The 107,689-nt window shown below is 48.7% G+C and overlaps 4 protein-coding genes across 7 annotated transcripts in view; 3 read left to right on the top strand and 1 right to left on the bottom strand.

The window, feature by feature from the left end:
- Positions 1–3,839: 3,839 nt before the first annotated feature.
- Positions 3,840–11,189, top strand: MMP9 (matrix metallopeptidase 9). Its single transcript, XM_027621995.2, is given in 14 exon segments — positions 3,840–4,127; positions 4,638–4,870; positions 5,233–5,381; positions 5,680–5,808; positions 5,897–6,070; positions 6,276–6,449; positions 6,850–7,005; positions 7,008–7,025; positions 7,128–7,283; positions 8,109–8,379; positions 8,506–8,645; positions 8,960–9,110; positions 9,202–9,305; positions 10,874–11,189. Coding segments are annotated over 14 exon segments (2,112 nt in total). The 5' UTR covers positions 3,840–3,989; the 3' UTR covers positions 10,993–11,189.
- Positions 11,190–23,233: 12,044 nt separating this feature from the next.
- Positions 23,234–52,690, top strand: SLC12A5 (solute carrier family 12 member 5). The gene is given in 27 exon segments (XM_035728880.1): positions 23,234–23,451; positions 29,015–29,109; positions 29,425–29,556; positions 29,844–29,990; positions 31,399–31,453; positions 31,947–32,077; positions 33,630–33,871; positions 34,610–34,821; positions 36,421–36,591; positions 36,893–36,991; positions 37,135–37,192; positions 38,873–39,047; positions 39,671–39,789; positions 40,108–40,206; positions 41,160–41,279; positions 41,527–41,631; positions 42,862–43,034; positions 44,874–45,071; positions 45,955–46,124; positions 46,505–46,636; positions 47,524–47,631; positions 48,778–48,900; positions 48,989–49,037; positions 49,040–49,187; positions 49,524–49,538; positions 49,773–49,906; positions 50,137–52,690. Coding segments are annotated over 27 exon segments (3,354 nt in total). The 5' UTR covers positions 23,234–23,399; the 3' UTR covers positions 50,229–52,690.
- A 752-nt stretch (positions 52,691–53,442) lies between these two features.
- Positions 53,443–84,400, bottom strand: NCOA5 (nuclear receptor coactivator 5). The gene is given in 9 exon segments (XM_027622809.2): positions 53,443–54,907; positions 54,910–55,419; positions 55,905–56,225; positions 57,558–57,757; positions 59,804–59,930; positions 61,127–61,263; positions 62,667–62,993; positions 71,822–71,888; positions 84,028–84,400. Coding segments are annotated over 8 exon segments (1,737 nt in total). The 5' UTR covers positions 71,860–71,888; positions 84,028–84,400; the 3' UTR covers positions 53,443–54,830.
- Positions 84,401–104,750: 20,350 nt separating this feature from the next.
- CD40 (CD40 molecule) overlaps positions 104,751–107,689 on the top strand; it is a 10,984-nt gene continuing 8,045 nt past the window's right edge. Inside the window, exon 1 of one of the 4 annotated variants that reach the window (XM_027623211.2) lies at positions 104,751–104,913. In XM_027623211.2, the coding sequence (XP_027479012.1) occupies positions 104,863–104,913 (51 nt within the window). In that variant the 5' untranslated portion in view covers positions 104,751–104,862. The remainder of the gene's footprint in view (positions 104,914–107,689) is intronic. The other 3 variants (XM_027623209.2, XM_027623212.2, XM_027623210.2) reach the window with 3 other exon arrangements.

Below are 107,689 nucleotides of genomic sequence, written 5' to 3' on the forward strand. Positions count from 1 at the left end.
AGGAGGAACAGGCTTGGAATTCCCCATTCTACATAGTGGGGAGAGGTTCCTCACCTCGTGAGGCTGACCCCGGTTGGTCCGGGGGGCCTGGTGTTACTAACAGCAGCCTACAGGCTGTGTCATCTGGCTGGTGACTCAGGGCTCCAGGACCAGCCTCCTCCCCATCTTATGGGACCTCCACCTGGGGGAGGGATTTAGAGTCCCAGCTGTGCCTCTGGGTCAGGGTCAAGGGGTACCCACCTGGAGGAATATCCTGTTCTCCGCCCCCTCTCCCAATGCCTTGGCTAAACTTGCGGTGTTGGAAGGAGGGGTTGAGGGAAGTGGGGAAGGGGATGTGGTAACCAGAACCACTTCCTGCCATTGCTGTGTTGAAAGGGTGCTCTCCCAAGTTCCTCTTGATGCGGGGGTTGGGGAGCCAGGGGTAAAGGAGGAAGTTGGGAGGGGATGAGGAAAGGAGGGTTCTTGTTTGGATTGACTCCAGGAATGAAGCCAGGGGTTCCTGGCTGGGTGTCCTCTTTCTGCCCCCGAGTTGGTAAAAACAGCCAGCTGGCCTGACCCTGATGGCCATCGTAATTAAAATATCAGCAAGCACCTACTACCGTATGCCAGGCACTTTATATCCGTTAATTTGACCCTTACAACCCCATGAGGCAAGTAAGCACTATCATTACCCCTGTTTTTTACAGATGGGGAAACTGAGGCATGGGCAGGTTATGTCAGTTGCCCAGATCACACAGCAAGGTGGTGCCGGCACTGAGATCGGAACTTCAGTCGCTTGGTCCCACAGAGTGGGCTTAGAGCTACGGCTCCTTACTGTCCAACCCATGCTGTCCCTGGCTTGCTCTGTGACCAGAGAGAGGTAAATTCTCTACTCTGTGCCTCAGTTTCCTCATCTACATGGTGGGGGCAACTGGAGTAGGTTAGTACACTGCCCCCTTGTGATGTCTGTCTCTCTGGTAATTACTTTTTCATTCAGTTTCTCCCCTACTGGGCTCAGTTCCATTAGCACAATGACAAATGACAATCTTGGTGACTACTGCATTCTCGAATTCTTAGCACAATGTCTGGCCCATAAAAACTCCACACATGCTTGAGTATTTGAGGATCATCATCAACGGTTTGAGTATATGATAAATGTTTTGGACCCTTTATATACAAAAAAATCAACAAACATCAGTGGTTCTCAACTGGCGGTGATTCTGCCCCTCCCACCCAACCAGAGGACGTTTGGCAATGTTTGCCATTTCTGGTTGTCACAACTGGCAAGGGGGGGGGGTGCTCCTGGCACCTAATGGGGAGAGGCTGGGGATGCTACTAAACATCCTATGATGCACAGGACAGACCCTCAAAACAAAGAATTCATCTGGCGCCAAATGTCAATAGTGTTAAATTCGAGAAACATGACATACATACATAGGCACGACATATTTTGTACCTTTTTTTTAAAAGATTTTATTTATTTGACAGAGAGAGACACAGAGAGAGGGAACACAAGCAGGCGGTGTGGGTGAGGGAGAAGCAGGCTTCCTGTGGAGCAGGGAGCCCGATGAGGGGCTTGATCCCAGGACCCTGGGATCACGACCTGAGCCAAAGGCAGATGCTTAACGACTGAGCCACCCAGGCGCCCCTATTTTGTACCTTTGATGGCAAGTTGGGGGTGGTTTGTGGAGTCTCCTAAAGCTTGAGTCGGCCACCAGAGGGAGACCCCCTGGATGGGAGGGTCTCTTTATTTCCATCTCTAAAATGATATTGCTCGGGGCGCCTGGTGGTTCAGTTGGTTAAGTGTCTGCCTTCAGCTCAGGTCTTGATCCCAGGATCCTGGGATCTAGGCACCACCCCCTTGGGCTCCCTGCTCAGTGAGGAGCCTGCTTCTCTCTCTCTCTCCTTCTGCCCCTTCACCCCCCCATCCCTGCTCGTGCTCTCTCTCTCTCAAATAAATAAATAAATAAAATCTTTAAAAAAAATGATAATTGCTCAATGACCTCACATTCTCAAATCTGGAATATAGTTCCCCTGGTCCCCTGTTCTAGCCTCTGATTCCCCCAAAGGCCTGAGCCTGCTCTCTGTTCTTGGGCGGGCACAGGGTATCAGGGGAGAAGGTGCTGAGTTTTAAGTCTCTCCTCCCTGAGCTCCTTTCCCCCACCCCTCTGGTCATCTGACTTCCCTGTAAATGGTGATAAAGATGAAAGACTTCAGAGCCAGGCAGCCCTGGGCTTGAATCCTGCTTCTCTGAATTAACCTGCTGTGTGGTCATAGGCAAGTTCCTTAACTGCTCTGAGCCTCAAGATCCTCCTCTAAAAATAGGAGGGGTACTCATTAAATCTACCTCACAGGTGCTGGTGGGGATGAAATGAGATGCTTATAGGGAAGTTCTCACAGTACGCCACATGTAGTGAATCTCTAGAAATGCATGATTATTATGGCTCCGAGGTGAAGTGACTTGCCCAAGGCGACACAGCTGGGCAGGACTGAACACCAGAGCTGCATGACTCCAAAGCTGATGCTCATTGATTAGCGAACTCTAGAGCTTCAACTTTCCTATAAGGGAAGCGAAATGTCTTCATCTCAGAGATTCATTTATTAGATAAGCATAGAAAGTGCCCCGCAGGGGCACCCGGGTGGCTCTGTCTGTTAAGCATCTGCCTTTGGCTCAAGTCCTGGGATTGAGCAGAGCCTGTGTCAAGCTCTTCGCTCATCGAGGAGTCTGCTTGTCCCTCTCCCCCTTCCCCTGCTCATGCTTTTTCTCAGATAAATAAAGAAAATCTTAAAAAGAAAGAAAAAGAAAGTGCCTGGCACATAGTGAGCCCTTTAAATCCAACTTGTTGGGTTGTTATGTTGCCCTCCCCACGTGATGCCTCAGGGAAGGCAAACACAGACCCTTCCCCACGGGGCTGGTGGGGAAGAGGAGAGGGAGAAAGGCATACTGGTGAAAACTGGGGCTAGAGCTTGTGCTTGGTGGGGAAGGGGCTGGAGGACTGAACGGTCCCCCAAGATCACCCCCTCCCCCACTTTGCAGTTGAAGAGTCCCAAATTCAGAGAGATCGGAAGGCCTTTATTGTAGGTCATGCGGCAGATTAGAGCCCAAGACCCCAATCTCCTGATTCCAAATTGGAATCACAGTCTTGGGCCAGGTAATTAAAAGCGACCATGGCCATTATTGAGGACTTGCAACATACGCTGTAGTAAGCATTCTCTGTGTTTGATCTCATTTTATCCTCGCATCAGTTTAGGGACAAAGGGCCCTTTTTCACAGCTGAGGAAGCAGATTCAGAGTAGTAGGACATTAGCCTGAGGCCCTGAAGGAAGAGAGTGAAGCCTGTCGGGCTGGCTTCCAGATGCCATAAACTTCCCCCTTTACTATCCTGAAAGATTCAGACTGTGGAAGACAGGGGTTGCGATGGTGGAATTCCCCAATTCCCTGCCTAGCAGAGCCCACTCCTTCCGCCCCAAGGTGGGGCAGGGAGAGGAAGCTGCCAAGAAAGGCTTCCAGGGAGGAGAAAAGAGGACAGAGTCTAGCAGTGTGGGAAGGGGCCCATGGATGGGGTCTGACCAGGAAGGGGGATCACTGGTTTCAGGAAGACGCCTTGGGGAATCTTCCATCTCCCTCCCTTGGGCTGACCACTCTGGGCCCTTCGGTGGTGTTGAGCTCAGGGAGTCCAGCCTCCGCTCCCTCCCTTGCTTTCATTCAGTTCCCACAAGCTCTGCAGTTTGCAAAACCCAACCCTTCCCCTATGGGCCTGTGGTTTCCTGTGGGTCTGGGGTCCTGCCTCACTTGGCATTGGGAACTGTGGGTAGCGGGGAGAGGTGGAGGTGTGGTGTAAGCCCTTTCTTTGCCTTCTCATGCTGGGGCTGCCCCCTCCACCCCAACGCACCCCACCCCCTGAGTCAGCCCCCGCCTGCCAGGGATGGGCGGGGCTACTGATTCAGTTAATAGCGCCTTTTTAAAGCCCCCACAAGGACGGCTGTAGCTAGACACCACCACCCTCACCATGAGCCCCAGGCAGCCCCTGGTCCTGGTGCTCCTCATGCTGGGCTACTGCTCTGCAGCTCCCAGACCACACAAGCCCACCCTCGTGGTCTTCCCTGGAGACTTGAGAGCTAATCTCACTGATAAGCAGCTGGCTGAGGTAGGCTAATACCCCAGGCTGGAGTTGGGGAAGGCTGGCCAGGAGTCACAGGAAGGGCATGGGGCCTCAGAGGAGATACCTTGGGGCAAGTTGGGGGCGATGGGCATGTCTGGAGAATAGAGGTGTCCAGGATCAGGCCCTGGAGGTCCTGTGGAGGCTCGGGACAGTGACGGCCAGGAATGGCTAATAAGGGTTTCCGAGGTGGGCAATGGGACATGATGGGGGTGGTGATGCATCGGAGGGTTCTGGAGTGGGCAGGGGCTCGGGGTGGACAGGGGTAAATGCTAGGGGGCCCTGAGGGAGGCTCGGGCTAGGGGCATCCTGGGGTGGGAAAGAGCCAAGGATGTCTACAGGGAAGGGAGTTAATGGGTGGGCATTAGCCCTGGTATCCAGTGTACCAAGTCCTGGGTAGTTGCTAGTCCCTGAGTGCCTGGGCAGAGGGAACCCGGGCAGGGTAGGGCAGGGAAAGAGTCAGGGCTCTGGAATATATCTCTGCCGCTCCATCCACAGGAGTATCTGTTTCGCTATGGCTACAGTCATGTGGCCGAGATGAACGACGACAAGCAGTCCCTAGGTCGGGCGCTGCGGCTTCTCCAGAGGCGCCTGTCTCTGCCCGAGACTGGAGAGCTGGACAAAACCACCCTGGAGGCCATGCGGGCCCCGCGCTGCGGGGTCCCGGACCTGGGCAAGTTCCAGACCTTTGAGGGCGACCTCAAGTGGCACCACCACGACATCACTTACTGGTACGCTGGCCGGGCCCTGCGGAGGCGGAGGGGTGGAGCGGGAGGGCCAGACCCCGCCCGGGCGGCGATCTCGTCCTTAGACCAATCCCTGGATTCCAAATGTGCAGCCTGGGGCAAGTGGCTCCACCTCTGAGCCCCTGTTTCTCCTTCAGGAAAATGGGTCTCGCCCTCAATCTTGAGTCTTCCCTCTCGGACCATTGTGAGAGTCCCAAGAGAAAAAATGCGTCTGCAAGTGCTTTGTAGATGAAAGCGTGGAACGCAGGGAGGCTTGTGCTTGCTGAGGTCGCTGAGACACCGGGTGTCGCTACTGCCCCTGCTCCGGCCTCACTTCTGACCTCTCTCCTCCCGCTTTTGCCCTCCAGGATCCAAAACTACTCGGAAGACTTGCCGCGCGACGTGATCGACGACGCCTTTGCCCGCGCCTTCGCGCTCTGGAGCGCAGTGACGCCGCTCACCTTCACTCGCGTGTACGGCCCCGAAGCCGACATCGTCATTCAGTTTGGTGTTAGGGGTGAGAACGCCAAAAGGGGAAAGCCAGGAGGGTCTTGGACGGGGACAGCGGTGGGAGGACCATGGAGAGAAGAGAGCGGGCACTGGACCCGGCTTTGTCTCTCTTGTCCCCGTAGCTCTGGCCGCCGGTGGCCCTTATGCGCCCCCTCCTGCCCGACGCGGCACAGCGCGGGGACGCAAGGCTTGGACAGCTGCTTGTAGGCGGCATCTCAGCCCACACTCAGTGCAGCGCCCTTGGCAGCGCGCCATCTGCACAACTGTACTCGGCTAACTCCCTTCTTCTCCACCTGCTTCTTCAGAGCACGGAGATGGGTATCCCTTCGATGGGAAGGACGGGCTCCTGGCACACGCCTTTCCTCCGGGCCAGGGCATTCAGGGAGACGCCCACTTCGACGACGAAGAGTTGTGGTCTCTGGGCAAGGGCGTCGGTGAGATCCTGAGCCTCCCCGGACCCCATTCCCTTCTCTTGTCACACTCATCGCCAGCCACCCTGACCCTGTCCCCCTCCTCCTGCAGTGGTTCCGACCTACTTCGGAAACTCAGATGGCGCCCCCTGCCATTTCCCCTTCACTTTCGAGGGCCGCTCCTACTCCGCCTGCACCACGGACGGCCGCTCCGACGACATGGCCTGGTGCAGCACCACGGCCGACTATGACACCGACCGCCGGTTCGGCTTCTGCCCCAGCGAGAGTGAGTGCGGGGTCGCGGCGCGGGCCAGAGCCCTAGATTTTAATCCCGGCTCTGCCACTAGTGCTGTGCGGCCTGCAAGTCTCTCTCGTGCTCTCTGGGCCCAGTTTCTCATCTGTGAAATGGGGAGAGGAGGGAGGGAGTGCACAGATGGTGTGGGGGTCAATAAACTCACGGCGCCTTCGGGCCGTCGTGTGGGCCTCCCCAGGACTCCACACCCAGGACGGCAATGGGGACGGCAAGCCCTGCGTGTTTCCATTCACCTTTGAGGGTAAATCTTACTCCACCTGCACCACCGACGGTCGCTCGGACGGCTACCGCTGGTGCGCCACCACGGCCAACTTCGACCGGGACAAACTCTTTGGCTTCTGCCCGACCCGAGGTACCTCTGCCCCGCCTACCAGATTCAGCCCCGCCCCCTACTTCCGCATTGGTCCCCGAAACGTGGCTCCTCCACCCATCGGTTTGTCCTCTCCACGCTTCGTTGGGCCTCAGGATCGCCCGCGTCCCCATCCATGATCACAGCCCCTTCCCCTGAGGTCCACGTGCCGCCCCCCGCATCCCTGGGGTCTTGGCCTTTCAGCCCAGCCTGCTGCCTCTCCCTTAGTCTCCGGTCCCCAGGCCCCGTCCACCACCCTAGCCGGGTCTCAGCTGTGGCCCCAGCCTCCCCTAGGCTTTTAAAATAGGACACCAGGATTATCTAGCTCCCTGTGTGGCCCGCGCCGGGTCCCTTATTGATGACCCACCCACCTGGCTCACCCAAGGCTTCTCTATCTCTTCAGTCGACTCCACGGTGACCGGGGGCAACTCCGCAGGGGAGCCATGTGTCTTCCCCTTCATCTTCCTGGGCAAGGAGTACTCGACCTGCACCAGAGAGGGCCGCGGAGATGGGCACCTCTGGTGCGCCACCACCTCGAACTTTGACAGAGACAAGAAGTGGGCTTCTGCCCGGACCAAGGTGAGCAGGGATCCAAGGTTGGGGGCAGCGGTGTTGGGGGAGGGATGGCCAGGGCTGGGAGGTCGGCCCAGGACTCACATCTCAGGGTCTTCTTTCCTCCAGGTTACAGCCTGTTCCTTGTGGCCGCCCATGAGTTCGGCCACGCACTGGGTTTAGATCACTCATTGGTGCCGGAAGCACTCATGTACCCCATGTACAGCTTCACCGAGGGGCCCCCCCTGCATGAGGATGATGTGAAGGGCATCCAGTATCTGTACGGTGAGGTTTGGGGCAGGGATGGAGGGAAGAGATGGAGGGAAGGGCTGGGCTTTGTCGCTGTATGGAGAATGGGGAAATATGGGGGGTGGGGAGTGGGGACCTCAACATTTACCTGTGGGAAAGCCTGGGGCCAGTGGGTCCAATTGCTGCCTGGTCAGTGCTCGGAGATGGGGACAAAGAGCCCAGACTCTAGACTGAGACAGACATGGGTTCAAAAGCCAGTCCAGCCACTCCCTGGCTAGGTGACCATGTATGTTACTTCACACCTCAACCTTCTCACCTGTGAAATGGGGCTAATAATGGTACCTGCCTCATAGAGTTGTTAGGAGGTTTAAAAGAATTAGAATAATGCCTGACATATAGTAGGCACCATATAAGTATTTAATATTTTATTGTTATTACTTATGATCATTAGTATTATTCTCTCATTTAAAAAATGGAGATATTAAAGAATCCACTTTTTTTTTAAGTCAAATGAGCTAATGTGATTTTATAAAGCTCTTAGCATTAACTGCGTGCCCAAAACACACTTCTTTCCCACTAGCCTGGGGGGGGGGTGGCAGAGGGAGAGCCCCAGCATGTCTTGTGTTCATAGGGCCCAGTCAGGGCCTGACACAGCCCAGGACTGGACAGACATAACTGGAATGAAAGGTGAATGTATGGGGAAAAATCAGCCTGTCAGTGACTGGGGGAAGGCAGGTCCGACACCTAAAGTGAGAAGAGGGAGCACCAGGGGCCTCATTCATGGGGTTTTGGGGGGCATATAGTCCACCAGCGCAGATGTGTGCAGGAATAGAGGATATCTCATCCGCTGTGTCTTTTTAGGTCCTCGCCCTGACCCCGAACCACAGCCTCCAACTGCCCAGCCCACCGCTCCACCAACCGGCTGCCCTACGGGACCTCCCACTACCCGCTCCTCAGAGCGCCCCACTGCTGGCCCCACAGGCCCCCCTGCAGCTGGCCCCACGGGTCCCCCCACTGCTGGCCCTTCTGAGGCCACTACAGTGTCTTTCAACCCAGCAGAGGATATATGCAAAGTGAACTTCTTCGACGCCATCGCGGGGATCGGGAACCGGCTGCATTTCTTCAAAGATGGGTAAAGGGGCAGGGATGTGTATGTAGCTGGGGAGGGGACTTGGAGGAGGGACCTGCCTGCCCCTCTCCGCCCGCTGGCCTTCGGTTCAAAGTTCAGTGCCCCCTTGGTCCCTTTTCTCATTCCCAGGAAGTACTGGCGATTCTCTGAGGGCAAGGGGCGCCAGGTGCAGGGTCCCTTCCTTATCACTGACTCGTGGCCGGCGCTGCCCCACAAGCTGGACTCCGCCTTTGAGGACCCGCTCACCAAGAAGATTTTCTTCTTCTCTGGTTAGTTTCCTCCTTTTTCCTCCCCCCGCCCCCGCCATCCACATCCTCGCCAATCTAGGAACACCGAGAGACCCGGTGTAATCCGTGATACATTTTCCGCGGATTAGGAAAAGGCGCCCCCTTCTGGTGGGTGCAGTTTAGCTGATCTCCACCGTTCCCTTGCACCGTCCTATGGAGCGGTTCTACTCCGTGGCCACCGAGACTGCGGGCACGTCGGGCGCAGAAAGGCCTCGCTGGGTTCTTCCTCTTGACATTCAAAGACAATGTGTGTCCACTCCCTGCCCCCAGACCGATGCGGCTTTTCTCCCCTGCAGGGCGCCAAGTGTGGGTGTACACAGGCGCGTCGGTGCTAGGCCCCAGGCGTCTGGACAAGCTGGGCCTGGGACCAGAGGTGGCCCAAGTCACTGGGGCCCTCCCGCAAGGCAGGGGTAAGGTGCTCCTGTTCAGCGGGCAGCGTTTCTGGAGGTGAGAGTCACGGCGACTGCCGGCAGGGGGACCCCGGGCGCCATCCGCCTGCCCTCCAGCCCAGCACCTGTCTCTTCACCACTTCCTGCAGGTTCGACGTGAAGACGCAGACCGTTGATCCTAAAACCCCCAGCTCGGTGGAGCAGCTGTTCTCCGGGGTGCCCCTGAACTCGGACAACGTCTTCCAGTACCAAGGTAAGGGCTGCAGATCGGGGTGCCGCTGTTCCCACCTAATCGGCCTCAGATGATTGGTCAAATTCTGAGGGAGAAAAAACAAGTCTCCTCCAGATTGAGGCAAATGCCCCAGCACAGATGAAGTTTCCTGTAGAGGCAGCGACCTTTCCCAGATCATAAAAGGACACAAGACAACAACCAGAACTAGAATCCAGATTTCCTGCCTCCCCGGGAAGCTCTTTGCTCCCACAGTACGGGACACATGTTTTGCATGGAGGCTCATTCCTTTATTAGACAATATTTATCAAGTGCCTGTAACATGCCAGGCACTGTGCTAACATGGGAGATAGTGATAAAAAAAAAAAAAAAGACAATCCATAACTGTGTCTTTGGGCAAGTCACTGCTGCTCACGGAGCCTCAGTTTCCCCATCTGTTAAAATGGGGATGATAGCTGGAGTTATACTAAACTTTCTCTTCCTCCCCACTCACATGCAATCAACTGACAAGTTCTGGTGACTCTACTACCAAAATATTCACTTTTCACCATCTCCTTTGCAAATACCCTGGTCCAAGCCATACTGGTTGTTCAATACCATGAAGATAACTCTCTGCAGTAGGGAGTGGTTAGGAATGGAGGGCCATGGTCTTGCAGGGGACTCCAGACCCATTCCAAGGTCCAAGAAACTACTGGGACCCCTGGGTGGTACTGTCTGCCTTCGGCTCAGGTCATGATCCCAGGTCCTGGGATTGAGCCCTGCATCGGGCTCCTTGCTCAGCGGGGAGCCTGCCTCTCCCTCTGCCCACTGCTCCCCCTGCTTGTGTTCTCTCTTTTTGATAAATAAATAATCAAATAAAATCTTAAAAGAGAGAAACTTCCGGGGTCTGATCTGCTCCTCTTACCCTCCCAGCACTCCTGTCCATCCCTCTGCTCCAGATCACGCATCACCCGCATGGCCTCTGGCTGCTCTTTGAACACATCAAGGTCACTCCTAGCTTCGGGCCTCCACGCCAGTTGTTCTCTCTGCCTGGAAGCTTCGGCAGACTGTGTGGGGGCTGCCTCCCTTTTATCCTTCGGCTCTCAGTGCTTAGGCTGCTTTTTCAAAGAGACCTTCTCTGGCCCTCATGAGTTATTCACCTACTTGCTTTTATTTCCTTCATAGCTTCCTTCATTGTCACAGTCTCATTTATTTACATGTTTGCTTGTTAATCGTCTCTCTTACCCCACGGGAGTGTGAGCAGCCGCAGAACTGAGACCGTGCCTGCATTTTTGTCTTTGCTGTATCCCCCCGGTGCCTCTAACGGTGCTGAGCACTATAAATATTTGATGAAATGAATGACTGAAATGAATGAATGTCGAATGAATTGTTCTGAGCACCTACTGTGTGCCAGGCCCGGTGCCAGGGCTTCGGACATTGAGGTTTCCTGCCCTCCGACATCTCTGTGGGGGAGGAGATGGAGGTGTCCTTTAAAAAGCTTGGAAAGATCTAGAACGGCCAAGAGGGACCATGGCAAAGATCTTGCTCCTGTTTCTGTATGTGTCTGTGGGAGGGTTGGAATCACCTCTCTCGTACTTGCCTTCCCCCTGCAGGGAAAGCCCACTTCTGCCAGGACCGTTTCTACTGGCGTGTGAATTCTCGGAACGAGGTGAACCAGGTGGATGAAGTGGGCTACGTGACCTTTGACTTACTGCAGTGCCCCGAGGATTAGGGCTTCCCATCCTGCTTCGGCACTGCAGAGTGGATCCTAGGGGGACCATCCCAATGGGGAAGGAGCCAGTTTGCCGGATACAAACTGGTGGGTTTGTTCTGGAGGACAAGGAAGAGTTGAGGTGGGCTGGGCCCCTCTCTTTCCACCTTTCTTTTTTGCTGGAATGTTTTTAATAAACTTGAATTCTTTAACCTTGAGGAGATTTCTTTGTGTATGTATGTATGCATGCACGCATGTATGTAATTGATAGAGTGCTTACTATGTGCCAGGTAGTGTCCTAAGCACTTCATAAATATTAACGTTCATTCTTCCTATTAGGAAGATATAATGTGATGACTTCTATTTTACAGCTGGGGAAATGGCCAACATATTATTCATTCATCAAACATTTATTGAGCTCCTGCGTGGAGCCAGGCCTTGTGCTGGGTGCTGGGTGCCGGGGAAGGAGAGATGAATCGGATTATGTTTCTGTCCTCAAGGACCTCTCGGGGTCCTCCAACTTTAGGTACACGAGTGCCCTCAGAACTTTGCTTAAAATGCAGACTCCAGGCTCAGTCCCCAAAGAGTCCTGCTCAGTTACCAGGGTGATTCTTTGTCTGGTGGGGATGGGAATCACACTTGGAGAGTGTGCAGCGTGTGGCCCTTTATTCTAGAATAACGGTGTGTATATGTGATTCTGTATGTTGTGGTTGAAGTCAGGGAACATTTCTCAGCCAAGATGACATCTGAACTTGAACTGAATATGGAAAGATGAGCAAGAGTTTCCTTAGAGGGTAATTTACTAGAAACCGTTAAACCTAAAAATGTGTCTATGCCATCTCTCACATACATGCGCACAAAACAACGGATGGAGGGACACTGCAGTATGGCTTGTAGAGTGAGAAATGGCAACATCCTAAGTGTACAGAGGTCAGGCAGTGGATAAATAAAATATGGATTATATACATGATGATAACAGCGGCCCTTAGTCCAACACAGATTCTATGCCATGCGCTTTACGCGTGTTAACACCGCTAATCCTTAAAACAACCCCATGAGCAGGAACTGCTCTTACCTTATGGGTATTACTGCCATCCCCCCTCCCCCCGTTTTACAGATGAGGTACTGAGGCACAGAGAATTAAACAGCTCAGCAGAAGTCCCATAGCTGGTGACTGGTGGCAGTGGGATTTGACTGCGGGCTCTTGGGGCAAAGCCTGGGAGAAGGGAAAAAGCAGGGGGGCATTTGGGGGAATAAGAAATGGCTCCAAACTCTAGTGTGTGACTTTAGGAGGCAGATGGCAGCGGAGCAGAGAGGATTCTGGAATGGTTTGAGGGGAATGGTGGTCTGGACTAGATGAGACAAGGTCTGAATGCCAGGCTGAGGAGCATGGACGTGACCCCACAGGAGAGCAGAGGGACTTGACTGGAGGGTTGGGGCAGGTGAGCGGAGCTGATGGGCATGTTCAGATTTGATTGCCTTCTGGACTCAGGCCCAAGTGGGAGTTTGAGGGACTCAGAGAACTTCCTCCTGAGCTTCCTTTGGGTGGATTCAAACCCACCTCATCCATTTCTTACTGAGGAATGACCCACACCCAGGGGCATGCCCCCATTCCTTAACAGGGCTTATTTAAAGCCCCTCTGAACCTCTGTCTCTCTCTAGATACTGTTCCATCTCTCTACCTCTCACTCCACCCACAGTAAAACTTCTCCAAAGGATAGTCTCCAACTCACGGTCTCCACTTCTTCAATTTCCATTCTCTCTGCTACCACTTTCAGCCTGACTCCCACCCCACCACACCGCCGAAATCATTCTTTTCTGAGCCACCTATGAACTTCCTGTAGCCAGATGCATGGGCCCTCTGGGCTCATTCTACATGTCTCTCAGCTTGGTTGACACAGTCGGTAATGCCGTTCTTCACTCAGTTTCTGGGTCACCCCTTCCTGGTTCTCCCTACCTCACTGGCTGGATCTTTCTCTTTCTAACCTCTAGATGATAGCATGCCCTTGCGCTCAATCCTTGGACTTCTCTGTGTACACACATTCCATGGGATTTCGCCCAGCCTTACAGCTTTAGATCTCTCTACTAAAGACTCCTGAAGTCTATATCCTCAGCCTTAACATCTCCCCTGAGCTCCAGACTTGTATGTTCAAGGGCCGACTTGCATGATCCTTAGGGGCCTGATAGGCTTCTCAGCCTAACAGGTCCAGCTGAACTCTTGGGATCCACCTTCTGAACGTGCTTCAATCATTACTACCTTGACGACATCATCTGCTCTCAATCAGTCTTAGAACCTGATGAGTACTAAAACCTAGGTATCGGTTAAACTCCTTATTCTAGTACAGTTTCTCAACCTGGGCACTATTGACATTTCGGGCTAGATAATTTTTTTAGTGTGGGGGAACGTTGTAGGAATGTTTGCTGTCTTCCTCCAGGGGGTAGTGGGATCATGGACAGATGGCAGACCCACTCAGGGTCAGTGCTCCTCTCCCTACATTGGATCCCAATGTGGGGGTGGAGTGCAGGGAGGTGATGGGGAACCCGTGGCTCACATCAGGCCGACTTGGTGTTAGCCTGGACTGCACAAGCGGCATCTCCCCACTCGATGTCCGTAACGCTGCCCTCCAGTTGTGACAATCAAAAATGTCTCTGAACATTGCCAGGTGTTCCCTGTTGGGCAACACTAACCCCAGTTGAGAACTATTGCTCTAATAGAATAAACATACAGACAAGTCCACGTGCCATAAGTGTACATTTCAATAAATTTCCACATACTGAACGCAACTGTGTAACCCACATCCAGATCAGGAAACAAAACATTCTGGCCCCTCTCCTGCTCCCTTGCAATCACTACCCCTCCACCCCAAGAATTACCACCATTACTTCTAACAGCTTAGACAGATTTTGACTAGTTTTTACTTTAAATAGTATTTTACAGTACGTACTCTTGCATCTGGCTTCTTCTTCTGCTCAAGGTTTTATTTGTGATATTCATAGATATTGTTTGTGAATTATAGATTGTTCATTCACGCTATAGTTTTCCACTGTATGAATGTCCCACTATTTATTTATCCATTTATTTTTTTATTTACCCATTTTAATGGGCATTTGGGTAGTTCCCAATTTGAGGCTATTATGAAAAATGCTGCAATAAACATTCTTGTAAATGTCTTTTGGCGAACATGGGCAGCCATGTCTTTGGGGCATACACCTAGTGTACCTAGTACAGCAAATAACGATGCAATTAGAAATGTATTGAGAAATTGCAGAAGCAGAAGTAGGATAATATATATTCAAATGTATTAAATCTTACTTATTCATACAAGTGCTTTGGCAGGGTACATACCTCAGAGTGGAACTGCTGGGAAGACAGGTATAGGCATGCTTGGCTTGAGCAGATATGATCGAACAATTTTCCAAAGTGGTTCTGCCCATCTATACTCTCACCAGCAATGTGCGACAGTTTCCAGGAGTCCTTTTTGACTCCTCTTTCCATCCCACACAACATTCAATTCAGCAACAGGTTCTGTACGTTCTACTTCCAAAACATACCTTGAATTGGATGAATGCCACCGCTCTAGTCTGGCTTTTACCACCTCTCGCATGAGGCTCTGCAGGAGCCTCCTACCTAGACTCCCAGTTTCCACTCCTGCTCTCCTTTAGTGGAGTCCTTCTTGCAATAGCCAGAGTGATCCCGTTAACATATAAATCAGATCACATCATTCCTCTGCTCAAAAACTTCCAGTGGCTCCTCTCTGAAACCTTCAAGAGGCCACATGATCTGCCCTTTCCCCCTCCCTCATCTCTTATCACTCTCACCTTTGTTCACTCTGTTCCAGACACACTGGCCTTCTTGCTGCTCCCTGAGCAGTCCAGGCCCCTTTTCAACGCAGGGCCTTTCCACTTGCTATGTTCTCTGCCGGAGAGCTCTTCACCCACATCTTTGCATAGCTGGCTCCTTCTCACCAGGGAGGTTTCAGCTCACATATCACATCTTCTGAGGAATCTTCTTAGGTCACCCTCTAAGGTAGTCCTTCCCCCTAGTCATTATCCTTGGATCCTATTTTTTCTCCTTAATATATACCAGAATCTCAGATTATCTTGTCTATGCGTTGCTCACTTACAATCTTTCTCCCCTCACTCCTCATTAGAATTTAAGCCACACCAGGGCAGGAAGCCGGTCGATCTCAGGCAGTGCTGTATCCCCAGTGCCTAGTATCTTTGCCTGAAACACAGGAGCGCTATCAAGATGCGTTGAACGAATGAATGAGGTGAATAAAACACAGGTGTTTAGGAGACCCCAGCAGAGGAGGGCCCGGGCTCCAGGAGCCACACACTGGGGCCCCCGGTGTAGGGACGGTTCTCAGCTGCAGGTGGGATCCTCAGGCGTTTCCTAGAATTGAGAGCCCAGGGACTTGGAGCGAAATGGCCACGTTCTGAGGCTCAGCCCAGCGGGCACTAGGACCCTGCGCGGCGCCGCGCCCGGTGGGGGGCGGCGGACGGGGGGGGGAATCCGCTCTTTCTGTCTGCTAGAGCCGGGCTGCAGCCACTTGTGCGATCTGGGCCCGTACCGCCGCCGCCCGGCCCCTTTCCGCACTATGAGCCGCAGGTTCACTGTCACCTCATTGCCTCCCGCGGCGCCCGCCGGGACCTGTGACTTAGAGTCCCACCCGCATTCGGCAGCCTGTCTCCGCCACCTCTCAGGGGAAGACGCCAAAGGTAGAGGCCGCAGGGGGCGGGGCCTGCCGGAGTGGGGCGGGGCGAGAGAAGAGGCGGGGCATGGTGGGCGGGTCTTCTCTTGGAAGGGGCAGGGCCAGGGCTGGAGGTGGGGTGGTCTCAGCGGAGGGCTAGCGAAGGAAGAAGAGCTGGGACCTAGCCGGGAGGGAAGGAGGCTGGATGGGCAATGGTGAAGGGAGGGGCCAGATTCGAGGTGGGCGGGGCACATAAAGAGGGTGGGTGGGGCTATAGGCGAAGGGGCGGACCTTGTGATGGAGGGGCTAGAGTCAAAAGAGGGCTGAACTGGAGGGCACTGAAGGGGCGGGGTCATTTCGGGTAGGGGGCGGGACCAGAGGGAAGAAGGGTGAAACCAGGGAAAGGGGAGGGCAGTATGATTAAGCGGTGGGTCCAGAGACAATGGGAGGAGGCAAGACTATCTCTGCTTGGGGGGCAGAAAAGGGCGGGGCCAGAGAGGAAGGGGTTGTGCCGGGAGGATAGGGGTGGGGTCGAGGGCGGGAGGTAAAATGAGTCCGGGACGCTGGGGCTAGTGCTGGCTCAGCAGGTGACTGGGGCCTGGAGGATCTTCCAATTCTCGGCCTCCCTGGAGACGTCGCGGACAGCGCCTGGGGATCCCGGGGAGGAGATGGGAGAAAGATAAGTTACTTTTGGGCAGCTAGATCTTGGAGGATTCTGTGGGGTCTCCAGTCCCGACCCTTGGGGACCCACTTAAGTCCCTCTGCTCCAACTCCAGAAGAGGGTTGGGTGGAGCAAGCTCAGGCTAGATTGGGGGCGTCCTCCTCGAGGACCCATTGCTGTTGTCTAGTAATGGAAGTTACAGGCAGGGTACAGCAGAGGGGAGGTGAAGGATCCATCTAGCTTTCGGTGAAGAATTAGCATCCTGGATGCACTCACAGTCTTCTCCGCAGGGGCACTTGTCAGGGGTCCTCTTTCTGACCCTGCGCCCCTCAGGTCTGGAAGAAACGCTGCGAATCTGCTCAGTGGCCCCGGCACGGGGAGGAGGAAGAGCCTCCCCGGGCCGCCAGGGGTCGCTGCTGAGCCGCAGGTGAGCTCACTCTGCCGCAGAACTAAGCACCGACAGCCCTGGAGGGGGCCTTTTCGGGGTTTCTTTGGCGAACTCCCTCTTGTGTAGATGACCAAACCGAGGCCTAGATTTCCGCAGGCCTCCAGCCCCTAAACCAGCTGCCTCCTGGACGTGACCATTTGGAATTCTTGGGCTCCTTCCATTCTTCATACTTCCCCATAAACTGCCTCCTTTCTCATTTTTTCTCATTTTCATGAATGTCCTTTCCATCCTTAGAGTTTCAAAAGTCAGAACTCCAGGAGCTATTCTCAACGCTTCCTTTTCTTTTCCCACTGGATGTAGTTGGTCCTCACATGTTGGCCAACCCACCCCAAAAACTAATCCTGAATCTGTCTTCTCTCTCTTCTGGTCACCATCACTCTGTACAAACCTCCATCATTTCTCACCTGGCCACGGCCATAGCCACAGCCTCCTCACTGGTCTGCCTGCCTCTGATGCTGTCCTAACCGCCCTCCACACAAGCTCCCCATCGCTTTTAGGATAAAGGCCAACGCAACACCGTAGTCTGTCATTCAAACTCTTTCCTCATCTGCTCCGAGGCATAGCTGTCCGTGTTCCTCTTCCACCTCCGTTAGCCATAACTCTGTAGGTTATGGTTCATTTCACCTCTCCTGAAAGGCTTTCTCACTTTCCCTTGCTTCCAGGCAGAGGCCATCATCCCTCTTCTGCCCACCCTCTGCACCATTTGAGCATGTCCCAGTGGGTGGGAGTTATTTACTTGTGGGGCTCCTACAACTCAAAAGCAGGGACCATATCCTTTTGTCTTAGTGTTCCAAGTTCCAAGCCCGCAGCCTGGCACTTGGTAGGTGCTTAATGTTCGTCAGACAAGAGAGGGAGTGGCTGGAAGCTCCTGCTTCTTCTACCCTTGCCTTCTCTCTTCCCATTCCCCATCCCCTGGCCTGAGAATAAGATGGCCCTCTCTCTCATTCCTGGGGGATCGATAGGTCTTCCCATTCCCATTTCCAAGATCCTGCACATTGAAGTAAAATATGGCTCCCAGTTTGGGGGTGTGCAGGTGTGTGTGCAAACTGGGTGTGAATCTAGAATGCTGAGTGCTTGCGGCAGAGGCAGTATGCGTGTGTGTGTCTTTGTGTGTCTTGAGGGAGGAGCATCCCGCACGAGCTCTGATGACCTGTGGGGCAGTCAGTGAGTCAGTGCTTATATGTGTCACTGTATTCCAGTGTGTTGATGGGCATTTGTGTATTCCTGGGCCTGTCTCTGGGGTGGGGTACCTGTGTGTATGAGTTTATCAGAAGTTTCATCTTGAGAATGATTTGGGTGACTTGTAACCTCTTTAGTCCTGAGAGGTGCCTCCAGCCCCGTCGCCTTGGTAGGTCACTGCATGGGGAGGTAGACAGGGGCTCCCTAGGGGAACCGAAATCTGGTGATATCTTTCCCACAGCTCTTCTTGTGTCAGCCCTCGGGCCCCAAGGAGATGTGTTCCTCACCTCCTGTCCTCACCCAGGCCCATGGGGAGAAATGGCAGCATGTAGAAGGTGGGGAAGGGTTGGGAGAGGTTTGGCAGGTCACTTGTGTATGAGCATTGTCTTTAATTCTGGACTCAGGGGGTGGAGTTTGCCTCTGGAAGTGCCTCCTGCTGCCAGGGGATCAGCTGTAGTGGGGACATAACTGACGGGGCTGAAAGAAGCAAGTCAGAGGCTGATCCTTGAATCCACCACGAATCCTGGGCTGCAGCCACCACACCTTCGTTGCCTCATCTGTACTATGGGGAGGTTGACGATGACTTGGCTGGACAAAAGTGGACCTGGGGCCAGTTGTTACCACTCTGAGCGATTCCCGCATCCCTTTATACTACTTCGCACTGTGCCTCAGTTTCTGGTGGAGCAAGACAGGGCACTGGAAAGAACCTTGGGCCTGGGTTAAGACTAACAGGAGTTGAGATGCGTTCCCAGGAGTGAGAAGGAGCTGACTTACGCTAGGCGGATGGAGCAAGACCACAATATAGCCCAACCACGCTCTAGCTCAGGCTCTGTGGTGTCCCCTTGGGCACGTTGCTTCCCCTGTCTGAGCCTCAATTTCCTCATCTGTAGTATAAAGGAGTTGAACAGGAAGCTATCTGAGGGTCATGCTAGCCATAAAAATGCTAGGATTCTTTGATGATCTAGAAGGGTGAAGTTCTCTGCCTCCTCCATACCCAAACCTCATGTTTCAGTCTCTCTATCTGTAAATTGGAAAGAAAGACACTGAGTTATTGGTATAAATATCTGATTTGGAGATCTCCAGCCTGTTCAGGGTGTTCTCCGGTCACCCCCTCCTCAAGCTGGGACTCAGAACCTCACTGCCCAGTACTTCAGCCCAAGGTGAGCCCTGGGAATCTCCATGGTAACAAACTGGTTATGAACGGGGCTGCAGTTGCCATGGTGACGGGCTGCTCTCCCTCCCTCCCTCTCTCTCTCTCTCTCTCTCTCATCCCCCTCATCTCCCCCCCCACTTCTCAATGAACCAGAGCGATCTGCAGGCACCAGCTCTCCTGGTGGGGTGGGGGTGGGGGGGTGGCTGCCGTGCTAAGGGGGTCCAGATTGAGAAAGAGGAAAGATGGGCTGAATCTGTAGGGAATGGGGGGCTGTTGGGGGCCATTGCCATGGTGACAGGGCTGCAGCCTGTTAATTAAGCCCCTGGTTGCCACGGAGACAATGGTGGTTGACGTGCTCTGCGGCGAGCCCTGTGTGTGTGGGGTGTGCTGTGCGCTGGACTCATCAATTCACTGTGAGGGTTTTGGGTCTGGAGGACAGGCATATAGTTTGGGGAGAGGAGTGAAGGAGGGAGTTCAGGGCCTTGGCTCCAGGAAGACAGAGCTGGGGTGGGTGTGTTAGGTGAGGGGGGTAATGATATGCAGATAAGGATGGATAGGGACTGAGCCGTAAGGAGGAACACTGTGCCTGCCTCCTGTGGAAAGAAGACCCAGCCAGGTGGCTCCAGCTTCCTCCAAACGGCCTCATACCTGGGTCAGTGGATGGAGCCCTGGGCTGGAGGTCAGGAGCTGGATTCTAGTCCCCAGTCTGCCACAGTTCACCCCATGACGAAAATTGGTACCTTTTCATTTCTACACTTTAATTTACCCCTAAGTGAGGGGTGGCAAAAAATAATTTATAAAGTCTCTTCCAGTTCCCACATCCTGACACTTAGGCAGCTTCCCTGAAATTTTTTTCTCTCTGAGAAGCATAAGGTGAGGGGTGGTGGTGAACTTTAGACATTCAGAATTCAGGAACAGGCCCCTTCCCAGCTCTGCATCTTGTGTCGCTTGAATGAGAGAGTTTCCCTTGCCCTAGATCTTCCTAGGGCTCTGGGTGGAGTTGGGATGCTAAGCTGGCAGCCATGTTCCTGGGGCTCAGAGCTGAGGGTCACCTTACTGGTGACTTTACTAGCCAAGGCCAGGCTAGCAGTGCAGGAGGTGCCTGCAATGGTGTTTTCTCAAAGCCTCACTGCAGCTGGTTGGCCTGAAGCCAGAATAGGGACCAGGCTCCTTGAGAGGTAAGGGGTGTGAATCGAAGGGATAGGGTCTCCCTTAGGGGCCATCTCCATACTTGGTCTGGGCTTCATCTGAGATAAATGGAGAGAGCACTAAGAGCTTTCAGAGTGGGAAGACATCCCTTGGATTTATGTGACCTAATCCTTTCATTTTGCAGATGGAGATACTGAAACCCAGAAAGAGAACTTAATTTTTCCCAGGGATAGAGTTTGGGGGCAGAGGACAGGGTAACTTCACTGTGTCTTGAATTCCAGATGCCTTGTGAGATAGGAACTCCGGTGAGGGTAGGCAGATGGGGCACCCAGGGGAAGAGAAATCACCCCTGCCTTCACCTGTGCCCCCCTGGGATCTAGGTTCCTCCTGTGGGCGGGCTCAGTCCCTGAGTGGCCAGGGCTCTGGACCACAAATGAATGGAAATACCTCCGGGGGAACATCCCAAATCTGAGATTTCTGAAAAAAATCTCGGCATTTAATTTATTTCACAGCACTTCACATATGAACATGCCACACATTTTGCTATGTTACCTGTCTCTACAGAGTAGTGGAAAACCATAATGCTGCTGGGAGTGGTGGTGATGGTGGGGTGTGTAGGTAGTGGAGTGCTTAGAAATTCCTGAGCACGGGTCTATCCACCTGCTATCCTTTTAACCCCTGTCACCAATTCAAACTCCTTCACCTCTTTCTTTCTTCCTTCCTTCCTTCCTTCCTTCCTTCCTTCCTTCCTTCCTTCCTTCCTTCCTTCCTTTCTTCCTTTCTTTCTTTCTTTCCTTTCTTTCCTTTCTTTTTCTTTCTTTCTTTCTTTCTTTTTCTTTCTTTCTTTTCTTTCTTTCTTTCTTTCTTTCTTTCTTTCTTTCTTTCTCTTTCTTTTCTTTTTCTTTCTCTCTTTCTTTTCTTTTTTTCTTTCTTTCTTCTTTCTTTCTTTCTTTCTTTCTTTCTTCTTTCTTTCTTTCTTTCTTTCTTTCTTTCTTTCTTTCTTTTTCTTTCTTTCTCTTTTTTTTCTTCTTTCTTTCTTTTTTTAATTTTTCTCCCTGGGAAAGCTAAGAAGACCAATTCTTACACCTCGTCCGAATAGCTAGCTCTCCATCCTAACAAGTCCTTCTACCCCCACGAAACCCAGTGGCAGTGATACCTTATTTGGGTCCCTCCAGAGCCCCTTTCTGTCAGCTGCCAAAGACTATGATTGACCTCATCTGAAGCCACTGATAATTGTGTTCAAGGACTCTGAGCTGCGGGTCCAGTCAATGGCTCTGAAAAGTCATGTCCTAGAATGGGGCCTCTAGTGTGGGCGGCTTTTTAGAACCCTTGAAGATCTTCTGGGCCTACCTCCGGTTACAAGCTGAGGGGCCACTTCAGTCCTGCATCTCTGAAGCCTGACCACAAGAAAAGGGAAAGAGCTCATCTCAGACCCTTCCCTGTTCCCTTTTTAGTAGCCAAGAATCAGAGATAGCTGAGCAGTTTGGTTTGACTCTATCCTTTTCCCTTCTGTTGGAGGCAGGACAAATTTTTTAAAAGAATTTATGTTGAGAAAGAGTCTTAAACTAGAATAAAGCAAACTGGACTTTAGATCAAATCCTGCCATTCACTGGCATTGTGTGTCCATAGGCTGTCATTTCTCCTCTTTGGACCTTAGCTTTTTCATCTATAAGATGAAAGTTGTCCATTAGATAAGATGATTGATGTGATCCCCTCCAGCCCCAGAACTCTCCTGAAACTTAGAGGGCCAGTGCTGGGGGTCAGGGGGGGGTCTGAAAATGATTTCCCCTTCTCTCACCCTTGGATGTTTAGATCTTCCGGAGACACAGAGTGTCCAAACCTCTGATGCTGCTTCCTGAGATGTCTCCACCACAGGCTCAAGTCTGGATTCTAGGGGTTGTCCCAGAGAGGTCCTAGGACAATCAAGCTTCTGGAGGACTGGTGTCAGGGGAGGGAGAGGGACACAGAGAGCATGCTGGCTCTGGAATCCTCAGAAAGCAATCCTGGATTAGGGGATTAGACACTCCCACCCCAGGAGAAAATCTGGTCCCAAACCGGCTAGCGGCCTCATTCCTCCCTCCCCCACCGCTACGGGCCAGCCTCCTACCAGCCTGCCCTCCCTTCAGGCTGCACCAGCCCCAGTGAGGAGTCAGCCATCCCTGGAATCTCATTGCTACCTTCTCTCCTCCTCACCACATCTCCTTCCCAGGGTCATTCTACAGTCAGAGGGTCCCTGTCTGTGGACTACTGGGATTTGTCTTGGGGGTGAGATGCTAGCACTCAGTCTAAGCACAATGAGAGGGTTTACTGCAACTCCTCAGGTTCCACTCTTCCCATTTTAAGACAGGATGAGCCAGACAGTTCAGCACAGTGACCCTGAACCCCCTGGGGGCAGCACAGTGCTTCAGTTAAGGGCTCTGGCCTCAACACACCCCCGGTTCCAACCTCTTGAACAGCGATTTGGGAAAGGATCTGGTTCTCCGCTCCTCTTCAGGGCTGGCCTCCCCAGCTTTGCAGACAGGCTCCCCAGGGACCCATATTCCGTGGCGCCCCACCCCCGCCGCCTCAGTACTCCTCGCCTTCCCCCTAGGGGTCACCCCAGACCCCCAGCCAGCCAGCCACTGCGGGGCCGCCTCCCCGCGGCCGCGACCTAGTTCCCTGCCGTTATTTTTAGGGCGCGGGATGGCACCTGCCCACGTGCCGGCCCCGCCTGTGCCGGAGAGTGGGGGGCGGGCGGAGCTGCGTCTGCTCGTGGGAGGCGAGGCCCCCGTCCCCCGCAGCACCCCCCTCCATCCCACCCGTGCAAGCCCCCGGTTTTCGTGCGAGGGGGCCTTCAGCCGCGCTTTGCCAGCCCCTCGTCTCTTCTTCTTCCTCCCTCTCGCGCTCCCCCCCAAAACCCCGCCAGTGGCTCACGCCTCCTGCATACGGGATGAGGTGAGCAGCGCCGCCGCTGAGAGGGGGCGCGCGCGGGTGTGAGCGTGTGTCCGTGTGCGAGTGTGTGTGCGCCGGGCGGGCGGGCACTGCAGCTTCTTCCTCCGTGGAGCGGAGAGCGAGAGAGCTAGAGCGAGCGAGAGAGCGGCGAAGGCGGGCAGAGGGGCGCGGGCGAGGCGGAGCAGCCATCCCCGGGCCCGGCGCCGCGCCGCCACCATGCTAAACAACCTGACGGACTGCGAGGACGGCGATGGGGGAGCCAACCCCGGTAAGGAGCGGCCCGGGGGCGGCGAGGGAGGGGGCGGCGAGGAGAGGAGGCAGCTCTAGGGTTAGAGGCAGAGCGGGGGCCGCCTCCTTCAGAGAAGCGGCTGGGACCGCCCCGGGCGGTGGGCGCCCAGGGCGGCCTGGAGCCCTGCTCCATTGGAATGCGCCAGGCGCTGTCCGAGGTGCTGGAATGCGCCGCGCCCCGGGCAGGGCTGGGGGCTGAGGGCTTGCCATTGCCCACAGCCCGGGACAGACATGGGTTAGCTAAGCGGGGGAGGCGGTGGGAAGGGGATGGAAGAGCTAGAATGGGCTGACGTGGACCTCGACGGGCGGGAGGAGGGTTCCTTTCCCCAAGAAGGGACCCCGGCGTCCTGGCGCAGAGCGTTGACCGGCGGCGCGGGGAGGGGGTGGGGGGGTGCAGTCTGCTGCAGTCCCTCGCTCTGAGACTTCCAGCTGAAAGGTGGGGGGAAGGTGTCCATGGGGGGTTGGAGCCATATGACAGCCCCCGTCCGGGCTGCGGTGTCTCCTTAAGGGGACACTTGGTAGCAATCCGGGCCCCTTCCCCCAAAGCTGCCCGAGGTCCGACCTCAGACTGAAGCGTACCTCCTCCGGAGATTTTCAGCTCTACTTTGCGGAATCTCCCTCTCCCTCTCGCGTACCCATGGGTTCCTATTCAGGACGGGAAGCAAGATCACCCTCCTTTCTTCCTTCTTTCCCCTTCCTCTCGGTACCCTGGGATGACAGTGAGGTTGCCAGGGCGGGGCAAGGGGGAGCCTTTCTAGTCAGCTCTGCTAGCTTCCCCAATGAGGCCTCAGGAATGGGGTCCCAGCCGCTGAATCCCCGGCGCCGCGGCGCGGACACTGCGGACGCGCTGCGGTGGGTGCGGAGACTCGCTAGGAGCCCAGGGGCTTGAAGCAAGTCCTTTCGCTGCTCTTGCTTTCCGCCGCCCTCCTCCACGGCTTCCCTGCTCCGAGGTCTTCGGGGCCAGCCACCCCCTCGGGCTCCCAGGCCCCCCGCCGCCCCCCAGCGGTCTCAGCCATCCATCACGCTGTCAGCCGCCCCCACCCCCCACCCTCCAGCGGCGCTGCGTCCCTTGCGCACTAGCGCGCCTCCCGCTCCGGCTGTCGGCGCTCCGGTCCTTCAAACGCTCCCCTGGGCATTGCTTGACCCTCTGAGCTGAGACTCTTGCAGACCTCCCCGGGGGATGGCCAAAGAGCCCCAAGGACTGAAAGAGCGGGGCTTCCAGGGACTGGGAGCCTAGACTTGAAGTCTTCCGGATCCTGGATCCAAGTCAGAGTCAAGTGGCCAATTGGGAAGGCTGTGAACACCAGGGTCCCCAATTCTTTGTCTAAGACCCCCCTTTTCCTCCCTGAGGTTGAGTGGTATACAGGGGTCTGAACCACTGGCTGGCCAGCTAGCTCATCCATCTCCCCAGTGACCCTGGGGTTGCCTCATCCAGCAGCCGCCCCCTCCCCAGCAGGCTTAGGCTACGGGGGAAGAGGGTTTGGCAAAGTCGAGTCTGCGGCAGAACCAGGCATCCCGACGCGGTGCCAGGGAATGAGGTGTGTGTGTGTGTGTGTGCGGGGGTCATTGCCATCTAGGATCCCCTTCAGATGCCTCCATTCTGAGGACAGGGGCTCAGGCTGAGAGATAATCTCTGCTCCCCCCAGACACAGGGTATGGTCCGATCCCCTAGCCCCTGCTTTCTCTACCCTGAGGTTTGTGCCTTTCTGGGCCTTGGGGTTTCCAAGGGGTCTCAGGAGGCCTAGAAAAGAGGCATCTCTGTGTGGAACAGGAGTCGAACTAGGAACTCCCTTCGGTTCTACCCACTCCCCATTAGTTTCTAGACTCTGAGTGTAGAGGGCCCGTCTGGAGACCTTCTCTCTCTGTGTAGGGTCCGCAACCTGGAACTAGAGTGGCCAGGACCTGGGTCAGATGTTTGGGGTCCCAGAGGGAGACCGACTCCTAGTGATGCCCCAAGATGGTCATAGGGGGCCCTAAGGACCTGCTGGGCTTGAGGGAAGAGGGACTATCAGACCAAGAGCCTCTGCCATCTCTCATCTTATGTTCTTGGGGATGTAGGTGAGGACCTGGGTACTGACCTCAGGGAGGTGGTAATAGCTCGAAGAGTAAGAGGGCTCCTCTGGACTAAAGAAGAATCCTCTGGACTAAAGAAGACCCCTATCCCCTTGGGGTCTGACGCCCTCCCCCACTCCCCCAATCTGGCTTGGGGATTCCCCTAGGCCTGGCCCCAGGCCCCCCGGGGGAGGCTCCTTAGCCCGCGCCGCTCGCCTGTTTCCTCTGCGGGAGCTCTGGCCGCCGCAGCTTAATTGAAAGCCGATTCGGGCTGAGAGCTCCCAGGGGGCGGGGGCGGGGCGGGGGCCAGGCGGAGAGGGCTCAGCCTCAGTCTGGCCCTGCCTCTCGGCGCGCGCGCCACTCGCCGCTACCCATCAGCCTGCGTCCTGGCTCTGGGGATTCAGGGCGAGTTCCCCCTGCTTCTCTGAGAACTCCTGAAGCTCGCCCTTCTCCCCGCAACCAGTGCGCCCACCGTTCCAAGGAGGGGACGAAATCAGCCGCGGCAGACGAGGCCGGGAGCCTAGCGTCCCGTCCAGATGGCGGGTGGAAGGGCGGGACCCAGGACGAGCCTATTGAGCCGCCCTCTCCCCGGCCCTCAGCTTCTAGCTGGGATCCGGCCCCGAGCCTGGCTCCGCGCTGCGCGTCGCGTTACATAAGCGGCTGCGGGCGCGTGGCCGCCTCGGCTCCGCGCTGCGCTCTCTCCCCGCGCGGTCGCCATGGAGACCGGCGCGGGGCTGCCTAGTAGCGGGATCTCGAGCCAGGACGCCCCCCTTGCCACCCAGCACGCGCCCCGGGACCCCGGGAAGGAGGAGGGGCTTGGGAGGGGGCGTGAAAGGCAGAGGGGAGGGACTCTCGTGTCCGGTTGTTCCGGCCCCCCAGCGGACGCCGCCGGGAGAGAGACCCAGATCCACAGGGCACAGGACCCCTAAATCCTGGGGCTTGGGGAGGGGTATGGGATGGGGAGCCCGGGCTGGGTGGGGCACCATGTGCATGAATAATAATCGTACTTGTAATAGCAGCAATAGTTCCGCTTATGTGCCAGGCACACCCAACAGGCATTATTTCCCTTAATCCTCAGGACAGCCCTGTGAGCTAAGCACAATTATTATCCCTTTGCAAAGAAGGAAACTGAGGCTTAGAGAGTTTAAGCGACTTGCCCAACATGTCGACACAGCCAGTGAAGCTGGAACTGGAGCCTAAATCTTGACCCCAGCCCCTTTCCTTAACCATCAAGAAATTTGTTCTCATCCCCTCCAACCCTCTTGTTCCCACCATAGTGTGGTGAGAATATGAAGCATTTTGTCAGCATTGTAAAAGGAGGAGGGACCCACTTCTCTTTTATTTCTCCTGTTCTCTGGCCCCAGACAGCTCTTCTGAGACCCTGGGGGTCAGGAAGGGAGCCTGGGGGAATTTGCCTCCAAAGATTTTTTTTTTCCTGAGGTTCTATTATGTGCTAGATTCTCACTGGGGGACAGGTTTGTCATTTCCAGGAACTCATATGTGAGAAGGAGGAGGTGATGGTGCCCCCCCCCCGCCCCTTTGGGGATCAAGAGTTGCTGGCTTGATGGATGAGGTGGAGGTCGTGGGAGGAGAAGGTGGTGGGTGTCCCTTGAGCTGGTGAGGCATCCCTTCCCCCTTCAATGACTTTGAGTCAGGATGAGATTGGATTTGTTAACAGGTTGTGCTCTAGGGATGGACCCAGGCTGGGAGACTAAGGAAGGTTTCCAGGAGGTAGGGAGGAGAGGGATGGGGGAGGATTTGGGAAGATGGAGGTGGAGAGAGACATGACAGGAGATGAGGGAACAGGAAATTCGGAATACATAGGGCCTCAACTTCGTTTGGGATTTGTTAATTGGGGAGTCTCCCTAGGGTCCAGAGAGATGTCTACTACTGGGATTCAGCCCTGGAACTGAGAAAGGGTGCCGGCTGAAGCCAAGGTAAAGTGCCTGTGGGGGTCCCCTATATCTCTTTGAAAGGACTTCTCCTAGATGCCCAAGAGCCGTTCTCCTTGGGTGATCTTATCCAGATGCACGGTTTCACACACTTCCTCCACCTATTCTCATGGGTTACCCTCATCTTTTCTCTGCCCAGCCTCTTTCCTGGGCCCCAGACTCTGTATATCCAAGTGGCTTCTGGACATATTTGCTTGAGTGTCCTATTCTACCTTACCGTCGATCAAATTCGGCATCTTCCCCACCCCAATCGCTTCTCTTCCCCATTTATTAGATAGCACCATCACCCACCCATTAACCTATGCTAGGAACCCCAGGCATTACCCTAGATTCCCCCTTCCCACGTCCCCAAACATCTGGCATAGAAATATGTGCCAGTAATTCTTGAGTCTGCCCATTGCCCTGCATTGCTCTGGTCTGGGTCATCATCAGCCCTTGCCTGGATTGCTTAAATTCTCAGACTATCATCTGTATTCTTCATCTAAAGGCCAGAGTGATTGCTCTAAAACATGACTCCATTCACGGCACTTCTTTGCCTCAAACTCTTCGATGACTTCCAATTGTCCTCTGGATGAAGGCCAAAACCTTTAACATGGTCTGCTAATCATGTAAGGACCCAGCCCGCACCTTCTGAGGCTCATCTTTTCATAAGTCAGTCTCCACCTTTCAGCCCCTCTCTCCCTGCCCCTTCCTCAGACTCAAGCCAGATCAAACTTCTTTCAGCATTTCTGACCCACTCTGTTCACTCTCCCCTCTGGGACAGCGAACATGCTGTTCTCTCTGCTTGGAACATCCTCCCGCCTCCCTCCCAGTCTAGCTCTTACTCATCCTTCAGTTCTCAGCCTACTCGTCACTTCCTCTGGGAAGGCTTCCGTGACCTCCCAGGCTGGGCCGAATGCCTCTCCTATATTCCCACAGTCCCTTGTTCATCTTCTATCACAGAATTTACCACTCTGGGTTGGAAATTCCTGGATACTAGTTTATCTCTCTTGCCTGTGGGTTCCCTGAGGGCAGGGACAGTGTCTTGTCTGTGTTTACTCTCTGCTCCCTCCCCATGCCCATACTGGCACATGGGAGAGATCCAGTGAATATGTGTTGACGGAAGATGCATGAGGAGCATAGGAGATGCCAAATGGGTCACTTCTCCAAGAGGTGGAGTATCCTTTGGGCCTCCGGCTGTAGTATTCTCTATCTCTGCCTCTGGGAAAGAGCATGCTTCCATCACAGAACACCAGCATGGTCCCAGGTATGGTCAAGAGGGGGATCCCGACGAGTGTTGGGTGCCCTGGTGAGTGAAGAAGGACCCCAAGAGCAAGGAAACACTCACACGTTCATTAAAAATGTAGTATGTGCCAAGGAGCGCACTGGGCTCTTTATACATGCTGCCAACGAAAACACTGCAGCGGGCTACTGTTAGCTCCAGCTTTTTCTGATGTGGAAATGGAGGTTCAGAGAGTTCCAGTGGCCACACAGCTGGATGTGCAAGCAGAGGGATGACAACCAGCTGGTGCCAGACCCCTGACTCCTCTGCCTTCTCAGGTGATGGCAACCCCAAGGAGAGCAGCCCCTTCATCAACAGCACTGACACAGAGAAGGGAAGGGAGTACGATGGCAAGAACATGGCCCTGTTTGAGGTGGGTTGCTGGGGTGTGCCCCCCTCTCCAGTTCATTTCCCCCATTCACTGCCATCCCTCCCTCCCTCAGGAGGTGTCCTTCTCTCCACATCCTCCCCAGGTCCACCTTCTCCTTCCCGTCACCCCTGCTACTCCCCTCCTTACCCCGCCACCCTCTTTCCCTGTTTCCCATGCCTATTCCTTCTCCTTCCCCATGGCGTCCCAGCCCCAGTGGTTTGCCATCCTTGCCCCCATCTCTCTTGGCCTCCTACCAAGGAGCTCGCCTGTCCCTCCCCTAGGCCCTTGTGTCTTACTACTGCCACCCTCCCTCCACAGGAGGAGATGGACACCAGCCCCATGGTGTCCTCCCTGCTCAGTGGCCTGGCCAACTACACCAACCTGCCCCAGGGAAGTAGGGAGCATGAAGAGGCAGAAAACAATGAGGGTGGAAAAAAGAAGCCAGTGCAGGTGAGGACTTTGGGGAAAAAAGAAGGAGGGAGGAAGGAGAGGTGGATGGATGATGGAGGAAGAGGGCTTAGGAGTAAGGGGCTGAGGGTGAGGAAGGGTTGGGAGATGAGGGATAGAGATGGAAGGAAGAGGGGAGAGGGAAGCGGGGAGCACCAGAGGGAAGAGGGATGAAGGGACGGGGGTGGAGAAAGAAGGAGAGTGGGGGATGGAGAACGGGGAGAAGGAGTGGGTCTGGGGCGTTCGCAGTGATGAGGGGCTGCAGGAACTGACTCTGGCCTCCTCGGCAGGCCCCACGCATGGGCACCTTCATGGGCGTGTACCTCCCGTGCCTGCAGAACATCTTCGGTGTCATTCTCTTCCTGCGACTCACGTGGGTGGTGGGCATTGCAGGCATCATGGAGGCCTTCTGCATGGTCTTCATCTGCTGCTCCTGTGTGAGTGACACCATCCCCCTCCCCACCCCCCTGACCGCTGGGGCAGAGCAGAGACCTGGGGTGGGGGCAGGGAGGAGGGGAAGCATGAGACCTGAGCTTTTTATAGGAACCACTGCGTATGATCTTTGAGAGTAAATTAGGTCTGTCTGATCCTTCCTGCCTCTCGCAGGCTGGTCCCTGATGGCCACTAACCAGGTTTCACCTGGATCTGTGTTTGTGTGTGTGTGTGAGTGAGTGTGTGTATAATTACACAAGTAATGCAGGTTCATTGATGAAAAAGATAGGCGTACCGAAGGAAACCAAATGCACCTCGAAAATCGCAGTCGTTAACATTTTGGTTGGCCCAGGCTCACAAAAAATGGGAGTATGTGTCACAAACAGCTTTGTAACAGAATCTTTTCCATCCTCCCTAAAAAAATCAAATATTTACGAAACACCTACTTCTCGTCACGTTTCCATTTCCTCACACATGACCCTAGAGCCGCCTCTGCATGTGTGGTAGCCGGGACTGATGCTAGTACGCCTGTTTTATTTCTTTTTAACTTTTATTTTGACATAATTTCAGACATACGGAAAATTTGCAAGAATAGAACAAATGTTAACATATTATGGTATTTAGTCCATCTCTGGAAATACCTTTTCTCCCCCCTGAATTGGAGAGCAAGTTGCAGACATGATGCCCCTTTATCCTAAATCCTTCAGCATGTGTTTACTAAAAACGAGGACATTCCCTTACATAACTGCAGCACAATGATCAAAACCAGGAAACTAACACTGAGACTTTAATGATGTCTTAATAGTGACACCTTAATCATGTTTTAGCTGTAAGCCTTATTCAGATTTTGCCAATTGTCCCAGTCATGTCCTCGGTAACTGAAGAAAATTCAAGATCACGTTCATATTCATTTATGAGCTCATTTTAGCCTCCATTAATCTGGAACAGCTCCTCCTTCTTTGTCTTGCATGACACTGACACTTTGGAAGAGTATGGATCAGTTAGTTTGTATAATGTCCCTTGGTCTGGGTTTGTCACATACCTGCTCAGGATCAGATTCAGTGTATGCATTTAGGCAGGAACACAGCAAACCTATTTTATAGATAAAGACACTGAGGCTTAGAGAAGTGAAATGACTTGTCCCAGGTCAGACAGCTGGTCAGAGGCCAAGCTGGGATTTCCAGAGCTCTCTGATGAGCACAAGTAGCTTGTGATTCTTCCATGTGCATGGTGAATAAGAGATTTTCTTGACAAGAAGGACTTGGCAGGAGTAGAAGTTGGAATAGGACCAGGGAGAAGCTCAGTAAGGACTTGTGGGTTTGGCAGGTGTTTATGGGGTATAAGGTTTGGCCTTTACCCAGGGCAATGCAGCCCCCGCCCTAGCTGCCACTCTGATGATCTCTCTCCTCACAGACAATGCTCACGGCCATCTCCATGAGTGCAATTGCAACCAATGGTGTTGTACCTGGTATGTGATGGGGCTTCTTGGAGGGGAAAGGGGCCTGGATGGTCGGGAGGGGGGCCTGGATAGTTGGAAGGAGGGATAGAGCCGTAGGCTTTATGGGCCGTCAGGACCGAGAGAGAAAATACTGTGAACCTGGGGGCTGGGCTGTGATGTTGGTGGGGTAGGTGGGGACAGTGGTATTAAGGGGAAAGGAGGGAAGCAGTTTATGGGGTTGAACAGGGCAATGTGAGATCTCCCTTTGCCTGAGACCCTCCTCTCTGTCATCCTATTTTTCTGAGCCATGACCTCCTTAGAGGGGTAATTAGCAACATGGTAATTAGTGCAGCAAAATCCACTCAGAGTGGCTGGCTGAGTCTCCCACCAGTCCTAGGGCTGCAGCGTGTAAGGCATGAGGCCCAGAGCAACCCCTTTCTCATCTCTGTCCCTGAGCCTCCTTGCCCCCAATGGCAGGCCAGCTCCCCTTGAACTTCTCGCTGACACCAGGTTCTTTCTGCAGCGGGCGGCTCCTACTACATGATTTCCAGGTCTCTGGGCCCGGAGTTTGGGGGCGCCGTGGGCCTTTGCTTCTACCTGGGCACTACCTTTGCTGGGGCCATGTACATCCTGGGCACCATCGAAATCCTGCTGGTGAGAGGGGCTGAGGAGGAGGCGTGGGGTTCCAGGCTGTCAGTCAGTTAACCAATGCTCCCTGGACACCTCCTAGGGAGAGGTCCAAGCCCTCAGTGAGGCCAAAGGGAAATCAGATGTGGTTCTGTCTTTAAAGAATCCACAGTCTGGTTGGGGAGACAAGATACAGTAATTACGTAACGTGAGCAGCTGTCGTTCATTGGGCACCCACAGTGCTCTCAGCAGAGTTCCAGTTGCTTTACAGTCATTATCTTGAATCCTCATGAGGATTAAGTATTATTATGCCCATTTTACAAATGAGAAGCTCAGAAAGGTGACATGACTTGCTCAAGGTCACTCAGCTACCAAGTGGCAGAGGTGGGTCGATAAGAGTAAAATCATGGTAGAAATAATAAAACCAATGTCACACAATAGCTGCATCTTGTGATTGCCTACTGTGTGCCTGGGGCTGTTCTGATTTCTCTGTGGCTGTTCATTGTCCAGGGCTGATGACCAGTGGGTTGCAAAAGAGAAGAAGGATGTGAGGGGGCCGAATGAAGAGACCTGTTAGGAGTAGTGACTGATGAGAAGAAGTCAGGTTGCTGGGCAGTATTTGAAGGAGAGGCTGCGGATGTGGGTCTCGGCTCTTCCTGCCCCTCCAGGAGGAGGTGGGAGCTGAGGAGGGTTTCCTGGTATATAGAAAGTGGGGCTGACATTTCCCAAGCCCCTACCTTATCAAGGCTTCGTGGCCTGCAATTTATCATTTTAGTTTATCCTTACAACTGTTCTATGGGTTAGATAATGTCCCCCTTTTACAGATGAGGAAAGCAGAGTTCAGGGATTTTAAGGAACATGTGGAAGGGATATGAACCTGTGCCTTTCTGACCCCAAAGCCAGTGCTTGTCCACTCTACCACACTGTCTTGGAGAACTAGAAATAAAAGATGCAGCTTCTGGTTTGGGGGCAGAAAGGGAGGACTATGGGGACAGGGAGAATGGATGGCAAAGAAATGACCCAAGGAGCTAAATTCTGAGAAGATAATAGTAGACTTCCATGACTTAAAAAAATTAAATAACTTAAAAATTATTATAAAAGCAATTCTGCCCATTGCATAAAATTGAAAAAATATCAAAAATGTAAAAAGGGAAATAACAATTGCCCAAAGAAAATCACCATTAACATTTTGGTGTATTTCCTTCTATTTTTTTTTGTTTGTTTTACTATGGGATACTGTATTCTGCTTTGTAAAATAGAACTTTATAGGTTTCCGTAAATAACTAGAAACTCCCTTTGTAAATATCATTTACAAGTGAAAATAACTTTTCTATGAATATAAACATATTAATATTTGGTATGGAAATTTTAGAAAACACATATGTGCAAAAAGAATACAGATGATCCCATTTCCTCCTATCAGTGGATGTCATTTCCAGTCTTACGCTATTGTAAATATGCTGTGATGAGCATATTTTTTTCCAGAGTGCTTCCTGCACTTCGGGTTATATCCTTGGGGGTGATTCTTAGCTGGTTCTTGCTGTGTCACTCACCTGACCTCCTTGCCCCCTTTCCACAGGCTTACCTCTTCCCAGCTATGGCCATTTTTAAGGCAGAAGATGCCAGTGGGGAGGCAGCAGCTATGTTGAACAATATGCGTGTGTATGGCACCTGTGTGCTCACTTGCATGGCCACTGTGGTATTTGTGGGCGTCAAGTATGTCAACAAGTTTGCCCTTGTCTTCCTGGGTTGTGTCATCCTCTCCATCCTGGCCATCTATGCCGGGGTCATCAAATCTGCCTTCGACCCACCCAACTTCCCGTAAGTGCTGTTGCTCTGAGCCTAAGGCGTTGTGCTCCTCCTCCCTGGCTCAGTTTCAGGGTCTGCAGTGTCAGTCTCTGCCGACCTCCCTCTCCTCATCTCTCAGAATCTGAGTGATTGTGGATTCAGAGCAAACTTTCTTGGGAGGGAAAGTCTCTCCTGGTTTGGGGGGAATCTCTACAGGGTGGGGTAATATGTTCTGGAGGTGGGCAGAGTTTCCCCTGTGAGGGTAAACTGCTTGCAGATGGGGTGGACTTAGGAAGGAAGAAGGAAGTGGGACGATTTCTGAAGGGATGACTCTCTATGTTAGGGAAGCATTTCCTGGGTGGGGACAATTTCCTGGAATAGGACAACTTATTAGAGTTGGACACCTTCTCGATCATGGGAAAGGTCATAGAAGAGAGGATCTAGGGGCACAGATCTCTGTGGGTTCTGCCTCTTTCTTAAGGACAAACTCCCTTACATCTCACTGCCAGGATGACGCACAGAGACTGCTGTCCATGGTGCTGAAACATAGCGTTGCACTAAAACGGTGCTTCTTTGGGATGGCTGCATACTAAAATCACTTGGGGGAGCTTTGAAAAAACACCCATTCTGGGCTCCATCCCAATTACATCAGAATCTCTGGATACGGGGCCCTGGGATCTGTGTTTTTTAGAGCTCCCCCGGTGGTTCTATTGTGAAGCCAAGGCAAGGTTATGTCCCTCCCCCATCTTCCTCCCTTGTTTCTCTCCCTAGGATCTGCCTCCTGGGGAACCGCACACTGTCTCGCCATGGCTTTGATGTCTGTGCCAAGCTGGCTTGGGAAGGAAATGAGACGGTGACCACACGGCTCTGGGGCCTTTTCTGTTCCTCCCGTTTCCTCAACGCCACCTGTGATGAGTACTTCACCCGAAACAATGTCACGGAGATCCAGGGCATCCCTGGCGCTGCCAGTGGCCTCATCAAAGGTCTGGGGGAGGGAAGAGGGCTAGTGTCCAGGGAACACTACAGGGATTGTGGGTTAAACGGTCAGGATTAAGGAACTCTCCTTGGGATTCACTTAAAGGAAATTGGTTTTAATTGAGCACCTACACTGGCCATGTCCTGTCCTTGGCATCATGAAGGAACAGAGATGAAAAGGAGCCTTCAAATATCTTACCACCTAGTAGGAAAGAAAGTCATCAGTTTAACGGCTATTCACTAAGCATCTACTTAGTGTCCAGCACTGTGCTAAGTGCCAGGAATACGACATAAATAAGTCACAGTCCTTGGCTTCAAAGACTCTAATGGCAGACACAGATGTATTAGCAAATAAATTACGATATGAGTAGATGTGCATTCAATGAACAGAGACCTCACAGGGGAGGGAGTGGTCATGTGTATAAGGTGGCAAGACAAGGCTTCCTAGACTCATCTGAAGAGGACTTTGAAGGAAAAATAAGAGATTTTGAGTTATACTAGGGGAATAAAGGAATTAAGGCAGAAGAACAGCTTGCCTGAAAGCATGCAGACAGAGAAGAGCATATTGTGTCCTTCCAACCACAAATAATTTGGTGTGACTGGTGCATAAAGTACAGAGGAAGGAGGGGCAATAAATGATGTCGGAGAGGCTGGTATAAGCCATATTGTGGCAGGCCTTGGAAGCCATGTTGAAGTGTTTGAACCATGTCCTGAGAGCAATGAGGAGCCACCAAAGGGTTTCAAATAAGGGATGGACATGGTCAGCTCATCATTTCTAAAGGTTCATTCTGGCTGCTAATATTGATGAGGTAAAAGGGAGAGGGAACAGAGGCAGGAGTCCAGGAGGAGGCCAATGCTGAGTCCAGGTGAGAGATGATGGTTTTCTAACCTAGAGTGATGGAGTGATGTCAGTGGGAGTGGAGCAGTGGTTCTCCCCCACGGTTGTTTTGCCCCCCAGGAGACATGTAGCAATGTCTGGAGACATTTTTGGCTATCACAACTAGATGCTTTTTACTGGCATCTAATGTATGGAAACCAGGATTTTGCTAAACATTCTACAGTGCTGTAGGACAGCCCTCCATAACAAAGAATGATCTGGCCGAAAATGTCAATAGTGCAGAAGTGAGGGAACCCTGGACAGGAGAGAAGGGGCATATCTGAGAAATATTTAGAAGGGATAGTGGGCAGAAGTTGGAGATGGTTTTGAAATGGAGAGGGGGATGGCAGCAGTTGAAGGCAAAGTGAAGTTGTCTGAATTGATGGTGGTGCCATTTGGTGAGATAAGGGATACAAAAAAGGAGCTGATTTGAGGTGGCTGGGTGCTGAGATCAGTTTGGGACATATTGAATCAGTCTGAGATAGGTCTTTATATGTTTTTTACTCCACTAGACAGGACTATTTGAGGGCAAGGACTAGATCTGCACATGGCCTGGCCCAAAGCAGGAGCTTAGGAAATGTCAGTGGAAATAAAATAGAACCAAGGCCCCCAGGGGAGTGAGAAGCGGTTGACCTTCACCCTTCTTTTTTGCCCACCCCACCTCCTGGCCCTAGAGCTCTAGTACCCTGACTTCTGGTCTTTCTCTTGAGCATCCTGTCTCTCCCCACAGAGAACCTCTGGAGCTCCTACTTGACCAAAGGGGTGATTGTGGAGAGGCGTGGCATGCCCTCGGTGGGCCTGGCAGAGGGCACGCCTGTCGACATGGACCATCCTTATGTCTTCAGCGATATGACCTCCTACTTCACCCTGCTGGTTGGCATCTACTTCCCCTCAGTCACAGGTGAAGGGGAGCTCAGAGAGGGAGGACTCTGCCTGGGAGTGATGGGTAGAGAGTCAATGATGATGTGGGGAATTTCTTCGTCCTACAATCTCATCACAGAGGCAGGAGCCAACAATCTGGATTCCCATTGCACAGATGAGGGAATTAAGGCCAGGAGAAGCCAAGTAATATGGTCAGGTTCTCACACCAGTTGGTATGCCAGGACTAGATCCCAGGCTTCCTGACTCCAGGGCTGGTGTCCTTCCTTCTTGTTCTGTCTGGTCTCCTATGGACCCTGTCCTAGCTGCTTCTCTATTCGCAGGGATCATGGCTGGTTCTAACCGCTCTGGGGACCTACGGGATGCCCAGAAGTCAATTCCCACTGGCACCATTCTGGCCATTGCCACCACTTCTGCTGTCTGTATCCTGCACTGCTGGGCTGGGACCACCTTGGGCGGGGAGGCCTGGAGGGAGGGCAGCTTCTGCTGCTGCCTCACCCAGCTAGCTTGGGAGGAGAAAGGGGGGAATGTCACCCTGGGGATTCTCCTTCATCCTCTGCTACAGATATCAGCTCCGTTGTTCTGTTTGGGGCCTGCATTGAAGGAGTCGTCCTGCGGGACAAGTAAGTAAGGGAATCAGGGCTGATTCTGTCCTGGGTGGTAGGTATAGGGGGCCAAGTTCTGGGAAACAGACCCAGCAGAGAGTGCTGAGCCTGTGCAAGGGGACTTGTGGGAGGGAGGTCACAGGGGATTGCTTGCAAATTCACCTTTTTATATTATATTTTATCTTGCTCAAGAAGCTTGGATAGTGTCTCTCTTTTTTTTTTTTTGAGGATAATGCTACTTTCCTTTTTTTTTTTTTTCTTTAAAATCTATTAACCCATTTAACATTTCCTAAATGTCTATGTGTTGGTCGCTGTCCAGAGTTCTGGGGGGAATAAAGATAAATAACCCATGCTTTTTGTCCTGAAGGAGCTCTTGGGGGCTGGTAACCATACTCAACAACAGACTCGGAATGCAGAGCATCAGGAGTGGGCTAAAGTAAAGTACGGGGGCTCTGGTAGTGCACAGGAGACTGCAATCCAGTCCCCGGGGGGCTGGGGAGGAGGAGGTGATGCTGGAAGTGCCTCACACACATTTTCATATTTATCCTTCTCATTTATGTTGATTAGAGATTACTTAGGTGACTAGGAGTAGGAAAGGCATTTTAGGTGGTGGGAACAACATGAACAAGGGTAGAGGAGAGAAACAGCTGTGTGTGTGTGTGTGTGTGTGTGTGTGTGTGTGCACGAGTGCATGTGCACGTGGGTGCCTGTAGCTATAAGCAAGTCAGAGCTGCTGGAGCATACACTTTTGAAGGGTGTGGGCATGCACCACCAGCAGGGTGAGGTAGGAGGTCTCGTCACAGAAGACAGTTTCCATGGTGCTGTCCTGGCTTCTGTAAGGTGGGGAATGGGGACATGAGGCTGGAGCCAGTCCTGGAAGCCTGGTTTTTGGTAGCAGGACACATTAGAGCTTTATTTTATAGAAAATCAGGGGCACCCTGACAGGTTTTAAGCAGGGGAGTGACCTGGCCAAATGGACAATTTACATATATTACACTTACTCACTTTTGAGGGCAACTTAATCTCTGCTTATTTCATTTAATCATAGACCTCCTACAGGATTGCAAGGGATTCAGCAGGTCATCCAGTAAAACGCTTCATCTGATTCTTGTAGTCCTTCAGCAATGGCCCATTTGAGCATAACCTCTGGTTGCACACTCCAGTCACAGGGCTCGCTCTACCAACCAAGGCAGCATCTTTCAATTTAAGATAATGCCGTTGTTAGAAAATGCTTTTCTTTGATTCTCACACCACACGACCATGACCACGCCATGAGGTCAGGACCCCATTTTTCCGATGGAGACACAGGTTCTAACAAGCTAAGAGATTTTACCAGGTTAACATAATATTACACAATTGACCATTTACCATAATCACTCTTAGGATCTGGTTCCAGGCATGGTGCTGAGCATTTTACCTGTGTTATCTCCTTTTGTCTTGTCACCAATCACATGAGATGGGTTTATAATGATCCTGTTTTACAGGTGAGAAAGTTGAGGCAAGGAGAGGTTAAATGAGTTGCCCAAGGTCACACAGACAGAAAGTGCCCAGGGCATTAGGAGCTTTTTCTCCCCCCTTGCTCCCTTAGAGCCTAGTCCCGCAGTGGGCATACAGCTGGTCCTGAGGTCAGTGTGGGAGACGTGCCTTGGAAATTGCGGCAGCATTGCTCACCCAGCATCGCCTGTCCCTTCATTCCAGGTTTGGTGAAGCTGTGAATGGCAATCTGGTGGTGGGCACACTGGCCTGGCCGTCCCCCTGGGTCATTGTCATCGGATCCTTCTTCTCCACCTGTGGGGCTGGGCTGCAGAGCCTCACGGGGGCCCCACGCCTGCTGCAGGCCATCTCCCGGGATGGCATAGTGCCCTTCCTGCAGGTCAGTGGGGGATGGAGTGTGGGAAGAGCAGCCCAACCACTACACCAGCCAGCCAAGCCACTGCCCAGAGAGACCACCCAGTGAGCCAAGGACCCCTGGGGCCCTTCCGTTCTGCACTACCACTAAGAAGAATGGATGTGCCTTATTTGGGATTTGGCCCATGGCAGTGCCATCTCTTTGGGCAGAGCTGTCTGCTCTTAGGGGAGAAATAAATGGCCCTCCTTTGGCTGAGTGATCAGGTAGGGAGGCAGCCAAAGGGCAAGAAAAGTGTGGCTCTCTCCATGGTGCTTAAAAAAAAAAAAAAAAGATTTATGGAGCACACAGTCACGGCCATTTGCTGGCCCCTGTAGCTCTTCTCCATCTGTCCCGCAGGTGCTTCTTTTCCCCTTAAGGGATCATTTGAACTTCATTGCCCTGAGGTACCAATGACAGAGTGGGAGAGACACAGCCAAAGCCTGGCATCCCCTTGGGTACCCCTAAAGGGTGAGGAATACAGCATCCTCTCCCTACTTCCTCACTGGTTAGGGGAGTCCTGCCTTTATTGCACTAGTCCCCAAGACTGGAGAAGAGAGACGAGAAGTCTCTAAGATCTCAGACCTCTATGATGGTTGCTGTGTCCCTAGGTCTTTGGCCATGGCAAAGCAAATGGAGAGCCAACGTGGGCCTTGCTCCTGACTGCCTGCATCTGCGAGATCGGCATCCTCATTGCATCCCTCGACGAGGTCGCCCCCATCCTCTCTATGTGCGTGCTGGCCTCTTGCCCTCCCCATCAGCTCTGGGGAAGGGGGTGTCTCTCTACCTGGATCTTCCAGTTGTGACCCTGGGTAGCCCACCCAGTTGTTTAATGGTCCGTCTTTTGTTATATGGAGATTCATTCCCACATGTGCCAGGGTGTGTTGTAAGGGGATTTGGCCTTTGAATCCCTTCCTAAGCACCAGAAAGTGATCTGACCACCTCTCCAATTTCTTATCCTCTTTCCGCCTTTCTTTCTTTATGTTTCTCTTTCTCTTTCTGCCTCCCTTTGCATCTCTGTCTCTCCTGGGGCTTTTCTGTGTTCTAGGTTCTTCCTGATGTGCTACATGTTTGTGAACCTGGCCTGTGCAGTGCAGACGCTGCTGAGGACACCCAACTGGAGGCCACGCTTTCGCTATTACCACTGGTGGGTGCCCTGTCCCCTTCCCTTCCTGATGGAACCACCCTCTCGTCTCCACCTCAACCCCCACCTCACCCTAGCCCTTCCCTGAGGTCTAAGAATCCCAAACTTAAATAGAGAGCCCATTTCTTCAGTTTTTGTAGCCTGACTAGCATGAGAAAGGTTCTGGAGAGGGTCTCCTTCTAATCACAGATAGTAATATAACATGGCCATCTACAGTCTTGGCTGTGATCCCTCCCCTGTGCATCATGCTCAACATCTTACAGACTAGAAGAGGAAACATCAGGTTTCCTCAGCTACGAAATGGTGGTGACAACTGCCCTGACTTCATGGGGCTCTTGTGAGTGTTACAGGGCTTAGTGACCAGAAGGTGCTTATTACGTGGAGCCTGGGGCTCTGATCATTTCACTTTATGGCCCTTCAGCTTCACAGTTGGCCTGTGGGGCCGACAGGGCAGGAATGACCATACTTGTTCTACAGAAAGGAAACAGGCTCAAAGAGGGGAAGGGACTGGCCCCAAGTCACCCAGAAAGACTATGGCATACCTGGACTAGAATCCGGGCTGCCTGACTCCCATCTTAGTGCTCCTGCTCTGCCAGTCACCTTTTCCTGGGGGCACAATCTTACCAGGAGATCTTGCCTACAGCTCTCTCCAGAGACCTCTGCCTTGGAAGCCCTCAGGCAGGGTGGTCTAGCAGGGTCTAAGAAGGCACTGAGACAAAGAGTTGGGTGGGGCTTGGGGTGGTGCCCTGCCTGTGGCTGCTCATTCATCCAGAAGGTCCCATATCCCTATGGTGCTGCTCATGGAGATGATGGTGTGAGCTCCCCCAGACCTGATCAACCCTAGACCTCCCAGTGCTTGCCCAGGCCCTACCCCATCTAACTCTTGCTGTCTGAACCCCAGCACCAGTGACAGTCCTGCCAGGGCTCAGAGGCTGGGTCTTCCTCCCATTCTCCAGGACACTCTCCTTCCTGGGCATGAGCCTCTGCCTGGCCCTCATGTTTATCTGCTCCTGGTATTATGCGCTGGTGGCCATGCTCATTGCTGGCCTTATCTACAAGTATATCGAGTACCGTGGGTAAGCACAGGGGGCGGGAGGGCTGGGAGAGGCTAAGGGATGGGAGGGGGTGGCGATGAGGTAAGAGTGGGGGAGGGAAAGGGGTGATAGGTGTGGGATTGCAGGATAGAGGACAGGAGCTGAGGGAGGGGCTGAAGCTTCGAGAAAAGGAGGTGACAGAATGGCTGCACATTTTCTGCCCTGGGGCGGCCACTTCAGTGTGCATGGGTCTTTCTGACACCCCTGGTTGATTCCCTCGGGCCTCCAGGGCTGAGAAGGAGTGGGGCGACGGGATCCGAGGCCTGTCCCTCAGTGCAGCACGCTACGCCCTCTTACGCCTGGAGGAAGGGCCCCCACATACCAAGAACTGGAGGTAAGTGGCCAGGCACATGTGGAGGGGCCCAGGGGAAGGGAGCAGCGTCTGACCTTCCTCACCAGCTTTGCTGGGTGTATGCTGTCCCCCGCCACAATGGGCTGCCCTTCACCTCCCCTCCTTAGCCGAGCCTCATCTGACTTTTCCCACCTACAGCCCCCGGGCCGGGCTGAGCTACCCTCTCTTCATCCCTCTGTTCATTCCATCGTGTGTTTAGAAAATGTATGAATGCAGGGTATGTGCCATGTGCCAGGCCCCCTTCCAGCCTGTGGGGACCTAATGAGCTAACAGTTCCACAGAGAAGGCCCACACAGAGACAGACGAATGTAATATCGTGTAGCATTTACTCTGGGGGAGGTGGCTGCATTCACCTGGGGAGTTATGGGGGCTCCTAGAAATCTCGAGATTCAGAACAATCTCTACACTTTATTTGGGTGGAAGTCAGGGGCCAGAGAGGGTCTCAGAGGCCATGGAAGGCAGAACTGGAAGCAGAATTTTTACCTCCCGCCTTTCAACCCAGGGTGCTTTCTAGCTGACGGTTCTGTGGGCCCGGCCCTCACTCATTTCCCTCAAGTCACTTGGCCGAGAGGAGGGCCTGAACTCTGAACTATGCCTAGGACATTGTTGGCCTGCACTTGCTGATGTCTACTAAACTGGGGCTTCCAGAGACCAGGGCTTTGCCTTATTTGTCTGTGAATTCTTAAATGCTTGGCACAGTGTCTAGCCCCGAGTGCTTAGAGAATGCTCTTAAACTGTTGGGCAGTGGGATGGATGGGGTAGCCAAATGAAAAAGGAAATGAATGGATAAATAGTTGGGTCGATGGCCAAGTGTCTATATGTATCGGAGGGTGACTGCTGACAGATGAATGTGTGAACGGACGGTGGCAGGTGGATGTCAGGTAATTAGGTGACTAATGCATGTATAGGTAAATTAGTATGGATACGAGTGGGTGACTGACGGATAAAATGGATGGGTGGGTGAATGGATAAGTGAGGTGGATGAGAGATGAGTGGGTGGGTGGGTGGATGGGTGGCTGTGTGGGAGCTGGTTGGATGCGTTGATGTTTAAGGAAATGGATGGGTGGATGGATGTTTAGGTGGACGGGTAGGGAATGGGGGTATAGAGGACGGATGCCTAGTAAACTCACTGGCTTATGGTGCGTGGGTGTGTGGTGTACAGTGGGTGGAGGTTGGGTGGGTATTGTATGGCCCACCTTGCATCCTCTGCAGGCCACAGCTGCTGGTGCTGGTGCGCGTGGACCAAGACCAGAACGTGGTACACCCACAGCTTCTCTCACTGACCTCCCAGCTCAAGGCGGGGAAGGGCCTGACCATTGTGGGCTCTGTCCTGGAGGGCACCTTTCTGGACAACCATCCTCAGGCCCAGCGGGCAGAGGAGGTGAGTGAGCCGAGACCCTGGTGGGGAGAGGGGAGGGCAGGGCACTCAGGAAGACAGCCCTTGTCCCTTTACACTTGCCCTCCCTCCCACCCTTGGGATCAAAGGGGGCTCAGGCTTTTCTGTCATCTTCCTTAGAACAGGAATCTAAGGGCTCAGAGAGTGAGTTCCTTAGAATCCAGCTCTCAGAACCAAAGACCATCAGAGCCCAAAGTGCCCATTTGATGGATAAGGAAACTGAGGCCTAGAGAAGTCAGAGCATTTGTCTAAGGACAGAAAACAGAGACTCAAATGAGGACTGCTTGACTCCTACTCCAGACTTCTCCCTGCCCAAGTATACATCTTTCAGCGTGTTCTCACATCCGTGATTCTCTCGATCCCCGCGCCACGCAGAGTTGGCAGTGTGAGCACAGGAGGAAACAGGCCCAGAGAGGGAAGGCAGCTTGCTGACAGCCACAAAGCTGGCTGGAAGCACAGTCAGGATTTGAGCCTGGGTCCCTGGCTCTGGGTCCCCTGCTGCTGTCCGCATCCATGGTCCATACTCTCAGAGCAGAGTCCAGAGCCAGTGCGGGCAGGGGCGAGAGGCTTGTGCAGGATGGAGCACTAACAGGTTTCTGGAACCTGGTGGGTAGCAGAGGAAGTGGGTTCTGTCTTCGATCCAGGCCTCTCTCCCTTTGGGGCTGTGACTAGTTGTGGAGAAAGGAAAGGGGCCGGAGGGAGGTGAGGAGAGATGGGGAGGGGCACCCCTAATGGCTTGTGACAGTTGCTGTTTCTGCCTCACTGGGCCGTTCACACCAATCTGTCGAGGCCCAGAGCTGGAGGCTTCCACTGGTCAGCTTCCTTCAACATGCAGTGGCTGAGAATGTGCTGCGTACCAGGCATGGGGAGATGGGGGCATTTGTGAGACCAAATCCCAGCCCTCAAGGTGCTTCCAGGCTAATGGGAAGATGGAACATACCCAGAAGGCTCTCAAACCTGTCTGCAGTTGATAGGTGCTTCACTAGAGTTCATATCAGAGTAATAGAATGTGTTGAGTGTTTACAATCTGTCAGGCAGCATTCTACCTTACCCACATCATGTCTTGTAATTCTTCCTGTTGCTACATGAGGTAGCTGTCATGATCCCCATTTGACAGATTTGAAAACTGAGGCTCGTAGAGGTTAGGTGATTGCCCAAGGTCCCACAGCTAGGAGGCGGCAGAGGTAGGAGTTGAAGCCCTGCTCTGTTTGACATCAGGGTAGTGGTCCAGAGTGTGTGGGATAGAGTCAGAGCCCTGGAGTTGAGCCCCTACAATGATATCCATTAGCTGGGTGGCCTTAAGCAAGTCTTAATTCCTCTGAGCCTCAATTTCCTCATTTATAAAATGAGAGTAAGAAGAACACTACCCTCATAGTGTGGGTGGCATGTGCATTTAAAATGCTTATCATTCATGCTAATTTTTTAAAAGTCGTTCAAAGCAAATCATCTGGGCATGCAGGGAGCCCAGTTCCATTCAGGTCTGGGTAGGGGAGTGGTTTCGGGCAGGGTGGAATGGACAGTGGGGGAGGTGGCTGGGCGGTGCTGGAGGGCTTGCAGGGGGACTGTGAGCGATGGCAGGGTGGGGGCAAGTGCAGGGTAAGGTCATGGAAAGCTTTGACGGATCAGCAAGGAATGGGGGCCACAGGTGATGGGGAACCATGCACAGTTCTGCCGCCTGGGGCTGACATGATCGGAGCTGAGCTTCAGGAAGATGGGGATGATGGAGGGGAGAGACAGGAGGAAGGGAGGCCACGAGGGGCCATGCAGGGCCAGGGAGGCCTGAGGCTCATCCTCGTTTGACATGCTACCACTCCACCCCCTTCCCCAGTCCATCCGGCGGCGCTGATGGAGGCAGAGAAAGTGAAGGGCTTCTGCCAGGTGGTGATTTCCTCCAATCTGCGTGACGGTGTGTCGCACCTGATTCAGTCTGGGGGCCTCGGGGGCCTGCAGCACAACACCGTGCTGGTCGGCTGGCCCCGCAACTGGCGGCAGAAGGAAGATCATCAGACGTGGAGGAACTTCATTGGTAACACAGTGTGGGCAGTGATGGGTGGCAGGTTCTCCTTCTTGGGCCCGGGCACTCTTTCCCAGACGTGACAGGTGCGGATTCTGCATCCGCAGGTGTTGGTGTTTGGAGCTGGCCACGTGCCAGACGCTGTGCCAGGTGCCGGGGACTCATGTGTGAAGGAGATAGTCTTGGGCCCTGCAGAGCTGGCTCGGCCCTGGGAGGGAGTCAGTGGAGGGCAGTGGAAAGAGCTACCGCGGTGAAGTCAGAGAGGCCCGGGTCTAAATCTCGCCTCTGGCCCTGCCTCGCTGTGTGATGGTTCACAAGTGACTCACCCTTTCTGAGCACTGGGTTCCTTGGTAGTAATATAATAACTAACATTTATAGACCATGTTCTGTGTGCCAGACTCTAAGCCTCTCATTCTGTCAGCAGTCCCGTGAGGGCTATTACCTGTCTCCTCCACTTTATTGGTGTGAAACGGAGGCACAGAGAGATCGAGGTGTTTGCTCCAGGTCACACAGCTGGTAAACCTAGAGGCTGCCCTGGTGACTCCAGGCTATCCTGTGTCCTTTATAAGTGGGGCGTAGTTGGCAGTTGGGAGGATAAACGAGGCCATGCACAGGAGAGTTCCTAATAGTCAGGAAGGGCAGGTGGTGTTGTTGCCACTCAACAGGTGGGGAAACTGAGGCCCAGTGTGGTTGAGAGGCTTTCCCAAATCCAAACAACAATTAAATGATGAGACCCACAAGGATGCTGGTTTTCTGATGACTCCATCCAAGGCCGGGGTTGGGGGTGGGCGGGGCGGGGCACTGGGTGCCAGGAGCCTCCGTGGCAGGTGCATGGTGCGGGAAAGGGACCAGGGTCACTCTGTTCCCATCTGGCTTTCTTCTTGGCCTTGCCCAGAGCTGGTCCGGGAAACCACAGCTGGTCACCTGGCCCTGCTGGTCACCAAGAACGTTTCCATGTTCCCTGGGAACCCTGAGCGCTTCTCTGAGGGCAGCATCGACGTCTGGTGGATCGTTCATGATGGTGGCATGCTGATGCTGTTGCCCTTCCTGCTGCGGCACCACAAGGTGAGGGCGGGCATGGCTCACGGGCTCTGCCCAGGGCCTGCCTCCCCCAGAGTTCCTCCCTGAGAGCTCAGGGGAAAGGGGGCTGATCACCCCCCTTATCCTGAGATGCTGGGAACTGATTGTGTCTCCTCTTGCAACACCTTGCATTGTAAAGGAGAGCAATGCTTAACCCAAGCAAGGGATGCTTTAATGGGGGACCCTTACCTAAGCAGGGGAGGTTTTGTAGGGAGTGGCCGCTGAGATAGAGGATTTCGGGTCTGTGTGTAGGCGTGGGAAAGTGGGCGGGAAGGGCGAGGGACAGGGTTCTCTCTAGGTTCTGGATCTGGGTCTCTGCACTGCATCTGGGCTGGACCTTTCTGGGTCCCCTTTCACTCCTCCAGGTCTGGCGGAAGTGCAAGATGCGTATCTTCACGGTGGCCCAGATGGACGACAATAGCATCCAGATGAAGAAGGACCTGACTACCTTTCTGTACCACTTACGTATCACCGCGGAGGTCGAGGTGGTGGAGATGGTGAGTGCCCAGGAGCCCAGGAGACACCTCTGAGGTTTTGGGGTCCTACCTAGCCCTCTTTCCTCTTGGCCCCAGCATCAATAGGGCAACCCCCAAAATATCAGTTTATGATGGTGGATCCCCCTCCGCACCTTATCCACCTCTTAGCCTCTCACATAGTCACCCAAGAGTCAGTCTACCCACCATCCATCTGTCCATCCCTCCCTCTCTCCTTTATAAGAATAGCCATGTCATTATATGTGAGGCACTGTCTCATGCACTTTATATATATTAATTCTCACAGCAACCAATGAAATAGATACAACCATCAGCATTTTCATTTTACAGATTAGGAAGTCGAGGCACAGAAAGGTTAAGTAATTTGCCCAACAGTACAACTAAGTGGCAGAGCGAGGATTCAAACTCCGGCAAGCTGGCTTCAGAGTCCACGTGGCTTGAGATGATACTATAGAGCTTCTCATCCATCCTTTCCCTCGGTTTATTTATTCATCTACCCATCCCTCTGTGTATTCATTAATGTATTCATTCACTCAACCCCCCATTCATCCATGTACGTACTCATTCATCACTGTTCCTTTATAAAATTTCTTCCCCTTCTCTATTCACTCAGGTAATTAATTAATCTACTCATTCATTAATTCACCCATTCATACGCCTGGTCCTGCGTTGGGCTGAGGAGCGAATGAGCTGCATTGCCTTCAAGGAGCATTGCCCTCTGCTTTGTCCTTGCCTCCCACAGCTATTGGTTAAACTAGGTCATTAGATAGAGAAACCCAAGGCTGGCAGAAGGAAGGGGGTCTGCCTCCCTTCCCATGGCCTTGCCCCTGAACTCATGCTTTCCTCCCTTGCCCCCCCGTCATTCTGCCCCTGTCCCTGCCCACCCACAGCACGAGAGTGACATCTCGGCTTACACCTACGAGAAGACACTGGTGATGGAACAGCGTTCCCAGATCCTCAAACAGATGCATTTAACCAAGAATGAGCGCGAGCGGGAGGTGAGGTTGTCCTGGCTGGGCTCTGAGAGCCTCAAGCTGCTGCCTGCTCTGGGTCTGCACAGTAAGGAGGGCCCAGTGCTCACACTCCTGGCCACTGGCACGGCCTTCACCTTAGAGCGTTATTCACCACTCTTCTCCCCCTCAAGCCCACCTCCCAGCACTGGGCTTCCTAGCAGCAGGGGCACATTGCAGCTGCACCTACCAAGCCTGCCAGCCACGATGCCAAGGGCTTTGGCCTGGGTGACAGATTTCCCCCTCTGTATGTGACTTCTGGGGCCCAATGGAGAACAGTGGAAGCTAAATATGTGTGGATGATGATTCCTCAGGGGCGTGGGCTGCGAGAGTCGGGGGCACAAGGGATCTTGTGATAGACCCTGCCAGAGTGGGTAACAGACAGATATTTAGGGATGTAGCTAATGGTGGGAGTTGGGGGCACACCTCCTAAGATGTGGTTGGGAGTTCTTGGGGACAATGATGATGAGCTTCCCATGGGGTATGGGTATCAGATCGTCCAGGTGTGGGTAAGGTGGGACCACTAGTCCCCGGGAGTTGGGATGAAAGCCCCACCTCAGGGAGTAGAGTCCTCGGGGAAATGAATGATGGTACTCTGGGACTGGGGACTGAAGAGCTCTTGGGGGCAGGTGAGAGGGTGCCTGTGGAGTGGGTGGCAGATCCTGTAGGTGAGGGTGACAGACCATGGTTGAGGGGGTCTCCCGGGTATGGATATTGTATTTCTCAGATGGAGTTAATGGATCCTCAGGGGAATGGGTGATGGGTACCTTTTGGAGCTGAGAAGGATGAACACTCCAGGAATGTTGTCCAGGGGTGATAGTAAAAAAAGTAAGAAATGGCAAGTGCATTGGCCACTCAGAACTGGCCCTGGGCCATATGCTAAGATAGAGCCCTGCAGGGGCCAAGTGTTAACCCTTTGGTTGCTGGAGGGTGGGGAGATCAGGGGTTCTGGAGATGAGTTGGAGTGGCCAGGTGAGCGGGGTATTTGGTATAGAAACACTGCAATATTCTAACAGCTGGTACAGTTTCTAAAAGCGTGCGTCTGTGACAGAGCATCAGCTCTGGCCATAGCTCTTTGCAGGGCATGGGTGATGAGTGACAGCAGAGCTGGTCCTAACCTGTGTCACTCCCTAGATCCAGAGTATCACAGATGAGTCTCGTGGCTCAATCCGGAGAAAGAATCCAGCCAACACTCGGCTCCGCCTCAACGTCCCAGAAGAGACAGCTGGTGACAGTGAGGAGAAGCCAGAGGAGGAGGTGTGCAGCTGGGGTGGTTTGGCCCCAGCCGGTGGGGGCAGAACCTTTGGCCTCTAAAGGAGTCACGTGCTGCCCCTTCATCTCTCAGGTGCAGCTGATCCATGACCAGAGCGCTCCCAGCTGCCCCAGCAGCTCTCCATCCCCGGGGAGGAGCCTGAGGGGGAGGGCGAGGCAGATCCTGAGAAGGTGCATCTCACCTGGACCAAGGACAAGTCGGTGGCAGAGAAGAATAAGGGCCCCAGTCCCGTCTCCTCCGAGGGCATCAAGGACTTCTTCAGCATGAAGCCGTAGGGACCTGGGGGCTGGGGGTTGGGGGCTGGGGTGAGCCTACGGGGTCTTTGCTCCCCATGACAGAGCAAAGGAGCAGAGGAGGTCCTGGTCCAAGACCCAGCCCAAATCTTGTCTGGGTTTTCCCATCTGAGAACTGGGGTGTTGGGCTAATTGCTGAGGGTCAGCACTCCCAGGTGTAGGCAGTGAAAAAGTGAAAGGGGTGTGGCTGGGAGGAAGGGACCAGTATGCACTGCGAGGGGGGGGGCTGTAGGGGGTGATGGTGACCCAAGTCGTCAGTCTCTCCTTCTTCTGACCCCTCTCTTGTTCTTCTTTGCTTCTCTTGTTTCCTGAAGGGAGTGGGAGAATTTGTAAGTGTTTCAGGATTTTTTTTATTCTCTCTTCTGGGTTGGCCAGGGTCCCTGCTCTCCTCACTTTATCATGAACCCTCAGTTCGTGGTCCTGACCTTTGGGGTCTCTGAATGGCCCAGTCTCGGGAGGCCTGGGGTGGGCCCAGTGCGCCTGGGACTGGGAGGGTACTGGGTCCAGCTCTCCCGGTTCCTGCTTATACGCCCTCCTCCCCTCTGCCCCCCCCGCCCCCCCAGGAACCAGTCCAACGTGCGGCGTATGCACACGGCCGTGCGGCTGAACGAAGTCATCGTGAAGAAATCCCGGGATGCCAAGCTGGTTTTGCTCAACATGCCTGGACCTCCGCGCAACCGCAACGGTGACGAAAACTGTATCCTGGACCTAAAGTGGAGGGTGGGGGATCGAGGCGGACGTCAGGGGGCCCGGGTCCTAGCCCTGGGATGGAAGAGCTGAGCCCGTTCCTGCTTCAGTTACCTCGGACCCGGACGCGGGCCCAGGATTCCCTGGCGCCGATCGCAACCCCCATTCCGTGTGTGTGGGGGGGGGGGTTGGTGTGTGTGGAGGGGAAGGGGACGGTCCCTCTCCTTGACGCGCGTTCAGACATGGAGTTCCTCGAGGTCCTCACCGAGCACCTGGACCGGGTGATGCTGGTCCGCGGCGGCGGCCGCGAGGTCATCACCATCTACTCCTGAGAGCCAGGACCTGCCACCCGGGCCCGAGCGCGCCCGGCCGGCGGCCCCGGAGCCCTCGCCGCGCCCCCCGCCGCTGTCACCGTTTACATACAGACCCTGTGCCCGCGCCCTGGCCCCTTTCCCCGCTGCCTGAAGCCCGGAGGCCACGCCGCTCGGGGCTGACTCGGAGAGGACCGCCCCGCGCGGAGACCGGAGCCCGAGCGCCCCGTTGGCGCGTCGCTCCGCGGGCTCGGCCTCGCCGCGTGGGAGGAGACCCTGCAATAAGGCTGGGGAGGCGCGGAGAGCGGAGGCGCGGGGCCGTGAGGAGCCCCCGCGGGCCTCGCGGCCCGGTCCTCTCCCCCGCCCCGCCCGGTCCTCCTCAGCGCCCCGGCGCGGGCCCGGCTCCCGGCGGCTGGAGGGCGCGCGGTTGGGGAGGCCGCGCTCGGCCGGATCCACCGCCCCTCCGCGCGGGGCCGCGCCTATACATAGTGTACAGGAGACATCGCGTGTATTTTTAACGTCCCCATATTTCTGTGACTAGAAGCGCAACGGACTTCTCTGCTCGCCGCTGTCGAGCTCTCCCGCTGGGGGCGCCCGGGGCAGGCGGCGGCCTCGGGAGGCTGGGTTTTCCTGGACGTCCGCGAGTTTGGGAGCAAAAGTGCTTTCGGCCCAGGCGGGAGTCGTGGTCCTGGCCCCTCAGCGCCCCCGCCCCGCTCTCGCCTCCTCGCCCTTCCCGCGCGCCCCTGCGCTTCTGACCCTTCCCGCGAGTTCTTTTCGGAGATGGGGTGAGACCAGTGTCCGGCTTTTCCTGGATCCGCCTCCCGGCGGCTGCGGGGAAGCGCGCCGCCTCTTCTCGGCTCCCGGCGAGCAGGCGCTAGGGCAGGGGAGGGGCTCCTCGGGGGTGGGGAGAGGTCGAGGAAGCCCCGCCCCCGTGCCTTCGCAGGGGGAGCCTGCGTCTCTCCTCGTCGGCTTGTCGCCTGCTCCCCCTATCCCATGGCTCGTCGCCAAAGACTGAAACTGGGGAGCTGGAGGGCGTCCCCTCCCCGGAGTTGCGTCCCTGGGACAGGCGAGGGAGGAGGGGGGCGATTCGGGTTTAGGGGCCATACCCACCGGGGAGGCTCCAGCTCTGCCCCTGATGTTCTCTCTCCTGTCCCCATCCGGCAGCTGGCGGCTCCGGCCGCCGGGACCCAGCCGCCTTCTCCGCGTCCCGGGACCCGGCCTCGCTGCCTAGCAGCGGCCTCTAGCTGCGTCTCCCAGGCACCTGGGCTGGAGTCGCCACGTGCTTTTGTTCTTAGCGTCTCTCTGCCCTCCTCCAACTAGGACCCAAGATCTTTGGCTTCTCCAACTCCAATCCTTGGCGCTTTTGCTCCAAGCAGCCCGGTCAGAGGCGCCCTCTATCCCTAGAGAAGGCGCATTGGGCGGGTTCCCTTCCCCCAGGGCACGTTACTAAGGGGGACAGGCACCGCATGCTCGTTCCAGCGCCCTCTGAAACTGGGTTCAGTACCTCCAGCCCCAGGGCCCTGACATTTGCACCTAGTTAGACATCCTGTCCACCTCCCAGAGCTGGGGGTACTGGGTACTCCTGACCTCACCACCTCCTTCCCTTTGAGCCCAAAGGCAGGGAGCTGGAGCTGTTGCCATCTATAGACTGGGTCAGGTGTGGCTGGAGGCAGGTCTGGATATCTGCCTGTTAGGCCAAGCCCTCTGAGATTTGATGAGGGGGCCAGATAGATAGACTCTTCAGAAAGTTGGAGGTATTAGGACACCAGCCACCCCCCACCTGACCCTCCCACACCCCCCTACCTCTTCCTAAAGACCACCCTCTGAGAACCACAGCTGGGCCTAGCCTTCTGGTGGGCAGAACATGCTAGGCTGAAGTGGTAGGTTGGGCAGAAGGGGAAGGGGGCTGTATCAACACCAATTAGGGAACCAAAGTTGCACTATCTGGGCCCAGAATGTCTGGTTGGCAAGAGCGAAGTTTCCATTGATGAAGACAAACATCCCACAACAAAACCCAAGTTTTCTGTGCTCCATGTGCAATATTTGTTATGAATGTCATCCTAAGTCACTAAGTTATCTTCATAATCACTGTAGCTAGATGTCTCATGTCCATTCAAGTGACTTTAATTCCGAGTGCAATATTTCAATAGACTTGTAGTGCTAACTAGCGTCGCTTTTGTTTTAGACGATCTGTGTGCAGGGCAATGCAATGAAGTTGAACACCCTTGTAAATAGGAGAGGTTGCAAACCAAATCAAGATTATTTATTACTATTATTAGGCCTGACTTTAATTTTCAGTGTGTTTCAGTATTCCGCATTCTGCCTCAGTATTGATCTTGTGTTCTTTGTGCCAATATGGAAAGGAGCGCGTTGGTTCTTTCCTTTATTGTTGAATGCTCCCATTTAATGCTTTACAGCTTTTACTGTATTTTTTAGACTCCTGTCTGCACAAAATGCAATAAAAATAATTTTATTATACCCTTCACAGCCTGAGATGTGCTGTTTGGACACCCGAGGGGGAAGGGTAAGTATGTGGGAAGAGGGGTGAGTGGCTCTTCAGGAGCCTAGCCTCCTCACCAAACCCTGTCACTGGCAGTAGGGCGGCTGGCTGGTCCTCCAGGTCTGGTGGCCTGGTTCGTGTTCTGACAGCTGTGGGGCCCTGTCCCGGACAGCACTTAGCAGGTCAGGCTCAGCGCTACCCCCAGCCCACCGGAGGCCTTGGGCCAGTCACTTCAGCACACCTGCCCCAGGGTTTCCTGGTGGGGCTGGCTATTAAATGCTCTTCCAGGCTCCCACAGCTTCTGTGACTCTATGGTTCTGCCAACTCCTCACATAATGGGCAGAATAGAGGGTGGCAACTGAGACGAAATCAAACAGGAGAGTGCCCCACTCCACTGGCCAGCAATGGCCTCTTCAGGGTAGTTTTCCTTTCCTAGAGTTAAGAGGACCAGACTGCTGCCACACTGAAAGTCCACCACAAACAAGGATGTTTAACACAGCATCGTCATTAGCCAGGAGGCTTTAGCTCTGGACTGTTAACTAAAGCTGCTAAGTAGGTGGGGTGCATGAGGAGAGCCGAGGGTCAGGTCTTCAGGCCTGACCACAGGAGGACAACAAGAGGGGGCAGACCTCACGGCAGACCGAAAGCAGTCAGGGCTCCATCAGGGACCCTCACCTTCTGACCTTGGGAGGGAATGCCCCTGCAGACAGAATGCCCCAAAAAGACAACAACAGGTTTTACTTTTTCATTTTAATTAAAAAGTAATCATCTCATCTTATTAACACAGAATTCCAAAGAGAAAAAAACACTCTATAACACAAACAGGTCAGAACACAAAATGCTGCCACCTGGGGACCTTGAATTTTTGAAATCATCGCTTGCTCAGCCACTGGCAGGGACTCAGCTGACACCCCTGCTCTCCCTCATCCCTGCCAGGGGCCCCCTGTGACTGTGCTCCACAGGGCTCTAATGAGCGCATCCCTGGGGAGAGGGCAGCTTCCTCGGACTCCATTTAGAGTGGCAGCCAGAAGTCTGCCCTCTCATTTCACTCTGGCTCAAAAGTTATGAACAGCCACCGGTATCAAGGACATGTCCAGCTACCCAAAGTCTGACATCAAAATGGTCCCTACCTCCTGCTGCTCAGAAAACAGAACAAGAATCCAGATGAAAAATAAGAACCTGATTTCTGAGCCAAAAGCTCAAAACAATCACTGAAAAAATGGGTGTTCCCTGCCGGAGTCTAGAGCTGCCTTCTCAGAGCCCCCGCAAAACTAGCACTGGAGAGGGACAGGCTGATAGAAATGTTAACGGGGGGGGGGTGGTGGAGAGTGGTCAGGGTCCAATTTCACAGTTCTTGTTGAACTGCTGGTGACTGGAACTGGTCAGCCCACTGGAGATTCTCCAATGAAATGAAGAAAAACAAAAAAGGAAAAAAGAAAACCCTAAACCAACAACCCTGGATGATGCAGAAGAATGCCTGCTTCTGTGGCTGCCATGGACACTTCCCAACTCCAGAGCAGCTGATCTACAAATCCTCAAGCAGACCCCATGCACATGCGATGGGGGGGGGGGGGGGGGGCGACGATGGCACCGTGCTGGCCAAGCCCAGGCTGGTCCTCTGCAACCCTATAGGCAGGAGCTGCAGACAGGAACTTGAGCTCTGGTCGGCCTGGGTGAAGCTGGAAAACCTTGGTAGATTCAAAATGAACAAAGGCGGTGGCGACTGACATGAAAGTGCCGTTCCAAACTCAGCCAATCGGGCTTGGCTTCCTCCTGCCCACCCTCCACCCCAAATCCAGCGGACAGAGACCAGAGAAACCCATGACATATAAACTGAGCCCAGACACCTATACTGCCCAAGTGACCCCAGATATATTTATTTTCTACAAAACAAAAAACAAAAACAACAAAAAAAGATACACCCCCAAATGCAGTATAAACTCTGACTCTGGAAGGAGTAAGCAACACAGCCTCGGGCAGAAGAGAGAGCAGGTGGTAGAAACATTCGATGTAGACCTGGAGAGGCGCAGAGAACATCCTCCAAATAACTCTATTTGAACGCAGTAGGTGGGAGGCCAGGGGATGAGGGATGGGGGGGGGGGGGGGAGTTGAGAGACTGAGCCTCAGTAATGCCTCTGGTAAGATCCCATTGGGGCCTGGGGCCGCCCCACCTGTGCTGCGGTTTGGCTAACCAGGTGGAGAGAGCAGGGCCACTCTGGATCAGGGTGTCCAGAGCCTTCTGTACACTTGGATTGTCAAAGTTGATACCCGTGGAAGACACGGGCCTCTGGCTAGCCATGTTGCTGGCAGGTGCCAGGCGACTGGAAGGTTGGCCAAAGAGCCCTTGGGAAGGAGCCCCAGGCCTGGGGCCCATGTTCCGAGCAGATCCCGCCTGTCCCAAAATGTTTGGAGGCTGATTGCCAGAGGCCTGTGATCTTTGCTGAGGCTGGCTGTTCGCTGCTGTGGAAAAATTCTGGTTCTGGGTGTTTCCGGCAACGACGGAGGGGGATGCAGAGCTGCTATTGGCCACAACCGTGCCACTATTGAAGAGGCTGAGGATTTTGGCCTGAAGCTCTTGCTGGGAGGTGGGGGGTGCAGCTGGACTGGGTGTAGCAGAGGGGAGCACTTGGCCGCTCTGGAGCGGTTGGGAGCTTGGCTGTGTCTTCAGCGAGGCACCCGAGGTCGCCCCGAGTGGTTGGCGGGAAATCGGGCCTAAAAGACAGAAGGAGGAGGTATCCAGTTGAAAGTACCCTCTGTGGGCAGGCGGCTTAGCAGCCAGGGAAGAACAACAATCACTGATCACATCAATCACATAATACACAGACTATAACATCAATTTCCCCAAGAGGCTACTTCATGGTATGTGCTGTCTCCAGGAAACAGCTTAGGTGCCCCAGTGGACTTAAGGACAAAAGGGCATCCATCTCGGTTACCAGGTGGCCAGCAATCCTAGCCCACCCACTGCCATGTTTGCTACAGGGACTGGAATTCAGTACCCAAATCTTAAGTTATCATTACATCAGCAAGGATGGCCCGTGGGAGAACCCAGGGCATGGGCTCATTCCCCTTACCCACCCCAAAGAGCCTGGGCCTGCTACCCTCCCAACAGAGCCTGGGCCTGCTACCCTCCCAACAGAGCCTGGGGGTTAGAGAAATGCAGAGTCAGAACTTCACCTCGGCCCTGCCACGTAGCTCACCAGGCAGAGAGTCGGTGCTGCTCCTCATAAGGCGCTCCTTCCTCTCTCGCAGGTAGTTGATAATCTTGTCAGTCTCCTCGGCAGTGAGGTACCTATTATCTGCCAGTAGGTTGAGGAGGCTTTGGATGGCCGGGGGGTGTCCCCCGCGCACTCCTTCTTCGGGGCCTCCACGCTCCCTTTCTTGCAGGATGGCTTCATCGGCCATCTTGGCTGCCTGTCTGGCAATCTCCTCACGTTCCTTCTCCCGACACTCATTCTTGTAACGCTCATAATTTCTGGCCACCAGCACCATGGCGTCTGCCTGGGGCATGTTGCGATGCTCTGTAGGACAGAATGACAGGAGTCATTTTCTCCCCTCACACACTTGAGTGCCCACCTGCTGGGCTCTACCAGACCTTTCCTAACCTCAAACCAGCAAGAAAACCATTTTGGTGACAAAAAGCCTTGGGATGGGGAGCAGGGAGGAGGGAAATGAAGGCTGGAAAGATAAGGGAATAGATTTCTTTGGTGGGGAACACATACCTTTCACAGAGCTGGTTCTTTGGGGGAATTCCTAGATCACAGACTTGTAGCAAAAATCAAAAGAAACACGACAGTCTCCCACAGATTCAAAAAGACCACATAAGGAATTACCATGGGAGGCAGGCCACAGGGGGCCAAAAAAGGCCTTCTGTAAAGCCTGGCTCTCCACTGCGATGCTCAGGATAGAGGTGGCCTACTGTTTTTGAATCCATCAGTTCAAAGGTCATGGATTAAGATCAGATGTAACCCTAAATAACCTCCTCTCCTCACCCGCGGGCAACATGACTTATAGGGCGGTGAGAAGTCTTAGAACTTTACATAAATGTCCTCACACATCTTGAGAACTATTCCTCAGAGAGACAAATGACCAAATGACTTAGTGGAAAGCCTTAATGTATTTTATAGTTATGGGTATAACCTGTCAGGCAAAGAGATTCCGTGTGTGGTGGGAAAAGGGAAAAGTCCGCACTGGAGGAGCAATGACCAGGGCATCAGGGCATTCTGAGTGTGAAGTACTGAAAGCAACTTCAGGGAAGGGCTTCAAGGACTTCCAGGGCCTCCTCCCTGCTCTCCTGCCCCTTCTACTTCTCCAGCACACTCGCAGATAGTATCCTCATCGCTTGTTGTGTTCTCTGTCCCTTATTACAAAGTCTGGTGAAAGCAAGGATTCTACTGCACTCAGTGCAGTGTGCGCCAGAGATGCGCCGGCACCTGCTCTCATGAGCGAGAGCCGACGGTGCGCCTCTCTTCTGAAGTGACTTCATGTTGGTGGCTTGAAACAGGACACAGTGGGAGCATTTACACCATGGAGATCAGCAAATGCTGTAAACCACACTGCCTCCTGCCCCCTCCCCAGAACTAGTTGTTAAACATTTGCCAGCATCCCACTGTCTCTACCTACGGGCTAAATAAATGTTTTCTAGATAGCAGGCCCAGAACTGTATCCACTGAGAGTATCAGATGAGAATGTGACCATGCAAATCTCCTCCAGTGTGTTTATAAAAGGGCCCTGCCACATTTGAGCTGACCTACAAGTCATTTGCTCAAAACCTGCTTCTTCTGAGTAAGACATGAAAGAATTAATGGACTAGTGACTACCTCTAGAAATCTGACCCACTTGGGTCTGCATACCTTGTGGGGTTCCAAACATGATGTTGACTGTGCAGGAGCGGTGAATCTGGTGTTGCTGGGTGATGACGATAGCAAAAGGAGACCCACCCCTGCTAACATCCTCCAAGGCTTGTGACAGTGACACCTCTGTGTTGAGGAAGATCAAGTCCACTACCATGCCTAGGTCTCGTACCTTCCGCCCCACAGATTCAGCATAATCTCTGTAGAAACAAACAGGATCCAGGTGAGTACTCCCTGACCAACTCCCAATCTGTACCTTGCGGCACTTCAGCCAGCAGTGTGGGCTCCTAAGGGGAGTTCAAATCTTTAGCATATCTGGTGTCTCCCTAGTGCCCTCTTCAGGCTCCAAGAATCTCGACCACTTCCTTCTCTTGTACTAGTCTAGTTCAGAATGGTCATGACTAGCTCAGAATGGTCACACGCAAGTGGCCAACAGCGCAGTACTTAGCACCCAGGTCCTTCTCTTGGTCCTGTAGTCCAGTGGTCCTTCCTTAAACACCATCCTGCTGCCTAAGACTTGTGGCATGTGTCTGTCTTTGGGGTGGCTGCATAACATAATGGAAAAAAAACATGGGCTTCAATGCTACAGAGGTAAGCTTGGATCCCAGCCTTACCATTTACTTATGAAGTTGTGAAGATTTAGGCAAATTCCTTAACCTCTTACAGACCTGTTTCTTTACCAATAAAACAGGAACAATATGGCTCGGTTCACGTTATTCCCTTGACCTTCTCTCCAATCTAAATGAGATCCTTGATGTATTTCTTCTCCTAGGGCTCATCACCAATACATCCATTTTTGTCATCTGCCTGACTAGGATGTGAGCTCCACAACAGGAAGGGGCCCTGTGTGTGTGCTCACCATTATAGCTCCACCATACATATAACAGATGAACTGAATGAATATCCATGTAACATGACGAGCGTGAAGATTAAAAATAATTTAAGTAAAGCGCCTAGCAAGGGGTGGTAGAGTAGGCGCTCAGAAAATGACAGCTATTATCATGTGTCAAGAAAAAAAAAGCTATCTACAGTCAAAGCAGCATCTATCTCTAAACAAGGCAGCCCAGAGCCTGGGAACTCTGCCTGCTGCTTCGTGTCTCAACACCTATTTCCCTAGTCTGTGCCTTGAAATTAGCTCTTTAACCCCAAACTGCTGGAAAACACATGAAGTTATTTACTAACCACCTGGGGAAAGGGAACATAGCTAGTGCCAAAGCCTGCAAGCTGCTATGCTCCCTTCTGCCTCTCCGCTCAGTCTCTTCAGGAAAGAATGTGAAAAAGAGGCGTGCGAAAAGGTACTGTGAACTTTGGATTGGCCAGAATGGTCTCTTAACAGTTCTGCAAGATCACGGACCTTCACGAAGGTCCTTCACAAAGAAGGCTTGGCCGACAAATGCAGAGACATGCACCTCTCAAAGGATTGGGGATTCGGGGTTTTTCCATGAAGGGAGCATCTACCGCTTTGCATGACCAAAATATATTCCCTCTTCAATTTTCCTTTGGGAAAGCACACTTCTACTCAGTCCACATGATTCCACAGGCCCAATTCCACCTTTAGCTCTAGGAATGGGTATATAACCTAGCCCTAATCGATCAAGGCATCCCAGCACCGCTGGTTCAAGGATGGGAGAGTGAGCTAGGTCAGTACAGTGAGAAACAGTTCCAGGCCTTTAGGTAGAAGCACTGGGAAAGAAGTTTCTGCTAAGAAGATAAATGTCTAGGGACGCCTGGGTGGTTCAGTAGTTAAGTGCCTGCCTTCGGCTCAGGTCATGATCCCAGGGTCCTGGGATTGAGCCCCGCATCGGGCTCCCTGCTCTGTGGGAAGCCTGCTTCTCCCTCTCCCACTCCTCTGCTTGTGTTCCCTCTCTCACTGTGTCTCTGTCAAATAAATTAAAAAAAAAAAAAGAAGAAGAAGAAGATAAATGTCTAGGGTCAGTGCCCTTCTGCCTTTTCAAGCATGTCTGAGCATGAAGGTGACACAGAGACCAAGTCTTGATGACATGGTTTGACCGGATGTGGCCATACCCGAAGTTTCCAGCTAAGCAAACTAAAAATTTCCCTTTGGGGCCTAAGCCAGTTTGCAATGGCTTTTCTGTAAGCTACAACTGACAGAACTCTGGCTAAACACAGGAGAGCAATGCTAGAATACACAGCCCAAATTCAGTGGGCACAGCTGCCAAAAGAAGTCTTAATTTCTTTTCTGACCTTTCTCCTTACTCAGGACAAATAGCCCAAAGGATTCTTACTTAGTCTGCTTGTTGACCACAATCACAGAACAATCAACAGGCCTCTCGGCATCAAAACGTCTCTGGATTTCCTCAAAATATTGACGATAAAGTTCTTCTCTACGCCGTTCCTCACGTTTCAAACGCTCTGTAAGACACCAACAAGGAAAACCGAAATATGGACTGTGACTTTCTATAAAAATAAGTCACAGGCCTTATTGTGAATCCCAAACTACTTGTAAGCCAAGGTCATAACATACACATTCTCTCTGAATTACTCTTGTGGACTACCTCCTAAAAATAGCCAGTATAATTGCTTCTTACTATTATACATTCACTGAAACAGAATGTTGGATTAGAGGGCACGGTCACTTTAATGTGTCATCTGATACATACTACATCAAGGCTGCTACTCTAAAGAGGCTGTTACTAACTTATCCCTTCACAGGGGTGGATCACCTAGTGCTATTTCTCCACATTGTAGTCAATACTGGGTATTGTCATTTTTGAAAATTCCTGCCAACACGGTAAAAGATGGTATTCTGGGGCGCCTGGGTGGCTCAGCTGGTTGGGAGACTGCCTTTGGCTCAGGTCATGATCCCAGGGTCCTGGGACTGAGCCCCACATTGGGCTCCCTGCTCCTCAGGGAGCCTGCTTCTCTCTCTCCCCTGCCTGCCACTCCCCCTGCTTGTGCTCTCTCCCTTTCTGTCAAATAAATAAATAAAAATCTTAAAAAAAAAAAAAAAGATGGTATTCTGTTATTATTCTAATTTGCATTTTGGGGACAACTATTTAAGACCCTTATTGACAGGTATTTGTAATTTGTTCTGGAAAAAAAAAATCATGCAGTAAAGTTTTATTACAGATTAAAAATAAGGTTAATTCAACTATGAAATAATTAAAAAATCTTTAAAGATGTATTGAGAAAAATGAGGCTTTGAAAAAACATATTTGTCTTTACCTAAAAAAGAGATGCTATAAGAATTATATATAAAACAAAAAAACCCACATGATGCACAGACAGTGCAAACAGTTGTAGTTATTTTGTTAATTGGCAAAAAGCAAGCACTTAACCCTCTTTAGCTCCAACTTTTTGTTCATTTCTTACTGCTGGAATCTCACATTCATTTCTTCTTGTTACATTACTAAACTGGATGATGGTACTAATTTGCATTTTATGAATTATTTTCAAGCTGAATGTTCACCACATATTAGCAGGATATTTGTATTTCTTCTTTTTGTGGATTGCTTCACCAAGACATTAGTCCCTTTCTAGTTGGTTATTCGTTTCCTGTTTCATTGGTCGAGTGCTTCACCAGTACCAGAAATAAACTGCTGCTTTACCTTTTGCACGAGACTGACTTTCTGGGCCTGGAGGGCCTCGTCCATCAAAGCTGTCTCTATAGCGGTCAAAGTAAGCGTCGTCCTTTCTCCTGCAATAGTCATCCATTCGCAGGTATCGGTCATAAGAGCTTTCTCTCCTGAAAAGTGGAAGAAATTTGCACAAAGTTAAAACTCACCTATGCTGCAAAACTCAGATATAGAGAATTCTTCAACACCCACTCCTCTGTGAGGAAGCAGCACAGTAAGGCAGGACTTTGGGATTAGACAAACGAGGTTTGTGTCTGAGATTCACCGCTTATCACTCTGTGGCCATGACTATGTTAACCTACTTTGCAAAATGACTGGGAGGATGTATAGAAAGCTCTCAGAATAGTCCTGGCTTAAAGTAAATGCAAAATAATTGATAGTAACTACTGATATTAATTTTGATGCTTCCTCATTCCCCTTGCCTGTGTTTTCTAAAAACTATGGTTTAAAATCCATCCATCCATCCATATATATTTCATATAAATACGCAGATACATTTCTCATCACCTTGAGGAGAACACCCAGAACAGAAACTCTGTATCCATTAAGCAGGAACTCTTCACTTCCCAACCCTGTAACCGTTAATCTATTTTCTGTCTCATAAGAATTTGCCTTCTCTAGATTATTCATGTCAGCGGAATCATACAGTATTTGTTCTTTTGTGTCGTCTGGATTATTTCATTTAGCATTATGTTTTCAAAGTCCATCCTTGTTGTGGCAGGTGTCAGAATTACTTTCCATTTTATGGGCTGAATAATAGTTCACTGTATGGATATATCATTTTTTATTCATTCATCTTTTGATGGACATTTGGGTTTTGTCCACCTTTCAGCTACTGTGGAGAGTGCTGCTATGCACATTTACATACAAGTATCTGTTTGAGTCCTTTTCAGTTCTCTTGGGTATGTACCCAGGAGTGGAATTGATGGGTCCGAGTAATTCTGCTGTATTTAATGTTTTGAGGAACTTCTGGCCAACCATTCTCCACAGCAGCCACCCTATTTTATATGCCCACCAACAATGCATGAGGGTTCTCTCTCTCCACACCCTGCCAATATTGTTACCTTCTTTTGTTGTTTTCCTTAATAAATGATATAGCCAACCTAGTAGGTATGAAGGGGTAGCCCATTGTGGCTTTGATTTGCATTTCCCTTTTGACTAATGATGCCGATTGTTTTTCCCCCAGACCTACTAGCCACGTGTACATTTTCCCTGTGTTTCTGCACTGCCAAAACAATTTGAGCTCCATCTTTTTTTTTTCCATTTGCACAATGCTGCCTTTCACAGGTCACATGGAGAGATCCAGATTCATTCGCTAAGCATAATTCATCAAACATTCACACATTCAGCAAGTATTTATTGAGTAGCACATCTGCCACTTGCTAGACATTGGAAATATAAGGCTGATAAAGTCACTGCCCTCACAGAGCTTTCAATTAGTTCGGCAGAATACCCATAAAAGACTTATAAAAAACAACAACAACAAAATCCAAGCAAATGGCTGTATATGTACCTGTACATGGGCTCTCGGGAGTCCCTCATATCTCTGTATCTGTCGTACATGGGGTCCCGGTGATCTCGAAAATCCCTAGAGTCTCTTAGATCACGAAAGTCTCTAAGGTCTCTCATGTCCCGAGCATCACGCATACTTCTGCTGTCTCTGTGATCCCGAATGTCTCTGCTATCTCTGTGGTCCCGCAAGTCTCGGGGGTCTCGCATGGCTCTGCTATCACGAGCATCCCGGCCATTTCTGCCATCCCTGGGCTCTCTCCTTGGACTTCCTCGGATTGGGGATCTATCACGTCTTGTATCTCGACCGTCTCCAAAGCCATATGGATCTCTGTGGGAGGTAGCAAGGAGGAGCTAAGACAAAGAAATTGAAGGTAGCCAACCCTTCAGCTCTTTATTGGAGGAAGTCCCCACCCTCTCCAAGCATTTTTCTCTAAAACATGGCAGCCAAACAGTGAGAACATGACTAAAATTTTAAAGAGAGTCACCCATCTGGTCAGCAAATAAAGACTAGTAGGCTTCAGGATCCCAAAAGATTAGGACATCAAAAGAAGAATGTATGACCCAAAGCCAAAGATTTTGACTGGGGTCACAGTATTTGTCAGGGAGTAATTCGGTATTCTTTACACATGCCACGCTATCATTTTAATCTCCACAGGTTTTCAAAGTGGAAGCATCTTTCCCCTAGAACCTGTTTTCCCACCAGACATGTTTGAAAGAGATTTTAAAAGGGGGGAAAGTTGGAGGGACATAGTAAGGGGCAAGACTCATGAAGAAAAAAAGGAGCAATGCACAATCTCATACAAAGTAACTGTAATCAAAGTAGTTGTTCCTGAAGTACAGAAAACCTCACTTAAAATATCTAGCAGGATAATCAAATTAAGGGAAAAAGAGAAAAAGTACAATATGACACATACAGTAAAGAATAAGAACACTCAGCTTCTCTGTCTTCTCAACATAGTTATTGAGCAGTGGTCTCTCTCAATCTGAGTTCAAGGCAGAACCAGGTTCTTTATTTTTTTGAACAGTGTTTGAAGTCACAGATAAGTTTGGGCTGCTCTCATACAATATTTTTCATGAGACATTCCACCCCACTGTTTAAACTTGTTATTCAACCCACTTCTTAGTCCCATTCCCGAATTTTTCACTTCTGCCGAAAATCATCTTCCTAGTTGCCAAGGTTTAAGTTCTTGAAAGTTAACGATTCTTCCTTTCCTTTCCCCATTAAGTCACTTGAATCCTGTTCACTTTTCTTTTTCATTCCTACTGGATTCAAAGTTTAATCCAAACCCTTCTGCTTGATATCAACAAATTTCCAAAACAAAACAAACCAAACCAAAAACCAATCTTCCAGATTTCAATTCATTCAACACATAAACATCAGATTAACCATTCACATTTATACCTGTTACCAACCGCAGCTTGACAATCACACTTCTAGGTACCCCTCCCAACTATTATTGCTCCCCCATTTCCTGATTCAACCTCATCCGTTCTGCTCTTATGACTTAACTCACACGATCCTATCTGCTTCAGGATTTCTGTTCACATGGTTTTTCAACCTGGAATATTTTTCCTGCACTAACGCAAGTATCACCCAATCCTCACAGGAAAGTTCATGTCCCAAATCTTCCAAGAGATCTTCTCTGATCTCCCTAATAACTGTTGATCTTTCCTGCTGCTCAACACTTAGAGCACCTACTATTTCTATTACTCATCTCTATCTGATATTTACCTTTTCACAACAGTTTCTTGTTTGACCTACTTTAAGGATTACCACCTCCATAAAATCTGCCCTGAACTCTTGAACTTCCCCAACAAATATGCTCCTCCTCCAGTCCTTTCCATCTCAATAATGGCACACCTACCTACTCAGTTACTCAAGCCAGGAAACTGAACGTCATCTTTTCCAAAGCCCCATCCGCTCTTCCAAACACATTTCCAAATTCTCTTCCTTCTCTGAAATTAGTATCAATTCTGTCCATGTTTATTTCCGTTAGTATTGCTGAAGGCCAACCCACAGTGACCTTTCCCTAAAACCAGAGCAAGAGACTTCTACCGTGGGGAAAGACTTTCCCATTTCTGCTCTTGCCTCTTTTCTAATCTTTCTCCATATTATTCTAGAGTGATTTTTCAAATATGTAAACACCTTTCACTGGCTTCCCACAGTATTCGGAATTCAATCCGAAATCTCCAGTAAGGTTAGCCAGGTGCTACGTGGCCTTGGCTATCTTCTCCAACCTTACCCACCCCCTCTGGAGGTCACCACTATCTTGCCACATGGGCCTTTCAGCTGTAACTAGCCAAGGTTTTTCCTGATGCCTCTCCTTGAGCAGCAAGAACAGATCCATACTCATTCTCTATGTCTCAGCATAATATGTGTCTCTTACCCCTGATTCTCATAGTCTAAAAGTTTATTTTCTGCCCTTAAGTCCTGGCCACATTTTCTCATAGCACTATTTTTACTTGTCATTTATCACAATTTGACATATCTATTTACTTATGTAACGTCTGTCTGCTCTACTAGACTGTGAGTCCATGAGAACAAGGATTGTCAGTTTGACTCTCCACTATAAACCCACTGTGTAGGTTTATAATGTCTGGCATGCAGCAGATGCTCAATGACTTATGTTGTATGTATTTCTATCACTGCACTTATCACACGGTTCTGTAATTATCTGTTTACATGGCTTTTCTACTGAAGAGTAAGCTCTCCTGAAGTCTTTGGATCCCTAGGACAACAGCATGGAGTTCAGTAAATGCTTAATGAATCTAATTATTTAACTCAACTGTAAGCCTCTTATGAGCAGGCGTCATGTTTTGTTTAAACTTTTGTCATCTACCATGATTAAACATATTAGGCAGCCATCACGATGCCATCAAGCCTGGTAAAAAGCCTCAATTTTACTTCATTCACATGGGCACAGCAAAAATAACTTAAATGTCACTTCTGTATCTATAAAAAGTCCTTGTCATATATTTTAAGGCTCACAAGTACTCTTGATTTATGGGAGCAAACATGGGAGACCAGGGAGTTTAAATGAGGAGGCGCTAAACATTTTTCCTATTAAAGTGCAGACTAACCAAGATTCTTACTTTGTTTTTTCTTATTATGTCATATAATCTTCCTCACACGTGTAACATCTGATAGAGTATATAACGTGGGAAAACACTCAGGATCCTATGGAAGAGACAACTGTTAAGTATTTTTGGATTAATGATTAGCAGATAATCCTGCCTTGGGGGGGCAGTCAGAAGTAGTCATTAGAGGTAGAATCTGATTTCAAGTGTTCTTGGCAATTAGGGATGAGAGATACCTTTACCTGATAAACCACAGACCACACACAAAGCCTTCGGGTTGTGGAAATGAGGGGCGGGGATACGGCTAGGAACACCGAGTCACAGCACATTATTCACAGCCTTAGGATAATTAAAAACGCCATATTGTTCTCATTCTTTTGAATCCACTGAAATATCTTACTTACCTGTCAGAGTCCATCCCTGGAGGCTGATCATAACCCTAGAATCCCAAAGTCTCGGTTCTTGCTTCCAGTGTGAGAAGGCAAGCACTCCCTTTCCCTCAATAAATCTAGAGTCCATATGCAACAGAACTACTAATTCCCTCAATTGCCTTCTGGGTAAAATGTAGAAAAGATGATATTCACAAGGGGGAAAGAACCAAACAGTGGAAGTAGGAACAGAGAAGATAATACTATGAAAGGGCAAAGCTTTTCTCCTTTCTCCAAAAGATGAGCAGTATGGCAGAAGCTGTTCTTCTGGAGACAAAAACAAAAAACCTTTGAGGGTTGCTTTAGGACCCTAACAAAGATCTCCCCAGAACAAAAGGCCTCCTGCTGCTGGCCCCAACATCTTTCTCAAAACAAGAACCAGCTAACAAAAGGGAGGTACAGGGTGCAGGAATTCAGAGTGCGCAAGGAGGAAGCCTCTGAATGAGATGCTTGACCTTAGATAACAAGTGGGTTAAAAGCAAGTTTCTGGAGCATAACAGGGTTCACAATCTCATCCCAAGGCACCAGAGGTGTTTTACTGGAGACCAAATGCAGCGTACCCTCAGGTACCACGTCACTAGAGGCTAAAAAGAAACTGAACCTTTTAAACTGAACCAGTTAAATAAATTTCAGCACTGGAGTCCACAAACTGAAGGCAGATGACAAACACTACTAAAATTGTTATAAATTTCTCATCTATTCAGCTGGGAGAAAAGCCAAATGCTTTTTGCCTTGAGAGAAATATAGTCACATCATTAGAAACATTTGAGAGGTAAGAGAAGGGTGGGTGAAGGAAAAAGCCACAGCTCAGATGATAAGTGATGTGCTTCTGGTAGAAGAGCTTCTCTTCCAGGGACTAAAGAGGTGTGCAGAGCACTAGGCATTTGAGAGCCTACAGAGTAAGAACTGACAGATGATCATCTTGGAAGTCTGTGATGGACTTTGAGCTTCTCTTCCTCCAGAGAATGGAACCTCAAGCCCAGGATGGTGTTCTTTGGCCTTGCCTCTACAGAATGTCAGGGAGGAAGGCCTCTGTCCTTTTTTGTCAGCATCTCCTTTCTGTTCACTGGAATTATTTTCCTTGGGAGGGCCAGCTTTTCTTTTTTTCCCCTGCTCCTGAAAAAAAAATCTTCAATAGTTGTTGGTACTTCTGTTCTGTCACAGGTACTGTCCACAAATATTATCTAAAACGGCTGGCTGCTGTGTGATGTTGATTCCCCACCATGATGGCTCCATGTTACCGTGAGAAACAGAGACAACAGACTTGTGCAGAATTTTGCCATTAGGTGCTGGTAGGATATGGGGTGCAATGAGGTATCACACCTCACAAATCCAAATTTTGTAAGTGTCCATGCTTCTCCCTAGGAAGCACGATGATGATTTTCTCAAGCACAGATATGACTTTTCTGTTGGTAGAGGTGGCACTTCCTGGGAACCGATGGCTGTTCTTCAAGTGTTAGTGCAGAGGTAATCACAGCCTGGAATCTTAACTTGCGAGGCCCACCAAGAGCTAGCACTGTCTCATACCCAAGGAGCAAGTGGTTATCAAAGGAAGTAGCACTGTAGATAGAAGTCATCTTGAGCCACATAAGAAACTTGTCTACAGCTAGGATATTTCTGATGAGCCGATCCCCGATGACTTTCACCGAAGAGGCACCAAGCCTAACATCCTTAACAAATACATTAGGGAAAATTCTCTGCAGAACTTTTGATGTAGACAAATTAGTTCTATTTGCTCTTTTTAATGTCAGACAGGAAGGTTTAGAAAATACAGAGTCTCACTTGGAGGCCACATCTGTGTAGGGGTATGCTCCAAGACCTGGATTGCCAGGGTGTTGAGCCGAAGATAGAAACTGAGAACATCTGAGGTACAACCAGAATCATGGTCTCTGAAGAAGGTAAGGGCCAGTGCCTAGCACCAATGCTAGACAACTTACATGGTAACTAAGCCATGTAGCCAAGAGTCCAATGAAGTGGTCCAAGGGTTAAATGATGAGAATTCAGGTCGATATTTGATCCAGAGCAGGGATCCCTGATGCAGAGTTCTGTGCTTGGCTGGACCAATATTGTCAGAATTACACGCTGACAGCTGGAGTCATTAGGGAGGCACATTACTGAACAGAGAGCAATGCCAGCAGAACTGTGGCTTACAGAGACATTTGAAGAGGTGATAATCCCGTGAAAACTCCCAAAGGTACTTAGGTGTTTTGACACTCAAGGTTAACGTCCAGCAAAACAAGGTGTTACAAAGGTCTTGCCAGCATGCTTAGAAACAATTTTATTAAAAGGAGCAGCACTGAAGACATAAAAGTACCACTTAAGGGAAATATCTGCCACAAATACACTTTTTCTCCCCTGTGAACAATGCATATCCTATGGCTGGGGACACATAACTTATTGGGGTTGCCAAATGAAGGCAGTTTGGCAGTTGTCAACAGACTGGTATATCTGGAATTACTTCAAGGCTCTGACTGGAAGTATGTACCCAAAGAGTGATATCCAGTGCTCACCCTTAGAGAAATGATTAGCCTCTTCCAGGCTGACTAGTCATCCATCTTGCCTACTTATTCCATTTTATTTCTGCCCTATTGGTATACCACAAGAGACAATACATGATCAGTGTGATGATCAAAATGTTAGTGTTCTGTTTTGAATACAATATTCAAATTTGCCTGGCATTAGAGTTTTTAAATTATTTATTTTTAAAGATTTTATTTGTCAGAGAGAGAGAGAGAGAGCCACGAGCAGGGGGAGGGGCAGACAGAAGGTGAAGCAGGCTCCCTGCTGATCAGGGAGCCCGATGCAGGACTCGATCCCAGGACCCTGAGATCATGACCTGAGCCGAAGGCAGACGCTTAACCGACTGAGCCACCCAGACGTCCCTTAAATTTTTATTCTTAAAGGTAAAAACTGGGACTCTCTGCTCAGGTTTTAGACAGGGCTCAGAACACATTCTACTAAATGTGAATATCCTTCTTCCCTGAACCTTATTAAGTATAACTGTATGATACTTCATCATGTTAAATAACATGCTGAGGAACCCAGTTAGGGACATAGCACCAAGGGGGAAGACTGATTCTGGATGGAAATTAAATTAGCCCAACTGTGCCTCCTATTGATTGTAAAAAAAAAAAATAGGAAGCTACTGCCCTATCCACATCTCAAACAACCTCATTTTAGAAATTGTTTCTGAGGAAGGTGATATTTTATTTTTTTAAAAAAGATTTTATTTATTTGAGATAGAGCGAGCACCAGCAGGGTGGAGGGGCAGAGGGAGAGGGAAAAGCAAACTCCCTGCTGAGCAGGGAGCCCGACACGGGGGTCGATCCCAGGACCCTGGGATGATGACCTGAGCCAAAGGCAAGTGCTTAGCCGACTGAGTCACCCAGGCGCCCTGAGGAAGGTGATATTTTAGAAGGTATATAAAAGTGACATATTTGTACTTATGTCTCTGGTAGGGAGAACATTTTAAAAACCCCCTCCAATGTTGTTTGTATGCTTTTTTTTTTAGGGGATCTATGATTAGAAAAAAGAAGAAAAGCATACAGCTATTTCTTCCATTACAGATGAAATTATAGAGTTATTTTAAGTTGGGATGAAATTAATCTTTTTAATTTAATGTACTGGCAATAGCTGTATTGGATTCCAAGCAGGGAGATGGTTATTTCCTCAACATTGCCAATGTCTGCTAAATACCTATAATCAGTTGGAAACATTAAAAGCATTTAGCTAAGTATCATTAATAAGATGACATAAATCAAGAGCACAAACAGGAACTACTCTGTATTCTTCAATGTGCCTTGTTTTTTGTTTTCTGGGGGCGGGGGTTGCCTGCAAAAACACATAGACATTATCCAGAGATTATAAGCATCCATGGGGACAAGAGAGGGGAGCGGATTTTACCAGCAGAGCCCGTGTCTTTACAGTTACCCATTCCATACTCCTTCTGGTAAGCTACCTAGTTCAAACACATGCATTATTGCTCCTTGGAAACTGGATACACACTGTATCTCTCTCTTTTCAAGCCGCTTGGCAGCCACAGCTTCTAATGGATGCCCCCTATTTCTGACCATTAGATGTAAACTCAGCCCTCTGTATTCCAGGTTTACTGGGGCAATGAGAAGCAACACAGATGGGACTTCCTAACATCTATAGCATGGTTTGATGCAGCATAATGGAAGCAGACATTATATGGAACTGCTAAAATTCTGCAGGATTCATTTAAGTTCTTTAGGATACTCAACACATACCCACAAAATCAATCAACACAGTATTTACCTGTAAGCTACAGGCATTCCTTACAGTGTTAGAGAGGACAGACAGAACAGCAACGTATATGCTCACTTCTGCAGTGAGACCAACGGACAGCCAGGGCATCCACCTGGCAGCTGTAGCGTAGCTGTAGTTGTGTCAGACTCAACTCCTTTGCACCGGCAGAGTGCTCAAAGCCGCCAAATTAAACCACCACCTTGCTGCTACAGTCTGCTTGAACTCTGCAGAGCAGTCACGTATAATCTATTCCTGGTAGCTGAGAAAATACCCACCCTTCACATCCAAGTGGGGGCAACATACACCAAACATACAGCAGCCATTCTTTCCTATAAGCGGGGAACAAAATATAGGTGTTTTTGTCTCAAAGGACAGCTGTATGTTATGTGTAAGTTAGTTGGGTATATCCCAGGTGACCTGCAGAGCTACCAGTACAGACCAGGATTCATCGTACTCAGCAGTGTTCAGTTCACTGTAGGAAATGTAGTCTACCACAGTATGTAGTTTATTGTGGAAAACTGTATTTTTACTTAGAGGAAAAAGCAAAATCCATACTGAGTATCCATTTGGGCCATGAAGAGACACAAGATATGGAATAGATATCTGTCTGCATTCCACACAAAAGTGCACACACCACATCCACTTGTACTAGTAAGGGGCTAGTTTGGATACTGCACCTTTGGTGTAAATGGTAACATTAATAAGGCTCTTCTTTGAGAGAAGGGGCCAATTTAATGCATATCTCATGGGTATACATCAGGACTATCTCTTTTGTAGACAATGGAAGAAAGAATATATTAGGGAAATGCCTTTTATTTCTAGAAAAGCTAAGAAAAAGGGACACTTTTGAGAGCTGGAGTGTTTTCGCCCTTTTTATTTCCCCTCAATGGTAACCCAAGCATGCGAGCAAACAGGGGATCTGCAGCACAGGCACGGCAGCAATCTCTCAAGCAGCACTTTCCATAAACCTGGTTAACATCTGGACCGGCAGCCATTTGGAATGAAGAGTCGAATCTCTGCTGCCCACTGCAGTGCAGCATGGCACACACCAACGACCCTGGGGCACTCCTCCTGCTGTGGAGGCTCCCAGTGACACGTGAGCTGGGGACAGACAGAGGTTTATCCTCTTCCAATCGCCTGCAACTCATGTTGCAAGCTGAACTTGCTGGGTTTGTCACCGAAAACGCAAAGCTTCTCTGCATCTCCTGATGTACGTTTAAAAAAAGCAGCAAGGCCCTTCACACAAGGTTCATGTTCTTATTGTTTGCTTGAGCGTTTCTGATTTGTTGGGGGGAAGAAAAGACCCTTGATGTACGAAGTTGGGCTTAACTCCCCAGAGCCCAACTCTCCCAAGGTAACTCACTGCTTCAGGGTACTTTACCTTCGTGTGGGGCTGGGTCTTGATGGAGCCGTATTCATATTTCTTCTTTCCGCTGCCTTATTAATATCTGAAAAGAATAATCAACCCATCTGTTCAATGCTACGGAATAAAAACAAAATCATCAGCACATTTCAAATGAAAGCAACAACAAAAAAACTACAATGACAACCAGATGGTGTAAGAAAATCCATTCAGCAGACACACCGTCACTTGGGCAATTTTTATTTAGTTACGGCAGTACATTGTCATGTGTTTGATAAGGAATGTCCCTCAGTTTTCTAGCTAACACAATGCTTTAATGCTCTGCCAAGTCCCAAACCTAACAACTGCCCCCTCCAAAAGTAGAAAAGGTTGCCTGCTAAACTCTTGGAGTGCCAGCTCTAAGATTCTTTTTTGAGGGCAGAATAGTGGGAGAAAGACAGGAGACAGAGTTAAAAAAAAAAAAAAAAAAAAGAGCAAGGGCAAATAATTCCATTTTTTTACAAAGAAGAAACAGCTGGACTCTGTTGTCTTAAAAATTCCAATATACCATGAAGCAGGGCCTACTTTTAATGTGCCTTGTGTTGCATTCCACTGGATAGAATGTTCCAGAATGAGATGTAGGGAAGAAATTTTTTTTCCTAAACGAAGTATATTACATGTTAGCAACTGCAACCCTCACAGATAAGTACCTAAGAATAAAAATTGGCATTTGGTTAGGTAGTAAAACACTGCACATATGAAGTTTTCATTAGAGAAGCATGGCATTTACAACTAGGTAAGGGAGAACAGTGGAATCATACGAACTTACAGAAAAGCCAAGTTGTGCAGTTAAAGCCTGCTTGCTAAAAACAAAACAAATTTGCTTTGCAAAAACTGAAGTGAATAACAAACACACCATGTAAAAGAAAGAACTGATGAAATATCTAAAGAAATGTACCAATCTATATCCAAAGATAACACCAGGACAATTTTTATATGACTTAAAGATTAATAAATGCATTAAAAATTTTTGTTTTTGGTTGAATGAAGAAATGAAACTGTGTACTGCTGCAGTGTAGTTTTGTTTCCCGTGTTCCATATTAAGCAATTAGTAGTGTATCTAATGACATTAAATGGTATTAAGCACTCACATAATTAGAGTGCTTTAAAATAGTAATTATGTATTTAAAAAATTCCAAACGGAGTCCTATGGTGTGAGAGATCACAGTAATAACAAAAAACTTAAGAGGTCTGGCACAGACTTTACCCTGATATGTTGTCAACTTTTGAGTTCTTATTCAAGTGAGAATGACCTTCAGTTCCATTTTAAGTCAGAATTTCTACTGTATCTAGAAGAATGACTTTTGATAAACTGAAGGTAACATAAATCTAAACAGTAAGAGAAGCATATTTCACCCTAAGTTGCCTCTCATATTTTCAATTAAGTAGACACAATGCTATCATCCCTCTATTTAAAAAAAAAAATCAGAAAATAACATCTACACAGGACTTGGCCAGTAATATCTGACCATGGCTTTGGTATGGCAAGTAGCACTTTCACTTACAACTCTAAAAGTTCAGCAACATCTGAACTGCACATTATATAATGATAAGTCTAATAGGGAATACCTAATTCTTTTATATGTTATTGTGAAGAGTACCAGTTCAGGTTTAGAAGGGCCTACTGCTCTCTAATATGGGGTGAATATGATTCAGAAAGAAATGTCATCTCTTTGACTGTTTAAGTAGTTTTCAAAGTATCTCTGGAATACACTGAGGGTGGTAGGGGTGTGAAGATTTCTTTTAAATAAGCACCATATCTCCCAGCAGGATTCCATATATTATTGAATGGTCTTGTGAAAAAAGAAAACTTCTCTAAACATTGACTTGACCTGAACATTTAGGTTAGAGTACAGAACATATGGTACCACTTTAGTTGGCAAGTTTCTATTAATGTTATATAATTTGCTCATATGATATGAAAAGGACTATTACACTATCTAATTATATCCATTTCCATGAGCACTTACATATAGGGCTGGGAACACCAAAGTAGTCATGCATTAAATACTTTTGGGGCAAAGCTGGTTCCAGTTAGAATGAAGAAGGTAAGTATTTTATTTGAAGTTAGTGAAATTTTTTTGCAATTATTTGAAAGATTATTTAAAATTCAAGATTATTTTATCTTTAAACCATTTTGATTATAATTTGCCTCCTAACATCTATTTTCATTAAATAGTCTAAAGCAATTATATTTGGATGGTGTGGCTTATGTTTCTTCTGTAAAAAAGAGAACTCTCAGACCATTTGAATTTTTTCCTTTTTTCTTTCTTTTTCCTTCAAGATTTTACTCATTTGTTTGACAGAGAGAGACAGTGAGAGAGGGAACACAAGCAGGAGGAGCAGCAGAGGGAGAGGGAGAAGCAGGCTCCCTGCTCGGCAGGGAACCTGATGTGGGACTCAATCCCAGGACTCCCAGGACTCCCAGGATGCTGGGATCATGACCCAAGCTGAAGGCAGATGCAAAACGACTGAGCCACCCAGGCGCCCCTGTAATTTTTTTCTTAAATGCCAAGTGTTTGTTTATTCACCTCTATTTAAGAGTTCCTTATGTCTCCACCTTGGGTGAGATATGGAGAAAATGAGATCTGGAAATTTTTGATAGTTTCATTGCTACCCAAGAGGGCTGCTCAGGTTGGAGGAAGGTTGCGGGGGTGGGGTGGGTTTCAGTGAGAGTTATGAAAACAAAACTATCATCACCACCAATCCTGATACACAAAAACATCCTAACACATGGTCACACAGAACTTTTGGAAAACCTAGGAGTTCAGAAATACAGAAAATAGAGAAGCTACCAAAAGTAAAATAACTTCAGGGAACTGATCACAAAGTATAATAAAGATCTAAAGAGTCAAGGGAAAAAAAACTCTTGCCCCATCCCAATTTTTTTTTGGGGGGGTCACATAATTCAATAACCCATCACCTGGGAGGTTGGAGGTTCATTTGAAAATGCAAATATTGGGACTGGTAAAGGGGGCTTTTGTATTAATCAGTTAACCAGATTTTTTCCTTCTTAAATCCTTACAGAGATATATAATCTAGGCCAAGGAAATAGGAACAACGTTAATGTAAAGGAAAAGAAAAAACAGATGGAAAGACAATCTGGGCACCTTTCTGGACATTAGGTAGGGAATCGTAATTGGAGAGAATTTAATCAACGAGAGGACAGTGGCAACTTTGATGTTTCTTTCCCCTCCTGCTCTATCTCATCCTGGCCAAATGCCCTTAAGACTTGAAGTCAGGGGGCGCCTGGGTGGCTCAGTCATTGAGCATCTGCCTTTGGCTCAGGTCATGATCCCAGGGTCCTGGGATGGAGCCCCAGTGGTCGGGCTCCCTGCTCCACGGGAAACCCGCTTCTCCCTCTCCCATGCCCCCTGATTATGTTCCCTTTCTTGCTCTCTGTCAAATAAATAAATCAAAATCTTAAAAAAAAAAAAAAAGACTTGAAGTCAGTCTCTCAGTGTCTCTTTCACCTCAACTTGGTTGGTACATCCATACTTTGTGAGCTATATTAGCAATGTGAATGCCATTCAAAATCACCATCACTACAAGGTACCTTGGCCTGAATATCTTCTAAGTGGTCTTCTGAAAATAGTTAAAAGGACTTTTCAGGTAAAGAATTTTAGACAAGAAAAACAACAGCAACTGAAGGGATCTACATAAGAGGAAAAAAAAACCCCAGAAAATAATCTAGAAAACATGGTGTCACACAGGAAGTGGCAGAACTGTTTTAAGTCACAAAAGATTGGGGTAAAGAACTTTCAAAGAATGACACAATGCCTAACGTACAATTTTATTTTCAACTAATATGCTAGACAGGGTTCACACAATGGTCTTTGTATAATGCTATAAATAAAAATGCATGTTTCATTCATAGTACCAAGAACTGCTTTGCTCTATGTTTTAATTGCACCATCATAAAAACAACTCCTTTCACCTTAAAATCAATTATCACAAGCTATCACAATGGAAAACCATAAGGACTATTCTAAACAAAGTGCAGCATGAATCGCTGCACTTATTGACAGTACCACTCTTGGACTGTTGGCTGTTCAAAGAATGCAGAAGCCTATACAATTTCGACGTGATTATAAGTGAAATAAAATTCTCCAAAGGCTTAGTTGAAAGCCAACTAATAATCAGTAATTACTAAATTGAAAACATGTGATGATAAAGATAATGCCACTTGAAAAACCATACTGACAAGAAAGAGGTTATCACACATTAAACTCCCCAAACTGGGAGGGGAAAGGATTGGACTTCTCACTTAAACTTGATTTATGAAGATGACCTTGATGGTATACTGTAACATCAGGGATATGTAAGGAGTTATACTGTAATGAGCCAGGGATAAGAGATTGCTCTGCTTATGGTTTCTAAATCAATCCTTTAAGCTTGCTTTAAAAACTATGCATTCCCTCATATTGGGTTATCTCTTTCATTCTCTAATTAAAATAATGGTTATATCTTTAACTATCAGATTATTATTCCTAGGTACAGGGATGGGAGAAACAATGACAACATATTTACAGAATGCTTACTCTGTCCCAGGGCCTGTACTAAGAACGCCATGTGCATTATCTCATTCAATCCTTTCTACAACTCTTGGAGTTAAGTACAATTATGATCTCTATTTTGCGAATGAGGAAATTTGAGATTTAGAGAAATTAAATGACTTATCTTAGGTCACATGATAGTCAAGAGGCAGAGCTAGGATTCAAAACCAGATCTGACACCAAAATGCTTACCTATTATGCTATACTGCTCCAACAGGGAACGGAAAAACATGGTTTCCATTATGAACGCTTGCTAAGACTCCCTGATCAAAATGATAGAACCTGGGAAAGGCCCAGTCTTTGCCAGTCACACCAATGTTTAAGTGCCCCAGACAGCCAGCAGAGCACAGCCTATTCAATTACCACTTCAATTTCTATCACCTCAAACTACATTTGACCCTTGAACAATGCAGGGGTTAGGAGTGCTGTCCCCACACAGCCGAAAAACTTGACTACCTAAAAACTTAACAGCCTACTGTGGACCGGAAGCCTTACTGATAACATGAACAGTTGATTAACAAATATTTTGTATGTTATATGTATTATATACTGTATTCTTACAATAAGCTAGAGAATAGAAATGTTATTACGGAAATCATAAGAAGAGAAAACACATTTACAGTACTGTAAAAAAAATTCGCATATAAGCAGACTTGCGCAGTTCAAACCCATGTTGTTCAAGGGTCAACTGTGTAGTGTTTCTGGCTTTGCTACCAATATTCTAATCACTTCAACACTTCAGACAAAAATTCTCTATCAACATTTAATTTTCTGCCTTTTCCTTCTTTCACGGAAAGAGCACTTGCCTCATCAGCATATCTGAGTTCTAGTCCTAATGGGGGTGGGGGATGGTTAGTCGTCATTTGATTTCTCTGAGCCTGATGAAATGGATGCTCTACCTGTGTTGGTTATGCTGATTCAAGGAGAACATGAGCTAAGAGAAAAAACTAATTTGGATTCACAAAGATGGAGCTAATCTAAACTAGTAAAACAGCCTGTGGTACAAAAAAATGTAAAATACAGGTTTATTTAACACAGGTAAAATTTCAACTGAACTGTAAAAGTAGAGATCCTTCCAGAACTAAATTAACACACCTGAAAGGACAGTTTATAATCAGCTCATCAGATGCCTCTAGGCCTACTATGTGTCACACTCTGTACTACACCTTAGAGATATGGAAATAACAAGGCTAAAGTCTCTGCTTTAAAGAAGTTCACTAATAAAGGAGAGCGGGACATATACACAGATAATCATAATCTAAAAGTGGGTTTATGGTAGAGATCATGAAGCTCTGTGTTCGTGTGTGTGGCGGGGGAGGAACAGGACAGGGAGGAGACTGGAAAGATAAGGGGTAGGAGGGACATGGTGGAGGCAGGGAGGCCTAAAAGAAACAGTCCTGAAGAATGAGTAGTTTACCAGAAAGAGAGGAAGTCATTCCAGCACATGTAAAAAGTGAAGGAATGGCGTGAAGAACATAATTAGAAATACTGTAAGAACTTTAATGTAGGGAATAGGGGGACAGGAGGAAGAAAAGAGAGGAATTATAGATGCAAGCCAGAGTAAGGAGGTCACAAAAAACTTTGCTACTGAAAAGGAAAAAATTGGTGGCAAAAGGGCCTATATAAACTGAGCTACCATAATAGAGTCTCAGTGAAGCTAAATTAATGAAGGCTTCCTGTATGTGTATCACCCAAAAAAGGGAGGCAGGAGTATTAAACCTAAGACATTCAAATGTTAACTAATAGTAAGGTTTTTCAAGGATCACTGGTTTGACAATGAAGGGAACAGGAGTGAGGAAAGTATTTATTTATTTTTAAAGATTTTATTTATTTGAGAGAGAGAGAATGAGAGAGAGAGAGCACAAGAGGGAAGAGGGTCAGAGGGAGAAGCAGACTCCCTGCTGAGCAGGGAGCCCAATGCGGGACTCGATCCCGAGACTCCAGGATCATGACCTGAGCCGAAGGCAGTCACTTAACCAACTGAGCCACCCAGGCGCCCGAGGAAAGTATTTAAAAGGTTATGATTTTACCTTCAGTAAAGGAATATAAAATAAACTTAGGGCCCGAGTCAGTAATTAATAGTGAATCAATATTAGTCTCACCCACTATTCTGGAAGAAATAGACAACCAAGCACCCTTCTTAGTTTTTTCCTAATACCTTTTAAAAAAAACTTAGTGTGACAAAACAAAAACAAAAACACACAACATACAATTTATCATATTAACTATTATTTTTTTCAAGTAAGCTCTATACCTAACGTGGGGCTTGAACTTATGACCCAGAGATCAAGAGTAGCTTACTTTACCGACTGAACCAGCCAGGTGTCCCTCATATGAACTATTTTTAAGTGTACAGTTTAGTACATTGAGTATATTCACACTGTTGTACAACAGATCTTCAGAACTTTTTTATCTTGCAAAATTAAAAACTCTTTATACCCATTAAATAGTTTCCCACGACCCCTCTCCTCATTTATATATATACACATTTTTTTCATTCTTCACGTCGCGTTCCTTTAATGAAGATATATCAGCACCACCCAGGAAGATGGTTAAACATTATTCTCAGACCCATCTCAAACTTGGATGAAGCCTAGGAACCTGTATTTTAACAAGCTTCTCAGGTGATTCTTGGCAAGTATTTGGGAACTGTATTATCTATTTATTCCTTTAGCTTATGCGTAACATACACTTAGATCCTCCATTTAGAAACCTCTTTAAACTCCTCTATTCAAGGAGCAATAACCCATAAACATCATGTTACAAAGAAAACGTCACGACAATGGCTAAAATCTGTCAAAGTATAACCCTTGAAAACAGTATAGAAAACATAATCACATAGCTACCTCCAAAGGAAATGGAATCATCAACCCAAGTTTCCACTGTACTAAAGTTAATAATAATATCCAATTATAGGTCAGTGCCCTTGCCCCCCAAGGAGGAGTGTGCACCAACAACTTTTCAATTTCATTTGATCATTTAAAAAGTATCCTGAAAATCTAAGCTTCTTTTCCCAATTACCTACTTATAAAATAGCAAGAAAAATAATAACCACTGAGCTTGCCGCTTTTTGAGTCCATATTATCCACTTCTTTGGTAATAAATGGCAATCTGCCAACTCAAGTTCTCTCTAAATTCTGCCAACTAGACTTGTCAATATTGTTTTGCTGGCAGGGGCTAAAATTCCTGCTTCTTCTGAGGCATTTGGTTTTCTTATCTAAATGCATCTCTTTGCAAGAAGAGAAAAATGGTCACACATAGGATTTCACATCCACACCACTAAAAGCAAGGTGGAGGAAATCTAAATTTAATAAGCAGACCAAGGAATCTTGGTAGGTCTGCTTTCTTTGCTCTCAAGAAGGTAAAAGCATCTTACTGATGTGAGTGGAAGGAATTACAATATTGAAAACTCTACAGGTATTCTAACTATTGCTATTACCTCTAGTTCAAACTATGAAGCCAAAGAACATTTTATAGTTAAATTACAGTTTTGCTTAAAATGTATACCCAACCATAAACCAGAGTTGTCAATTCCTATTAGTAATCTGGGATATGAATAGATTAGTACTAGAATATGATTCAATCTTCTATTTCCAGTGAAAACTCATTTTCTAAAGCCTAAATCAGGGGGTTCTCAAAACTTTAATGTACATAAAAACTGCAGTGGTTGCTTCTGAAAGGCAGATTCCCCAGCCCTCACCTCCAGAGACTGGTCAGCTGGGGGGCTGGTGAGCAGTATACAGATTTGTACTTTCAACAAGCTGTTCCAGTGAGTGATGCTGTCCTAAAGTAAGTTTTCCAAAGAAAAGCTCAGTTCATAATCTTAAGTTTTTGCACTGAATGAAATCATGTTTTTCCTATTTTTTTTCTTTTGGGTATCAAGAATAATTCCTGAAGAAACATTTAAAAATAAATTTCTTGTATCATCTCTGATGGTAAATATGTTATTACTATCTCAATCTCCAGTTGCATAATTAAGTATGCTCACTTAAAGTCAAATTATTCATAATTCAAAGTTCTCCAAAGCTTGCTCACCAACTGCAGGATCAACCTAATCTTCAGTAATTCAATCATTCTAGATCCAAACCAGGGGATCACTCAAGATATTTTATAGAGCTAAAGTTGTAAGACATTCTGCTTTATAAATGTCCTCCAATGCAACTTAAGTTGCCCTGATCCTTGCCTAAAGTTGTTGGTCTTTATATAGGTGAACAAAAATACTCTTCTGAACAGGAAATAAAGGGAAAAGAGTCTTATGGTCTGCAAAAGTTCTGACTCTTTGAGGGAAATTATTTTCTTAACATAAAAGTAATTGATAATGAGCACTGGGTGCTCTGTACAACTGATGAATCACTGAACTCTACCTCTGAAACTAATAATACACTATATGTTAATTAATTGAATTAAATTAAAAAAAAAGTAATTGGTCCAGTTGACCTATTATCTCTTGTTTTTTTTAGTGATAGGATAAAGAATGAAAATGACCATAAGTATTCATATCTGGTGGTAATAAAACCACCATTTAAAAAGCAGCAGGCATGCTGGTATTATATATTTAGCTGTCAGTATACTTCGTATTTCTCTAATGTGCTGCTGCTTCAGACAGTGGCCTTACCCTGACCCTTTCATTAACACTTCTCATTAATGAAAGTAGCATAAAGGGTAATTTTCTGTTGGTCACTGCCCTTTTAACTTCTTGATAGTTTAACTCTGCTTAAGCCAGATAGTCTAGACAAATGTGTATGCTGTTCACAGGACAAATCTTTTGGCACAAAAAAAAAGCTGACTGAGCTTTAAAAGCACTTGTCTCAAGACACATGGTAATCATTAGTAAACCACAAGGTACAGAGATGAAACAGAGGGTGGCAGAAAGAATAGTCAGTTTGGGAAAACACTAGGACCTAAACATGTATATAGGAGGATAGCAAGAGAAAGGTACCAATGATATCTTCCTCTCTTGAACATCTACAGTGCATATGTTTAGCATATTAAAATTCTGGAATACGGACACCTCCTTACCTCATTATTTCCCAATTTTCTTGACCACAAAATCTTTTATCTTCAATAGTATCTTGAATATGTTCTACTAAGTATATGATTTGGGCAAAAAAAATCTAACTTCTCTGTGCCATTATTTCCTCATAAGCAAAAAATATTTAATATCAGCCTACCTATCTCACAAGATGATTGGCGGCAGCAAATGAGTTGGTACTTTAAAACCTGCTTTGTAAATCATACGCACCGATGGTTGTATGTTATCATTACCATTAAGAGGGATAGTGAGTTTAAGAACAGACATTTCATTCTTTGTGTGGGGAGTCAAAAACAACGAAACAATGATAGTTGAAGGGAATAAAATATTAAATACATTTCCTCCACAGGTTTCTCATTCTAAAAAGCACAACCGAATTCCAATACTTCTCACAGTAGTAACAAGCCATACAAAGGCACTGCCATCTGCAGGCCACAGGGATGGAATGCTTGCAACGGTTATCAAGAAAGAAGTTTCAAACCATGAGCCACTCTTTTTTATCACACTTCTTAAAACCTCTCCAAAGGACTTAGCTTTTGAGCACTGGTAGATTGAAGCTCCATTTGCTGAAGTTCTGAAATGGACCTGAGTAAAAAATTCTCATTTCTTCTCTAAACAGGACTGATGCTGAGAAATGTGAAGAAAACCACCTTAGCCTTATGTAAGTTCTACACTTTTCTCTTACCAAAGTAACCCCCAGGAATGTGGATTTTTTTTAACAGCCTTTGACGAAACAACACCTGAATGGCCTGAACAGACTTCTCTGAGTTTCCTTTCAATGAATTAAAGTAAATCTGCTCTCTTACACACAAAAAGTTTATGAACGGACTACAAACAGAACAGACTGTTTACATAAATAAATTAATCTGTCAGTGCCTCCCTTTCTTTGAAAAGACCTAATTAGCTTTATTCAACAATTCATCAATTGCAGCATCTGATCTAGCAAGGAAACAGGAGCTCCTAATGCCTTCTTTAAATGTGCAGTATTCACCAGCAAGCGACATTGAACAACATGCACCTAGAAAAATTCCTTCCACTGGCCTTGAAATACGGTTTCTCCAGCACATTCTACAAGGAAAACTAGTTTCTATGTTTTAGGTTAAAAGATCATGTCAGAGGTTTCAAAGAGTACCTGGAGGGTGACAGATGAGCTAAAAGAAAGGCAAAGAAACAAGAATATAGGAAGAAACAGATGTTAAATAGCCAAGTGATCTCCAATACCCATAATGCAAAAGCTTGGGGTTTACTGGTTGGAAAAAGGCAACATGAAAGTTAGTTTTCATACCCAGACTGGCTCATACAAAAAACATTAAATCTAGAATTGTCAAAAACCAAAACTGCTCCATCTTCGTATGCAGAAATTGTCAGGTGGTTACCATACCACTGTGCTACAAGAAAACTGAAGAGGCACACCGGGTGCACTAGAGCTGACAGTTCCTGCAGTTCCCTGGGACTATCGCTTGCAAGTTAATAATAAGAACAGTTTACAACGAAAATGCCTTATAAATATCATCATCCCCGAAGATCCTGGGGCATTTCATGGAATCCGCTATGCCTCAGGGGAAAATTCTGTGCAGAGCGAAAGCCAGGACGACAATTAACCCCATAATCCTAGGGCAGCGTTTCCCAAAGCGTGGAACGCAGAATAACTTGAGGAGGAACAAGGACGCACTGTTTATTTTAATAGATAGGTATTTATTTTTTATGAGCATTAGAAAATGGCTTTCCATTTTGCGATTTACGTTTCCACCTTAAACAAATGTATTTAAGGAGAAAAAAAAGGAGTCAGCTTAAAGAAAAATATTAACATTTGGTAAATAAATAACAGTACAGAAGGTACACGGACAGAAAGGTGCAACGCGAGAGACTGAAATTTGGGAAACGCCGTCCTAAAAAAAGGCCCCGGCGGGTCCTCGGGAGCGGAGAGTGCCCTGGTCCAGGAGACAGAAGAGCCAGCAGGTTGGGGCGCTGGCTCTGTCGCTAGTTTCCGCGGTAACCTCGGGCACAGTTTCTTCCCCATCCTTGGGGCCCGGGGTCCGCATTATAAAGTGAGTGGGGGTATCACGCGACAAGGAGACAGACGCCTTGAAGATGCTGTCAAGGGGCCGAGAGGCGGCGGCGACGGGGGCCAGCGTTCGGTTCGCCGCACGGCGCTGCACACCCGGTAGAACGCCCCGGAGAGGCGAGCCGCCTCGGTCCGAGTTCGAATCCCGCCTGCGCCACCGACTCGCTGAGGACCCGCAGGCGAGCGACTTCACCATTTCGAGAAAGGGACGCGGGGTGTGCAGGCCTACCCTACAGACAAGCTTGGAGGACTATTGTCGGCGGTTCGCGCACAGACAGGCGGCCGCAGTGCGGCGCCGCCCGGACCCGAGCCCACCACGGCTGGCCGGGCCTGGGCTTGACGGGAGCCAGAGGCCGCGCCCCACACCGGGCATGCGCAGCTCCGCGCGCACCCGGAGGGGAGCCGAGGCCGCGACCGCGGCCGCGCGTCGAGCGGGCCCTCCCGCCTCAGCCTCCCCATCCGGCCCGAACCCCCTCAACCGCCTGCCGTGAGCCCCACCCTCGGCGGACGGCCACCGCTTCCCGGCACTCACCGCTACCAGCGCGGCGGGCTCCCGGCCTCTCCTTCGCCTCAGGCCCGCCCCTGCCGCCTCCACCTCAGCCCACCTGCCCGCCGTAGGACAAAGGCGCCACCAACCGACCGGCGCGGGCACGAGGCAATGGGCGGCCGGGGCGGAGAGTGGGGGCAGAGGGCGCGCACGCAGCGGCAGGCGCGGCAATGTCGCAAGAGCGCGTGGGTTTACGGCAGGGCTGAGTTGGGCGTCCATCTCCTTAGCAATGAGGGCGGGGAAGTGGCTTCCCGGCGGCCGTTGAGAACGCTAGGGGTTGCCTAGTAACGGCATCCACGGCTAAGGATGGGGCCAGGCTTGGTCCCCCGACCCCAAAGTCTTCGCCTTTCTTCGGATTTTCGGAGCGCCTTCCTTCCATTCTAACTGTGGAAATAGATCATTTAAACCCTAAAATACTTCGATTTAGTTTTTCATAAAACGCAAGAGAAAACAAAACACCTTTGGATGTGTGTTGGAGAATAGTATATATATTCCTGTAACCTCCAGATCCCAAGGAACAAAGAGAGCAGAGAGGTAGAAAAAACGCTTTATTTAAATCTACATTTAAATAGGGTGTGTACCCTATTAGTTTCGCTGACAAGGGGCAAGACGCTTCTGGTGATATAGTCACAGGTTCTTTTTGAGTTACTTTCTGGAATATTTATTCAATGTCAGAAATAAATTTCTCAGAATGTAACTGTTGACTATGAAGCATGCAAAATGCTGTATTGTTCATTTAATCTCTAGAATAATTTGTCAGAGGGAAGGGAATTTGCTCACACAAGTAAATACATTTTATTAATCCCAGCTATGGCTATATGAATCAGGTAGGCTTTTTTATTAGTTAGGAAATGCCTCAGACCCCACGGGGGTCTAGTTTTTCTCCTTTGAATAGTGCATGCCAAGAAAAAATGGTGGCTGTGGAATTGGAATGCTATGGGGAGTCAGATTTCTTTGACAATCACTTATTTGCTCCTTCACTCATTTGCTCACTGAATGTTTTCTTTTTTTAGTATACTTTTTAAAAATTTTTTTATTTCATTATGTTATGTTAGTCACCGATATTACATCATTAGTTTTTGATGTAGTGTTCCATGATTCATTGTTTGCATATAACACCCAGTGCTCCATTCACTGAATGTTTTTTATACACCTACTAGGTGGCCCTATGGTTTATCAGACAGCTACTTTCAAAGCACTGTCATGAGCAAATGCAGACCCATCTCTGCTATCTTGGAGATTACTTTCTAGTGGAGAGAGAGAATTAGGTGAATAATCACATCTGAGTATATAATTATACACAGGTAAATACTTGAAGGAAAGAAACAGAGACACACAGTATTGTCTAGTTTGTCTCACCTGTGGTGAGTGCAGGGTGTGCCTGATTCCTATGGACAGATATGCATGGTCTTCGGGTCCTTAATAATTCATAATTCATCATGGCACCTGGGAAAATGGAAGCTGGGGTGGTTTTTCCCACCTTGGCTGAGAGCTCCAGAGCCAGATAGGGACATCTGTGCCCAGGGATTTTTTTTTCTTTACTTTTCCCCAGGTTGTTCACTCATTCTAGGTGAGAAGTCTCAGGATTTTGTGGATTCACCTCCTTCCCTTGTATCCTTTCATGCATAGGTTAAGAACCACACTTGACTCAGTTCAGAATCTTCTCTTTCCTGCCATTACCCCTTTTTGATGTTTATGCCATAAAATTGTATGCTTTTTCATTGTTTGGTTGAATTGATTGATTCTCTTGTTTTTCTGTTATCTTTTAACTTATTGTTATTATTTTTCTGGTTAGATATACAATGGCAGAGATTTTGTGGCCCAACTTCATCTTCCTATCTTTTCCCACCCAGAAAGTTTCACATTATATCAGTTGTTATTCACACTCATCCATGAGATAGATGCTATATAATTTGAACTTCAATTCCTTAACATTTCAAACATGCATTAAAAGTACATAAAATAATACAATACATACCCTTCTACTCACTGCTAAGACTCTCTTCCCATTTCCTTCCTCTCCCTTCCCAGAGATAATCACTCTCCTGAAATACATTCCCACATATATTTTGTACTTTTATTATAAAGGTATATCTGTATCTCAATATCTCTCCAATTTGTATACTATTTTTTAATGTATCTAGATATATATTTTATGTATCCTTTCCCAACTTGCTTTTATCTTTTTAACTCTGCTAGGTTTTCAAAATTTAACTGTGCTGAAACTTGTGACTACTTTTGTGGTCCCTGGACCAGCAAGCAGCATCAGTAACACCTGAGAACTTGTTAGAAATGCAGTATTTCAGCCCTACCTATGCAAGACTCATTGAATCAGAAACTCCAAGGGTAGGATCCAGCCATTTGTCCTTTCCCAAGCCCTCCTTGGTGATTCTGATGCATCCTAAATTCTGAGAACCACTGCTCTAATGTATTCATTTTATTTGCTGTATAGTATTTTATTGCATGAATCGGCCACAGTTTGTGTATCTGTACTAAGGAATAGTTAGATTTTCTTTCTACTACAAAGTGTGCTGCACTGAACATATTAGTACATATCTCCTTGGGTGCACATCTAGGATACACACTTAAGAGTAGATTTGCTGACTTTGTAGTATATATCACATCTTGAACTTTAGGAGGTTTAGCCAGACTTCTCTCCAAAGAAGTATGTGTGATGTATTGATGTATACTCCTGCCTGCAATATATAAGTACCATTTCTAGATACCCTTATCAACTTTGGATATTTTCAGACTTTATTCATTTACTTATTTTTTGCTTATGACTATAGGTATGCAATGATATCTTTGTTGTTTTAGTTTAAATTCTCCTGAATTTAGGGATATTGAGCATCTTTTCTTACAAGCTATTCAAGTTTCTTCCTTTATGAACTGCCTGTTTATATTTCTTTTTTTCTTAAAGATTTTATTTATTTATTTGAGAGAGAGAGAGAGAGAAACAGCATGAGAGGGGAGAAGGTCAGAGGGAGAAGCAGGCTCCCCACTGAGCCGGGAGCCTGATGTGGGACTCGATCCCAGGACTCCGGGATCATGACCTGAGCCGAAGGCCGTCTCTTAACCAACTGAGCCACCCAGGCGCCCTGCCTGTTTATATTTCTAGACCACTTTTCCATTGAGGTATTTTTTTGTTTTTCTTATTGATCCATAGGGGTTGTTTACATATTCTGGATACTGATCTCATGTTAGGGTTAGGTCTTCTCGCTGCAGTTTATCGTTTTGTTAATGGTGTCTTGTCATTCACAAGTTTTACAGTTTAATGTAGTCAAATGTTTCAACCTTCCCTTTTATGATTTGTGGTGTTCTGTGTCTTGTTTAAGAATTCCTTCCCTTGGGGCACCTGGGTGGCTCAGTCAGTTAAGCATCTGTTTTGTACTCAGGTCATGAACCTGTTTCTCCCTCTCCCCTCTGCCTGCCGCTCCCCTTGCTTGTACGCACTCCCTCTGCCAAATAAATAAATACAATCTTAAAAAAAAAAGAATTCCTTCCCTTTCCTAATGTCACATAGATAGTCTTCTTCATAAATACTGTTATTATGTTGATTTTACAGGCAAGCCAGTCGACGCACAGAGAGCTTATATAGCTTGCCTAAGGTCCCAGAGCACTGGAGGTGAACAACTTGTGCTCTTGACCTCCCAGCTGCACTGCACTCCATGGTTTAGGAACTTCTTGCCATCTTGCTCTGCTAGTTGTCTCACGAGAACACTTCTCAGCCTTTTCTGTAGGTGCAGAGGGTGTGCAGAGCTGTCGGTTAAGGCAATTCTCATTCACTACATAATGAAGCACTGTGGCTCTAGACGTCAAGATCTCTAAAAATATTTTTTTAAATGTTCAGATAATTTCAGATTTACAGAAAAGTTGCAAAAAATAGTACAAAGAGTTCTTGAATGTCCTTTCCCCAGATTCTCCAAATATTGAACGTTTTACCTTGTTTGCTCTCTGTCTGTTTCTCTTCCTCTCTGTTATCTCTGTGTCATCTAATCCACAGGCCTAATTTGAATTTCACCAGTTGTTCCACTAATGTTCTTGAGAGTGAAAGAAACAATTTGTTTTCTGGTCCTGGACCCAGTTTAGGGTTACATGTTGCTTTTGTTTTCATCTCTTGGGTTTCCTTTGATCTGTGACAGTTCTTCAGTCTGTCTTTGTCCTTCATGAACTTGACATTTCTGAAGAGTACAGGCCACTTATTTTATAGAACGGCCCTCACTGGGGCTTGTCTGATGTTTCTCCATTGTTAGATCCAGGTTCTACATTTTTGGCAGGAAGACACAGAAGTGATGCTGTGTCCTTCTCAGCCAGCGATTTTCTTTTGATTAGAACCCTCTGCAATACTATGTGCATATGCATTTTCTAGGCAAAGTGACTAATATCTCTTCTTTCCAATTCCCATGACCTAACAGAGGCCAAGAAATTCATTTCTCCATGCTAGTCTTGGAGGGATTCCTTGCCAATAGGAGGCAGGGGAGGAGACAGGCATTGAGAGTGGGAGTGACTGCCAGCCTGCCTGGGACCTGCCTGTGCAGCCCTGGGCATCTTTCTGGTGTGCCATGAACACAGACCTCCGACGCTCCAGCTTTCTTGGCTCAAACCTTTTGAGAGAATTTACCATTTATGAAGTCTCGGCAGATTAGAACATAGGCTGTAGAATCAGACCGGCCTACATTCACAACTCTACTCTACCACTTCCTAGCTGGCAGACTTGGGCCTGTTCTTTAATCCTCCATGACTCCTCTTCTTCATCTATAAAATGGGAATGAGAATAGTATGTGCCTCATAAGGTCAATATGAAGTAAGTTAAATGAGGTAGTACGTATCACGCATAAAGCTAATTAGAGTCATGCCTGGCTCATCATGCAGGCTCAATGGCTCATAGATGTCTTATGACACCATGGTTTATGTCCTTCTATAGATTTGTTTATGCTCACAATCTGTTAGACATCTCCTAGAAGACAGAGGCCCTTGGGTTTTCATGGGCTACTCTGTTCACAAGTGGAATAAATAGAATAAATGTCCCTGGGAGTTGGTCAATGAATCCTTGTTCCCCAGGACATTGGGGTGGGGGTAGAAGGGACCTTATTGTGATATTAAGTTCCTTGTGAACTCCAACTGAATTAATAGCTCCTCAGAGTAAGATTCTGCCAACAAAGTGGATCGGAATGGAACAGCCCCCACTTGGCAAGGTCTGTTGTATGTTGAAAGGAGTGGCTCAGGGAACTGCAGAATAGCCACCCTAAGATCCCTCCCCGCCATCAGGGAGACCAGCCTCTATGACATGCCCATCAGTGTCAGTATAGCTCTGTATAACTGTGGGAGTCAGAGTAATGACCTCCTAAAGATATCCATATCCTAATCTCTGGAACCTGTGAATATATCACCTTACATGGCAATGGAGGCTTTGCAAATGTCATTAGGTTAAGGATCTCGAGATGGGAAGATAATCCTGGATTGTCCAGGTGGGCCCAATATAATGTAATCACAAGGATCCTTATAAGAGTTGGGGTGGGAGGGTCAGAGTCAGAGAAGGAGATGTGATGATAGAAGTGGAGGTTGGGGGGAGGGTGGGGAAGTGGGGAGGAGAGGGAGAGGGAGATAGTGGAAGATGTTACTACACTGCTGGCTTTGACAGTGGAGGATGGGGCGGTGAGCCAAGGAACACGGGAGGCCCCTAGATGCTGGAAAAAGCAGGAAAACAGATTCCCTCCAGAGCCTCTAGAAGGAACACAGATTTGTTGACTCATTTTTAACTTTTGACTTTCCACCCTCCAGAAAACTTAATAAATACATATTTTCCTTTTCTAATGTTACCATGGTTTACTTTTCCCCTTTTAATAATTGATTATTTAATCCAATTAATATTGATTTTGATGTATGATGTCAAAGGTAGGTACAATTAGATTCTCTCTTCCTCTAAGCCATTTCAACACCAAATAACACCCCAAACCATTTTTGTATCTCTTCTTTATATATAATATTCTTTTTTATAGGAGGATTAAATTTAGGGCTTTTCATTAATTCTGTACCATTTCCTATTTTTTGAAAGTTTGTTTATTTTTTTGGAAAATAAAAACCCAATGTGGGGCTTGGACTCATGACCCTCAGGTCAAGAGTTACACACTCCTCTGACTGAGCCAGCCAGGTGCCCTACTCTATTGATTCTATAATATTTCTTTCTTTTTGGGGCAATTCACATTGTTTTAATTATTATTACTCTAGATGGCACATATTTAGTTGTTTTATTTCCAGAGCCATGTGAAACATACTTATGAAAATGTTTAAAGAGAATTATCTTTGATGCAGGTAAGTAAATCTTGTTTGTGCTACTCAGATCACCAAGGCAATCTGATCAATGCCTCCCTTCACTTTAAATTCTCAAAGGATCCATCTCCAAATTTGCCTACATATGTTGGAGTATAGAAATAGAATATAAGTATAATAATCATAAAAATGTTTAAGGATAATGTCAGAGAGCAGGACAGGTGAGCCAAGTCCTGGGTCACTGTTTCCTGGTGATTCTGATTCCTCAAGTCTAGGGTAGAACTTGAGAATTTTTTTTTTTTAAACTCTCCTCCCAGGTTGACAAACCTCTGTGCTTGGTGATTACAGAGATAACATACCTAAAAGCCATTTACCATGTTTCAGGGTCTCTCACAAATTTCTCAAACTGAGAATGTTAAATCTCTTGTATGAGCGTTGGAACTGGATAACTGGCCAAGGCAGTAGAGACAGAATCTGAAGGATGAATGTTCCAGATTCAAAACTTAGTGATATGAAGCAAGCATTTTATTCTTCATGGTTTCTGGGAACTAGGAATTCAGGAAGGGCTTGATTGGGCAGGTCTGGCTCTGGGTTGGGCAGACAGTGGAACAGCAAGGGGGCTGGAACAGCTGGAGGCCGGCTGGACAGCTTTTTGTCCTCACATGGCCTCCTTGCATGGGCTAGTCTGGGCTTCCTCACAGCATGGTGGCTTCAGAGCAGTTGAGCTGCTTACATGGAGCTCAGTGCCCTGGGAGAGCGGAGAGCGGCTGAAAGAACCAGGCAGGAGATTTATTGCCCTCTCTGACATAGCCACAGGAGTCATATGCCTCCTAAGCCTGACCAGATTCAAGGCCCTCTCTCAACAGGAGGAATGGCAAGGGCTTGCTGTGAGCAGAGACTGTGGATGGGAGACAAAGCCGTGGCCACCTTTGGGGAATAGAGTCGGCCACAGAGTTCTCCCTTATCCCCATATCCAGTGCACGAGATCCTTCCCCCTAATGTTTCTCAAACTGGTCCTCCCTGACCACCACCTAGTCCAAGCTATCAGCACCTCTAGCTTGCGCTGCTTTGCTTGTCTCCAAACTAGGCTCCTTGCTTTCACCTTTTCTTCTCCCCTGTTCTTTCTCTTCTATAGAATGATGTTTTTATATAACAGCTCTGATTGTCACTCCCCACGGTCCTTGGGATAATGATAAAGTTGCCTTCAAGGCCCTGTGAGATCTGGATCTTTGCCGTCCAGACTTAACATTTTGCCACTGTCCCCCTTGCTTTCCAACTTGCAGCCCCATTGGTATCATTTCGGGCCCTACATTCACCACATTCTTTCCGCCTTAGGGCCTTTATACCTCCTGTTCCCTCTGCTTAAGTACTTTCCTAACCCTTTTCCTACATCTCCATCCTCCCTCCTCCTTTCTCTGCCACATCTTTAGTTAATTCCTATTCATCCTTAAGGTTGTGAAAGTTAGTAAAGGGAAACCTCACTTAGAGTGGAGTTGGGAAGCCCTGAAGGGGAAGTTCTCACCCACAAACTTTCCAGTGCATCTTGTTTCACATTCCTAGGCAGGAAGAAGTTCACTTGACTACCCAGCAGGAGGAAGGAAGACTTTTTCCTTGCCCAGCAACAGCCCAGCCCCTGAGAAACTGCCACAACTCAGTCAGTGAGGAGCCGTCACCACCCTGAGCTCCTGCTTTCCTCCAAGGGACTTTTGTTCAGAGCGGCCCCTTCCAACTTCCTCCTTTTTCTCCATAGAGTAATGTTCCTCTGCTTTGTGCTCCAGACTTGCCACAGCAAGTTTGCCATAGCCTGCATGTCTCAGATCGCAATTTTTCCGCAATTCCCAAATAAACTCATTTTGCTGGTAAAATACCTGGGTATTTTATATTTAAGGTCAAACAAGATGTTCTTTTAAATCTGACTCCCCATCCCCACTCAGAACAGAAAGATAGTGTAGCCTGGTAGCTAGGAGCACAGACCATGGATTCAGACTACTTGAGTACAAATTCTGGCTCCAGTATTTACTCACAGTGTGACTTTGGGCATGTCACCTAACTTCTCTGTGTCTCGGTTTTCTCTTCTGTAAAACAGGAAGGGTAATAGGATCTCTCTGAAAGGATTATTGTGAATGTTGCTGAGTTATCATCTATAAAACACTTAGTGCCCGGTGTGTGCAGCACAGTAAGCATTAGCTAGCTGGTAGTGGTTTGTCAGCCTGGTGCATGCTCTTGTAGGACCATACTCCCCCGTCCTGAAATTACTCTTCCAATCAGAGGCCATTTAATGGGATGTGAGGGGAATCTTGGGGGTACCTCCTAATCTGTGGCTTTGGACCCATAGCTGAGGATAAAGGGGTGCTAAATATTTTCTTAAGCAGGAGGCTTTAACTCGGGGTTCATGAACTTGGATGGGAAAAACCGACTTCCTTACTCTGATTTACCACTAACTGAGATTAAGCATTTCTTTCCATTATGATCGTAAGCAACAGTGGTATTAACAGAGCCTGCTACATTGTCTCCAGTAGAAATCACAGATATTTCATATCACGTTACAGTTATTGCAGATGTCTTGAATTATCATTTGCACTCATCGTTACTTTGAAATGATGGAAATCTTAGACTTGCCACTAGATCTTATTATGTAATCCATTAATGAAGAAGCACATACAGTGCTACAGCACACATTTGTCTTTTTACCATTTTGATGACTGTATTTCAATGTAATTGGTTTTCTTTGTACCTCTATCATATTTTATGCATTCACAAATGTTTTTCTAAGAAGGGTCCAAAGGCTTCTATGTATGGTCAGAGGACTTCGAAACACACACACACACACACACACACACACACACACACACACACACACACACACACACAAGAATCCTGCTCTAAAGAAAGTAGTTAATGCCTGGGATGAGAGGCTCTCCTTAGGGCAAACTAAAAGGTGAATGCTTTCTTTGAGTCAGTCACTCTCCGAGGACTTTATATATACATCCTTTTTTTTCCCTTAAGATTTTATTTGTTTATTTGAGAGAGAGGGAGAGTGAGAGGGAGAAGCAGACTCCCCGCTGAGCAGAGAGCCCGATGTGGGACTTGATCCCAGGACTCTGGGATCATGACCTGAGCTGAAGGCAGACGCTTAACCGACTGAGCCACCCAGGCGCCCTATATATACATCCTTATTTAATCCTCCCAACACCCTAAGAGGTAGGAATTATTACTGTCCCCAGTATGTAGGCAAGAAAATTGAAGCTCAGAGAGGTTGGGTAATTACCCAAGGTCACAGGGCAGTATTCTAGTGGTAGAGTTCGTGCTTTTATTTATTTTTTTAAGATTCTTTTTTTTAAAGATTTAATTTATTGAGAGAGAGAGAGTGGTAGAGAGAGAGAGCATGAGAGGGGGGAGGGTCAGAGGGAGAAGCAGACTCTCCACTGAGCAGGGATCCTGATGCGGGACTCGATCCTGGGATTCCAGGATCATGACCTGAGCCGAAGGCAGTAGCTTAACCAACTGAGCCACCCAGGTGCCCTAGAATTTGTGCTTTTAATGCCAACATCTTGCTTTCCATATAAATCTGGTCGTTCCACTATCCTGCAAAGTAATTATCCCATTCCTCCATTTTGCAGATGTGGAAACTGAGTCTCAAAGAGGCTACATTATTTTCCCTCACAGTTAAGCAACGTAGTCAGGATTCAAACCCACATCTGTCAGGCTCCAGAGCCCCCGTGTCCCACTGTGCCCTGCAGAGTTAACTAAAGGTGCCGTGGAAATGTTGCCTGGGCAAGTTCACTGTTTATCAGATATATGTCTCAGGTGGACCTTTCCATGTCATCCGTCAGGTTAGATGGTTTGGAAAGAAATGACTGCTTTTACTGATCTTGCTGTGGGGTTACAGAGCAGTGTGGGGCACATCTTCGTGGATATGAAATACACATTGTCATTTGGAAAACTCCATTAGCCGCTATTGTCTAGACAGAGAGTTAAAGGGGGAAGCAGGAGATGTAAGAATACATGAGTAGGAAGTTCTGTATCGGGCTCACACTAAAGCAGAAAGAACCATTATCTTGAAACCATTAAAGATGAAGTTGGTAAGGATCAGTGTGGTCTTGTGACCTGTAAATCTAATGAAATTAAAATGAGGTAATGATATGTTTTATAACTATTGAGGGTCTGAGAAGCTGGAAATTATCTCAGCGTGAATACTATAAGGGAACAGGGAACAATGGAAGCCATCTAGAAAAGGATCTTTATTCAGCTTTATTTATAGCAGGTATTCATCTTCTCTTTCAACACTGGGACCACAAAGGAGCTTGTTTCACCTTGCTGGATGTATGAAAATACAACCGTTGTCACAGTCCCTGTGCTTCCTGCCATAGAACCCAGCATGTTCAAAGGAGGGAAAGTTGGAGGGTGCCATGAAGTGGTGCCGACTAGTTGGTGCTGGGAGACGGGGCAGGAGGCAAGGGAGGAGAAGAGGGGAGAAGAAAAGAACTTAAGAGAGTCTTCTCATCGTTGCCCAACTCCAATTCTCTAGACCTGAGCTGTGTGACTAACTGTGTGTGACTATTTACATGTATTAAGAGTAAATGAAATAAAAAACCCACTTCCTTGGTTGCACTGGCCATATTCCAAGTGCTTAATTGGCCCATGTAGTTTAGCTAGTGGTCCTCACATTGGATGCAGATACAGAGTGTTTCCATCAGCGCAGAAATTTCTGTTGGACAGCATTGGTAAATACCCATTTCCTCCTGTAAGTCTAGGGATATTCAAAGTCCAGGACAAGTGGAACCTGATGACTGTTAACATCCCTGGCCCACGGGAAGACAGAGGATTAGGGTCTTCTGAAATGGCACAGGAGTCCCACGTTCCTGTGAGCTACTTGTACTCTCTAGGATGCAGTTTTCTTATATTTCTAATATTAATGATTAATATCATTTTCTACTGGATAATATGAGGAAATGACATAATTAATTTAATACTTATAGTAACCATGTGAGCTATTAGGCCCATTTTACAGAGGAGGAACGAGAGATTAAGAATGTACTCAAGGGGGCGCCTGGGTGGCTCAGTTGGTTAAGCGGCTGCCTTCAGCTCAGGTCATGATCCTGGAGTCCCGGGATCGAGTCCCACATCGGGCTCCCTGCTCAGCAGGGAGTCTGCTTCTCCCTCTGACCCTCTCCCTTCTCATGCTCTCTCTCTATCTCATTCCCTCTCTCAAATAAATAAATAAATAAAATCTTAAAAAAAAAAAAAGAATGTACTCAAGGCCGCAATTGGAGCAGAACCAGGCTTTGGACCCAAACCTCTGACTTCAGAGGCCACATTCTTATCCATCAAGCTATACCACCTCTGCTGCTAGTTCCTCATCGGCAAACCAAGGGGGCTTAGTGGAAGTCTCACAGAAACAGAAACTGAGACAAGGATTTGAGTACAAGTAGTTAATTTGGAAGGTGACCCTATGAAGCACCAGTGGAGAAGTGAAACAGCGAGGGAAGGAAGCCATTGCAGGGTGGAGTCATATGCTGGTTACATCGTGGACAACTGAGGCTTCCTCTTGATGGGGGAGATAGTGTAGAACACACACCTCTGAGTTATCCTCCCTAAGAGAGGAGGGAACTGGGGTATTCACTCACCAGCTCTTTGTCTGTCATTGGTAGAAGAATGCTCCAGGGACATTCCCCCAGGCACTTCTGTCCTGCACCCCCTCAAGGGCTAAATATGCTCTTGTGGCCATAAAAGGCCCTTCAGGAGAAGGCCACAGGTGCTTGAAGTGAATATAGAGGGTGTAAAAGTGGGGTACCAGCAAGGTGCTCTTTCTGTTCTAAGAAACTAATGGCTAGTGGTGCTTGGTATTAGGTATCTTACATCATGAAATCTGAAACTATAAAGATTAGCAGTCTTCTAGAGCATGGGTATGGGGAGAACCTGGAGGTATGATTAGACATCTGAGCTGATTTTCAAGATGGGTGACATAGTAAAGGGTTAATATTGAAACCATACAAAGAGCACTTCATTAGGGTTGGGACTTGTCTGGTTCAATACTATAGCCCTATATGTGACATATAGTGAAATGCTTGATGAATATTTGCTGAATGAATACATGGATGAATGAAATTGATAGGAAAAAGACATTTGGTAAAACAATGGGCAAAAGATATATATAGTTCGTTCATGGGTGTGAAGGATGGGGTAGCTGGGTGATAGACATTGGGGAGGGTATGTGCTATGGTGAGCCCTGTGAATTGTGCAAGACTGTTGAATCACAGATCTGTACCTCTGAAACAAATAATATGATATATGTTAAAAAAAAAAGAAGAAGAAGAAGACAGCAGGAGGGGAAGAATGAAGGGGGGGATATCGGAGGGGGGAGACGAACCATGAGAGACGATGGACTCTGAAAAACAAACTGAGGGTTCTAGAGGGGAGGGGGGTGGGGGGATGGGTTAGCCTGGTGATGGGTATTGAGGAGGGCACGTTCTGCGTGGAGCACTGGGTGTTATACACAAACAATGGATCATGGAACACTACATCAAAGACTAATGATGTAATGTATGATGATGAACATAACAATAAAAAATTAAGAAATTTTTTAAAAAATTCTATATAGTTAGTTCATGAAAGAGGAAATCCAAATGGTTAATAAACATTTGAGAGGATGCTCAATTAATTGGGACATAATTGGGAAAATATAAATTAAAGCAATGAGCTCTCTCTCTTCACCTATTAACTGTCAGATATCAAAATGGATGATAACATCTCATGATAGAATGCAAAGTAAAGACCCCTTCATACATGTGAATTTCCCAAGTGTTTTGTAAATACTGTTCCCATTTACAATATACAGACCTACAAATTCCACTTCTAGAAATCTACTCCACAGGAATAGAAGCACAAATGCCTGAGTATATGGGTACAAGTACGTGTTGTCACAGCACGTTGTGCAGTGGTAAAACCTGGATGTAGCCTGAATGTATATCAACAGAAGAACCATTGAATCAGTTGTGACAAGCCCACATCATGGAATATTATGCAGTTACTGAAAAAGGAATGTGTCAGATCTGTGTTTGCTAACCTGGAATGATTTCCACGATAGAGTTAAATAAGAAAAGGGCAGAAAAATGGCAAAGATTCCTTTTCTTATGAAATGAACAAACATATTCTTTTTTTAAAAAGATTTTATTTATTTGAGAGAGAGAGAGATAGCACGAGTGGGGGGAGGGGTAGAGGGAGGGGAGAAGCAGACTCCCTGCTGAGCAGGGAGCCCTGGCAAGACACAGGGCTCAATCCCAGGACCCTGGGATCATGACCTGAGCCGAAGGCAGACGTTTAATAACTGAGACACCCAGGTGTCCCTGAACAAACATATTCTTAAATATGTAGAAGGATCCTGACCAAGCTGTGATTGGGAGGGGAGTGTAAACAGGAAGGAAAAAATGAATATTTACAGGAGTGGAAATAATACATATGATCTAATGTTACAGCAAAACATAAAACAGGAAATCTATCTAGGATATCCTCAGGAAAGAAAAATCTGAAAGTACACACGGGTAAGGTCAACAAGGGGACACATACACATAAAACATTGATTTAATTTTGGGATGGGACCATGGCTAAATTTTTGGTCTGTTTTAATTGAAGTATCTGTTTCATACATATATCTTGAGTGGGAAAGGTTTGATTATTCACTGGGCTTTGGCTATACGCAAAGATGCAGAACTGCATCTTTGGGTCCTGACACCCAAATTTTCTTTTCTTTTTCCCCATCAATCCACTGAGAGGAGATTGCCCTGAGGTTTCTTCAGGATTTGGCATTCTTAAGGCACTCAGACTTTTGACTTTTGAAGATATTCCCCTATACTACTGGGCCAAGAGAGTACCTGCTTTCTTTAGTTCTGGGGCCTTGCCATGTGCCCAAAATCAGGAGGAGGAGGGGAAAGGAGGGAAAGGCCATCCTGTGCAGAGAACTATAACTAGTGGTAATGTGATGGAACATTGCAGTACAAACGGATTGCTTTGGCCATTTAGCATATGAGTACCCCTCCTACTTGATGGGAATGGTGGGGGGGGGGGGGCAGGACCCACCAGGGGCGAGGAAGGCACAGATAGTTCTTCCTACCCCCTGGCAGCCAGAATATGGGGTGTGAGCCAAGCATGGCCACTCTGAGGTCTCTTCCCAAGATGTGGAACCTGGAGGGAATGATGCTCAAGTTCAGGGTCACCTACTGATTGTATTAGTCATCTTTTGCTGTGTAAGAAATTACCCTAAAACTTAGTGACTTGAAATAACAAAACATTTATGAGCTCACAAGACTGCAGTCAAGGTGTTAGTTGGGCTTCACTTAGCTGAGTCTTGACTGGAGCTGGAGGGTCCATTCCTCTTACATGGCTGATGGCCAGAAGCTTCAGATCCTCACCAGGTGGGCTTCTCTATAGACTGCCTAAGTGTTCTCCTGACAGGACAGATGGCTTCCCCAGTGGGCTTGACAAGAGAAGGAAGAAGGGGGGTAGGGGAAGGGAAGCAAGAAAGGGGGAAGGCGAGGGAGAGAGAGAATATTCTACAGAGCACATAGGCCTGAAATCTCAGTTTTATGACCTGATCTTGGAAGTGACATGCCATCACTTCTCCTGGACTCTATTGGTTACATAGACCAACACTGGCACAGTGAGTGGGGAGAGGGGGACCACAGGAAGGTATAAAGACCAGGAGGTGGGGTCACTAGGGGACATCCTAGGGGTTGGCTAACACAGAGCTGGTTTGTAAGACCTGTTCTGTAGCAGAGTCTTGACTATGTCCTGCCTCCTGTGGTTGCTGCTGGAGTTGGGTCCATCAGCCTTCCTATCAGTTCTATGAGCCACCTGACAACCTCCAACAATGTTCTCTTCTTAAGTTCACCAGCTCTGTCTTCTCTTGCTTGCAATGATGACCCTGACTAGAACAGGTGCGGTGAGAGAGGACAGCAGTGGGGAAGGTGGATTGCAGCAGAGGAACTCACTTTAGATAAGATTATCAGAGAAGGCCCCACTGGGGAGGTGCCATTTGCCCAGAGACCTGAATGGTGAGGAAGAGTCAGCAGAGGAAGAGTGGGAGGAGGGGCCTCTCAGGCAGAGGGAGCAGCACAAAGGCTCTGAGGTGGGAACTGAGAGGCCTGGATGACTGGGGTGTAGCCAGCAAGCAGGTGAATGGAAGGAGCAGTCAGCAGAAGCCAGATCATGCAAAATCTTGAGGCCATGGTAAAGAATTTGGATCTCCTCCCCCAACCAAAGCCATCTCATTTTCTAGACAATAGAGCCTGAGAAGGCTGAGGACCAGACCTGAGGTCTAAGAATAGGGATCAGGCAAGTCAGTAAGTGGCTTTGATCAGATCGTGATAAAGAATGTCTATACTTTGTTAACTCACCCATCTGTTTTGTTGGCTCTTGGGTTTTCTTAATTTATGGTTGGGTTCTTTTCTGAGTTTCTTAGTTCCCTTTGGTAAATCCCAGCCCAAATATGCTGAGCTGAAAGGAGAGATTTTTATTTACAGTTGGGCCTGGGAATCCTAGCTAGAGAGCCTGGTCATCTGGTGGAGTTGAGCAACTCCCCAGACAGTGTGAGAATAAGCAAGTAGATCCTGATGGATCCCTACAGTCTCATTACTTTATAGTCCCACATTCACTCAACAAACACTTGCTCAGCATCCAGCATATGCCTGGGCTCTGTGTGGGCATCGGGCTACAAAGATCTTCCTCTCCAAGAATCAAATTAGGTATGAAGGATGGCCCAGTCCAAAGGTTATTGAGTGGGAACTCCTCGTTACTTGGAAATTGGTACTATGTCCCACAGCCAAAGCAAACAGGGCCTGTGTACCCTGCATTCTAAATGGTGCCAGATGCACTGCCTGCAAGGTTTACTAAAGGGGGCAGGACTAGCCTTACATCCCCTAGCTAAAAGCTCACTTTCCTCTTCCTTGCCCAATAATAATACCGGCAAGGGAGGAGTTCTTTGGTTTTATTGAGAAGTATAGTGTTTACGGTGAAAGATAGTTCTCTTCTCTCCCCTCTTCAACTGGGAGTCCCTTCTGGAGATCGAGGGGTGACTGCAAGAAGGGGGTACCAGGATGCTGTTCCCCAATGGGGGTCTACTTGGCAGTGGACTTGCTGATGTCCCCCTGTGCCTATCTGAACAGGGGAAAGGAGAGGTGGAGAGAGGAGTCACTGTGGAGTAGCTGACCAGGATGTGTGAGTTTTTTGGAGTCAAGTCGACCCTGCGGTAGTTAGCTAAGCTCTTTGGCAACCCCACCCAACTGGGCTGATTGCTGAGCAACAGGGTCCCACCAGAGGCAGAAGCCTAGGTGGTGGGACAAGGTAGGGAAGCTCAAGCCTGAGCTGGATGGCCACTGCCAGAAAACTGTGCAGTGGAGAAGCCCACAAGAAATATACTCATGTGGCCCATGAGAAACCATTTATGAGCACCTTCCACTCCAGGTTAGCCAGGGAAGCAGGGTCAACCAACCAGGGAGGGGGCTATTGCAGAGCTATTCCCATTCCCTCCTCCCAATTTCAGTAAGGGGGAGGGGGCTGGGGCATGTTTCCCAACGAGGCTATGCCCCCTCTCCCCCACCTTTTATTTAAGCAGGCTGGATCCTGGCTCAATTCAACCCTTGGATGAATAAGGGGGAAGACAAAATGAGATTTAAATTGAGTTTGAGAATAAAGCTTTCAAGAATGGAGGTTTAACAACAGAAAGTGATCCAAAAGTAATGCAATCTGCCCAAGATGTCATTAAGGGATGGAAAAGGGAAATTCAACACAGCATGGCTGAAGGTAGAGATTAGGGGGAAAAGCTTCATTATTATGCCCCATCAAGTTGAGTCGCCTCAGTACAGTGGTTCCATGAGTAAACAGAATAATTGAAATACAGTGTGGTGGGGCTGGAGGCTTGCTTAGGTAAGCAGCCATAGGATTCTGAGAGGGCACAGGGAGGTAGGTGTAGGTGTGCACATTCCAGGTGGCTGTTCCAGAAGGGTTTCCAGAGAAGGGGCACCTGAGTTGAAAGATGAGAAGGGGTTGATCTGAAGAAAGGAGAGCAAAGAAGGGCTTTCTGGCAGAGGTCACAGCACAGCCTGGAGCAGAAAGTTGAAGGCAGGAGGACAGAGATGCAGCTCAGTGAACCCATGAGCTTAAGGAGCGAGGGCTCTGGGGAGTTGCTTCAAATCTAAGAGCAACAGCTACTGGGTATTTACCCCAAAGATACAAATGTACAAATGTAGGGATCCGAAGGGGTATGTGCACCCCGATGTTTATAGCAGCAATGTCCACAATAGCCAAACTATGGAAAGAGCCAAGATGTCCATCGACAGATGAATGGATAAAGAGGATGTGGTATATATATATACAATGGAATATCATGCAGCCATCAAAAGGAATGAAATCTTACCATTTGCAACGACGTGGGTGGAACTGGAGGGTATTATGCTGAGCAAAATAAGTCAATCAGAGAAAGACATGTATCATATAACCTCACTGATATGAGGAATTCCTAATCTCAGGAAACAAACTGAGGGTTGGTGGAGTGGTGGGGGGTGGAGGGATGGGGTGGCTGGGTGATAGACACTGGGGAGGGTATGTGCTATGGTGAGCGCTGTGAATTGTGTAAGACTGTTGAATCACAGACCTGTACCTCTGAAACAAATAATACATTATATGTTAAAAAAAAAAAAAAGAAGATAGCAAGAAGGGAAGAATGAAGGGGAAATCGGAGGGAGAAATGAACCATGAGAGACTATGGACTCTGAGAAACAAACTGAGGGTTCTAGAGGGGAGGGGGGTGAGGGGATGGGTTAGCCTGGTGATGGGTATTAAAGAGGGCACATACTGCATGGAGCACTGGGTGTTATATGCAAACAATGAATCATGGAACACTACATCAAAAACTAATGACGTATGGTGATTAACAATAATAATAAAAACAAACAAACAAAAATCTAAGAGCAACACAATGGGGTTTGTGTATTAGAATCTTCTGCTTACCAGATTCCGATTGTGCTGTGGACTTGACCTCCAGGCCTACTTCTTACCCATCCACGTGGCTCTGGAACCCCTACTCCCCTGCAAAGACCATTTTCTGTTATTCAAAATCCTGGGTCCCCACTCTTTGGAATGTCCTTTGCCCTACTCCTATCATTGAACCCACCCTCCCCATAAATCATCTTTTCTCTTTCCTCTTCCAGCATACTCTGCTCAGCACAGGAAGATTCTATGCCTTCTCTTGGCCTGTCCCCGCCAGCACACATCTCCTTTGGATATGCGTATACTAAAATATCTTCCCTTTATCTTATCTGGTCTTCGCCCCATGGGGCAACCCGAAGGCTACTATTTATTCTTTCACACATTAATTTAAGCTGCTTTAATTGTGGCTATGATATGTTTTATAAAATATAATTAATGTTTTAATTCTGTGTACTGGCTTTCCAAGGCAGTTTTGTGAAGGGTCCAATTTTGGAATCAAGCAAATAAGGAATAAGTAATGGCTGAAGTTATTATAGCAACACCCTCCCCCCCCAAAGGAGGGGGGAGCAACTGTACTTGCTTTTTGAAGTGGATTAAAAAGGGAAAAGACAGTTTAATGTTTTCTTCATCCCAGGCATGTTTGGATGGGTTTTGTGAAGTCCTCTGGACTTGATTTCAAGTGTTCCTGGCTTATTGGTATCTGACCACCAGCTTGAGGTGTGTTGGACTACCAACCAGCTTTGCACCTCCTGTCCCCACATCCTTCTTGATGGAGGGTGTGCTGGGAATGAGAAGCTACTGAACCCACTTACTCATTTATTTGTTCAGCAAGTGTGTATTGGTGTCCTATTACATGCCCAGGACTGGGATGAATTCAGTCCTGCCCTCAAGATGCTCCCAGTCCAGTGGGGCCAGAGAGATGGAGTTCTAGTCCAGCACACTAATGCTGCAGGGGGAGCTAAGGTGGGATGGAGCGACTACCTCTGTCTCAGGGAGTTAAGCGGAGGCTTAACTGAAGAGGAAGCGAAATTTAAACTGGTTCCAGGAAGGAGAGGGGAAAGAAGGAAACAGCAAGACACAGTAAAAAGAAAAGTTTGAAAATGGGGAGAAGGAGAGCATGGTGGAAACCGGTGTGCATGGGAGGACATGGCAGGCAGTGAACATGGGCAGACAGGTGGGGGTGGAGTGCAGAAGGCTTTCTGTGTCATGAGAAGGAGTTTGGACCATCCTGAGGATGGGAGCCCAAAGAAGTTTTTCAGCAGAGAAGTGTCCTGATCAGATCAGATCTGGGATTTGCAAAGAAAACTGCAATAGGATGAACAGTGTCGGGGGGTGTGTTGGTTGGGAGTTGCCTGCTGGCCCATAGTAGGGGCTCAACAGGCACCTAGTGAATGAGTGAGGCCATTGAGACAGCCCACGCGAGAGATGATGAGCTTCTGAATTAGTGGTACGTGTTGGAAAGGAGGGTGCCCTTTGCAGCAGAAGCCAGGGAAATGGGGTTAGCAGCCCCTTCCTCTCCCATCCTCCCTGATCTATGCAGGCAGGACTTTTGGCCTGAAATGCAGAACTTGGCCCAGAATACAGAACTTGGAGGGTCATCACCCCAACAACTGTCTAGTTCAAGCTCCTCAGATTCCACTGGGGACAACAGAGGCTCAACCGAACGCAACCCATCAGAGTCAGAGCCTAGAACAGAATTCAGGAGTTCCATGCTGTGGAGTAGAGAGTGTTAACATTGGTTGAAGAATGGCTTGGAGGGCCAGAACCCGGGAAATGTAGGCACAAGGGTGTGGGGGTTTCTGCAGAACGAGAGGGTCCCGAGTCCCCTGAGATACTCGTGGGGTTCCACGATCCCACGGAAGGCTGATGTACTACTCTAATTGCCTATCTCCAGCCGCCGGACGGGAACCGGGATGGAATAGACTCTGGCGGGGACGCATGGATGCATGGATGGATGGATGGGGAGGCTGGGACGCTGCGCCCACTCGAGGGAATTTCCTTTGAAAGAGAGCGAAACTTTAAGCCGGTAAACTCCTTTCCTTCAAATGCCCTCCATTTCCCCACACCCCAGCTGTGGCCTTCCCGTTTTCAGGGATGGGGGGAACTTCCTCAGGCCTCTCCATCCTCGATGGGGACACTTTCGCTTCTGTCGGAATTCCCGAAGGCTGCGGGGGAGAACCGTTGGGGGGGCTCCCTGGGACGTCGCCACAGCACATGGGTGTTTCCTCTCCTTTAGCTTTCCGGGAAGACTGCTAGCGCCCCGCCCTCTTCAGCTTGGCCTCTGAGCCCCAGGGACGAGGAGGAAGTACTCTTCTTGGGGCCACGCGCCATCTCCCGCGCCAAAAGCGCGTCCCTAAACTCCCGGGAGAATTAGACTCCGAGGAACGTCCAGGGGAAATCCGGGTGCGAAGAGTAGTCAGGAGCTCCGCCCCGCCCAAGGAAGCTGACCGCGATTGGTCCCCGAAGACCCCGCCCATGTCCTGGGCGGGGCGAAGGGGCACGGGCTGGGGGAGTTACTAGAGGCCCAGTCTCCGCGCCCCTACTCCGCCGCCTGGTATTCACCTCGCCATGGTCCTTCTGCCTCTGCGCTGTCTCTTCTGGGGCTCCTTGTTGACCGCCGTGAGTTGAGTTTCTGCTCCGACCCGACAGGGGATTTGGGGATTTGAGAGTGGGGAATGGGAAGAGAAGAAATATTTCGGGGAAGGGCCTTCCTAGCTGATTTTGGGAGGACAGACAAGTGGGTAGAGAAGCTGGGTAAGGTACCCCGGGTCCTAGTTGTACGAGGTAGGCTGCCTCTGTCTCCTTCCAGGTTGGGGTCCCAGGTAGCCCACAGAGGGCGCGTAGTGGGGGCACTGCAAAAAACGTGCACCTATGGCGTGGATGGCGTTGGGATTTGGGGAGCCTCAAGCTTTTATTTGGTCAAAAGGCTGCAGTCTGGGTTTGCTTCAGAGGCTGGCCGCACGGAGCCTGGTGAGGGGTTTCAGAGGCGAGGAGGGAGGCCGGGCAAGGGAAGAGGCGGGTCTGGCTGGTTTCCTGTCCCTTTTCCATTGCGGACAGATGCCAGCCTCTGGGAGTGGTTATCATATCCTGGCCACCTGGGGATGCCTTCTTCCAGGGCATCTTGTGGGAACAAGGGTGGGTGCAGGGCCCCAGGTACTTCTTTGAGAAGGCAAGGAGCTTTTAACTCTCCCACCCCCACCCCCAAATCCTGAGTGATCCAACCTAGGAGGAATACCCAAGACTGTGTCTCTGCCTCTCGAATTTAAGATGATATAGGAGACCTCTGGGGGGAGATGAATAGTTCATGGGACCCAAGAAAGGGTTAGGAGACCAGCCGGGGTTTCTCCAGGCACCAGAAAGTCTCAGTTATGCCCAACCAAGCGTGTCTCCGGGATTTTCAGAAGCCCACACTTGACTCACTTTTTGTTTAAATGTATTTTTGTAGTTCCTCATTCTGGAGGCTGGGAATCCCCCAAGTGCCTGACCCTCTCATCCCAACCCCTCCGGCCTCCCCCTACTTTCAAAGGCTGTAGTTTCTGGCATGAAGTCTGAGTAGGAAAGACCCATGGAGGGGTTGGGGAGGGGAGTCAGCAGCAGGGGAAGAGTCAATGGGGAAGCTGCTTTGGTCCCAGAACTTTCATTTTCACTCTAAGGGATGGTTCTTAGGAAGAAGGGAGGCAGGAAGAAGGTGGAGCTGGAGGGAGGAGGAGGAGAAGGAGGACTCTTATAGGAGGGATTGGAGGAAGAGCCAGGGGAGGTAGCGTGAAGGGTGATCTAGGCTTCTCAAGAGCACACTGCCAGTTTTGGCTCCAGGTAGAGACTGGGTAGTGGCAAAAATAGCAGGGGCTATTTATGAGAGCTTCCCATGTGTCGGGCTCTGAGCGAAATGCTTTACAGGCATTCTTGGTCTGATTTTTTTCAATTCCCCCATTATACAGATAAGCAAACTGAGGCTCAGAGAGAGGAAATAGCTTGCCAGAGTTCTCATAGCTAGGTGGAACCTGGATATAAATCCACATCTGCCTGATTCCAGAGCCGGCCTCTCCGAGCCTTGGTCCTGAGCTTCTTTGTGTCAGAAGGACTGGAGCTATGGAGTGGGAGCTGGGGATTGACAAACTTTCAGAGAAGGAGCTGTATTTCTCGTGGGTTTGAAAATGGCACAAGGGACATTCGTTGCTCTGGGAGTCTGGTGGGAAGGTCCACAGGGTTGCAGGAAGAACATTCACAGGATGTGGTAGTGGAAGCGACAGACCTTTGTATTTCCTTCCCCATTTGGAATAAGATGCTTCTCTGTAAGTAATTTTCTCACCCAAGCTGAATGAGAGCCACCAATTAGGCAGAATCCAGGGTGTTAGTCATCCCAGCAGATAGTCACATATATATGATAATCAAAACTGCCATTTAAATGAGCCCTACTATGTGCTAGCTACTGGGCCAGGCTGTATACATATATTCATTCTGATTTTCACAACCTTATCTGTGGAGTGGGCACTACTCCCATTTTAGAGATGTGGAAACTGAGGCTAAGAGAAAAAATAACTAGTGAGCGATACAAAGGCAAGATTGGAGCCTTAAGCTGTTTGACTCTCAAGCCTGTGCTCTTTTCACTGGCTGTTCCCAAAGTGTGGCATGATTTTAGGGAACACACGGATATAGAACTAAACAACAGAAATTCACTTTACACTTCTATTAAAATACTTCCCTTTTTTTTTTTTCAAGGAGCAAGTCTCTGGAGCTAGAATAAAGTTAAAACCTCTCCAGCACTTGCTAATCCTTCTTTTTAAACAAAAACCAAGAGCAGGCTTGGAGAGGAGGACTATCAGCAAGTGGAGCAACCAGCTGGGTTTTTAATAACATTGCTGCACTTCTGTTGAATTTATTTTTAGGGTTACCTTTTATTTATGAGAAGCGATACTGGCTCTTCTCTCATGGTAGTGATATAAGGTTTATATTTAAAAATCAATGTATTTAAATTAATAAGAAGTAATTAATAGCATGGGTGGTACCTGGATGGAGTAAAAATAGCGCAGGCAAGACCTATGTTGATGGAGAGGGGGCAGTATTGAGACCTGAGTTCTCATCAGATTCTATCGCTATGTGACCCTGGGCAAGTGCCCCATCTCCCTGGTCCTTAGGCTAACCATTTGTAAAGCAAATGCATTGGATTTTAGTCCTTCCAGCTTCACAGTCCAGGCATTTCATGAGGGAGGGGTTGGGTGATCAGAGGATCGGATGATGAGGGTTTGGAGAGGGAAAGGGGTGGGGAACAGAAGAATAGAAGGAAGCCACCAAGTGCTAAATATAGCCCCAGCCAGAACTAGGACCAGCTGAAGCCAGCCAGCCTCAGGACTCCAGGGGAGGTACTGGAGCCCTCATGTGCTTCTACGTCTTTGGG

Source organism: Zalophus californianus, chromosome 8, assembly GCF_009762305.2.
Source record: "Zalophus californianus isolate mZalCal1 chromosome 8, mZalCal1.pri.v2, whole genome shotgun sequence".
Classification (NCBI taxonomy): Eukaryota; Metazoa; Chordata; class Mammalia; order Carnivora; family Otariidae; genus Zalophus; species Zalophus californianus.